The sequence below is a fragment of the Budorcas taxicolor genome, chromosome X (genome assembly GCF_023091745.1).
Source record: "Budorcas taxicolor isolate Tak-1 chromosome X, Takin1.1, whole genome shotgun sequence".
Classification (NCBI taxonomy): domain Eukaryota; kingdom Metazoa; phylum Chordata; class Mammalia; order Artiodactyla; family Bovidae; genus Budorcas; species Budorcas taxicolor.
The window spans coordinates 28351403-28495581 of NC_068935.1; the positions used below are offsets into that span (position 1 = coordinate 28351403).

General features: G+C 45.7%; 1 protein-coding gene and 1 non-coding gene across 5 annotated transcripts; one reads left to right on the forward strand and one right to left on the reverse strand.

Annotated features, from left to right (window-relative positions):
• Positions 1–1786: 1786 nt before the first annotated feature.
• SEPTIN6 (septin 6) lies at positions 1787–75725 on the reverse strand. 4 transcript variants are annotated; one of them, XM_052662803.1, is made up of 10 exons: positions 75629–75725; positions 59157–59271; positions 49964–50159; positions 30084–30270; positions 27057–27218; positions 17717–17813; positions 15418–15586; positions 12127–12259; positions 9507–9697; positions 1787–2507 (listed from the first exon to the last, which is right to left on the reverse strand). In XM_052662803.1, the coding sequence occupies exons 1-10, from the start codon at positions 75656–75658 to the stop codon at positions 2483–2485; spliced, it is 1305 nt and encodes a 434-aa protein (XP_052518763.1). In that variant the 5' UTR covers positions 75659–75725; the 3' UTR covers positions 1787–2482. The 4 variants fall into 4 exon arrangements, with proteins under 4 accessions (XP_052518763.1, XP_052518762.1, XP_052518764.1 ...); XM_052662802.1 differs by lacking the exon at positions 1787–2507 and adding an exon at positions 3111–3604; XM_052662804.1 differs by lacking the exon at positions 1787–2507 and adding an exon at positions 3487–3724.
• Positions 75726–81723: 5998 nt separating this feature from the next.
• On the forward strand, positions 81724–81850 carry LOC128070679 (small nucleolar RNA SNORA40). The gene has a single exon (XR_008201653.1). It is a non-coding gene; the product is annotated as a small nucleolar RNA SNORA40 (small nucleolar RNA).
• Positions 81851–144179: the final 62329 nt, after the last annotated feature.

Consider the following 144179-nt stretch of genomic DNA (forward strand, 5'->3'; position numbering starts at 1 on the left):
AATGGTGTTTACAAGGAAAAACAGAAAACTCAAATGAAAAACTTGTGAACAGTACTTCCACACCCACAGCTGAGGTCTCCTGCCTCAGTCACTTACACTTGGGTGAGTCATCCTGCAGTTGTCTCTCTGAGGTTACATTGGGTCCATTCTCCAGCTTGGACGGATCTTTTCCTGCCTTGTTAGGTTAGGACAAGACACTTCCATTTAAAATACCATGTAAGTTGGGAGAGAGCTTCTTGCCTGGACACATGAATACTTGTTGACTCTGTGTGTGTGTGTGTGTGTGTGTGTGTGTGTGTGTGTGTGTGTGTGTATGCACGTGTGCACACAATTTGGAGGGAGAGGAAATTGGTTGGTTTCTGGTTTGACACAATATGGAAACCCTAACTCTTCTATAATGGTAGTCTTCTCCTTTAGACTTAGTGCAGCTGCTGAAGACAAGATTAAAAAAAGCTGGAGAGGGAAAGAGAAAGAAAACATGAAATTAGCCAAAGAAAAAGGACATTCAAAGTAAGACAGGGTCAGGGAGGTGGGCAGTGTGAGGTAGCACAGATTATACATGGAGAAGACAGGTGAGAAATGGGGTCACTGATGGGCCATCACCACTGGAAAATCTGCTGAGAAGGTTTTAAGAACACCACACACCAGTTTCAAGCTTCTTGTTTTAATTAAAAAAAAAAAAGCACATATTGACAGCCACATGTGAATGCCAAATGATTAAAACAAACAAACAAACAAAATAAACAAAACCAAAAGTGATCTATCCTGCATCTAGGAAAAGCAAACTTCTTGGCTTAAGAGAAATGAGGCATATGTGTGTGTGTGTGTGTGTACATGTGGGGATTTTTCAGGAAAACCATTTCAGTCTAGGGTAGGGGTGGGGCGGGACACAGACCGTTTCTAATGACTGGTTTTGTTTCACCAGAAGTAAACAGAGTATTAGGGTAATTTTTTTTCTAGTAGTAACAATTATACTCAGTAAAAATTTTTTTTCACTGAAGAAGAAAAAAAAAAATCTTTCTGTTTACAGTGAGACAAGCTACCCGATAAAATAAGCATTTTCATTATTTTACATAGCCTTGGTTGACTTTATAAAGGTCTCATGTTCAGACACGTTAGATTTTTGTTTACCAAACTTCCTTGATGACAAGGGTCATCTCTGGCACCTGTTAAACTTCCGCACTCACATGCCTCATTCCAGACTCCCAGGAAAGCTGAGCAGCTAACAGGTGTCCATGACTCTTATCGTCAGCAGAAGCACTCAGTTCAGGGGCAGGACTAGAGTCCTCTGCTTTGCCCATCCCTGCCCACCCCATCCGCGAATATTTTTCTATGGGATAAAAACCTCAAAGGTGCTCTAATACTAACTATTCATTTTCTCCTTAACATCAAAAGACTTGTCTCCAGGAATGAACATGAACAGACTGAATCCATTTGTGAAAAGGATCGGGTCTCAGAAGACACTGAATTTAGCCTGACTTTTGCCACGAAACAGCCTTGGGACCTCTGGCAAAGTCCCTTCATTTCTCTGCGCCTCGATTTCCTCTTACAAAAAGTGGGTCCTACCTGTCTTCTGGGCCCAAATATCTCCTTTCATACAAAATTCCTGCCCAGTCTCTGAAGGTCTCCAAAGGCTGGGTGGCTCTAATACCTTTTGAAGTTTTCAGAACCACTCAAACCTCAAGTAGTTAATCTGTAAATAAATGTAAATGAGGGGACCTCCTATTTGTGATGCAAATAATGACTGTGGCGGGGGGGGGGCGGGGGGGGCAGGGGATGGAGACCGTTAGTTGTTTAAGTTTGGGATCCTTGGGAAGCAGCTCTGAAACTGGTCAAAGCTGCAAATAAGAATCCTTTCCCATGGAAACTTGACAGCCTTAACTTAGCATCTCCCTGAGCCAAGTTGAGGATCCAAGCTTTTTTTTTGGCTTTTAAATCTCCAAGCATAGGGTCTCCTAAAATACTCCACTGTGTGACTTGGATTTTCTCAAGAAACTAGCTTCTGCTTTGGCAGCATCACCTTCATACTTGCTTCTGGCCACTCACCAATCAGTGACTCACCAAACAATACATCTCAAAACTGCCCTCTTGCTTTGCCAACAAGAAAAGATAAAGTGTGTGCATTCGTTTGCTTTCCGTTTCTACTTTTTGCTTCCTGTTATTATCTATTATTGAAAAGAGAACACCCCCTTCCCATTCTCAATACTTCAAAAAGGCCTGAAAATTTGGCATAGCCTTGTTCGATTGTGTGTTTTCAAAGCAAGTGACCAAAAAATAAAAATCTCAAAAATAAAAAAGGTCATGGTCAATGCCAGTGGGACTGTGAGGCAGAAATAGAAAGAAGAGGTGGGGCTTGAAGTGGAAGAACATGGCAGGGGCCGGGGACCCGGCTGCCTGGCACCCCAAAGGAAAGCTGTCAGTTACAATAGGAACCTTGGCTTAAAAGGCTAAGTGGAGTCCAGTCCAGCTGTAGCAGGGAATACTATTCAGTACACAGCCATGGATTACTGCAAAGGAAGGGCAGAGAAACGGCATGTTAGCCATGGATCATTGCCAGTCACCGCCAGCTCTCACTTTCTCACTGGTCTAACACCAAAGTCCAGTGTTCCTCATGGCCCTGACAAGGGAGGGCTCTCAACTTCCAAGGGGTTCCCAAAGCCACTATCAGAGAGGCCCCATTATACAAATCCGGGCTAGAAGTTTTCAAATATCAAATCCTTAGAGGCAAAGTTAGGGACCTTCCAAGGCACAGTATCTCTTTTCTCTTCTTCGACTGACAGTCTCACCTCCTCTTCTTATTAAGAGACACATGCAAAATACAAATTGAAACTCATCATCATCAAATTCACTAAATAAATAGACTGGAAGATTCCTCAAAGCCGAACTAAAAACACTGATTCTTGAACCACTCGGTCTGGCAGTTTATGACACAGGATGCTTACACCTGCTACTGACCCTGCCTTGTTGGGATGGTGTGGCATTCTCAGGGAAATTACAGAGGAGATGTGAGACACCTCATAACAATTCCATAAGACACTCCGCTGGTACTAATAGTCAGGTTTATTCTCCCTCCTGCATCTGTAGGGTACTCAGAATTACAGAGAGGGACATTTATGCTATTTTCTTCAGCAGTTGTGTTGTCTGGAAGGGCTGGGTGCAAATAAACTCATTCCAGGTTATTAACAGAGTTTGAGTGCAGTCACTTTTAAGTGAATCAAAACTGGAAAGGGCTGGGCTGACCAAAGGATCTCCTGGAACCCTCTGAGGAGAGGCTGTGGTTCCTGTCAGGGGCTTAGTGGTGGTTGGGGAAGCCAAGTGACTGCAGACTAAGGGGGAAAACCCTGCTGACTGGTGCTCACCCAGCCAGGCTGGATGCAAATACCTCGGGGGAACAAACAGCATTCGGAGTTGGAACAGGGAAGCTGGTGGTCCCGTGGAGCAGGCAGAACCCATGCACATGTTACAGTCAAAGACGGGGTGGGAGTGGCCGGCTGGGGGCGCTGGGAGGGGCACTGGGATGCAGGATGCAGCTTTAAACCACGTGACTGCTGGCTTCTTGCCCAGAGGCCAGACTGGGTCCTCAGACTCTCGGGCTTCTATAAACCTTGGCAGGAAGAAAGGGGAGGGCACAGGTTGTGTGCCCCGCAGACGTGTTAAGGGGGAATTAGAGAAAGGGAGGCCCAGCTCTGTTGCGCAGGAAAAGGGCGTCTACAGGAAACCCAAACTGAAAATGAAAAGAGAAGTTGGGTTAATGAATGGATGGATTAATGTAAAAAACAAAACAAAGGTTAGAAGAAAATTGTCATGATGACTGATGGATAAATTAGAATATAGCTATGTTAGATGGTCTTAAGGTCTTATTGTATTGGCTTCTGGGAACACGCTTTCTCTCTCATTCACCCCCACACACCTCTGAGTAGCGATTGTCATGGCATCGGCTAGTAAAATAATCAAGAACCACAAGATTTCTTTTTCTCTCTTCTTAATGATTAGGTCCTGACTAGTGCTCCCGACCCAGACACCTTGTACAGGAACACCTTCAGCAAATCTCCAAGTGGCTCAGGCCACAGTACAGAGTGCCAGGCTCTCAACCAGTGATGGCCTCACTCCACAGCAAATGCCGAGGGGGTAGAGGTTTCACCTTAGAAGAGCCCCGGTCCACTAACTGGTCCCCTGGGGCAAGATCTGTTTGAGAAGTATCTGGGGGTGGTGACTGGCCTCTGCACCAGGGTCTAACCACAGTCACCTGGAAACCTGAACAATGGAAATCCATTATTGGTTTGTGTTCACTCTGCACTTTGAACTTTCTCCCATTCAAACTTCACCCTTGTGACATAAATGGGGACAAGTTGTATTGGTCCCCATCTGAGTTATGAGGAGGCTGAGAAACACTGCGAGCCCAACTGACTTGCCCAAGGTCACAAAGAATCACAACCTACAGGGGCAGAGCCTGAATCCCTGGGTTGCTTGATTATGACTCTCCTTCACACCATAGTGTCCCTGAGAACTCCTTGCCTGTGGACCCAAGCCCCCGGTTTTCTTTTTTTTTACCTGAACACATTTCTTTCATTAAAGATATTGGGGAGGGATAGTTAAAAGCATAAGCTGAGTCTATGTGTACAGTCGCTTCCTCAGAGTGAATACACACACACACACACACACACACACACACACACACACACACACACACACACACACGCATGAGGATGGCAATTTATACCAGAACCAGTTTTGCGTTCTCATTCCAGTTCTGCCAATAACCCCTGTGTCAACCTCGGTAAGTCCCTTAACCCCATGCCTCCATTTGTTCATCTTGTGAACTGAAGATCAGCACCTTCCTCCTCTGCCTCACAGGACTGTCGTAATGTGAAAATAAGAGAGCGTGCGGCAAAACACTTTGAATAGTATTAAAAGGTCCTATGAGAGCTCAGCTTTCTTGTTCTTCCTTGTCTATTTCCCAGGGGAAAAGAAACCTATAGAACACTGCAAGGGCTGGCTGGCCTGGGAAGGCTGAAATATTTTGCTAGGCGAACTGTCCATACATCATACTCTGTCCCCCTGCCAGAATACCTACAACTGTGTGTGGGCCACAGAGGAAGTGTTTTGTTCCAACTGCAGACGGCTACAGACGGCAATCTCTATTTGGTTTGGAACTGCTCTTGTGGTCTGCTGGGGAGAAGCATGCCAGAAAAAGCCAACCTGCTTAGGGTCGGGGTTGGCTGTTCCCACTGTTTGCCAATTGACTCTTGCTCGTTAATTGTGGCTTTAATTATAGTTTTGAAAGGATTCATTTTAGTAATGGCCACTACCACTGATTTGCTCGGGGAAAGCCGAACCAAACTGTGTCAAACCACGTTAATTTGGGTTTCACGAACTGAAAGCTAACTGAGCAGGATGCATCTTTCCTATTTTCCTCCTTGAAAATAGGGGAAACGAGGAAATACACATGAACCGAGCATCAGCCACTCTGCTGGGCACTAGGACTGCAGCCATGGACATACACTCCAGAACTGTGTCTTCCTAGGTTTCATTCAAGTCAATGCACAGGGCTCCAAGTCTTGCCTTTAAGCCAGACAAGAAATCATTTCATTGTTCTTTAAGGGTTGTTTCCTTTGGCCCAATTTCATAGGCCTTATGTTTCAGAAGCCTCTATGGACTTCCTCTTCGGGATTTGCTTGAAAGTAGGATGTTCTGCCTGGAGAAGGCAATGGCATCCCACTCCAGTACTCTTGCCTGGAAAATCCCATGGATGGAGGAGCCTGGTAGGCTGCAGTCCATGGGGTCGCTAAGAGTCGGACACGGCTGAGCGACTTTACTTTCACTTTTCACTTTCATGCATTGGAGAAAGAAACGGCAACCCACTCCAGTGTTCTTGCTTGGAGAATCCCAGGGACGGGGGAGCCTGGTGGGCTGCCGTCTATGGGGTCGCACAGAGTTGGACACGACTGAACTAACTCAGCAGCAGCAGCAGCAGGATGTTTTGCCAGCTGCCCAAAGTCCCTGGTGCAGTAGCTGCAGCAATTATTTTGGTGACTAACAGCAGGTTCTCCATTTAAATCATAAACTGCATGGTGAGTGTGGAGAAGTCTTCTCAATATTTTATATTCCCCGATCCAAACAAACCAAATCTAAAAGGCATTTATGAGCCAACGAGGGTATTCTGAACCCTGGCTAGAAATTTTATGTGAATGAATTGTTAAATTTGGAGGTGTGATAATGGTGGCATTGTGGTTATTTTTTTTAAGAGTCATTAGCTCTTAGAGATCCATGCTGAAGTAGTGACAGATGAAATGAGATGTGTTTTGCTTTACAATAATCCAGCCAATTTGGGGGCAATAAATGAGACAGAACTGGCTTATGCTGACAGTACTTTGGGGGCTGGGGGGTGGGTACATGGGGCTCCATTGCATTATCCTCTCTCTTCTTTTGTTCCTGTTTGAAAGTTTCTATGGTAAAGTTTTAAATGGTAATACACCTAATTATGTTAGATTGAAAATATTTGTGCTCCTCCCCACTCACTACCTGTCTAGTAAAATAGATCTGGAAGCTTAATCACTGCTGTAATCAACCTATAAACTATGTGATGCCAGGGGCTGCTTATTTACTCCTGTTGACATGACACCTAGCCCTCAGGAATGCATCTTACTAAGGTTACCTGCTTATCTCATCAGAGGTGTTCATGAAGTTGGGTACTTGTGGATAGAGTATAAGGAATTCTCTATAATATCTAACTCTTCACTTTCTTCCCCTTTTATTATGGTTTTGGGAGATTACATAGCCAAATGAAATTAGAAAATTTGAACCCCTCAGATAAGAAACAGCCTCCAGAGGGAAACAGAGAAGCAAGTTTCCATTGACTTGAAACCTTCCCAAACCTGGGGCTCAAAGCTGACCGTGACATTGCAGGACAGGGCTTGTGAACCCAACAGTTCCCCTCATCACTACAGTTTAGTTAATTTTGAAAGTAATGCTGAAGTCTCCTTAAGAAAAAAAAGTGGCTAAAATGGAAACCTCAAATACCTATCACAGGTTCCACCTAGGCTAGGTAGACAAGTCTGAAAACACCCCACTTTTAATCAGGAAGGCAAATATTGCACATGTACACTTGGAATCACACTAGACTATTTCTTAATATTATAAGTCACAAGAGAAAACTGGCTAGAACAATGAGGCAGCTTCTTTGATATTAGATATGTGTGTTGGGCAGGGGGTGAGACTTGGGGATATGTGTTCTAGAAGCCACTGCCAGTTCTATTTAGAGTTAATAAAGCTTACCAGGGCCCTGGGTATCATGCAGCATGCAGCAAACAGCAGAGTTAACTGTAAAACAGTAAGAGCTGATGAAGATGGAGTGAGCTTGGGGAGAAATCAAATATTATGCATTGATGCAAATAATGAAGAGTTAGAGGTCAAAGGAGATTAGGAGGAGTGGGGAGGGGAAGGTGGGAGGGTGGGCTGGTAGGGATCCCCTGAAACACCAGTATTTTTTCTTAACTTCTTTAAGGGCAGCCAAAGGAAATTCTCAGTAGGTGACTCTATTAGATCCAACCACCATCTCTCCAGAAGAAATGCTTCTACTCCCACTTTTGCCCTTCACCGCCCCTCCGCCATCATCACCATGGGACCAGAGTGACACCGGGCTAAAGATGGGTCTTCCAGAGGTTAGGCAACTGTTTGGGGAATTACATAAGAAGCCCAGACCAGCAGACACATGTATCTGAAAGTATAGAAGACAGCAGGCTGTTTTGTCAGGCTCTCTTGTTAATAGGACGTGCCTGGTGTGAGTGAGGTTTTCACTCATCTCAAAACTGGAAAAGGGTGCCATCACCAGCTCCAAATATTCCTGGAAGACTGGAGAGACATGTCTCCTTATGTGGGGTCTTCGGCTTAGGGGTGGGGGTGGTGGTCAGTCAATTGGAGGCAACTAGGAGAAAGCCTGGTCTGGGAAGAACTTCCGCTGAACAGCTCAATGGGGACTATTTATATAGTTGAGTGTCAGTGGGGTCCCAACAAATGAATCTCCTAATTCCGGCCAGCAGGCTGTGAAACTGCCCCAGGGATCCTGTTAACAAACACCTTGCGACTGTGAAGGCAGCAGGTTAGAGCTGGAAGACTAATTTAGACTTTTCTGATCTTAAAAATAGGAATCCATTCCTGCTGCTACAACTAACACACCATTAGAGGTCAGTTAATATAGTGTGTCCAAAGAGGCTTTGTTTGGGGTAGTTGAATTTTATCATGTAATACCAAAAAAAAAAATGAGATCGTCAGTGACTTTGACATACAGTGTTGTGACTCCATGACAAAAATCTCTGAACTAAATGGTGAAACTGCCCAAATGACACTTTTGAAAAAAGAATAATCAGATGGCAAAACATAGCGCCTTCAAAGTGAAGATATTTTACTGTTGCATTTTATTCTTGGTGAAATGTGGTACTGCTTTATTCCTAAGTGATGAGCCAGGGGAAACAAGAAAGGAAGATGTTTCCTCCTTCCAGCCAGTAACTAGCAATGGAGTCCAGCAAAAAGTGGCTAAGAACAGAAGGCACTGACGATGGCCATGCTGTAGATCCTCAGACCACTTTAGTTTGGCTCCTCCAGTCACACTGCCCAAACAACCAGAGTGCAAGAGACCACTAGATGTTTTCCTGCTGTTGTACAGGTCCCATCGGAAATGTTTTTCTCTTCTCTGGTTCTGGGATGAGGAATGGGTAACCCCAGCAAGCAAGGCCAGGGCTTGGGTCAGCATTCTTGACCCAATGGTAACCAGGAGCCCATACGTCCTGTGTCGCCAAACCCCAGGGGAGACAGACGGACTGTAGAGTCGTTCCCCAGTGGAGGGTGGGGCCTGCAGAGGATATTAGCATCTGAGGATTCCCTGCCAAGTTCCCAGCACCCCAGGCTGGGGACGACTAAGCACCCAAGAGGGAGGGACAGGAAGGGGTGAGAAACCAGGACTGGGCTGCAGCCTTCAGCAGCAATGCTTAAACTCTGTTGGCCACAGCCCTTAGAACTGAGGGGGGTGAAGGGGGCTCCAGGGCTGAACCACCTCCGGCATAGGATGAGAGCTGGCCTGGGAGCCCTTCCAGCTCCCACCTCCCTGGGGGAGAGGAGGCCCAGAGGCCTCTGCTACCCTCTCTCTGCCCTTCTTTTTGTTCATCTCCTTCTTGTAACTTTGCAGATTCTCATCGTTTCTGCCTTTCTTCTTTCTACTCTCTCACTTGCCTTTTGCTTTTCCTCCCCTTTCCCTCCCTCTCCTCCTGCCTTAAGCTGGCAGGACTTCACCAAGTGGGTGGAGCAGAGGGGCTGGTCCTCTGAAGCCACACACAGCCCTCGCCTTCTCTCAGCTCCTCAGATGTAGGGAATCTGTGGGGCCTGTGGGGACACCGAGACCAGGTCCAGGGGCCCAAAGGAGCCTATCAGCCCACAGCTGGCCTCTGTCACCAGCCTGAGGCGATGAGCAGGAGCAGAAAGAGGTCCTCACCCCAGAGCAGCCTGCCACTTACTTTTTCTTCTCTTTGTCTCTTTTCAGAGTCTGTGAGCCTCCAGCCTGGGAGCCCTGGGACTGGAGCAGCTCGGCCGCTGTCTTCCTCTGTTTGAAAGCGTTTACTTCGTCATCCAGGGATTTCTTCTTATCCTCCAGCTTCTTCTTCTCGTCCTGGTGTAGTTTCTTCAGACGGTCAAACTTCTCATGCAGCTGGCAGGGAAGCACAGGGGGTTTGGGAAGAGCAGAGCTCAGCTGAGCAGAGCACAGTGGCGGGGGGAGGGGGGGGATGGAGTGGGGGTGAGGTGGGGATGGGCGGGCTAGTGACCATGAAGGACCCTGGGATCCAAGGAGACATTTCTGCCAGGGACAGCTATAATGTCACCAAAGGGCATCATGTTCTGAATGGTTCTCTTCTGCCATTTTATCTCCACATTTCTGCTCCTGAATATGGTCAGGGAACCATGCATTCTGTCTAATCAAGCATTTTATCTAAAGGAGTCCCCATAGTTACTACATATGAAAAATAATAACATGAGTTATAATGTAGAACATGTATTGAGTGCTTATTGTAGGCCAGGTACTGGCTTTTCTAAGCACTTTATATGTATTAACTCATTTAATCATCACAACAACCCTATGAGGCAGGTTCTGTTATTATCTGCATTTTATGAGGAAACAGAAGGTATGAGAAGTTAAGGAATTTGCCCAATGTCAACTCATTCTTTAGATGATCATATAATGAGATCTCTCAATAGGAAAGGGGCCCCTGCCTTTTCTTAGCCTCTCCAACTAGGGAGACTCATTGGAGATTGCAGAGAAAACTTCGACAGTGCTGAAGCTGGTCAAAGAAAACACTTGTCTGTGGTTGTGGAAGGAAAGAAAAGAACTTTAGAAAATGAAATGGATGTGGAAACCTCAGCTTTGATCAAGGCGAGGCTCAACTAGTCCTGATTAGAGTCAGAAACCCAAAGAAGAAGAGCAACAATGTTCTAATATGTTACTGTGATAAATGGATCAGGGGAATTAGGGGTGTGTGCATGCATGCTCAGTCGTGTCTGACTCTTTACATCCCCATGGACTGTGGCCCATCTTCTGTCCTTGGGATTTTTTTAGGCAATAATAATGGAGTGGAGTGCAGGTTGGATCCCTGGGTCAGGAAGATCCCCTGGAGTAGGAAATGACAATCACTCCAATATGCTTGCCTGGAGAATCCCATGGACAGAGGAGCCTGGTGGGCTACAGTCCATGGGGTCACAAAAGAGTTGGACACAACTGAGTGGCTGAGCACACACACACTGGGGGTGTTTGGAATGTGATAAACTATCCTGAGTAGTAAGAGCAGCTCAAGCATCATTTCAGTATCTTTTGAGGATTCAGGAAGGAATGGAGGGTTCTACAGCCCTCATAGCACACCGTGGAGGAGGCTGGGTGTCCTATAGGTATCTGGGCCTGTCACCAAGTAAGGGGTGGTGGATGACATACTTGTTGGGTCAACCAGCTTCTGCTAGTCACTCAGGGTAGGCTGCTGGTAGAAGCTCTGCTGATCAGTGGTGTCCAGCTGGCTTTTGCTTACTGGCCTTTCATTCATTCAAAGGATCACCTTACCTCTCTTCCTAAAAGTACTGGGTGATATTTTTCTTTTGAAAAGTGAAACTGAAATGAAGTCAATACGCTTGCCATGGGCTTTGGCAATAACACTGGAGAGTCTTGGCAGATTAAAAGAAGAAGAGACTTGGGAAGTAATTAAGTGCTCCTTTCTTTATGGGTTTCAAAGCCTAGAGAGCTGAAGCAGTTGCTGACATGACCAAAACTGTGGCTGAGGCCAATTAATCTGGCAGCAGTAGGGGAATCAGTAGTGGGACCTTGGAGGCAAGGCAATGGTGCAAGGGCTAACTGCAGTCTATTAGCCATGGCTTAAGTAAAGTCCAGATAGACCATCAAGCCTTAGTTAAAAACTCACTAGAGCTGCACAGATGTTCTTTAGCACTAGCGTGAAATGGAATGGAAGTGGGTGGGAAACACACCAGCTGTCACTGGCTTAGGATTCAACACAGTACCCAGGACTCCCTGGGACCATCTTTCCTCATGGTCATCAGAGCAGTCAGGATGGGGCAGGACCGCCAAGAAAGTGATCAACTGTCCCTTCTGAGCTATGAACTCCCAGAAAGGGGGGCAAAAAAATCAGCCTGCCCCTGACCTTGAGGGGCAATGTCAGGTCCTGAGTGTTGAGCGGCACTGCCCAATAGAACTTTCTGCGGTGATGGAAATGTTCAACATCTCATAGCCCCGAGTTGCATGAAGATTGAGCATTTAAAATATGGTGAATGCAAATGATAAATAGAGTTTTAAACTTTACTTAATTTCAGTTCATTTAAATAGCTACTGTATGGGACAGTGGGGGTCTAGAGAATTAAATAACAAAGAGTGAGAAAATATCCCGGCCTTGGGGACTGAGGGATAGAAAAGACACAGATCTCACAGCCTCTCTGTGCCAGCCAAGGCAGGGCTACAGATGCTGTGTCCCATTCCTGCCTGAGGCCCCAAGGTTCCCCCAGCTGCTCTCTTGGGGCAAAAACCCTTGTCTTACCTAAGTTCAGCCTCCTTTTCCTTCCCACTTAGCATGCCAACCCACATTTTACCTCTTTCTCTGCCTCTTTAAGTTCAGCTTCTTTCTCTTTGACTCTCTGCACAAACATCTGTCTCATCTCCTCTTCTTTTTTCTGGAGCTCCCCTAGGAACTCATTCCTTTTGGCCTCATATGTCTCCTGTAAACTGCAAACACGGTCAGGTTAATTCCCCTGCCTTTGGAATGGCTCTTGTTCAATGAAAAACAGCCCCCATGATCCTCCTGGGTTCCCCCACCCTCCCTTCCTCAGTTCTTGGAGATATGCAAAAGCAGAAGCACAGAGCTGTGGGCACCTGGCTTTGAACTTGGAGTGACTTGGAACTTCTATGTGCTTCTATACCCTGATTCTACAGATAAGGCCCAGAGAAGTGAGGTGACTCGCTCAAGATCACACAGCAAGTTAGAGGCAGAGCTGGGACCGGATGCTGGGTTTCCTCTCATAATCTAGGTCCTTCCATCTGCACTATGCTGCCAGGTCCTGGCTCTGAAACTGACCACATTAATGAATGAGTTCAACAAACACTTGATGAAACTCTACCACATGCTGGACACAGAATTAAGTGATACTATGCTAGTCACTCAATACCTGGAGCCAATAGCCACTGTGCCTGCCATCAAGGAACTCACAGTCAGTGGGAGATGCCTAGGTTATGTCTCCCTGCCCACCCCCACCCCCCCACCCCCATGCCTGGATTTAGTTTCATAGAAATAGGAGTTAGCCTGGTGAAGAAGAGGGTGGGTGCTCTGAAGAGGGTACCCTGTGGAAAGGCACATGTGGAGAAGGAATGGCGTATACCTGGGGTGTCAGGCATGGCCTCATGTGGCTGGAGTAGTGGAAGATAAGGTTCCTGAGAGTGGCAGGAGAGAGCAGGCGTTGGCTGCCATGTTAAGACTTGGGCGTTTTAAGCAGGGCTGACTTGATCCAATTTGAAAATGGGAAAGACCACTCTGGGCATTGCGTGAAGGACAGACTTTCCAACAAAGTAAGAAATGATGGGATCTTGGGACCTTCCTGGTGATCCAGTGGTTAAGAATCCGCCTTCTGATGCAGGGACATGGGTTCAATCCCTGGTTGGGGAACTAAGATCCCACATGCCTTGGGACAACTAAGCTCGTAGGCAGCAACTACTAAGGCTGCATTTTCTAGAGCCTGTGCATCACAACCGGAGAGGAGGCCTCGAGCTACAGTGAAGATCCTGCATGCTACAATGAAGACCCGATGCAGTGAAAGAAAGAAAGAAAGGATCTTAATGGGAAGGCTGGGAGGGAAAGGGAGACCAGTGAGGGAAGCAGAACTCCAAGGACTCGAGAGGAGTCAAAGGTGATTCAGGTGAATGGAGAATGAGTACATTCAAGAGGGAAAGAGATGAATTAAATCTGAGACAGCTTGAGTTTCAGGTGCATCCTCTATGGACGGCCAAGTGAAAATATCCAGAAAGCAGTGGGATCACTGAGTTTGAGCTCGAAAGTAACATTTTAACTTGGGAGTGATCTATTTCTTTAGGACTGTGAGAGCAGAAAGAACCAGCCACAAAGAGAATAGAGAGCGAGAGTAGCAGAAGCCTTGAGAAAGACACAGAAAGGAAGAAGCTGAATGAGACGAATCTGCCGAAGAGGCTGAGGAGTAAAACAGTGTGAGAGAGGACTCTAACCAGACAGACCGATGCTGGAAAAGCCAACCACAAAGAGAATTTCAGGAAGGAGGCAGCGGGAAGGAATATCAAGCACTGTGCTGAGATTTTTAACAAAAAGATGGGGGACTTCCCTGGTGGTCCAGTGGTTAAGACTTCGCTTTCCAATGCAGGGGGTGTGGGTTTGTTAAGACTTCGCTTTCCAATGCAGGGGGTGTGGGTTTGATCCCTGATCGGGGAGGTAAAATCCCACATGCCTCACAGCCAAAAAACCAAAACATAAAATAGAAATAATATTGTAACAAATTCAATAAAGACTTTAAAAATGGTCCACATTCAAAAAATTCTTAAAAAAAAAAAAAAAAGAAGATGGGGCTCAGAGATCACACTGGAATATGTGACTGCTGACCTAGAGGTCTTTCTACTCAGTGGCATGGTGGAACAGAAGCCAGTAAATACAGAACCATTCTCTCTTCTTCCCATCGCAGCCAAATTCCTTGACAGGGAAGAGGCTGGTGACAAGGAGCAGAGTGAGGGAGAGTTTTTTAGGATAAGAATGTCTGCCCACAAGATGGAAAGGAGCCAGCAGAGAAAGCGTGCAGAAGGCAAAGATGTGAGAAACAGAGGTAGTCAGGATGGAGCCGAGGAGGAGAGGAGGGGGCTAGAGGACACCTCTTACCCCGCAAATGCAGATTAAAGCAGTCTGAAGGGTAGGAGGGAGAAAGCTAACGGAACACCCATCAGAGAGACCAACACGTTTTCCTTCAACTCCAGGGGCTCCAGCGGTCCCTGTCCATGAAGGGCAGTGAACTTACCCCTCCGGAACCAGACATCCCCAAAGGAATGGCTATTCTATGCCTCCAGGCTGGCTTTCTGCTGTGAACAGGTTTTGTGGGATCTGAGAGGCCATTTGCAGGCCTTCTTATCCCACAAGCAAGCCCTTCACTTGTTTATCAAGGCCTGACATTTCCTGAAATGTTCCAATACAGGGCACTACATGTGACATGGTAATTTACAACGTGAGGCTTACATCACATATTATGCATACAGATCAGACACTTATTCACATAGCTCCCATCTTTTCTGAAAGCATCTTAGATTCTGATTTGAGGTGTCAAGGATTAGTCACATCTGGTGGTCAAAACAAACCTTGCACTTGAATACAAACGCTAAAGGGCAGTAATGAAGAGCTGGAAGTTCATCGACACATGTGTGGTAACTGCTGCCTGGTCCCACCTGGTTTTGATCATGGGGAGGGGGTAAAGAACAGACTGGAAACCTGACAGAGCAGCAGGAGCCCGATGAAGAATGTGGGTCAGCAGGCAGGCACAAACTGCCACGTTGAGGCACAAGGCCCAGGCTCAGGGCTCACAGCTACTATGCGAACACCTGTGGCAGTGATATCACAGGCCTTGCCCATCCCCTGGCCTCCTCCCCGCCCCCATTCTTATAAGCACAGCAGCGGGGCTTACCAAGCCCACCATGCCACAGCATCCCCTGGCAGGTGTGCCAGGGCAGAGAAGGGACAGGCAAGTGGAGCTGGCAAGTGGCAGCCTTCCAGCGCTAGGTCTGGGATCCTGTGTCTCGCCTGCCCTGTGAATTCTCCAGGGCAAGCCTCCCCCCTGCCCCCGGGTGGGCTGAGTTGGGCTGGGCAGGGCTGATGGGAGAGGTACCTGAAGGGTTTGCTGTCAGGGTCGGTGTCCTTGAAGCCCATCTCCTCCAGCTTACAGCGGCGGTACAGCTCATAGTGCCGGCTGTGGGTCTGCTCTCGGAGATCCTCCATGTTGACTCGGATCAGCATCTCCCGCAGCTTCACAAAGTCACAGTGGGCTTCATTTTCAACTGCATTTCAGGGGTTGAGGTATTGCAAGTCCATTGAAAGGAAGGCCAGAAGAAGCAGAAATGGACAAAACGAGAGGTGAAATATCTAATGGCGACATCACCTTTTAACCTGTGTATAATAAGAGGTCGAGATGTTGCCTTCTAACTGGCTTTTCTACTAAAAAGGCAGATGAAAAATTATAAGAATGACAGTAATGGAAAACAGCAATACCATAAAAGTATCTAAGAACACATCTGGTAGACATTTAGACTCAACTCAAATTTACCCATCAGACACTCACAGGAATGTTTGCTTCACACCACTTTTAGAACAATGCAAATGGACATTCAGCCATCTGTCTGATAAATACTTGCAGAATCTTTGTTCCCAGGATAGTATGAGGCACTGGGAATTCAGACACATGGGGTCTTGCCCATAGGAGCTACCAGTTTAATGGAAGGACAGATGCAAACAAACAAATGTAATACAATGCAAAAATTACCAACATGGAGATATGTAGCCAGGGAACCACAGAAGCCCAGAAAAGGGAGTCCTGAGAACTTCAGGGAGCATGAAGACTTTACCAAAGAGGGGACAGACCCCTAGGATGACTCGTGAAAGAAGACTAGGAATTCAGCAGGCGGATAAGGGACTCATCCTTGTGGAGTCTCACTGAGGTTAGGCAATGTTACAGCTAGAAGTCGCAGGGTTAGGATTCCAATCCAGGTCATCTAAAGGAGAGGCAAAGCCTATGACCAGGTATCAAAGTCCACAGAATAAGAGTGTAGAACTAGGACATGGCTAGATGGCTGTGACAAGGAGGGATGTGAGCCACGAGTGGCCCATCTGGATGGTAGATGCTTCAAAACAGGTGTTTTTAAAGGGTGAATAATGACCTGATGGCAGCAATGGTGACCAGGACAGAGTATCTCTGGGCACGGTTCCACCTTGCTGGAATGGGGGTGTCTGGCCTGACCACATTAGGACAGTGGCATCTGAGATGAACAGGCACAGTTATCCCAGATTCCGTTTCACAGGTCTGGGAGAAGGTCGTGGGGGCCGTGGTGGGGGTGTCTGGACACGGGATAAGTTTATGGTAAACCAACCACCTTCTCACATATAGTAACCCTGACTAGTACCAAGAGTACCTTACTTAACATGTGTCAGGCAGACTGCAAAAGGAATTTTCTCAAGCCTATAGGCAACAGACTGTTTTAAAATTGCAAAGTAATCATACAAACAAAAGAGTGCCTGAAATGTACAGTTTAAAGGATCCAAAAAAAAAAAAAAAAGGACACCAATGTATCTATGGCCCAGGTGAAACATCATTACCCTAGACATCCCTTCCTTTTTTTTTGTAAACTTTGCCCACACTGCAGAATCTTGGTTTGATCTTAGATGGGACCTGCATCCCCTGCTTTGGAAGGCGGGATCTTAACCACTGGACCACCAGGGAAGTCCCCCTTTGTGTCCCTTTCTGATCTCATTCATGCCTCTCCTTCCCGGCAACAAGACTTAACCACCATCCTGACTTGGGGGTTTATCCTTCCTTCGTTTTTCTTTATAGTTTTACCATTTACGCATGAATACCTAAAGTTCAGTTTTGGCTTACTTTTGGATTCCATATAAATGGAATCATCCAGCTTGTATCTGTCTATGATTTACGCAGCTCAACATGCTGTTTGTGAGATGCATTGCTGTAGATGTATAGTCCATCCATCTTCACTGTTGTATAATATTGCATTATTTGAACATTCTGCAATTCACCCAATCTATTTTTAATGGCTCTGGGTTGTTTCTAACTATTTGCTATCACGAACAACACTGTTGTGGACATTCTTGTATGTCTCATACACTCAAGTGGGTACACCTGTTTTCTCACACTCTCTGTCCTACCTTACTGCAAGTACATTTATGTTTGTTTTAGGAATGCTTTCTCCATTGGAGACAGAGAGCTTGCTCAGTGCAGAGAATCCAGGTATGGAGCCAAAGTTTGCCTGCTGGTGACCCCTAGAGATGCCTGAGGCCCAAGATGAATAAGTAGAAACTGGGGACAAGTGAGGAACTGGTCACACAGTGGCTGGGGACAAGCAAAGGGACAGATAGAAGGGGATTGCTGAGCGTAGCCCCTCTCCCGGAGATTCACTCACCTTGCACAGTGCCCCAGGGGTACTGCCGAGCTTTCATCATCTTGTTACCTATCTTCAGTTCTTCTGTGCTACCAATGACAGCAAATGGCAGGTGGGCCTGAAACAGGAGGCAGACAGAAGCTGAGAATTCCGGGTAAAGGCACTGAGTGGCCCCAATACAGCTGCTGCTCATCGCAGGGGCCTTGGTACCCCTGCCGCAGTGTCCCTCACTGATGACACCATCAGGAGGCATTCCATAAGCTCCCAGGATGTGTAGGGAGAGAGGCCTACTGCAAGCGTTGCATGTTCAGAAATTCACAATAGAAGGTAACCAGGATATGGCTGAGGGCATAGGAAACAAAGACAGAAAATAAGCAGAATAATAAGCAGACACACAGATGAGCCAGCTATTCAGTCTTCATGGTTGCTGAGGCGAAGTGCCTTCCAAAGGCAGGTGAGTGGGACACAGAGGGCTATGTGTGGAGAGAGACTAAAGGAGAATGGAGGGGGCTGGAACCACTGCTCCCTTTCCCCACAGTATGAGAGCCCCAAGAATAGACACGCACAGAAACCACACTACTGACTGAGGTGGATGCACCTGGTCTCATACTATCCTGGAGCAAGAGCTTGCCTCAAACTCTCGAGCCTAGAAGTCAAGTCCCTAAGTATTTACCCAGGTGCCCATCACTGAGCTGAGTTCTGTTTCAGGGGCTTTAAAGGGAAACAAAGGAAATAGAAAATTCACGCCCTTACCCTCTGGGAGCTTATGATCTGGTTAGGGAAGACTGAATTCCATACCCGAAATCACAGAAGACAGAATATGCCCAAGGGCTCAAGTGTACAGTCTGGCACCCCACATACAGTAGGTGCTTAATAAATACTCCTTGAATAGTCACAGGAATAGCAGAGGAAAGAAAAGTACAAACGGTGGGTATGGCTTGGTGCTTGAGGTGGAAAGGGAGAGTAAGGCACAAGGCCTAGCTGATGAGGCTGCTTTCATGCATCAGAGAAGAGGCAGATGCCCCTAGTCATACTGTGAGGCCCGGGACACGCTCCCAATGCTCCATTCCACAGGAAGTGCTGAGTCACCACTGGCCAAATGGAACCACTGATTAAATACTGTTTACAAGCCAGGTAGAGCTTTACTCAGAAGGGCTTTACACAGAGAAGCAAAAAGTCCACTGAAACAAGCTTTCTTAGCCTGGTTGGACAAACAGGCCTTGATCTCAGATATTTTGACCCACTTCATAGTTCACAAAAGAGTCCGAAATGCAGTACTTGGATGCAATCTCAAAAACAACAGAATGATCTCTGTTCATTTCCAAGGCAAAACCATTCTATATCACAGTAATCCAAGTCTATGCCCCGACCAATAATGCTGAAAAAGTTGAATGGTTCTATTCTATGAAGACCTACAAGACCTTCCAGAACTAATACCCCCAAAAGATGTCCTTTTCATTATAGGGAACTGGAATGCAAAAGTAGGAAGTCAAGAAACACCTGGAGTAACAGGCAAATTTGGCCTTGGAGTACAGAATGAAGCAGGGCAAAGGCTAATAGCGTTCTGCCAAGAGAACACATTGGTCATAGCGAACACCGTCTTCCAACAACACAAGGGAAGACCCTACACATGGACATCACCAGATGGTCAACACCGAAATCAGATTGATTATATCCTTTGCAGCCAAAGGTGGAGAAGCTCTATACAGTCAGCAAAAACAAGACCCAGAGCTGACTGTGGCTCAGATCATGAACTCCCTATTGCCAAATTCAGACTGAAATTGAAGAAAGTGGGGAAAACCACTAGACCATTCAGGTATGACCTAAATCAAATCCCTTATGACTGTACAGTGGAAGTGAGAAATAGATTTAAGGGACTAGGTCTGATAGACACAGTGCCTGATGAACTATGGATGGAGGTTCGTGACACTGTACAGGAGACAGGGAGTAAGATCATCCTTAAGAGAAAGAAATGCAAAAATAGCTGTGAAAAGAAGAGAAGCGAAAAGCAAAGGAGAAAAGGAAAGATATACCCATTTAAATGCAGAGTTCCAAAGAATAGCAAGGAGAGATAAGAAAGCCTTCCTCAGTGATCAATACAAAGAAATAGAGGAAAACAATAGAATGGGAAAGACTAGAGATCTCCTCAAGAAATTAGATACACCAAGGGAACATTTCATGCAAAGATGGGCTCAATAAAGGACAGAAATAGTATCGACCTAACAGAAGCAGAAGATATTAAGAAGAGGTGGCTAGAATACACAGAAGAAATGTACAAAAAAGAGCTTCACGACCCAGATAATCACAATGGTGTAATCACTCACCTAGAGCCAGACATCCTGGAATGTGAAGTCAAGTGGGCCTTAGAAAGCATCACTACGAACAAAGCTAGTGGAGGTGATGGAATTCCAGTGGAGCTATTTCAAATCCTGAAAGATGATGCTGTGGAAGTGCTGCACTCAATATGCCAGCAAATTTGGAAAACTCAGCAGTGGCCACAGGACTGGAAAAGGTCAGTTTTCATTCTGATCCCAAAGAAAGGCAATGCCAAAGAATGCTCAAACTACCACACAATTGCACTCATCTCATACACTAGTAAAGCAATGCTCACAATTCTCCAAGCCAGGCTTCAGCAATACGTGAACTTCCAAATGTTCAAGCTCGTTTTAGAAAAGGCAGAGGAACCAGAGATCAAATTGCCAACATCTGCTGGATCATTGAACAAGGAAGAGAGTTCCAGAAAAACATCTATTTCTGCTTTATTGACTATGCCAAAGCCTTTGACTGTGTGGATCACAATAAACTGTGGAAAATTCTGAAAGAGATGGCAATACCAGACCACCCGACCTGCCTCTTGAGAAACCTGTATGCAGGACAGGAAGCAACAGTTAGAACTGGACATGGAACAACAGACTGGTTCCAAATAGGAAAAGGAGTACGTCAAGGCTGTATATTGTCACCTTGCTTATTTAACTTCTATGCAGAGTACATCATGAGAAATGCTGGGTTGGAGGAAGCACAAACTGGAATCAAGACTGCCGGGAGAAATATCAATAACCTCAGATATGCAGATGACATCACCCTTATGGCAGAAAGTGAAGAAGAACTAAAAAGCCTCTTGATGAAAGTGAAAGAGGAGAGTGAAAAAGTTGGCTTAAAGCTCAACATTCAGAAAACGAAGATCATGGCATCTGGTCCCATCACTTCATGGGAAATAGATGGGGAAACAGTGGAAACAGTGTCAGACTTTATTTTTTTGGTCTCCAAAATCACTGCAGATGGTGATTGCAGCCATGAAATTAAAAGATGCTTACTCCTTGGTAGGAAAGTTATGACCAACCTAGAGAGCATATTAAAAAGCAGAGACATTACTTTGTCCACAAAGGTCTGTCTAGTCAAGGCTATGGTTTTTCCAATGGTCATGTATGGATGTGAGAGTTGGACTGTGAAGAAGGCTGAGCACCGAAGAATTGATGCTTTTGAACTGTGGTGTTGGAGAAGACTCTTGAGAGTCCCTTGGACTGCAAGGGGATCCAACCAATCCTAAAGGAGATCAGTCCTGGGTGTTTATTGGAAGGACTGATGTTGAAGCTGAAACTCCAATACTTTGGCCACCTGATGCGAAGAGCTGACTCATTTGAAAAGACCCTGATGCTCGGAAAGATTGAGGGCAGGAGGAGAAGGGGACGACAGAGGATGAGATGGTTGGATGGCATCACCGACTTGATGGACATGGGTTTGGGTGGACTCCAGGAGTTGGTGATGGACAGGGAGGCCTGGCGTGCTGTGGTTCATGGGGTCGCAAAGAGTCGGATACGACTGAGTGACTGAACTGAACTGAACTCGACTGAACTGACGTCCTGCTATGTGCCAGGCATTAAGAAGAATACAACACTGAAAAAGCTCAGAGCCTAGCCCTGGCGATTGTACAGTTTGGGAGGGGAGAGACACACCAATGATAACACAGTAAGGTGCAGACTATGAACAGAGGCTGGAGGAACACAGAGGAAGGAGAAGCTGATTCCATGGGAAGTCAAAGCAGGGTTCCCAAAGTAGGTAGTAGCAATCATACTAAGGGATCGGGAGCTATAGACCTGATATTAGCAGCAGTTCTCTGTCCCATGTGCCAGGCGCTCTACGTGGCATTATCTCACTGAATCTTACAACACTAGGAAGTAGGTATGCTTATTAAACCCATCTTATAAAAGACAAAACTGAGGTCCAGAAGGGCCAAGAGACTTACCAGCAGTGCCACCATAGCAAGGGGCAGAGCTAGGAGTGGAATCCAGGTCTCTCTGACTTCAAAGCCCACCCCTGCTGGTCTGCCACTCCCTTTTGGGGTTTGAGCAGCAGATCAGGGGAGCACTCTAAACCCAGGGGGTGAACTGGCCAGGCAAGGCCAAATTGTAAGAGGCGGTTTAAATCTGACCTCACAATCAATACTTCCTTTCTGTTCTCCTCTAGCCCTGCACCCAAGAATGTTCTTCAGAGTGGAAGAACACAGGTGTCAATTGGGAGCTCAGCCCCAGCACATCTGCTAAACCACTCCCCCCACCCCGCCGAGGTGCTGGGCCTTCACCCACTCTCAGCTGCTCTCCAATGATTATCTCAGTGTTGCCACATCCCACTGCTGTGACTGTCCCCAAATAGGGGACAGAAGAAAGAGGGAAAGACAAGGCTATGGATATGGAAAGTGAGCAAGGGGTGGAGGTGGGAAATGTTTTGTCAGTCCTAATAGGGCCACGGCGGGGGTGGTATGTGTGAAATCCTGGAAACCCTGCCTAAAGGCCGAAGCATTTCTGACCTCAGCCAGCCGGCTCTCAAGGTCAGAAGGGGCGGGGGTTCAATTGGGCACAATTTATTCCCCCTCAGAGACCCAAAACATGCTGGCAGCCTCCAATTCACCCCCAAACACTTTCCAGGAAAAGCCTGCCCCATCTGCAGAGACCTCAAAGCTTCAGTCACTTGAAGGGGCAGCATGACAGAGGGCTAGACCAGGGGACTGGTGGTGGAGCATTCCCACACATCCTGGGCTCTCAGCTGAAAGTGATGCGGGAGGAGGGTATGTGAAGTGGGAAGTACTTCTCTGGGCTTAAGAGCGAAAAAAGAAAAAAAAAATCCAGAAGAGAATAAAGGCATTAAAAAAAAAAGTCAGTATTCCCTTGGGTGTGTTATTTTTATCTTCAAAAGACATTTTCAGTTAGCATGACAGGGTCACTTGCTTCCCCCTCCTCTTTAAACTGCCGTCACTTTATCCCTCCCCCACTCTGAAACACACAGTCCCTGCCATGATAGCTTCAGAGGGCTCTGAGACCTCCCCTGGCACACTCGTTTCTAACTGGCATCAAAGTCTGTTCTGATAAGTTTCTGCAAGGATCTCATTTCCGAGTGCTCCCAGGCAGAGTTCATTTGATTCTACAACAGCCTTCCAGGGCGGTTATTACAAGCCCCACTCGTGATTTGGAAAACTGGCGTACAGACAACTGAAAGGAGTTGCCCAGGTTCCTACCTCCCATGCCCAAATCTTCCCAAGGAGCAGTGAGGACACCACACTGTAGCTGCCAGCCTTTGCCACCACCCAGGGCGGCAGGTCAGCTCAGCTTTAACCGTGAAGGGCAGGAAATCGTGGGGTCGGCTCTGGCCACCTTGCTGCTGCTCTTGAGAGCCTGGTGGCTCTGACAACTAGAATAGAGCTGAGCAGGGCAGGGAGAAGGTAAACCCTCCAGCCCCTACCCCCTACCCGCCTGGGGCTGGCACTTTGTAGGTGTGGGCCCTGAGAGGAGACTTGCAAGACAGCACTGCTGCTGAAACATGTATGGGTTCCTATGGGGATTCCATGTAATTCTCACTCACCCGAGACCTCAGATGGGCCCCTGTCTCAGAAAACTCCAACAAGGGATAGTCCCAAGCCTCCTCTTGGGAGTCTGTTCCCAGACTCTCTCTCTTTTTTTTTTAGAGTGAAAGAAGGCTTATCCAGGGAGGAAATACAATCTGTAGACAGAGTGGGGGCTATCTTGGAAGGCAAGAGAGCCCCAGGGTATGGGGTTGTAGACAAAGTGATAGGTAAGAAGTGGATTTATTCAGAGAGAGACACACTCCACAAACAGAGTGTGGGCCATCGCAGAGGACGAGTGCCCAGACTCACTATCTTTATGGTCTCATATGTCCCTTAAATTCCTCTTGGTCCATTTAAAAGTGTTCGATGAGTCAACCAGCCTGAACTATTCTATTCTGTTTCTAAGACACCCATTCTATTAGGGAGGTTAGATGACCATCCCCCTTAGCCCAGTGAAATACATTGTCAGGACCACTGATTCTTCATCTGATAAGATCTGGAGTGGGCATAGCTTCCTCCCAGGAGGACAATATTTCCCAGTTGTGGGGCTAGTTAACTGGCCTTCATTCTAGGCTCCTACTGGCCACCGAGCAAGAGAATTGTCTTTTACCATCTGAGCCATCAGGGAAGCCCGAGAGCATTGACTGATCCTCCCAAGTTTACCCTTGGTGGTGATTCACACACAAATATTGCGAACTATGGAAATGGCACTGCTGCCTTGGGGTGGGGGGAGACAGGCTTGTACCTATGGGTCTCCCTGTGACCCTCCTGGCCACCCATATGCTCTCACTGGGCCCAAATGCCTTTGTGGGGGCCAAACCCAACAGCTCACAGGCAGCCAGCTGACTGAGCCAAATTGAGTAACTGGGCCTATTCCCTGCTCCCTGGCCATGGTTTGAACCATTCAAAGAACATTCAATTTGAACAACAGAGCAAATTTTGGGCTTCCCGGGGTGGTGCTAGTGGTAAAGAACCTGCCTGCCAATGCAAGAGACATAAGAGATATGGGTTCAATTCCTGGGTTGGAAAGATCCCCTGGTGGAGGGTATGGCAACCCATTCCAGTATTCTTGCCAGGAAAATCCTATGGACAGAGGAGCCTGGCAGGCTACAGTCCAAAGGGTTGCAAAGAGTCAGACACAACTGAAGCGACTTAGCACAGCACACCAGAGCAAATTTTAGCACTCAAGTCTGCCACCTTGAGAGCTATCGGAGTATTGGTGGAAAGTAGCATACAGCAAGACCTCTCCCTCTCTCGTTTGAGCACTCTGAGCCGAAATAAGTGTTTTCAGAGCCACCCAGGAGCCAAGAGGGAGGCTAGACCTCTTGACTCTCATTCCCTGCTGTGAAAATCCCAAGTGGGGAGCTAAGGGATGACTGAGAAGTCTTCTCCACTAGAGCAAGAGGCTTCTTCCATTTTTCCAACCCAGTTCCCATGACAATTGGCTAGGGTGGCTGAGACTGTGGGGCTGGAGTCAAATCCAGAATTGAGAGACCAGCATCCATTTCTCCTACCACCCAACCCCGGCTCTCTGATGCTGCTGCTTCTCAGGCCACAACTCATCTGGAAGGCCCAGTGTGACACAGTTGCTCCAGGGATAGTCAGGCTAAGCAATTCTATGTATTTCATAGCAGCTACTCCCCCCGCCTTCCCCCATCACAACACATGTAATACACAGTTTGCACATGCATGCCCCCTCCCATGCACATGCCCAGTTCAGGCATGCTAGCTGTAAGCCACCCCTGTCTTGAGCTGTCTGTCACATACAAAAAAGCCTGGAGGAACGCAAGAGAATGAGTGCTGAGGGATGTTGCAGGGATAACCTCAGAGCCACTCAAATTAGGTTTTTCAAAGTGAAGCTTTGGCACACTGGGACTATTTATTGTAAAAAAAAAAAAAAAAAAAAAAAAAAGGACCCCAAATCCCAAATCCCTTCACAGGTGAAACAGCGTAGTTGAGGATTACTGCTTCATAGCACAGGAAGTTTCCCACCTTGAGGCCAAGGCTGCGCGGGCTTCAAGCAAGGGCCCAGAGGTAAGCTGAAAGCAGAGCCCAAAATGATGGTCACTCCTGACCCACCACATAGTCAGAGGTTGTTCTGTGTGACACCCTGAGTTTGCTGAGGACTCTTCGACCATATCCATATCCATCCTTAGCCAAGCAAACCACCAGCCTGAAAGCTGCCTAGTGACTCAGGTATCCATGGGGCCCGATGTTCTGAGGTGAGTACAAGTTTCCAGACCTCAGTGTGGTGACACCAGATGACGCTTCTCTCTAAGCTCCAGTTTTCTGGAGATTAGGTGCCCCTTCGGGTTTTCTTATCCTAGCAGAACCTAATTTTCATCAAAATGTCCTGGTGGCTGGAGAGGATATGCTGTAACCTTATTTTTTAAAAAATTAGTTTTTCAATATTCAGGCCTAGTCAGAGAGGCCACAACTCCACCTCCCATGATCTACACAGTTCTATCCTCCAGCCAGGTTTGTCAAAGATAACCAAGGGCCTCTCATCACAAACATATCTCTGGTGCGCTGACGGGCAAAAAGGCAGCCAAGACAGTGACTTGCTGCCCCACTAGGCTAATTTGTTGGCTGATTCATAGGAGGTGGTAGCTGATGCGTAATGATGACTTAGGGGGCGGTGGCAGCAGGAAAGTTTTCTAAAAATGGCTTTTATTATAAGGCTTTCCTGCATTTGGCTATACTCAGGCATTATGTCATTAGGAAAAAACTGATGACTCTCAATAGAGAAACAGAAATCTGTTCCCAAAGCAGAGGCTTTCTGCAAGCTATTAGCTGTCTCCTTGAAATCACAACATTGAAGATTTCGCAGCAACAGCATCAACACATTGTAAAGAAGCATGAGGAGCCATTTGACTCCCTGCCTCCTTCATTACTCATTCCTCTAGGAGGGGAAGTGGGGGAGTGAGAGGAAACATGGCAAGTGGTTGGTTGTTTTTTTTCATTTTTTCCCTTCAACTCATTCACACTTAATAAAGCAAAACATAATCATGAAGTTTAAAAATAACATTTCTCTAGTCACCAGAAAAATTGGAGACTACGTGTCATTTTTCCTCCCAGGGGCAGAGGGCTTGATTATCTGAGTACAGATTATCCTCAAGTCTCCAAAGCCAGCCAACTTTCTCACACTTGCCTTCTTTTGCTGCATCAACTGTCGAGACATTTTTCTGGTCTGAGACAAAGACTGCCTTTCTGGCAGTCCCCCAGGGGCTGCCTGGCCTAGATGAGAGAGGCGTCAAAGAGGAGGGTAGGAGACGTTGGAATCCCCTGGTCGAACCGATTCCTGGGGTCAGCCATTCCCTCCTGCAGTCTCTGGCTATTTATCTCTGCATGTCTGAGGAGGGAGGAGCTGTCTGTCTCTAAATTCTTTCTCACAAATACCTGAGACTCAGATAATCGAGTTGATTACACTAAGATGGATGGTGAGGTCTGACTGCTATTTGGCAAAATAATAATCCTAAAGAGCAAATGGCCAGAAAATTGAAGCCCTGTGTGAAGCCCACTCACGTTCATGGTTCCATTGATCTCTGCCACTGACTCATCATCTGTAGGGAATTGGTAGATCTGGACTCCGTTGCTGACAAGCTCGCTGGTGATTTTGATTTTGAACTTGGTTAGTTCACTCTTAGAAATGGCATCTGATTTGGCAATGATGGGGATGATGTTCACCTAGAGAAGGGAAGAGCAAAGAGGCATCATTACTGGAAATCTGCAGCTCAGAGTAGGTGACCTAGGACTTCTACCAGCTGCCAGAAGGAGAAGTTCAACCCAATAGTCCAGGCCTGGCCACCTCCATAGCCAAACAGTAGTATAATAAATGACGATGAGTGCTTTCTGTTTGCTGGGCACTGAACAATAAGTGCTTTACATGGATTAACACAATTAACCCTGGCAAAAAACTCTCCCAGAAGGTATTAGTACCACTATTTTACCAAGGACAAATTGAGACAGAGAGAGGCTAAGTAGCTTGTCCAAGGCCACAGAGCACACACATACTGGAACTGGGATTCAGATCCAAGTTGAACCTCATTTTTCAGTCTGTAGTCTTATCCTACCAGCTCAGATCCAAATTGATGAGCTGCGTGATATCTTAATACCAAGGTCATTGCTTTGGTGATTTTGAAGCAGAAAGATGACAACTGGGAATCTGCGGTGGACAAGGGGAGAAGAGGCCACTCCTTGCCAATAGTCAACTGTCCCAACCCATCTTGTGGGGGCTAGCCCTAAGCTAGGTGAAAGAGACCCATGTGGGAAGTGAGGCAGGGCAGGGCTCCATGAAGATGCATACACGGCCCTCTTTCTGGAGCCAACACTAAGGAAGCAGCCCACTGACGTGAAGACCACCCTCTGTTACTGATCTGATCTGTGCTGTGCTTAGTCAATCAGTTGTGTCTGACTCTTTGTGACGCTATGGACTGTAGCCCGCCAGGCTCCTCTGCCCATGTGGCTTCTCCAGGGAAGAATACTAGAGTGGGTTGCCATGCCCTCCTCCAGGGTATCTTCCCAACCCAGGGATTAAACCCAGGTTTCCCACATTGCAGGATTCTTTACCATCTGAGCCACCAGGGAAGTCCAAGAATACTGGAGTGGATAACCTATTCCTTCTCCAGAGGATCTTTCTGACCTAGGAATCGAACTGGGGTCTCTTGCATTGCAGGAGGATTCTTTACCAGCTGAGCTACCAGGGGAGCCCAATTTGATCTGAGACTTAGCCAAAAAGAGCTTAACTGTCAGAGTCTCCTGATTAATTTCTGTGTAAAGAAAGCAGAAGAAGATGCCCAATTTTGTACAGATGTAGGAGAAAGGCCTGATGCTGCCCTGAAGTCCAATCCACCTGGACCTTAATCCTTGAAATTCTTCCAAGAAGGGACAAGGCTTTTACTGCTGGAAGGTCAAGCAACTGGAAAGGCACATGCCTGAGTGAGACAGAGCAGAGCCAAGCTCAAGTTCACACAACAAGCAGAGCTGGTCCTGCCAGCACACTCCAATGGGCTGGTGTGGATGGTGCTTGGGCCCTGAAAAGAGCTCAAGACTTGAAATTTCCCCTTTCTTTGCTCTTTGCCTTTGGAGAGCCTCTCCAGGCTGATGCTGCAGCTTCAGGTGTTGGTCAAAGAAAGACTGGACCTTGGAGGCACCTCCCTTCAGGTCTTTGGGGCATGAAGGTTGAAGCCTTGGCGAGGTAATGCAGCAGGCAGTCAATTCTTGTCTCTTTTCACCACTTCCCCCATCGGCACGCTGTAAACATAGGCTGAACTTTGTTTACCTAACTCAGCCCGCCTAGCAGGCTGCCCACCACATGGCTCCGTGCTGCCTTATTCAAGACATGCAGGGCATGGTGATGTTTCCTGAGCAGCACGCCACTCACAGGCGGTGAACTCATTGCTGTGAAAAATGACAAATTGCTCCTCTTTTGATGACAGCTGAAACTCAGTGATTATAGTGAAGGTGCTACTAAACAACCACATTTAAAGATTTCTTTTTTTTTTTGTAAAATAAATTCCCTGGAGTTAGAGAGAGCTCGGTCTGCATCCCAGATCCATTACAAGTTGTCTTGAGCAAGCTATCTGACTGTGCCTCAGTTTCCTCGTGTGTAAAATGTGAATAATAATAATACTTACCACGCAGGGTTATTGGAAGAATGAAATAAAAACAATGCATATAAAGGACTCATCACAGTGCCAGGCACATATGAGATGTTAAGGGAGGAAATGTACTAGTAATGAGGCTTTTTAAAGAATCCCATGGTCAATTATCTTGCACAACCAATAATCCTTTAACATGAAGAATCATTGTCTAATTTACATCTGATGTGGGACTTGCATTTTTCAGTTTATCTTAAAGCAGGATGTGCCTGAATCCCATAGCCATTTTCCTTGGGTGTGGAGGCAATGTAACCTGGCACCACAGAGCCGAGCTCAAATCTAGGCTTTGCCAGGGCTGGCTCTATGACAATGGGTGTCTCCAAACCTCTTAGAACCTCAGTTTTCTCTTCTATAAAATAAGAGTAATGATGGTATTTGCTTTACTGGGTTGTTGTGAGGATTCAATGAGACACTCCACAAGGCACTTTTACAGTGGTGACATATAATAAAGGTTTAATAAATGTTAGCTGCTATGATAAAATTATTATTGATAATAAGAATAATAACTTTTGAAGTCAAGCTTGCATGTTTGATTCCAGTATAGATCAGTTAACATTGTGACAAAGGAAAAAAAACACCTTTCCACCACCCAAAGTCTGAGGCCCTAGACTCAGACAGCCATCTGTCCTGCATCCACCTTTATTCCCAAGAGGGATCAGGGCAGAAGACAGCTCAGTGCAAACTCATGCCCGGTGCTAGGAAAACATCACAAAGCATACGACTCAGGTGCTAGAGCAATTAACACCATCTTTATGGAGGGACAGGGAATGAAGGGGAGGATGCCAATGCCACAGAACCTCTGCCGGACTCTGGCATCAGTGTGGCACAGGAGACCACCAGGAGGGGTCCAGCAGGCCCCACCTCCTACCCACCCTCGCCCCTGCCTCCTTACCTTACTGTCCAGCTTCTTCATTGTCACTAGGTCCAGAGACTTCAAGGAATGACCCGTGGGGGCGATGAAGTACAAGCAGGCGTGGATGCGAGAGTCATGGTAGGTGTGCAGTACCCTGCGGATCTTCAGCTCCTCCTGCAGGTAGGCCTCAAACTGGGCATCGATGAATTCCACAATGGGCTTGTAGCTACAGGGCAGAGTGGGGAGATGGCCAGACCCCTTCAGACACCTGGATTTTGTTAGGTTTCAAAGCTCTTTTTGAAGTTCAAAATGCCCTCGGTAATCTGACTCCTCCCACCTGACTGGATTTCAGTAGGCCTCTACTCCCGTCAGACTAGCCACCTCTTTTATCCCTACATGAGCCAACTGTGTGTTCATCAGTGTGCTTTCTCTCTGGAACGAGCGCTTCTCTCTTCTCATCCCAGTCTTGCCCTCCCAGGCCTCAGGACTCGGATGAATGCCCATCTCCTCCAAAATTCCCCAGTGATGCCAAAAAGCCCTTCTGGGCCTCGGGAGTGTGACAAAGAATTATGCTATTGGATGGCTTACTGATGCTTCACAAGGATTAGTGTCCCCTCAAACAGACTGTGTCCTTGTGAAGGACAGGGACAGTGAAGGGCCCTTCTCTGTCCCATGGGGCCCAGATGCAGTGTGGAGCCCCCTGGCATCTGTGGATGAGCGGATGGTACCCCAGGCTGGGCTCATGTCGTTGCTTCCTGTGTTTCCCCTGCAGCAGCTAATACTCAACCTGGGTACCCAGGGGTGGTCAGGATGTCTCTTTGACCGACTAAAGCCACGCCCCCTGCATTTAAGTGCAGAGTCTTAACCACTGGACCGCCAGGGAAGTCCCTAAGGTAACTTTGAAAATTTGAAACTTTGAAAATTTGTAGAGTCTTACACACACAACCTCAACACGTGTGCACACCTCCCCACCCCCAAGCTCACTGAGTCCCCAGGCACAGAGCTCCTGTGTGGCTCCAAGTCTTGCTAAAGAGTCTTAGCCAAGAGTCAGTCCTCTGTTCCTCTCTGTCCTGGGAAGCTTCTTTCTTCTCTATGGCCCCTGCAGCCTCTTTCTGCTCTAACTAGGTCAGCTTAGCCTCCACCCTGCCTCTGTTCTCATCTCCCTGTCTGCTGCCTCTCCATCCGGGGTTTCCTCCCTTCAAGCAAGAAGAGGTTTGCTATCTGGCCCAGGGCAGTGGTCCCTAACCATTTTGGCATCAGGGACCAGTTTCGTGGAAGACAGTTCTTCCAAGAATGGGGGTGGAGAAGCAGGAGTGGGGGGATGGTTTCAGGATGATTCAAGTGCATTACATTGATTGTACATTTTATTTCTATTAATATTATTATTACATCAGCTCCACCCCAGATCACCTGGCATTAGAATCTGGGAGGTTGGGGACCCCTGCCAGATGGGGAGTCTGCAGAGACCACCGCGGGAAGAGAATGTGATGGAAGGAGGAGCCGGGCTCAGCCAGTGCCTCTCAGCTGCAGCAGCTCCCTACCTGAGCCTTTTTGAAAGATTCCCCTAGTAGAGAAGAGAAAAGAGCTTTTTAAAAAGGAAATCACAAAATTCTAGATTCTGAGAGCTACATACAGAGAGAGCCAGGTGCACGGTACCTCTGGAGCCCCAGAGAAAAATCTAAAAATATAGTCCTTTCTTTCTTCCTTTGATCCCTGTGAGCCAAACACTGTTCTGAAGCATAATAGCATCAAAGGATCACTTGGTTGCAGGGATCCTTAGAAGGTTCCTGAAGAATTAGCGGAGTGCGGGGGGAATACATCCCTTAGGTTTGTTTAATTAATTTTTGGGTGACTGGCTCATTCGAATGATCTAAATATGGCACGCCCATATTTTTTCCTCCATTATATAACTTTTTTATTTTATTTTTTGCTCTACAGAAGGGACCTAAGGAGGACACAAAGCAATGCATTTTTAGCTTTTTACTCCCTGCATCTCTAGTGACACACTGGGTCTATCTTTCTGCTAACGCCTCTGGCCCTTAGGGTCTCTGAAGAGAGGCATCATCAGAGCAGCCAATCCACCCACAGGATTTGGTTCAGCCTAATCCTAAATGGATGACTCATCTTTGTCTTATTCATTTTTACCCTTTTTCTGACATTTTGGTTTTTTAATTTAGTTTTATTGAGATGTAAGTGACATATAGCACTGTATAAGTTTAAGGTATACAGCATAATGATTTGATTTACATACATCATGAAGTGGTTATCACAATAACTCTAATAAATATCTATCATCTCACATATGTACAAAATTACAGAAATACAAACAAAATTTCCCTTTTGATGAGAATTCAGGATTTACTTTCTTAACTTTCATATATAACATACAGCCATGTTAATTACATTGATCATGCTATATATAAATTACATCCTTTGTATTTATTTACCTTAGAACTAGAGTCTTATTCATCTTTTATCCTCAGTGTCCCACACTGTATCTGGAATTTAGTAAGGGTCCCACTCCCACTCCCAATGGCTCATCTTCCTTCAATGGCCATCTCTCCCATCCCACTCTGTCATGCTCACTGGACTCCAGTCCATGGTAAACAAAATCCCTTACTCCCATAAGCAATTGTATCACAAAAATGCTTCCTTCTTAAAAAAAAAAAGAAAAAAAACTGCTTCCTTCTGAGGGACACCTGGCTCCCCTTCAAAGATTTTGCTTCCTTCATATCCTTATCAACTGGAAATGTCTACATCCCTCACACCCCACGGCAGCTTTTTTCCAGCCCATTTTCCCTGGCTTACTATGATCTGCTAAAAAACCCAGCTCCAATATATTCTACCCCTCTTTCTCATGACTGTTTATCTTTTACTTCTCAGGGTAGGAATTCCTTTTTATCTTTTGGCCATGCCACATGGCATGTGGGATCTTATTCCCTGACCAGGGATCAAACCCATGCCCCCTGCAATGGAAGCTGGGAGTCTTAACCACTGGACCACCAGGGAAGTCCCTTCAGGGTAAGAATTCCTTAGCCTGGGATCCACAGACCTTGAAGAGGTCTATGGATAGAATCCATAGGATCCATGAACTTCAATAGGAAGAAACACATCTTTTTTCACTAAGCTGCAACTGAAGTTTAGAGTTTCTTCAGGTACAAAAGTAGGTAATGCAAAGGAAACCATAAACAAGACGAAAAGACAAACCCTCGGAACAGGAGAAAATAATTGCAAACAACCCGATCAAAAAACGGGCAGATGACATAAACAGACATTTCTCCAAAGAAGATATACAGATGGCCAATAAGCACATGAAAAAATGCTTAATACCGCTCATTCTTAGAGAAATGCAAATCAAAACTGTAATGAGTTATCACCTCACACCAGTCAGAATCATCAAGAAATCTACAAACAATAAATGCTGGAGAGGATGTGGAGAGAAGGGAACCTTCTTGCACAGCTGGCGGCAATGTAAATTGATACAGCCATTATGGAGAACAGTATGGAGATTTCTTAAAAAAGAAATGGAATTGTCAAATGGCCCAGCACTCCCACTACTGGGCATATACCCTGAGAAAACCATAATTCAAAAGACACATGTACCCCAGTGTTCACTGCAGGACTATTTATGGTAGCTAGGATATGGAAGCAACCTAGATGTCCAGAGACAGATGAATGGATAAAGAAGTTGTGATACATATATACACAACAGAATATTACTCAGCCATAAAAAGGAACAAACTTGAGTCAGTTCTACTGAGGTGGATGAACCTAAAGCCTGTTATACAGAGTGAAGTAATTCAGAAAAAGAAAAACAAATATCATATATTAATGCATATATATGGAATCTAGAAAAATGTTACTGATGAACCTATTTGCAGGGCTGGAATAGAGACGCAGACATAGAGAATGGACTTGTGGACACAGTGGGGGAAGGAGAGGGTGGGACAAATTGAAACAGTAGCATTAAAACATATATATCACCATGTGTAACACAGATAACTAGTGGGAAGTGGCTGTATGATGCAGGGAGTTCATCCTGGAGCTCTGTGATAACCTAGAAGGGTAGGAGTGGGTGAGGGTGGGAGGGAGGCTCAAGAGGGAGGGGACATATGTATACTTATGGCTGATTCATGCTGCTATATGGTAGAAACCAATACAATGTTGTAAATCAATTATATTCCAATTAAAAATTGTTTAAAAACCACACTGAGATATCACCTCACACCTATTAGTATGGCTACTATCAAGAAGACAAGAGAAAAAAGAAAAGAAGACAATTTTTATCCATTGATCTGTTGTTCCATACTTGCATTGTTTCCATATCTTGGCTGTTGTGAATGGTGCCACAATGGACACAGGAGTGCAGATATCTCTTGAATATCCCGTTTTCATTTCTTTTGCAATATGTACTCAGAGGCAGGACTGCTGGATCATATAGTAGTTCTATTTTTTATTTTTAAAATTGTTTTCCATGATGGCTGAGCCACCAGCGGTGCACAGGTATTCCTTTTTCTTTATCTTTGCTAACGCTTGATTTCTTTTCTTAAAAACAATATAAGGTATCTATCCACAGATGAATGGATAAAAAAGATGCGTCCAGTAAAGTAATTATACTCCAATAAAAAAATAAAAGTCATGCCAGCAAAAAACAAAGTAGGTAACAGTCTACAGTAACTTCAGCAGTGCCTGTGATTTCATAACCAATAGAAATTACCAATAGTTTTCATTTCCTATAATTGTTGCAAATATCTTAAAATAGCATTTATAATCATGACCTCTAAATTATAATCGTCATTAGACCTGCATATAGCTATTGTTATTTCAGAGATTAGTAGAGAAGGACACAGATTCCTATATCACAATTTTAAAGTATTTTGGTAACTGTATTTTTTTGGTGGGCTTCCCTAGTAGCTCAGCTGGTAAAGAATCCACCTGCAATGCAGGAGACCCTGGTTCGATTCCTGGGTCAGGAAGATGCCCTGGAGAAGGGATAGGCAATCCACTCCAGTATTCTTCAGCTTCCCTGGTGGCTCAGCTGGTAAAGAATCCGCCTGCCATGCGGGAGACCTGGGTTTGACCCCTGGGTTGGGAAGATCCCTTGGATAAGGGATAGGCTACCCACTCCAGTATTCTGGCCTGGAGAATTCCATGGACTGTAGAGTTGATATATTTTAGGCAAGTTATTCTGAGCCCAGAGGCCTCACTGGTTTAAGGGGCCAATAGCACACACAAGCCCAGTCTAGACACTATTTGTTATTCATTTCAGATGGTGATATGCATTATGAAGACAATAAAATAGGACAATGGGATAACAACTGACTGAGGGCTCAGCTACTTTAAATACAGTGATCAGGGAAGGCTTCTCTGAGGATGTGGCACTTGAGCTTCAAGGATGCAAATGACAGTCATAAGAGAATGTGGGAGAAGAGCATTCCAAGCAGAAGGAAAAACAAATGCAATGGTCTTGAGGCGGAAACAAGCTTGACAAATTTGAGCAAGAGAATTAGGGAATGAGGAAGCGCAATATACTGTTCACAATTGCCAAAGGTGGAAACAACTCAAAAGTCCATCAACTGATAAAATGTGGAATATCATACAATGGAATATTACTCAGTCATGAGTAATATTACTTTTCAGCCATGAAAAGGAAGAAAATTCAGGTACATGCTACCACATGGATGAACCTTGAAAACATTATGCTAAGTGAAAGAAGCTAATCACAAAAGGACAAATAGTATATGATTTCACTTCTATGAAGTACTGCTGCTGCTGTTACTCGCTCAGTAGAGTCCAACTCCCTGCGACCCCATGGACCGCAGCCTGCCAGGCTCCTTTGACTATTCTATGAGGTACTAGAATAGTCAAATTCACAGAGACAGGAAAGAGAATAATAACTGGGAGCTGAGAGGAAAGGGTAATGGGAAGTTATTGTTTAATGTGTTTCCTTTGAGGATGATGAAAATGTTTGGGAACTAAACAGAGGGAGTGATTGCACAACACTGTGAATTTATTAGATGCCACTAAATTCGTTCACTTTAAAATAGTTAATTTTATGTTATGTGACTTTCACTTCAAGAAATACAAAAATAATGAGATAAAGCAAGTGAGGTAATGGAGACAGATCACATAAGGTCTTGTGGGTAAGATTATAGTAAGAGTTTGTTGTTGTTTTTTTTTACTGTGAATAGGGTCTTCTGTTCCATACTGCTTTCTAATTGGTTGTTGTCAGATAAGAAGTCTATGACTTTCTACATATTTATTTTGAAATTAGCTACCTTGTCTTTAAGTTGCTTATATTGGATTTTGTAAATAAAGATATTATAGAAAAGTAAGAGTTTTATCTTTCAATTGTTTTCTTTCTTGATGATGTTAACCAGTCCCTTCTTGAAATACTGTCCTTTGGCTTCACTGCCACCATTAGCTCCTACCTCTATAAGAACTCTTCTTTCTCACTCACCTTAGCTTCGATTCTTGGCCTGTCTCTGAGGTTCCATCCTGGACCATCTTTTGCAGTCATTCTGTACATCACAGACACTTTAGCCCTGGGTGGTCCCGTTCACTGTCATGGCCTCAGTTACCACTGGCTCCTATCACACTTTGTAGACACCCAGAAGTCACCCCAGTCTCCCTCTCCCACATGCCAGCCCTCTGTGCAAACACAGCTATCAGAAGCTCCCCTGCTGGAAACCCAGAAGACCTGGTCACAGACATCATACTCAAACAGTACCATGCCAGGCATCAAAGCCAAGATATCACAAGGTCTGGTCTCCTGGAACCAGATTCTCAGAGTGACAACACATCATTTACTCCATCCTTCCAATCACCTCTTTCCTCTATGCTCATTGCTATTCTGCTCTCTCCTCGTGGACTCACTATCCCTCCAAACTATGTCCATAGACTCACTATCCCTCTAAACTATGTCCATAGACTCACTATCCCTCTAAACTATGTCCATAGACTCACTATCCCTCCAAACTATGTCCACTGTGCCCTCTGAAACTCCTGAACCATGGTGAACGAAACTGCCACTTAGAGTGTGGTTCCCCAACTGGCAGCACTAGTGTCATCGGAAGGCTTGTTAGAAATGGAGACTCTCCAGTCTCAAACCCAGAGCCACAGGATCAGAATCTATATCTCATTAAGAGCCACAGTGGCTCATATGCTACTTTAAAGTCTGAGAAGCAGCATATGCCATCTTCCTCTTCATAGCACCTGCCTATCTCTTCATGCTACTGGAAATCTAACTCTCTCCTGAGGACCCCACTGCCTAGCAGCCCCCTTCTGTGTAGGCTCCTCATTCTCCCACAACCTGTGTACGCTGGGCTCAGTGCGGTGGGCATCCAGGCAGACGCTGAGCACTTCTAGACCATTACTCCTCTGCCTCTGTGTAAAACAACACTCTCCATTTGAGACCTGTTCCATCCTCTTCTGGAGGTGCTTGACCCAGTCTTTCTTCCTGTTCTGGGTGACTGCAATGTGCTTGTGGACAAGCCATCAGCCTTCAGCCTCTTTATTCCTTGATGGCCTCAACTTCCCCAACCTCCAGACCCTTCTACTTCAGCCACCTCCACACCAGACCATTCGCCAGGCCAGCCTCACCCAAGACAGCCTCTAACACTCCGCTCTCTGACCACTGCCACACATCTTTCCAGCTCTCCTGTGTCTCTGATGGGCCTAAACTTGATCCTTCACCTCATAGAATCCTCTGGTACCTTGGTCTCTCCATTATTTTACAGGCTATCAGCCCCTCATGGCCTCATCTTCTTCTTGGCCTGGGCTGACCCCTTAATCAATGGCCCCAAACACTCTTTTATCAACTCCTCTCCCATTGCACCCTCCTTGCCTAGCTGAACTGCTGGACTGGATACATTTCAGTATCTTCCCTCTGCTCCTAGACCACTGCCGCTGAAGTTGACTAGAAGCAATCACAAAACGTGGGGTCTTGGCACCCAAATTCCTGGCCTCCAACCTCACATACGCCTTTAAAACAATATGACATCCCTTTGCTTGGGCTCCTTCCCACTGCTTTCATTGACCAGGCCAAACCGTCCCCACTTTCCTCAAGCTCTGAAACTCATCTGTGACCCTTCCCTCTCACAGGACCGTGTCACCTTCTACTTTATCAGCACAATCAAGGTCACCAGGCTCATACTACCCCAACCTGCCTCACTCCCTTGCCTTCTCTGTACCCTCTAGCCTCTGAGGACAAAGCATCCCTCATCCTGTTCAACGTCCATCAGCCCCTGTGTACTTGATCTCATTCCTTTCAGGCTCTTTGGAGAACCTTCTATCTATCAGCTCCTAACCTCCTACTGATCACTCCCCCTCCCTGAAACCTATGAACAGGCTTATGTCTTCCTTCGTCTCAAAAAAACAAAAAAGATCTTTCCTTAGCCAGTCCTCCTCAACCACACTACTCTCCAACTACGGCCCTGTGTCTTCTCTTTCCTTACCAGTCAAGTCTCTCTTTTGCACCTACTACAGGGCCTGACATATAACAGGCGCCTTATAAACATATTTAGTGCATGGATAAAGATGTTTTTTGAAAGAACAATCTACTCATTTATTTATTTTTACTTCATCTTCATTCCTCAACACATTGTAGACTGGTTTCCACCCTCACCAGCATCCTAGTTAACACACTCAATGGATACTTTGGGGATTTTTGTTGTTGTTTGAAGTATAGTTGATTTATGTTGTGTTCGTTTCAAGTGTACAGCAAAATGAATCAGTTATGTATACACATGCATGCATGCGTGCTAAGTCACTTCAGTTGTGTCTGACTCTTTGCAACCCTATGGACTGTAGCCCGTCAGGCTCCTCTGTCCATGGGATTCTCCAGGTAAGAATACTGGAGTGGGTTGCCATTTCCTTCCCCAGAGGATCTTCTCTACCCAGGGACTGAACCCGCGTCTCCTGCACTTCCTGCATTGGCAGGCAGGTTCTTTACCATTTAGCGCCACCTGGGAAGCCATATATAGATATATCTATAGATACAGATACCCTGATGCTGGAAGGGATTGGGAGCAGGAGGAGAAGGGGACGACAGAGGATGAGATGGCTGGATGGCATCACCGTCTCGATGGATGTGAGTTTGAGTGAACTCCGGGAGTTGGTGATGGACAGGGAGGCCTGGCGTGCTGCGATTTATGGGGTCGCAAAGAGTCGGACACGACTGAGTGACTGAACTGACTGACTGATAGATACAGATATATCTTCTTTTTAAGATCGTTTCCATTATAGGTTATAATAAGATATTAAATATAGTTTCCTGTGCTATACAGTAGGTCCTTGTTTATTTTATATAGTGTATATCTGTTAATCCCAAACTCCTAATTTATACTTCTTTGATGACCATAAATTTGTTTTGTATGTCTGTGAGTTGGATATTTTTAGCTTTTTAAATTTTATCTTACTTATTTGTTTTGGCTGTGCAGGGTCTTCATTGCTGTGTGGGCTCTTTTCTAGTTGTGGAGAACAGAGGGCCACTCTCTAGATGCGGTGCTCGAGCTTTCTCACTGTGGTGGCTTCTCTTGTTGCAGAGCACAGGCTCAGCAGTTGTAGTGCACGGGCTTACTTGCCCCAAGGCATGTGAGATCTTCCCTGATCAGGGATCGAATGGCGTCTCCTGCATTGGCAGGCAGGTTCTTTACCACTGAGTCACCAGGGAAGCCGCTACTTTAAATTTTAAATCATGAAAAGTTAAGAGGTGTTTATTTTCCCCATCAATGTATATATTATATTGATTCATCATTCATTCAACAAATGTATACTGAATACCCACTATAAGACAGCTGGCTACCTTGTACTCATCTTGCAAAACTTGAAAACTTAGCCCAGTCATTCCTGATCACCTCCTCTCCCCTTTCTGCAGCCTCCAAACTATATACTCCCACCACCAGGCTGGATTGCCTGTTCCCACAGTCCTTCTCCACACATCTCTGTTACTGTACTTACCATATTATGTAGAATTTGTGCACAAATATTTGTCCCTTCTACTAAACTGTGAGTTCCTTAATTAGAGATTATCCCTTATTGTTTAGTATTCCTGGCCCTTCACACTGTACCTGGCACACAGTGGTGGATTAGTCGCTAAGTCGTATCCAACTCTTGCAATCCCATGGACTGTAGCCCACCAGGCTCCTCGTCCATGGGATTCCCCAAGCAAAAATACTGGAATGGGTTGCCATCTCCTTCTCAAGGCATACAGTAGGCATTCAGAATTTTATAACCTGAACTAGATCCCCCGTGTCAACTGGTTACTATGTCTTATGGATTCTTTCCCTTACATTGGCCTCTTCCTATCTATCCTTGAAGTTTCTGCTCCTGTTCAAGCCCTTTTCATCTCTTCCATCCTCATAAAATTCACCCATGACCTCCCGGCCTCCCTCTGGATGCTGCTTTATCTTTTCCCCAGCTCAGAAAAGCTTTTTAATGGAGCAGTCTACACCCACTGTATCTGCTTCCTTTGAAATTTTTTCAATTTAAAAAAAAAATATTCATAATCATGCAAGCAATACGTGTACTTAATCTACTATTCTCAGAGGTAACTACTATTTTTAGTTTGATTATTCATACAGACTTTTTTCTATGTCTCTATAAACAGAGAGAAGGGCAGGGAGGGAAGGAGAGAGGGAGAAAGGGAGAAATGTTTGTTTTATTGGGAAAGGGTACTCTTGCCTGGAAAATCCCATGGATGGAGGAGCCTGGAAGGCTGTAGTCGCTAAGGGTCTGACAGGACTGAGCGACTTCACTTTCACTTTTCACTTTCATGCATTGGAGAAGGAAATGGCAACCCACTCCAGTGTTCTTGCCTGGAGAATCCCAGGGATGGGGGAGCCTTGTGGGCTGCCGTCTATGGCATCACAGAGTCAGACACGACTGAAGCGACTTAGCAGCAGCAGCAGCAGCAGCAGCAGCAGCAGATTTATACAAATGGCATCATGATCTGTGTATCATTCTTCAACTTCTTGTTTTCACTTAGCAACCTGTTTATGTGAGTATGTATAGATTTAACTCATTCTTTTATATGGCCAAGTACAGGTCCATGGTATGGCAGTACTATAGCTCATTTAGTTGCCCTCTTGGTGGAAATTCAGACTGCTTAAAATTTTTTCTCATTCCATAACCAATGATACAGTTTATTTCAGAATAAACTGTGGAAAATTCTAAAAGAGATGGGAATACCAGACCACCTGACCTGCCTCTTGAGAAACCTATATGCAGGTCAGGAAGCAACAGTTAGAACTGGACATGGAACAACAGACTGGTTCCAAATAGGAAAAGGAGTATGTGAAGTCTGTATATTGTCACCCTGCCTATTTAACTTCTATGCAGAGTATATCATGAGAAACGCTGGGCTGAAAGAAGCACAAGCTGGAATCAAGATTGCTGGGAGACATATCAGTAACCTCAGATATGCAGATGACACCACCCTTATGGCAGAAAGTGAAGAGGAACTAAAAAGCCTCTTGATGAAAGTGAAAGTGGAGAGTGAAAAAGTTGGCATCTGGTCTCATCACTTCATGGGAAATAGATGGGGAAACAGTGGAAACAGTGTCAGACTTTATTTTGGGGGCTCCAAAATCACTGCAGATGGTGACTGCAGCCATGAAATTAAAAGACGCTTACTCTTTGGAAGGAAAGTTATGACCAATCTAGATAACATATTCAAAAGCAGAGACATTACTTTGCCAACTAAGGTCCGTCTAGTCAAGGCTATGATTTTTCCAGTAGTCATGTATGGATGCGAGAGTTGGACTGTGAAGAAAGCTGAGCGCCAAACAATTGATGCTTTTGAACTGTGGTGTTGGAGAAGACTCTTGAGAGTCCCTTGGACTGCAAGGAGATCCAACCAGTCCATTCTGAAGGAGATCAATCCTGGGATTTCTTTGGAAGGAATGATGCTAAAGCTGAAACTCCAGTACTTTGGCCACCTCATGCGAAGAGCTGACTCATTGGAAAAGACTCTGATGCTGGGAGGGATTGGGGGCAGGAGGAGAAGGGGACGATAGGATGGCTGGATGGCATCACCGACTTGATGGATGTGAGTTTGAGTGAACTCCGGGAGTTGGTGATGGACAGGGAGGCCTGGCATGCTGCGATTCATGGGGTCACAAAGAGTCGGACACGACTGAGCGACTGAACTGAACCAATGATACAGTGAACATCCTTTCTGTGGGCCTTTTACAAACATGTGCAATCATTTCTCTAAGCTGTATACCTAAAGATGGACCTGCTGCATCAAAAGATACTCACATTTTTTTTTTTCATTTTTTATTTTGTTTGGAAACAAGAGTTCTTTTAGAGTGAACTGTTCTAATGGTTAAATAATTCATTTTGAGACTTAAAAACTTGATATCTACTGAATTTAATTTTCTTTTCTGCTCTGGGTCTTCGTTGCTGCATGTGCTTTTCTGTAGTTGTGGAGAGCGGGGGTTACCCTCTAGTTGGGCTTCTCATTGCAGTGGCTTCTCTTGTTGCGGAGCACAGGCTCTAGGGTGTGTGGGCTTCAGCAGTTGCAGCTCTCAGGCCCTAGAGCACAGGCTCAATGGTTGCGGCACAGAGGCTTAGGTGCTCTGCAGCATGTGGGATCTTCCTGACCCAGGGATCAAACCCGTGTCTCTTGCATTGGCAGGCAGATTCTTTACCACTGAGCCACAAGGGAAGCCCTGATATCTATTGATATTGATGGTTGTATTAGTTAGGGCTCTCCAGAGAAACAAAATCAATAGGATGTATATTTTTATATATAGATTTATTTTAAGGAATTAGTTTATCACATTTAAAATTTTATAGATACTGTCAAATATACCCTTTACAAAATCTGTATCAATTTACACTCCCAGCAAGATGAATGAAATTAGCTGGTATTAATGGATATTGTATTTTTATGTTTTATTTTTGCAAATCTGATAGATGAAAAAAATACTTCATTGTTTCATTTCACATTTCCCTGATCACTGAAGAAGTTGAATGACCATCATTTTATATATTGATGGTCCATTTACATTTCTCCCCTTCTGTCAACTACTTGTTTCTCACTGAATTGCAGAAGCTCTTTTTACATTTTATTTTTTTTTCTTTTTACATTTTAGAAAAACACTTTGTCTGCTATATGAAAAAGTGAAAGAGAAAGTCACTCAGTCGTGTTCGACTCTTTACAATCCCAGGGACTATAGCCTGCCAGGCTCCTCTGTCCATGGAATTCTCCAGGCCAGAATACCGGAGTAGGTAGCTGTTCCCTTCTCCAGGGGCTCTTCCCAACCCAGGGATCGATGTCTGCTATATTGGTTCCAAATATTTTCTCCCCATCTGTAGTTTGGTTTTGCTTTTGCTTATAATATCTTTCAATAGACTACTGACTGAAAAAATGCACAACCTAAAAGCTGAGAATTTTGTTTTATTTGGTGGACAAAACTGAAGACTTAAGCCTAGAAGATACCTTCTCAGCTCTAAGGGACTGCTAAGAGGAGGTAACAGAGGAGACAAGATATCCAGCGGGTTTTGCAACAAAATCCAGGTAGTCAGGCCATCAAAAGACTACTGCTAGTTAAAGAAAACCAGACATCTCAAGTTAATGAGTGCAGTGCTTTTCTATGTATGGGAAGAGGCAAGAGTCTGGCGGGGCTCATTGAAATCATGCCTTTGATAGGCATCTTAACTGTCCAGGGCTAGTATTCTGCTTTTCTCCATCCATCCTGAGTCCCCATGGAATGCACTGTTGTGGGTGGCCTCAGTGGACACTGCCTGGATGTAACATCCTTTGTTTATTGATAAGGCAGGTGACATTTTTCATCCACAAGACAAAGGTTTTGTTTTGCTTAATTTTTAACGAATTTAAATCTGTCAGTCTTCTCTGACTTCTGGACTTTACATCACAACTAGAAAGGCCTTCTCTATCCTCCAAAATTGTAAAAATATTCTCCTATGTTTTCTCCTCGTATTTTTAGAAATTGTTTTTAATCCAGCTGGAATCTATTTTGGGGACTGGTACTTGTGTGGGAGGGTCTCATTTTATTTTTTCCTGATGGATGACCTATTTCCCCAGCACATTTTCTTGAATAGTCCATTCTTTTCCTTGCTAATGACAAATGCTAAATTCTCACAGAAACAGGAATTTGATCTTGGACTCATTTTTCTGTTCAATTGCTCCTTTTGCTAGGCTGATGCCTGTACTTCCTTATCTCCCATTCACTCATGGCAAACTAGTTTCACCCAGAATACCCCTAGAATTATTATTCTTCAGTTCAGTTCAGTCGCTCAGTCGTGTCCGACTCTTTGCGACCCCATGAATCGCAGCACGCCAGGCCTCCCTGTCCATCACCAACTCCCGGAGTTCACTCAGACTCACGTCCATCGAGTCAGTGATGCCATCCAGCCATCTCATCCTCTGTCGTCCCCTTCTCCTCCTGCCCCCAATCCCTCCCAGCATCAGGGTCTTTTCCAATGAGTCAACTCTTTGCATGAGGTGGCCAAAGTACTGGAGTTTCAGCTTTAGCATCATTCCTTCCAAAGAAATCCCAGGGCTGATCTCTTTCAGAATGGACTGGTTGGATCTCCTTGCAGTCCAAGGGACTCTCAAGAGTCTTCTCCAACACCACAGTTCAAAAGCATCAGTTCTTCAGCACTCAGCCTTCTTCACAGTCCAACTCTCACATCCATACATGACCACTGGAAAAACCATAGCCTTGACTAGACGGACCTTTGTTGGCAAAATAATGTCTCTGCTTTTGAATATGTTATCTAGGTTGTTCATAACTTTTCTTCCAAGGAGTAAGCGTCTTTTAATTTCATGGCTGCAGTCACCATCTGCAGTGGTTTTGGAGCCCCCCAAAATAAAGTCTGACACTGTTTCCACTGTTTCCCCATCTATTTCCCATGAAGTGATGAGACCAGATGCCATGATCTTCGTTTTCTGAATGTTGAGCTTTAAGCCAACTTTTTCACTCTCCTCGTTCACTTTCATCAAGAGGCTTTTTAGCTCCTCTTCACTTTCTGCCATAAGGGTGGTGTCATCTGCATATCTGAGGTTATTGATATTTCTCCCGGCAATCTTGATTCCAGCTTGTGTTTCTTCCAGTCCAGTGTTTCTCATGATGTACTCTGCATAGAAGTTAAATAAGCAAGGTGACAATATACAGCCTTGACGTACTCCTTTTCCTATTTGGAACCAGTCTGTTGTTCCATGTCCAGTTCTAACTGTTGCTTCCTGACCTGCATACAGATTTCTCGAGAGGCAGGTCAGGTGGTCTGGTATTCCCATCTCACAGAATTTTCCAGTTTATTGTGATCCACACAGTCAAAGGCTTTGGCATAGTCAATAAAGCAGAAATAGATGTTTTTCTGGAACTCTCTTGCTTTTTCCATGATCCAGCGGATGTTGGCAATTTGATCTCTGGTTCCTCTGCCTTTTTTAAAACCAGCTTGAACATCAGGAAATTCACAGTTCACATATTGTTGAAGCCTGGCTTGGAGAATTTTGAGCATTACTTTAAGTGTATTTATTAATGACCTCCATTCATGTTGCCAAACCTAATGAATATTTTTCCTTTTTCTTTTTGGCCACACCAAACGGTTATGTGGGATCTTTAGTTCCCTGACCAAGGATGGAACTTGTTGCCTTTACAGTGGAAGCTCAGAGTCTTAACCAGTGGACCACCAGGGAAGTCCCAATATTTTTCAGCTTTTGTCTTCCTGGACACTATTTATCATATCCTCCCATATGCTACATGATACAACTCTCCCTTGATTCTTCTACCAATAAAAGTCATGATCATGACAATATCTTCTGTTCATTAGTTACCTTGTGCCAGGCACTGTTTAAGCATTTCCTACATGTGGAGTATGCCTCCCCCATCACCTTCTGGGTAGATACTAGTATTATCATCATCTCCCCTTTACAGAAAACTGAGGCATAAAGAATTTAAGTGCCAGACTTCCCTGGTGGTCCAGTGGTTAAGAACCTATCTGCCAATGCAGGAGACATGGGTTTGATCCCTGGTCCAGGAAGATTCCACATGCCTGTAAGCTGCCAACTACTGAGCCTGCGCTCTGCAGCCCGTGCTCTGCAACAAGAGAAGCCACTGCAACTAGAGAGTAGACCCCACTCACCACAACTAGAGAAAGCCTGCGCTCAGCAGAGCCAGCACTGCCAAAAACACTTACAAAAAAGAATTTAAGTGCCGAGTTGTCGGGTGAGCCCTGACAGTTGTAACTTGCATTTTTTTGTAACTCAAGTGCCTGATTTAAGCTTTGATTTCCGAGGCATCCACTTCAATAAGACATTACTTCAAGGACGGCTATCTCGAGTAAACACGTTGCCAGCCACAGAAAGATAAGGAACCAGCCTTCCCCACCCCCTCACCCCTCCACCCCAGGCTTCTTTGTTTTAAGGATCTTGGTGAATTTCTATAATTGACCATTTAAGCCACTTGTTTTCTCTCTCACGTTTTAAATTCACCAATAAAGAGCAAGCCTGCAAAACTACAGGCCATCCACCCTCACCCACCCTTGATCCCAGGGAAATCAGAACCCCTGGCCCAGGTCCTCTCTCTCTTTCTCTACCCTTGACCCTCGACCTTGCTGTGTGGCCCCAGGTATGCCTTCTCCTTTCCAGGACCTGTGAGTAATAAATCCCCTTTCCCCTTCAAGTTGCCTGATGGTTGTAACTCTTGCAATCATAAGAACCACAACACTGGTTATGGATAGATAGGCTGAGACCCGAAAAAAAAACATCCCATGCAACATCCCTGAATTAATAGGTAGCAGGATGGGGCCAAACCCAGCTCTGTCAGAGCCCAAAGCCTAGGTTCCTAAGCACACGCCTTTTTCCAGCCTGTGCTCTGTCTCCCCCTCCAGTTCCTTTTGCTCCAGCATCTTTCAAATGGTGGCCTTCCCATTTCCATTTCCCATGGGTATATATTTAGGAGTGCTATTGCTGGCTTTTATGACAAGCTTGTGTTTAAGTCTCTTCTGAAGAGACTTCCACACTCTTTTCCAAAGTGTCTATACCATTTAACCTTCCCGCCAGCAGTGTCATGCGGGTTCTGATTTCTCCACATCCTCACCAATACTTGTTGTTTTCTATTTTTTGGTTGTAGCCGTTCTAGTGGGTGTGAAGTGATAACTCGTTGTGGGTTTGATTTGCATTTCTTGAATGGCTAATGATGTTGAGCATCTTTTGATGTTTCTATGAATCATGCATGTATATTCTTTGGTGAAATGTGTATTCAGATCTTTTGCTCACTTGTTTAATTGGGTTGTTGTCTTATTTTGGAAAAGTAAGCTTTCTTAAAATACTCTGGTTACAAGTCCTTTATAAGACATATGATCTGCAAATGTTTTCTCCCTGTCTGTGACATGTCTTTTCAATTCCTTAATAGTGTGAATCTTTTTAATATTAATGAAGTCCAGTTTATGGTTCTTTTTCTTAAAAAACAGTGGCTTTCCCCAGGCTCTAGCCTTCGTCCCTGCTTTTCTCAGTTTACCTCCGCATCCCGGGTAAAGCAGGGCTTTCTGATGCTCTATTTTAGTGCAGCTGCACTGATCTATCTATGCCTTTGTGGCCTTGTCAGAATGGAGAAAACATGGCTTTTTGTTACAAATCCTTGGAACTCACTACTCCTGTTCCCCAGCCCATTTCCTAGAGGCTTCTCATTTCTACTTATTCGAGTTTGTGTTATTTAGTGTAAGCATGTATCACACTTATAATTAGGACAAACAGTAAGCATACTAAAAATATAAAAGGAGCAGATTAGCCTCTAAGGGGTTCTATCAGTTCAGCCCTCCCAAACCATCATTATCCAGACATTTTCCAATGTTCGGCGTGTCAAACGTATGTTACTGAGAACCGTAAGATATTTAATTGAGGAGATGCTGAGCAATCTGCAGCTGAGATTAATCACTCATATTGTGACCCAAATATCCCCTTTCCCCCAGGGTTTAATTTATTCTCCCCCAAACAAGATTAGCACAATAAACAAGCCTATAAAAAGCAGAGGTGTCCTTCGTCTAGAATTGCAAATGGAAAACAGAATTCAGTTCAAATCTTAAGGAGCTAAATATATCTATTCATTATAAGGAAACGAGTGTGGCTGTTGTTATTTTAAGGGAAAGATAGAAAAATTTGGGATACAAATTTGCTAAGAAGCAAGGGGATTCTCAAAGGATGAGCAGACACTTTGCTCAAAATGATGAATGACCTTTTCTGCGAAGAGCATGTGGGATTACATGTGATTTTTAGTTAAATGCAGATGGTGTCTGACCCCTCCCCACCTCAACCCAGCCCTCATCCTGTCCTCATCTGAGCCTCACTCCAGCCCTCCCTGGCACACCATTTTCAACCGCCCACAGTCTCTCCTCCCACCTCTTTGCTTATTCCAGCTCAGTCTCTTTCCAGGATGTCTTTTCCTCCATCTGCTGACTTAACATCCCCAGGCTTTTGTTTTTAGCCCAGTGTTCACCTTGCTCAACTCCACTCCCTGGATGATCTTACGTATGTCTGCAGCTGGAACACAGTCCCTCTACCTTGATAACCCAAGTCTTTTGCCAACACAGACCCTTTCCTCACCTCGAAACCCTGCACATTCAGCTGCCAACCGATGAAGGATGCCTCCTCTCTCAACAGGCCATGGGCATCTCAAGCTCACCGTGTCCCAAACAGAGCTGGTTCTTTTTAAACCTGGTTCTATTTGAGTTCCTCTTACTGAATGCCACCACCATCTGTCCACTCTCCAAAGCCAGAAATCTCAGCCTTATTTATTCTAGGTTCTTCTTTTGCCTTCCTGACCTCACACCAAGCCTCTCTACCAAGTCCTCTTGAGTTTACCTACCCAACAGTTACCCCATCTGTCTCCTCTTCCCTGTTTTACTGCCGGCCTCCATCAAATTGGTCCAACAGTCTCCTAGTTGGTCTTCCTGCTCTCCAGCCCATGTCCATACTATCCCAAAGCCCCCAAAGCCCCCCTGCAAAGGCCAATCCAACCACATCATTCTACTTTATAGAGCTTTTCAGTGGCCCCATATCCACATATTCCATTAACCCCTCCATGATCCGGCCCCTTCTTACCTCTTCAGGCTCATCTACCCTTACTGTTCCCCAGCTCATGCCAAGCACCAGCCCAGGGACAGAGTGGCTATCATGGGGACCTAAGCTTATATGATTTGAAGGGCCCTCCAAGAAACAGCAAACAACACAATGACTAGAAATTAGTTCCAGGGCTTTGGAGGGTCGTGGGCAAGTGGCAGTCCTGAAACAACCTTCACTAGTTTCACTTCTGGTCTAGCCAAACAGAACAAGTGCCGTCCCCTAGAGCATGCCATGGTCTTCCACAGACCTTGCCTTCATATAAGCTGTTGTCCCTCCCTGGAATGCCCTTTTCAAACTTCCCTTGTCTGTCGAGCAAAATCATTTGCCCTTCAAAGGCCAGGTCAGGCACACCTCCTCTGTGCAGGCCTCCCTGAACACCCCTCTCCCCACCCCCTTCCCCACCCCACACCCTGCCCTGAGTGGAGCTGACTGTTCTCTCCTTCCCATTCTCACTGTAACATTGTACCCTGTCCTTTACAGAGGAGGTCATGCTCAAAGGAACTTGTTGATTTAAGACCAGGCTTCCCCGTGACTGCCTCAAGGTCTGAGACAAGGTCATTCTTCTTTAGATTGCTAGAGCATGGCAGTACCTGGCACAAGGTAGGAACTCAATAAATGTTTGCTGAATGAAGGAAAAAGACATCCTGCTTTCAGCAGAGCATGTGGAGTAGAGCACTGAAATAGACAGGGACCCCGGCGGAAGGCGGTGCTAGTGAGCTCTCTGCTGACAGCCTGCATCATCTGACAGGAGGTCTGGCAAGAACCCAGTGGTGAGCTCCTCCCCGTGGGCTTCCCACCCGCCTCTCCACTCCACCGCTTCCCTTACCTGTCCTCCTTGTTGATCTGGTCCCCGAAGCCCACCGTGCTAACAATTGTCAGCTTTAGCCCCACGTTGCTCTCTTGAAGGTCATAGGTATTGGACCGGAGCTGGACACCCGGCTGTGTGTGGGTGGCTGGCTCCCCCTCGAACTTGGTGTTGAACAGGGTGTCCATGAGGGTGGACTTGCCCAAACCTGTCTCTCCTGAAAAATGAAAGAATGAATTGTGATGCATTCACACATATTTTGGATGTATAGTCACTGACATGGGAGACTATACACAGTAAGACACTAAGTGAAGAGCGCCTAGAACTAGATGGACTAGGTGATCTCAGTTAAGCGAAAAGGAGTCTAAGGAACTGCAGCAACGTATTAGCGGTAGTCATCTCAGGATAGTGGAATGAGGGTAATTTTCCTTTTAGTCTTCATATTTTTGTACTATTTGAAAATTGAGCATGCATTGTTTTTACACTCAGAAAAAGAAACCGTGTTAAAAGGCAGTGATGGAGAGGCAGAGTCATGCCTAGGAAACGACTGGAAGGGCATACAGTGTACTCTTACCAAATAGTCATGTCTGGGTGGTGGGGCTGTGTGTGGTTTTCACTTCCTTCTTTATGCTTTTCTTTATTGTCCCAGTTTTCTACAAGGAACTTGTATAGCTTTCATAAGAAAAATTTAAGGGCTATCTTCAAGTTTAAAAGAAGGGACAGAAGTCCCTCCTCAAATAAATATTCTCTCCTCTCAGCACCGGCCCCCCATTCCCTGCCAGCCCCAGACAGCAGGGGATGCACATCCCAGTGGGGAGACCATTTTTAGCTAATGGGGAGGGAATTCAGCAGGCCACAAATTATCCTTCCCTTTAGATTTCAAACAAGCCAGTCATTTGTTTGTTTAACTAACAGGCTGCAGGATACTAATAAATTCAACCACTGGAATTTCAAAGTCTTGGCTTTCACACTAGGGAGTGGGGGCAGGGCTGTGGGGACTGGTGAAGGTTCTTGGAGGTTATTCCTGAGAGCCAAGAGCCGCAACGGATGTTAAGCCACTGCCAGGAGCCAAGGACTGTGCTTTGGAGACCTGGGCTGCCCCGCTATCATCACCCCTCTCCTCCCCTTCCCTGCTCCCATCCCTTGAGATGTAAGAATTGACAGGTCTTCCTGATGGGGAGCAGGGTCGGGGGGAGAGGGGGAGTAGGTTTGCCCTGGACACATCCTGGCCTGGCAAGTCCCTCTTTGTGACCGACAGCACTATCTCCAGGGCAGTCCAGGGCTGGGGTTATAGCTGCTCAACCCATAACCCATAAATGGTCCATCTCTCCTCCACCCTCCGGGTGTGTCTAGCTTTGCATCTTGCAAACCTCTTTCATCCCGAATAATGAGCTATGAATACAGGAGGTGCTTTTAAAAACATCTGTCTCTCACAGACAGGAAACAGACTTATGGACACGGTGGGGGAGTGGGGGTGGATAGTGGCAGAAAGGAGAGAGTAGGCTGAATGCAGAGAGCAGCATGGAAACATATACACCAATACATGGAAAACAGATAGCCAGTGGGAATTTGCTGTATGACTCAGGGAACTCAAACCAGGGCTCTGTGACAACCTAGAGGGGTCGGATGGAGTGGGAGGTGGGAGAGAGGCTCAAGAGAGAGGGGACATATGTATACCTATGGCCGATCCATACTGATGTAGGGCAGAAACTAACACAACATTGTAATTATCCTTCAATTAAAAACTAATAAATTAAGAAAAAAATATTTGTCTCTGCTGAGCTCTCTCTGTGTGGAGAGATTGGTGAGACAGAGAGGGAAAACAAGGAGAACATTCAACTCAGCCTGGCTACCCGGCCCCCCAGCCCGATTTCATAGCCAGGTCTGACTAATGCAGTTGAGTGCCGGGGTGCAGGGAAATGTTCCTTACACAGATCACATTTCCAGCCAGGATCTGCTATACCTATTAGCAGCAAACACTCTCTCAAAAGCGGCCCTTCCTTTCCCTCCCTAAGAGCACCAGAAGTATTTGCATCCCCAGAAAAATCTGGCGAGGTGGGGGGCCTCTGTCATGGGAGGTGGCAGACTTGGCCAAGCAATGGCACACAACATCCGCCTCCCCACCTGAAGTGGGGCGCAGCTCCACTGTAAAGGGGCCAGCACCTCTGAGCTGGGAAACCAGGGTGGCTCCTCCCCCTAACTCGCCTTCCCTCAGGCGCTGAGGCTCAAGCTACATTTTAGCCCGTCTTTGTTCATGCCTAATAAATCGTCCCTCTACATCCCCACTTTCAGCCCCTTTCTCCTGTTCCGTGAGCTCTCTGCTGAGTGGCTTGAGACGTGGTAGGCCCTGACTCCCCAGCACCAAGAGCTGGCCCCTGACTCCCTGATCCTAAGACTTCTTGGAGAGCAGGGGATGGGCAGCTTCTAGGACTCCCCGGAGTGCCCAGCAGAGGCTCACATAGAGCCCTCAGGAGCAGTAAGCAGAGGGAGGGGCCCACCCTGTTTGTGCAGCTGGAGAAAGGGAGGCTGGGCGGCCTGGGCAGGGCAGGGCAACAGGGAAAATGACCATCCGGATGCCTGCCAGCGCAAAAGGGCTGTGGAAATTAGACACTCAATGATGAGTGTCTGGAAGAAAAGACCCAGCGGGTGTCTAGGGAGTTGTGATGAATTGCAACACGAGAAGAGGGCAGAAAATCAAGAACTGGTCCCATTGCTCTCAGTGCTCCCGCCCAGGTTGCCATCAATGTGGAGGCTGGGGGCGGGGGGCGAGGAACTCTCTCCCTCTCCATGGCTGGCACAGACCCAGCCTAAGCCTGGGTCTGAGCATTGAGGGTGGGAGGGGAGCCTAACTCACATCAGGTCAGCAGATTCCACGCCCCTGCAGGAAGGTGGGGACTTGGCCATTACATTCCAGCAGGAAACCTGAGGAGTCCCCAAGGATCAATTTCTCTCTTCCTCTCCCTCAAGAGTGGACAGCAGGCTTTCTTAACCCTTTTTAAGTCATCTCCACCAGTAGAGAGGATTTCCTCTCACTTTGCTTAATGTAGATAGGAACCTGGAAAGACTAGATTTTTTTTTTTCAAGATTTCATTTTAAAACATGAAATATGAAATCTGCTTTTTCAAACTATATTCCCTGGGATAGTCTGGTGTTGACCTCTCTACCCTGAGTTCAACACCACTGTGACAAAGAAAAGCTTAACCCTCTTCCTCATCTGCAGTTAATGTTTGCATCCTCTGGTACCTCGTGCAATTCAGTTGTTGCAAGTGATTAAATGCAGAGTCCCAGGCGGGTTATCACTAAATGACTATGTCACCTAAGCCAAGCCTTTCCCCCTTTTCTGGATTCCAGTCTCTTTTTCCATAAAACAAGCAGGTTCGAGTAATAATAATAAAAGTTATTGCTTCTGGAGCACCTACTTATGTGGACACCATTGTAAATAAATACCTTACATATATTTTCCTCTGTATTCCCCCAAATAAGCCTGTGCATTCAGTTTCAGTCCAGTAGCTCAGTCGTGGCCGACTCTTTGTGACCCCATGGACTGCAGCACGCCAGGCTTCTCTGTCCATCACCCACTTCCGGAGCTTACTCAAACTCATGTCCATCGAGTCGGTGATGCCATCCAACCACCTCATCCTCTGTCATCCCCTTCTCCTGCCTTCAATCTTTCCCAGCATCAGGGTCTTTTCCAATGAGTCAGTTCTTTGCATCAGGTAGCCAAAGTATTAGAGCTTCAGCTTCAGCATCAGTCCTTCCGATGAATATTCAGGACTGATTTCCTTTACAATTGACTGGTTGCATCTCCTTGCCATCCATGGGACTCTCAAGAGTCTTCTCCAACACCACAGTTCAAAAGCATCAGTTCTTCGGTGCTCAGCTTTCTTTATGGCCCAACTCTCACATCCATACATGACTACTGGAAGAACCATAGCTTTGGTTAGACAGACCTTTATTGGCAAAGTAATGTCTCTCTGCTTTTTAATAACTTTGTCTAGGTTGGTCATAGCTTTTCTTCCAAGGAGCAAGCGTCTTTTAACTTCATGGCTGCAATCACCATCTGTAGTGATTCTGGAGCCCCCAAAATAAAGTCTGTCACTGTTTCCACTGTTTCCCCATCTATTTGCCATGAAGTGATGGGGCCGGATGTCATGATCTTAGTTTTCTGAATGTTCAGTTTAGAGCCAGCTTTTTCACCGTCTCTTCCTTCACTTTCATCAAGAGGCTCTTTACTTCTTCTTTGCCTTCTGCCATAAGGGTGGTGTCACCTGCATATCTGAGGTTGTTGATATTTCTCCTGGCAATCTTGATTCCAGCTTGTGCTTCATCCAGCCTGGCATTTCACATGATGTACTCTGCATATGTTAAATAAGCAGGGTGACAATATACAGCCTTGACGAACTCCTTTCCCAATTTTGAACCAGCTGTTGTTCCATGTCTGGTTCTAACTGTTGCTTTTTGACTTTCATACAGATTTCTCAGGAAGCAGGTCAGGTAGTCTGGTATTCCCATCTCTTTAAGAATTTTCACAGTTTGTTGTGATCCACACAGTCAATGGCTTTGGCATAGTCAATAAAGCAGAAGTAGGTGCTTTTCTGGAACTCTGCTGCTTTTCCTATGATCCAGCGGATGTTGGCAGTTTGATCTCTGGTTCCTCTGCCTTTTCTAAATCCAGCTTGAGCATCTGGAAGTTTTCAGTTCATGTACTGTTGAAGCCTGGCTTGGAGAATTTTGAGCATTACTTCGCTAGTGTGTGAGATGAGTGCAGTTGTGCAGTAGTTTGAGCATTCTTTGGCATTGCCTTTCTTAGGGATTGGAATGAAAACTGACCTTTTCCAGTCCTGTGGCCACTGCTGAGTTTTCCAAATTTGCTGGCCTACTGAGTGCAGCACTTTCACAGCATCATCTTTTAGGGTGTGAAATAGCTCAACTGGAATTCCATCACCTCCACTAGCTTTATTCATAGTGATGCTTCCTAAGGCCCATACTATCTGTCCTTAATTTACCGATGAGTTAACCAAAGCACTTCCTAGCTGTGTGCATCTGCCCCTGCTCTTCAGTCTCTCTACACCTCACTTTCCTCATCTATAAAATGTGGAGGAAGAAACTGACCCAGGGTCACAAAAGTAGGATGTGACAATGCCAGCGTTTGACTGCAGGCAGTCTGACACTGGAGCCCATATATGCTCCCGTGTCTAATAGGTGCGATATGCTGGTTCACTCAGTCAGTCAACAAATCTTTAGAGCCTCTAATAGGAGCCAGGCACAGATTTAGGAGCTGGGGTACAGCAATGAACAGGACAGCCACAATCTCTGTTGGCATGGAACTCACAGTCACATGGAGCTTGTCTCTTCTGGCTTTGAATGTTGGAAAAAACCAAGAGAGATGTCTTTGAGTTCAACCGGGAGGTGTCCAAAAGGAAACTCTCCAGGAACTCCTGTTGGCCAAGGGAGCCTATGGACGGGGAAAGGGTCCTGTCTGACTCTGTGACCTTGCCCTCTATGCCTTCCTCATCTTGCAGAGACCTGGCAAACAGTGGTGTGCTGGAGCTGGCTTGCCCAGCTTCCTGCAGCTCTTCCCAAGCCCTCATGCAGTTACGTCAAGTTGGCAGTTTAAAACCAGCTATGGTGAGACTTAGTAGCAACAGCAGCATGGTGAGAATAATGACAGCTGGGAAACCAGCAAATGCTATAAACCATGGCAAGGTTTCTCCTGAGAGTGGGTTGCTCGATGCTGACCAGCACACTATCACTGGCAGCCTTTCTTAGACAAGTGGATGGCTGCCTCTCCCAGAGACGGTGGGCTGAAACCATCGCCCCCTGACCTTGAGAGAATGCTAGTTGCCCTTTCCCTCCTTCTGCAGAGCCTCAATCCTGCTTCTCTTGTATGTTTTCTTCCCCCCAAGTTCAACAGAGCCCAGCTGAGCCTGGAATCCTGAGCAGCTTCAAAGTAAATATTATCATTATGACCCTTTGTGCTCTTCACAGGCATTCTCTGTTGCTGGCACATTCAGAGGGTTGAATCTCTTTGGGGTTCCTTCCCAGTCGAATGTTTGCACTGCTGACTCAAGTGGTTCCTCCAAGGCTTCCTGTACTATGTCTAGAATCCTGGGATCCTAGTGATTTCTAAAGCTAAGGGACTAGTAGATTTTTTAGAGGGGGAGGGGAATCTCATCCCATTCAGTAATTATTGTATTTATTGTCAACTGTTGGAAAGGAGACATAATATGCTCACACCCATGTGCCTGGCCCTTTAAAAACAATCCTAGATGTTATTATTGGGGCCCTTGGATAAAAACTATGCTCTTGATTCATAAAAATTCTCCCTCTCAATTCCATATTGGAGTGGGTAGCCATTCCCTTCTCCAGGGGAGCTTCCTGACCCAGGGATTGAACCCAGGTCTCCTGCAGGCAGATTCTTTACCGTCTGAGCCACCCACCAGGGAAACCTGTTTCCATCACACACATGTGCACATATGTGTGTAGGGTACTCACTCTGCTGCTGGAGCCTCTGATCAGAGCCTAGCACCAGATAAACACTGCTGTGATGAACATATCCTAGGTCTCTGTTAATAACCAAGGCTGGGGTTAGTATAATTTTACGTTTACTTAAAATTTATTTAAAATGCTTGATCAGAAAAGAAAATCTTTTGGGGAAACATACCCTATGCAAACAAAATGGTTTTCTAGCCATCATTAAGGGAGTAAAACTGACTGTTATGCACAGGCAGTAGGCACGAAAGTATGGTCAGTGAAGGTTCTGTGAGAGAAACAATCACCTTCAGTGGCCAAGCCATGGACCCTTCGCCAAGTCAAGGACAGCACCCCGCCCCATGGCCAGGCTGAGATGGCAGCCGAAGAGCTACTGTAAGCCACTCGTGACTTAGGGCCAAAATGTGGGTTCTCAGAGCAAGGACAGGCTTGGGAGCCCAGCCAGAGACAGGGATGTATGAGTTGCAGGCTTTTGTGGATCAGGGATGCGGAATGAAATTAACCCAATCTGGTCAGGTGCATGCAAGGGGTGCACCCGCAGGGCTAAAAGGGGAGTTACTAGGACAGCCATTTCCTGAAACTTCAGGTAGGGAGAGGAAGAGAAGGGGACTCCTTTCTCCCCTTCTCTTGGAGGGTCTGTCCCCGGCAGTTGAGCAATTCTATCCCCACAGGTGCACAGTGAAGCAGTTACAGTAGTAACTGCCTGGGTGAGTGGGGGTTTACTATTTCTCCCGCCCACTTTGCCTGGAGCTTGGCTGCCTCTTCCTCTGGGCCCTAGGAGAGCCTGTGGTCCGGATGGCCAATTACCCCACACTTAGGCTCTCCCAAAGCTGTACCAGCCACCCAACTGCGATTGGTTTGAGAGGCTGACATGGGTGGGCCTTCACTTCTCGTCCCTTCAACTTCAGCGCAGGTCATCCGGAGCTCTGGGAGGAATGCCAAGGGACTCCATCATGTTTGTGCCGAAGTTTTCAGTAATCAAATATTATGTGAAATAAGTTGGCCATCAGCCAAAGATGGGAAAGATCTGGCAGTGCTAATATTGGATGTGATGGCATTTCATCTTGATGTTGATCACCACAGCTGCTGTTTCTTTTGTATCCCTCTCCTAACAGAACTTCATCATAACCTTGGGTCAACTTTTGGCATTTGAAGACTTAACAGCTTAGATGTGGATTTTCAGGCCCCTGATAAGTAATCTGCGAAGCATGTATTTTCATCTCATAGACTTCAGAGCTGGACAGTGGGAGTGAGTCTTGTCGCTACTGAGTGAGCCTAGCTGACCACCTGTCCCCCAGTTGTAGAAGTGGCTTTGTTTTTTCTACTTGTCTTTGAGAGTGCAGTTATTCTGCTCCACGAAATGATCTGAGGAGTGCCAGGGATGGAGACAAAAAGATAAAAGAGTCCCACAGAAAGGAATGGCCTTAGTTAGAAAACATCGCTTTAGACTACATTAGAGTAAAATATGCAGTTCAGTGGTGGTTCAGACCCTCAACATGAATGAACTCCCCATAAGCTCCATACAAAAATAAGAAAAGGCGATTAGCAAGCGTTTGAGTGTTCTAATTGGCATGAAAACTGCCATTATTATGGCATTTATACAGCCATTATGGTTTGCAGGTACGTCACTGAAAATGTGCAGGTATGCCTTACTGCACCGTATAGTGAAAATTATATGCTGTGATCATGTTTGTAAATCTGGGATTATTTAAGGTCTCAGCCAAGAGTTGGACAGTACTGAGCACAGCACGGCAGCAAGGTCTAAAGAGAGATTCTGAAAGAATTTCAGGGAACTGCTATTCCTCAGATGTGTTTGGTTGGAGTGTGACAGTTTCCAAAACGCTTCTGGGTTCTCAAGAGGTGTTGCAGGCAGCGGTTACAGAAGCAGTGGGAGGAACAAAGGGTCAGGCAGACCTGGGTCCTTGTCATGGCTCTGCCACTTGACCTGTGTGGACTCAGATAAGTCCCTTATCCTCTGGAGTTTCTTGGTCTCCATCTGTTCCTTGAGGCTATGAATACCACTTGCTCTGTTCACTTCCCAGAGTCCTAGTAAGGACGCGAATTGCTAACATGGGAAAGTGTTTGAGAAGTATAGTGAGTGGTTCCTGCGGGGATAATTCATTCATTCATTTCATGTACATCACTGAACTCTCTCTGTGCTGTGATTAGCACAGTAGAGGTGACTAAGACATGGTTCCCACACTTGAGACTAAAGATCCAGGCATAGATACACTTAAAGGGAATAAAAGAACTTGCCACACAGCTGTGTGGTCCCTGTGCTTAAGCTCAAACTGTACCAAGCACAGCACGGCTGCAGAGGAAACAGACAGACCCAACCCACTGCCCACAGCTGGGAAGCAGGCATCTTTCCACAGCCGTTACCTCCCTCCCAGTTCTGCCCTGGCTCTTATTCTCTACAGTCAGAACAAACCTGACAAGAACTGGTCAGCTCCCTCACAGAATTTCCACTGGGTGTCACACAGCTCAGCTCCCCCCACCCTCAAGGGATGGCCCCACATTCTGGTCTGGGCAGAGAAAAAAAAGTGTAATTACAGCTAGCTGCTCACAAAACAAGCAGAGGGATAAAAGAAGACGACGGGGAGAAATACTCTTGCAAATAGATCAGAACGACACACTATGGAACCTAATTACCTGCCAAGCCACATCCAGCCATTAAGGATCCATATTCTGTAATAGAATTTCCTGCTATGGAAATACTCACCCACGCACAGGATGTTGAAGCAGAAGCCCTGGCTGACTGACTTATTCACCAGCTGGTCGGGCAAGCTGTCAAACCCCACATGTCCAGCCAGGGGGACTGTTCGGCAACCTTCACCCTAATTTGGAAAGGGAGGGAGGAGAGAAAATGAGGACGTGCTTACAAGCAACCTGGGTTGCACTTTTCCCATCCCAGTGCCCTCTGTGCTAGGAAGGAACACACATTCGGGGAGTCGGGCTCATCTCCCCTTAGCTGGTTCCTGATCCAAAGCAAAATGACCCATTAGCTTACAAATCATGGATTCTTGGGTTCCGGCATCCTTGAGGCTCCATAATGAATGTCAATACAGTTCACACGCAGCCAACTACAGAGAGGGCTTGTATGGGGTGGGGGGGGGGGGTGGGGTCAGAGGATGAGAACACTGGGGCTGGAGGTTCCCATTCTTGGGTTAACTCTGTTGGAGACGATATTATGTTACAGGTGATTGGGAGATTCAATATGCTAACACACATGTAACGAGCTTAGGACAAAGCCTGAAACACATGTAAGTGTTCAGCAAACATGACAAAGAAACTTCACAAAAGCAATTACTGGGACCTCCCTGGTGGTCCACCATTAAAGAACCCACCTTCCAATGTAGTCATTGCTCCTTGGACAGGAACTAAGATTCCGCATGCCAAGGGGCAACTAAGCGCATGTACCACAACTAGAGAAAGCCCACACTGGGCAACGAAGACCCAGGGCAGCCAAAAAAAAAAAATTAATAAAAATTTAAAAAGCAATTACTCCTCTCTCTAGGGCACTTTTGGGGATCTAACTAAGGTGGCACAACATACAGGTTAAAAATCAGGCAGGTCTGAGTGGGAGTCCCACATTCTCCACCTCCTGACCTCAGACACATTTACTGAACTTCTCAAAATCTCCACATCTGTAAAACCAGGCAGTAGTAGTTACTACCTCGCAGGACTGGTGTGAGGACTGGATAGGATAATGCTCTTCCTGCCCTGAGCATGGGGCACAGAGTGTGATAAGCACGCCAGCAACAGTAGCTGCAGCTCTCACTGCACTGTGACGCTCTCCTTCCCCTCAGACCTTCAAACAATAGGCAATGCCATGGAACACTTTGTGACAGTCCAGCTACACAGCTGCCCTCAGCCTGCCCCGGGTTCCCTGGTCTCCATCAGGGTCAGGTAAGCCATTTACAGCCCTGGAAAGCAGGAGGCCTTTGCTCTGCCTCCATGTCCCAAGGGTTCTCATTGTCAGCAGTTCTACAAAACAGGGAGAACCTCACACTGAGGAAGGCTTCCAAGGAGCCAGGGGGCAGGACCAAAGGGGCCTGCTTGTACTCAAGAAGCCAGCTAAGTGCCAGTGGCCCCAAGGGAGAGGTGAAGAGACGAAAGGGGAAGTGGGGGACAGCTGAGCTAGACAGGAGGGTGGGCTACACAGGGAGTTAGACTTTCTGTTTGGTGGAGTCCACTGAGATTTCCATACCCAGAAAGGTGCCAAGAGCAATCCAAAATGGACACAGGAGGTGCCAGGAGTCCTATCCCAGCATCACCAGCTGTGCTAGCAGGCACCTCTCAGGCTGGACGGGCCCTGCTTTTCGACTCAGATCATCAGGGTAAACTTTTGCACTGAGACAGACGGACTGCTTTGGCGGGGGAGCCCCTCTCAGCAGCTGGCATTGTCACCACTGGTTCCCAGACAGCCCTCCCCCCAGCATGGGATCCAACTCCCATCGGTGTCACCAGGTCATTGAAGAGATAGGACAAGTGCCCGTGACTGCCATCTGGCAAGATGGTTACCCTCATACATCCCACCCCACACACTCCCAGCAGAGTATTCTCAACAGACAACCATATGCCATCACTTGGTCCTGGCTGGTAGATTCTGGACCCCAGAGGGGTACCTGAAGACAGCTGAGTTTCATGAGTGGCCCGCATCACTCAGGGCTTGTTCTACATCTGCCCCTCTTTGCCTTCCCTCACCCCTTTCTCCTCCTTTTTATCAAAACAATCAAAGAGAGATATAAATTTCCCACCTTTCACTCTTGGTCCTCAAGGCTGCAGGAGAGACAGAAACCTAGGAGCCCATCTGCTTTCTTGATGGAGCCTTCTACTTAGCAGATCAGAAATTGGGACGGACTCAGAGTCGAGGTTTCCTGAGCCCTATTTTATCGCCCCTGGCTGCCTCTTCCTGTCTCCAAATTCGGCACCATGAAACTTCGCACTGCTCCAAGGCCTCTGGTCCAAGTACCAAAAGGTGAGGAAAGGGAATTTTCAAACTGAAGATAGTGAAGGGCAGTGGGGAGGACTCCATATCTTATTCTTAAAGATTGAGTTCGTTGCCAAAACCTCACCAAACACCCCTCAAATGGCCACAGTTATCTCCCACCTAGCCCAGTGCTGTGAGTGCCTGAAATAGCTGAAGAAAACATATGGCCTTTATTCCCCAGGCAATGGGGTTTGAAAGGGGCATTTTGAGTGTTTTGAGCAGGAAGGACCGTGACACAAGTGGTGTTTTCAAAACATCATTCGAGCTGCAGGGCACTTGATCAGTGGGAGGAGAGGGAGGGCAGGGGCAGGAAGACATATTAGGGGTGACTCCAATAACGCTGAACTGGCAGAGTGACAAGCAGGCACTGTGACAATAAATGCTGGCTGAAATGAACGGATCTGACTTGGGACTCAGGAGAGAGGAACAAATTTGAGAGCTGTTCTAAAGGAAGAATGAGACTCAGTGAGTGTTGGGGCAGAGAGTAAAGGAACAATCAAAGCTGTCAGGCTGCAAGGTCCTAGGCTTGGGAGCCTGGATTGATGGCACCAAGGGCAGAAAAAGGGAAGCCAGGAGAGGGTGCTTTAGTGGAAAAGTTGAAGATTCTCATTTTAAACAGCTATTATTTTAAAATTACATTTATCAGATTTTTATAAGAGTAATCAATGTTCACGTAGAAATTTTAAAACATATTGAAAACTATAAAGAAGAAAATAAAAATCACTCATAATATCACTCTCCAGAGATAATCACCACTAATATTTATGTGTGTTTCCCTATAGTCTATATACTTCTTTCTCTATCTCTATTTTTTTTACAAAATGGGATAATTCTGTATATATATTCCTTTTCATCACCTGGCTTGATAACCTGACACTTAATATAGTATGGATGTTCTCTTGAGTAATTTAGTATATTCTAAAACAATACTTTTTTGGCCATGTAGCATTCTATTGTAAGAATTTACCACATTTTCTCAACCCATCTCCCACTGCTAGACCTTTAGCCTGTTTCCAAGTTTGCAACCATTTTAAGTAATAATTCATGTTCTTACACGTTTGCATAGTCTCTGATTATTTCCTTAAGCTAAATTCCTAGAATTAAACCCTGCTGGGTCCAAGGGCACACACATTGGAAAGACTTCGGTACACATTGAGAAATCATTCAACAGAGAATATTACAAATGTCTATTTCCAACACCAGTGTGTGAGCATGTCTGTTTACACATACTTAGACTAGCACTGAGCTTCTGAGACTTTTTAACCATCATGAATTTTGTCACTGGAAAATGGCATCATGTCACTTAATTTGCATTTTATTAGTGAGAGTGAATATTTTTTTTTTGTTCAACTGTGTACGCGATTGTGTCTATGTATATGTGAGTTGCCTATCCGTGTCTTTGCCCATTTTGTTAAAATGGGTGCTTGTCTTTCTTTTCTGGATTTGTAAAAGCATTTTCTATATTAAAGAAAATGAGATAGTTTTGATTTTATGGTGACATATCTATCCCGAAGAAGTCCAGTATGTACTTAGCTATATGGAATTGCATGCTCAGGGACAATTCGGGGCCGAGACAAATTTAGGAGTGAGAAGTATGAAACTGGATGTGTTCTTCAAGAGACAGGGAGACAGTACAGGGAGAAAAGAACTAAACATTGAATATAAGAAATATACAAGTAAGGAATTGGGAAGACGAAGAGAATTCTTCCAAGAGGGAGGGAAATGATCAGGAAAGTAAGCGATGACCCAATTAGTTTTCTATCACCAGAGGCCAAGGTTGAAGTCAGGAATTATTACAAAGAAATAACCATTGGTCTGGATTTGGTGAAGGCCACTGATAACTTTTAGAATCCTTTTTTGTTTCTGTCTTTTTATCTGGTGTCCAGTACTAGCAACTAGGGAACATGGTATCTGAGTAATGTGTCTTTCTTGCTAACCAAGATTTAAGCAGTAAATTGTATGTCTCAGTCCTTGTAGCTGAGAAAGCTTCAAAAATGAATTTGTAAATACAGTTCCTGCTTTAGGAAATCCTGTCTGGCGAGCACCGTTCACTCCTGCTTTGATGAATCTTAGAAGATGTCAAGGTCACCGTTATGAATATCAGTCCCCATTGTTCAGAGGTAAATACATAGAGGTGAAAAGGACAGAATTTGGGCTGAGTGGACACTGACCCTATGACAGCCCCCGGAAGTTTCTCCACACCCCCCCTTCCTCTCTAAACCTCTGGTAGTTTATCTCTCTCCTATTTCTCCTTAAGGTGGCCTGATTAATTGAGGGCCTGATTGCTTTGACTGCAGTTCACTGAATGTCCCTGGATTACAAAGTGCACAAGAGGAGATGGAACTGGCAACCTGGCCCAGCACATCTGTCACTAAACTCTTACCATCTTGATTATCAGGTGGTGCCACGTCTGAGGCTTTAAACTGAGATGCTAGAAAGGACAGAGCCACCAAAATGTTAAATGGCTCGTCTCCCATGACCCTGCAACCTTCCCTGAGAATCTACTCTACAGAAACTCACATGCGTATACAAAGATCCATGTACATACAATACAAAGAACTTCATTACAGTATTATTTATAATGCTGAAAACTTAGGGGAAAACACCCTAAATAGCCGACAATGGGAAAATAGTTAACTAAATTATGGTAAGTGCACATTCTGGAATATTCTGCAGCCATTAAAAAGCATGCAGTAGGTCTAGAAATAGAATTACAGATCTAGAAAATAAACTTTTGGTTACCAGAGAATAAGGAGGGGCAGAGATAAATGGGAAGATTGGGATTGACATACACACTACAATATATATATTAATAAAATAGGTAACTAACGAGGACCTACTGTATAGCACAGGGAACGCCACTCAATACTCTGCCATGACCTATATGAGAAATAAATCTAAAAAGTAGATATGTGTATAATGGAGTCACTCTGCTGTACACCTGAAATTAATACAACATTGTAAATCAATTATGGTGGTGGTGGTTTAGTCACTAAGTCTTGTCTGACTCTTGATAACCCCTGGACCGGAGCCTGCCAGACTCCCCTGTCTGTGGAATTCTCCAGGCAAGAATACTGGAGCGGGTTGCCATTTCCTTCTCCAGGGAATCCTCCTTATCCAGGGATTGAACCCACGTCTCCTCCTTTGGCAGGCATCACAGGTGGATTCTTTACTGCCGAGCAACGAGGGGAGCCCAAAGATCAAGAAATCAACCATACTCCAATACATAAAAAGAATGCAGTAAGTCTATAGGTACTGATGGGAATATCTGAAACATATTATAGTAGAAAAATAGAAGCTGTGTAACAATAAGCACAGTATGAGTCGATACACGCAAAAATCCCTACATGTGTGTATTGACACATACATGAATGTGAGTGCAGAGAAAGGCAACCAAAAAGATCTCTTAAAAAGCCAGAACTCAAGCTACCTCAGGAAAGGGGACCGGAACTAGGGGCTTACTCAAAGGGGGTAGTGAGTGCGCTTCTGCATTGTTTGATTCTTTTACAGCATGAATGTATTCACACATTACCTGTGTAATTTAAAAACATCTTTAATACACGAAAAGAGAGTTCTCACTCAGCTTTGCAGCAGGGGTAATTAGGATGCAGAGTCTGAGAGCAGCTGAAAGGAAGGCAAAAATGAAAGTGTGCTCCTGAGAACTGGAGGAGCCCCCACTCCCCTCCCCAACTGCATTTCCTGTTTTCACCTCATCTGCAGGCACCTGCGGTTTTGAAATACGTTATACCACATTTCATATCACAGGCAGAAACACCACTCTCTTTCTCTTCCGCCTCCTCCCCTGAGGACATGCCAATTTCGTGTTTTAATTGAATATTCGAAGGATCACGTTATGAAGAATGAGTGAAGGCAGTTCCAGCTGTGCATCAGTTTCCCCTTGCTGTGATTCTGAAAATAAAGAGTCCCGAAGCACCCAAATGGGCCACTCCTGTCCCCCCTCCAACCTTTGTGGCATAGGAAAAGGAGGGTCCATCTGTCTCCATTTCAAACTGGGGTATAAAAAAAACCGGGAGTGGCCAAGATAGTAGCTGTCACTCTGAAGGATAGGCCAAAACAAAAAGTTTGGAACTCATGGCTGATAACTGGGCTTGCCCTTGACTTTCTTCCTCTGGCCTTGGCACGGAGATGCTAGGAAAGGACAGAAACACAGAAATCAGATTCTCTCTGGCAGCCTCATGTGTCACTTCGTGGTGGGCCTGATTTCTCACACTTTCCCATTCTCTACATCCATCCCTAGCTCTGAATATTGACCTGTGAGAGACCCTGCAAATCTCAGGATGTTCAAACTCAATGAATAGTTCAGTGATGCATGATGGACTATTAAGCGGATGGTAAAGAACATATTCATAGTCAAGGCTATAGTTTTTCCAGTGGTAATGTATGGATGTGACAGTTGGACTGTGAAGAAGGCTGAGCGCTGAAGAATTGATGCTTTTGAACTGTGGTGTTGGAGAAGACTCTTGAGAGTCCCTTGGACTGCAAGGAGATCCAACCAGTCCATTCTGAAGGAGATCAGTCCTGGGTGTTCTTTGGAAGGAATGATGCTAAAGCTGAAACTCCAGTACTCTGGCCACCTCATGAGAAGAGTTGACTCATTGGAAAAGACTCTGATGCTGGGAGGGATTGGGGGCAGGAGGAGAAGGGGACGACAGAGGATGAGATGGCTGGATGGCATCACCGACTTGATGGACGTGAGTCTGAGTGAACTCCGGGAGATGGTGATGGACAGGGAGGCCTGGCGTGCTGTGATTCATGGGGTCACAAAGAGTTGGACACGACTGAGCAACTGAACTGAACTGAACTGAAAAAACATATTCTAAGAATATTTAATAGCATAGGAACATGATCACCAAATACTATTAGGTGAAAAAAACAAAACCTTGTATGTACAGGATCATCCCAATCATGGGGAAAATAAGTATATATGCATTTTTAAAAGCTTGGAAGAATATATACCAAAATGGTGACAATGGTCGCTTTGGGATTGGAGGGGCTGTAAGAGTTGGTGCTTTCCTCTGTTTTCCAAACTTTCTACAGTAGGCATATTTTAATTTTATAATCAGAAATAAAATGTTATTTTTTAAAAGCACCTATGATGATATTTTCCTAGGCAGGAAAGTAGCCTCAGATAGTTTAACAAAATCTTCAGTTACAAAGAAAAAGTTGCTTTCTGTACAGATAATCAAACAATTCAGTTGGTGCTTTCCTCTGTTTTCCAAACTTTCTACAGTAGGCATATTTTAATTTTATAATCGGAATTAAAATGTTATTTTTTAAAAGCATCTATGATGATATTTTCCTAGGCAGGAAAGTAGCCTCAGATAGTTTAGCAAAATATTTTTTTCATTTGTTTAGCAAAATATTTAGTTACAATGAAAAAGTTGCTTTATATACAGATAATCAGATAATTCAGTTAAGTATTCAGCTTTCAGGCAGCTTTATTGTATATAAAATATTTATTTTACCAATAATACAATAAAACCTCATATTTTCCTTATTATAACATAGGTGCATGCATACTAAGTCGTTTCAGTTGTGTCCAACTCTGTGACTCTATGGACTGTAGCCCCCCAGGTTCCTCCCTCCGTGGGGATTCTCCAGGCAAGAATACGGGAGTGGGTTGCCATGGCCTCCTCCAGGGGATTTTCCCAACGGGTTCTTTACCACTAGCACCATGTGGGAAGCCCCATTATATATATGTGTGTATATATATATAAAACATTATTATATAGTATATTATTGTTATTATTATATAATATATTGTTGTTGTTTAGTTGCTAAGTCGTGTGTGACTCTTTGCGACCCTATGGACTGTAGCCAGCCAAGCTCCTCTGTCCATGGGGTCTTCCAGGCAAGAGTACTGGTGTTGGTTGCCTTTTCCTTCTCCAGGGAATCTTCCCAACCCAAGGATCAAACCCAAGTTTCCTGCATCGGCAGGCGGATTCTTCAGTGCTGAGCCATCAGGAAAGCCCCGTTATGCCTTATTATTATAAAGTATAATGGGGACTTCCCTGGTGGTCCAGTGGTTCAGTATCTGCCTCCCAATGCAGGGGACATGAGTTCAATCCCTGCTCTGGGAAGATCCCACATGCTGCGGAGCAACAAAGCCAGTGTGCCACAACTACTGAGCCCACGCATCCTAGAGCCTGTGGCTTCAAGAGAAGCTACCGCAATGAGAAGTCACCACAACTAGAGAGTAACTGCTCGCCGCAACTAGAGAAAACCCACAAAGCACAAAGTTGGTGAGGCCAAAAATAACAACAGCAACAACAAATTCATGTGAAGCAGGTAGCAAAGTCAAATCGCATAACCTGATGAAGCAATCAGGTGGATGCTAGCCCTATTTGCTGCCTCCAGTGTTGCAGAGTGCGTGCATGCTAAGTTGCTTCAGTCGTGTCTGACTCTGTATGACCCTATGGACTGTGGCCTGCCAGGCTCCTCTGTCCATGGCAGGTGGGTTCTTTACCACTAGCAAGTGACATAAGAGATGCAGGTTCGATCCCTGGGTCGGGAAGATTCCCTGGAGGAGGGCATGGCAACCCATTCCAGTATTCTTACTTGGAGAATCCCATGGACGGAGAAGCCTGGAGGGCTACAGTCCATAGCGTCGCAAAGAGTTGGATACAACTGATAGAGATAATCATGTTAATGACCTGCATTATTAGCCATAGAAGCACAAAAGCACTGATAAGTTCCCAGAGGTTAAAAACAAAAACAAAAGCAAAAAACTCCAGTATGCCTAACACATGAAAATCAGGATTTCCCTGGCTCCGATTAAGCTGGGCTGAGGAAACTGATAGTAATAATAATGCCCTAACTGGAAGAGAGAAATTTGGGGGCCTTTTGGATGAGACATAAAGCCTGCAAAAGCCAGCACCACACCTTGGGGGCCCCAGTGCCTTTCAGTAGGGAGTAACTTAGGGGATCCTGGGGAAGCACACAGGAAACCATGCCCCCATGGAGACAGAAGGCCCAATTGTGGCAAATCTTAATACACTGGATCAATTCCAGAGTGGCTTTTCCTCCTGCAAAAGGATGCACAGCAGGATTCTATTAAATAGCTAGCTCTCCTAGTGCCATTTAAAAGGGGATTCAATAGACAAAAATTCAGCTGTCATGTACCTTTATAAGAAGACAATAGCTATATAGACCTACACGGATAGACAGACAATATCTGAAGGGTCGCTGCTTTCCATTCCAGTTCCAGAGACCCTGCTAAGCTAAAAACCACTGGCTTGCTTTCTCTACAACAGTCTTTCCACCCAGCTCAAGGAGTCAAGACAAGGAAAAGGTGGACTTAAATTCTGCCATCTCATTTGGAAGCAGAAGCAGTCAAGGACCTGAAAGAAATTAGGCCAGAGGACTAGAAAACACAAGAACCGTACACCGTTAGAGCTGGAAACGCCCTTAAAGATCGCTTCATCCAACCGGCTCATTTTACTAAAGGGGAAACAGAGACTCAGAGGGAGGAAGTGACGTGTCCCCAGTCACACAGTGATTTCGAGGCAGAGAACAGTGAGGGGACCCTGACAAGCAGACAGCCACTCTCAAATGGAAAGGCTGACTCAAGTGGCACAGAGATTTCTTTCTGCTGCTAGAATTCCAAGACATGGGGCTTGGGGCTGATGCTAGTCAGGAGGAGAGGGTGGTGGAACAGGCTCATGAAGGCTGGTGCCCCTCTTCTGCCTCTTCTCTCCCACCTCCAGCTCCCAGTTCCCTCTCTTCTGACTAAGGCCTGAGCCTCAGTTTGGCCTCTAAGAGCTCCAGGGCTACTGAAGCCAACCAGCCAGATTCTAGGTAAAAGATCTCCTCCACCTCAGGCCAGGGGTGACCCCTGCCCAGGGTGGGTCAACTTTCCCACAAAAGCCAGACAGCTTCGCTTCCAAGCAGGCCATTTAAACAGAGTCTCCTAGGTGTTCTGGCCATTGTTATCTCCAATCTGTTAGAAAGAGAAGGAAAAAAAAAAAAAAAAGGTTTACTCACAGGCCTCTGGATGAATGCCCAACTGTCCTCTGGGGAGCCTGAATTTGCCTCTGCCTCCATCTGGTCTCATTTAAAGGGGATCTGAAAAAACCCAGTTCCTGCCTCAGCGCCAGTGCTCAGAGCTGGGGCCTCTGCTGCAAAAGGAAACCGAACACGACCTCACACCTCATCAAGGCCGTGAAAGCAAGGCTCGGCCCCTGCTACCCCGGCGCTTTCCTCGGGGATCAGAGAAGGCCCTTGCCAGAGAAACCTGAGCCCTGGGTCCTGTCCCTGAGAAGGCCCGCGAATCTTTCCTGCAGTCCCCTTTATGTGAGTGGAAGGAATGACCCGACTCTGAGGCCAGTGGAGAGCATGCTGCGTAATTCAGCAGATGGCTGCCTCTAATGAGAAGACACTGCAGAAGCGGGAACGTTATTTCTCCCCCTCCCAAGCATGTGGCCTCCTTCCTCTGTGCAGGCAGCAGAGAAAACCCACGGTTTCAAATCCCAGCAGCAGAAGCCTCCTCCTGCCAAACCGAGGAGGAAGGGTCTGTGTTTCTAATTCATCCTGCACCCCCACTCCAGTTGTTACTTAAAATAATCCATCATTACATGGCTGGTGGCTCCAAGATTTTTATTTAAAGCAATATGGGAAAGAAGAAAGAAAGCAAGCCCACACATAGCCATGACTGTGCTATCTGGGGTTTAAGCTGAGAATCTCTTTTTAACATCAGAGCATCTCCCAAGCACCCAAGTACAGTCTTTCTTGACCTCTATGATTAAGTGTGCTGGGGGGAGGGGGAGATGCAGTGAACACAGGGGGAAGAGGGGACATGTCAGGATTTTTATTTCTTGGAATCATGATGACAAGGCCAGGGTTTTTTAAAAACTGAATTTGTATCATCTGGTAGGTGTTTCATTGCTTCATCCACTGACCAGCAATGACACTTTGGACTAAGTCGTTTGGTCTCCCTGAACCCATAAAATGAAAAGAACGATAATACTCGTCCAGGAAGCTGTTGGGGAAAATGAAATCATACAGATGGAAGCATTTTGAGATCGTTGAAAGACACATGTTACACTCATCCATGGTATTCTTTTTCTTTCTTTTCTTGCTGGTTCTTTCTCGAATGTGGTTTTAACGTACACGTGACTGAAAAGCACTCCTCAGTTGTTCATACTAATATGAAACCACGGCTCTGATAATCCAGAAACCCAGGAAAGTCCAGAAATCAGTCCCATTTAGTTCTGGAATACCTTTTCCCAGGGGACTTAGATTCCTAATTAGTTTTGCTCAGGCTAATGCTATGGGTTCGCTCCCTTACAGCACACAAAGGGAGGGGCTGGGCTGGGTAACAAAGCCAGCAATTAATAGAAAATTTACAGCAGAGACTCTACAAAGTAAATGCTGTGCACAAGACTGCAGATCAAAATCTCATTATACTATACAGGCAAATTGCTCGGTTGTAATGCAGTTTTGTAATAAGAATGCCGCTGACACTCACATTTCCGGGTTTTAGGATATGAAGAGGGCTTATTCTGGCCTCTCATCTGGAAGCTCTGAGAGGGCTGTCGTGTGGGCCTTGCCCACCACTATATTCCCAGCACCTGGCACAGAGCCTGGCAGTCGGTGCCCAATAAACACATGCAGAAGGAATGAATGAAAATAAAAGTGTGTGAATTAACAAAGGAAATGTTCCCAGCCTGGGAGCAGAAGTGAGTTCTCCCCCATCTTCACACCTATCCTTCTGCTGCTTAAAGTCCTCAGCAAGCCTTTCCTATCACCCACCACCACCGCCCCCCCAACCCTGGCCAGGGCTGGATCAGGTCCCCTTGTAATGAATTATCCTAGCAGGCAGTAGCTCTCCTCTGCAGCACATCACAGGGATAATCATAGTTAATTGTGTCTGCCTCCACTACTAGATTGTAAACTCCCCGAGGGTAGGGGCCACGTGGCATTTGCAAGGAGGAGGACGGACATTGCCATTGCCCTACAACTTTTAACTTTGCAAAGTCTCAAGCACACAGAAAAGTTGGAAAATAGTACCATGATCATCCACAGACCCTCGACTTAGATTCGTGAAATTTTACTATTTGGGGCCATGCAAGTTTTCTTCAGTGCTGTATTTGCATATGCTGTATTTGCAGAGATAATGGGTTTATGTTACAGTTTTCCTCTCCCTGCTTGGGGTAGAATATGACTTTTAGTTGGAGGTGGTGGAGATGGCTGAGGCAAGGCACTGCAATGGGAATCAAGGTTAAGTGTCATTTGATAGCAAGACCAGAGTGCAGCCACCTGTAGGTGGTACCCTGGCAGCATTAGGCCAGGCAAGCTCTTTCTTTAGGGAGAAAGACCATTATCTGGCTGCCCCTGAAGGAAAGTATCATTGTCCACACCGTGGGATTGGTTCAAATCAGAATCAGTAAGCCCTACTTTCTATGGGCCAGCACTTATAGGCTGGACCCTAAAAAGCAACACTGAAAGAAACAACTCAGTGCAAGAGCCAGCAGCTGTGGCCTCTGTGCCCTCACCATGCCTTCCTAGCTTGCTCAGACTCATATCCATTAAGTTGGTGATGCCATCCAAGCATCTCATCCTCTGTCACCCCTTTCTCCTGCCTTCATCTTTCCTAGCATCACAGTCTCTTCCAATGTGTCAGTTCTTCACATCAGGTGGCTAAAATATTGGAGTTTCAGCTTCAGCATCAGTCCTTCCAATAAATATTCAGGACTGATTTCCTTTACGATTGACTGGTTGCATCTCCTTGCCATCCATGGGACTCTCAAGAGTCTTCTCCAATGCCACAGTTCAAAAGCATCAATTCTTCAGTGCTCAGCTTTCTTTATGGTCCAACTTGCACATCCATACATGACTACTGGAAAACCCATAGCTTTGACTAGATGGACTAAAGTCAATAAAGACTTTAAGAAAATGGTCCACATAAAAACAAAAATAAACCCTTAAAATATATTTGTGTGTTTATATACACACACACATATATATATAGTCTAGTGGTTTTCCCGACTTTATTCAGACTTAAATGGAAAGTACGGAAAACCACTAGACCATATATAAACATATATTTTTTAAGGGTTTCTTATGTAACCCATTTTCTTAAAGTCTTTATTGACTTTGTTACAATATTGCTTCTGGGTTTTTCTTTTTTATGTTTTATTTTTTTGGCCTAGAGGCAGGCGGGATCTTAGCTCCCCAACCAGGGATCAAACCCACATCCCCTGCATCAGAAGACAAAGTGTTACCCACTGGACCACCAGGGAAGTCCCATTAGAGTATATATTAATAGTAGCCCAAGCCACATCACAGGCAGGGGCTGGAGATGGGAACATCCCAAGAATCTTCTGTAGTTCTCTAATTATTTCCCCATGTACACAATTAGTCTCTCCAACTAGACTAGAATAAGTGTAAAAGCCAGGAAGTACATCTATTACTTTTTTTAGTATCCTTAACCAGGGCTAGCCATAGTGCTGGACACTTATTAGTCAATCAAATAAACCCTGTGGACACAATAAAGAAACAGTTTTGTCACAAAGAATCTTTATGGTGTTCATTCAAATAGGGTGGGATTGTGTTATGGACACAAAAGCTGAGCTTTCAAGTTGCATGTGTGCACAAATAAGGGTCCTACCCAGGAACTCTAAGGTCTGTTTTTGTCACTAATGATGTTATCTTACAAGCCAGAGTGACCCTCAACTGACTCTGGAGAGGCCAGCCCATCCCTCACACACACCGGAGCACTACTTGCATGGCACCGTATCTCAGAGCTCATTAAAAAGAACTCCTAGGCTAGGCACACTTAGGTTTAGACTCTAGTCTTCTTTTCCCAGACCCCGAATATGCCTTTGCTGAAAGAAACAATCAGCAACCAGAAGTCCAAGGTCTTCCAAGTTAATTGCATCTTCCTCTGGTGAATTACAACTTCTTACAGACACAAAGGCAAGCAGAGAGACAAATGACACAGAAACAAGAGCTTCACTGACTGGGGGAGGTGGGGGGCCTGGAGAGTGACGTCAGTTTTCCCAGCAACCCATTTATCACGATAACAAGGTCTCAAGGGCTCTGACTGCTCTTTCAGCTTCAGGATCTGGCATACAATTTTGTTCTTCATTGTAGAGTAGGGTAAGGCCACCCAGAGCAAACTGGAACCAAGCAGAGCAATCCAAGTGGCCGTAAACCAACCCCCTCCATTTTTAAAACAAAGGGGATCTCTGGGTAGCCCCAGGTGAAACACAACCTTCTGGAAGGTTCCCCTTTGCTACATCTGCCCTGCAACCCTGATTCAGGCTAGAGGAACTGGTGAGAGAGTATGGGCAGGTCAGTGCAAATTCATTAGCATCCTTCTTGGTCACCAAGGATGGAGCAAGTGTAATCTAGGGGACTAAATCTTCTCCTTAAGGCATGCCATCGCTAAAATAGAGGCGCAGAAAGGCACTGAGGGAGCCCTCAAAACACTAATGCAACACATATTAGAGTGCCAATCCTGGGGAGAAAAGCATTCTCTCAAACGCCATTATCACAGAGCATGGTCTCCCAAGTACTCCTGGTCCTCCCACATCCTGAATGCCTAAAGAATTCCAGGCTGGGGTCTTGCAGGGCAGTAGGGGAGGATCCAAAGAAATCACCTTGCCCTTTCAAACAGGAACAAGACGGTGGAATAAATTTAGCAGTGTCCTGTAGAAAAAATACTACCAGATTCTGAATTCAGATTCTGAAAACAAATCAATTTCAATTACACCAAATACCTAGAGGCTATATATATATATATTTGCACTAGAATTGCATTGCATGGACTATTTCCCTAAATAAGTATGACACAAGGTTTAAAAACCCTGTGTGTGTGTGTGTGTGTGTGTGTGTGTGTTTCAGAAATTTTCATCAAGTAGTACGGATATTTACTGTCATGGGATCTGACCTAGCTCTACTTCAGTCTCCTTCCTCACTTCAGGGCGCTAGTAACTGTGGGCTTCTTAGAAATCCCAGACACTCAGGGAGGAATAGAAAGGCCAGGTTGTTCCCTCAAGCGGAAACATTCCCCTCCCTTTGCAACGAAACTTCTGGTCTAAAAAAACAAACATGGAGCCTCAGGTCACTTCAGTATAATTTCTCTGCACATCCCAGGCTGGAAAACTTTAGTTCGTTAAACGAAGTTTTTTTTTTTTTTTTTTTTTTTCCAGAGTCGGCTGCCAACAAAAAGAGAGACGGCATCGCTTTTGCAAGCGTCACACTTATTTTCCTGAGTCCCATGACAAGAAGGCAGCGCCACAGGTTTTGGCACACAAGCCCAGTCACACCGAACTCGCACTGGAGACAGATCCCCCCACCCCCAGGGTCCCGCAAAACCCGGGTCAGGTGTCAGAAACACGCCAAAATACGCAGCTAGCCAGCCGCCTACAGGCCAGCGGACTGCAGCCCACACAGACGCACAAATGAGACCCAGAGGCACACAGCACAAGCAGACGGGGAGAGAAGCATCAGGACCCAGGGACACGCACCAGGGAGCTGAGTACACTCCCAGAAACAGGCGGACGCATCAAGGATCACAGACAAGCCGGGCACCGGCGTGGTCCGCCCGGGGAGGCACGAGTGCGCGCGCACGCACTCACACGCACAGTAATACACACACACACACACACACACACACACACAGACGCAGTCACATATGTAATGCATATGGAAAAACCCTACCCCAGCCAGTCACCTCCCCGCCCCCCTCACCACTCGCCGCCTCCTGCCCCAGGCTCACCCCAGTCCCACACCCCTCTGGCTGAGGAAGCCCGGGTCCCGGCGCGTGGCGGGGCGCTGGGGCGCGGCCTGGCCCCCCGAGGGAGGCCAGGGTGCCGGGGACCCGAAGAGCCCGGCGGCTCGTGCGGCCATTCATTCGGCAACGCCCCAGCGGCGGGGCCGCAGCTGCAGCGAGGGCGGCGGCGGCGCCGGCTGCAGCTCTTGGGCAATGCAAGTTCAGCCGCCGGCCTGCAGCCTGGACCAGTCCCCCCGCCTCCCCCACCCGCCCGCCACCACGGTTCTCGGGGACGGAAGGCTGGGGGACTGAGTCGCTGACTCTAGGAGCAGAAGTCCCGCCGCGTCCGGTCTCCTGGATGGTGCCCACTGCCCCTCTTTGCGGCGGCCGTGACGGCGGCCAGGTCTCCTCGGCTCTTCCGAGGCCCCCGGCCCCGACTCTGGCACCCAAGCCCAGCACTCACCACCTGGCGAGCTATATCGGTCGCTGCCATCGTTCCTGCGTCCGCCAGGGCTGCCACGGGCGCCGCCGCAACGGGAGCTAGAGCACAGGAAACAGCGGAGCTCCTCCGACAAAGAGAAAGTGTTACACTTTGGGCGCAACCAAGTCCGGCGGGGGGAGGTGCAAGGGAGGGGCCCCTTCGCTGCTGCTCCAACCCCGACCTCTCCTCTATCGCCCACCGCCTCGGAAGTGGGGTGCGGCGTGGGGGTGGATTTAACGCGCCGCTTCCCTCTCCTGCGAGCAGGGTTCCAGCTCTCCCTGCAACCTCAGTTGTAGGCCTGTGCGAAGGGAGGCGGGGGCTCCCCTCGGTGACCCAGTCCTTTGCCCGCCCCCCCGCCACTGGGCTCCGTGGTACGTCCCGACCTCTGCTGAATTGTCACACCCCCCTGCTCTCGCCTTACATCCCCGAGTCCCCAGACCCCTGAGGCTGGAAGGGAGCCCCCGCCCCTCCCCCTGCCGCGCACCGCTCGGCTGCTGACCCCTGCAGTCCTCCTCTTCCTCCTCCCTGCATCCCGGACCCCCTTTTTCTCCCCACCGAAATCTCAGGGTGCTTGAAGGGGAGCGGCCGCCGCTGGAGTCTCGCTGCTCCACCACACCTCCCCCACCCCGGTCCGGGAGGGCTGCTGAGGCCGGTGGGGGACCAGGAGGGGGAGAGCTGTGGCAGGTGCCGCTTCCCAGCAGAGCTTAGAAAGGGGGCGGGCGGTTGGGGGAAGCCGCACTGCGGGCCCCGCAACTGAGCTGTGACATGCGGTGCCCGAGGCCACGGGTCCTGACATGAAGCGCCCCTTCTGCCCTGGGGTTTCCACGCCTCGGATGCTGTGGGCTGTCATTTCCGAGCTCACCACCGTTGAGTCCCGCGCCTCCTCTCCCCACCGAGCCCTAGACGATCGGCGTGTGAGCGGAGCTCGGACGACTTACCCCCCTGTAGAGCCTGGACCGCTGGCAGCTCTCAGAGGAGGTGCCGGGGGCTGAAATCCCAGCTCTGTGGAGCGGGATTTCGCAGAGGGACGCCGAGCAGCCTCCAGGGGCTCTGTCCCGCCCCCTGATTTCCCCTTAACCTTGGGTCAACCCGAGGCTAGGCGGCCTCAGTGAGCACAGGGAGACCCTCCGAAGGCAGAGGCTCTGCCCGCCGGCTTTCCTTTTCCTCTCGGCCCTCCGTCGCCGCGGGTCCCCTCCCTTGCCCTCAGCACCTCTCCCTCTCTTTGGCCTGACGCCCCGCAGCCCTTCTCCTGGCCATGGACCCTGCTAGCTCCCTGGCGTGTCCGAGGCCAGAGCGGGCGGGATCATGCTACTCCACTCCTTAAAAGGGCAGACGCCCTGGTCTCTGAGAGGGACTTGGATCCTCGAGTGGAACCCGGGACCGCGGGGGGAGACAGATCCCTGGGGGGAAGCCCGGCCGGCGAGGGGGCCGGGATGCGGTGTGGGAGCTGGCCCGAGGCGGGAGCGCCTGCGGTGGAGAGGAAGGAGGGAGGAAAAAAGAAAAACGGGAAGCTCTGAGAGGGAGAAGGGACCCGACCCGGAGGCCCGCGCGTGGGGAAAAGGGCAGGCAGAGAAACTGGGGTGGCCATAGGAGGCGCTCCCGTGGCCCCGATTCCACCTGCCAGGACAGTGCGTGTCACACGGTCTCCGGAAGCTCCTCACGTGCGTGTGAACCTTGAGAACAACGACTCCGCAAAATGCATTCCCAGAGCCTACTTCGGGGCCTGGCATCCACCAAGCGCCCAAATAAGCATTTTCTGAACCGGCGGACAGAGGGTTTGGACTGGGGCGGGCGGGGGGAGGGGGCGGTGCGGCGGCGGGTACAGGAGAAGGAAGAGACACACTCCGGAGGTGGCTCTGTAGGGACAGAAGAGCCAGGCTCTGGAGGTGCCCATTGTGCGGGAGACCCGGGAGGGGCCGAAAGAGAAGAGCCTGGCACAATCAGGGAACAGAACTGGGAAGCTCTGTGGACGGACAGCGCTGGCCGGAAGGGCAGATGATGGTGGCAGAGAACCGGGGTGACTATCGTCTCTGAGGCCCGCCAGGGCGCTGGGGCAGGGCCTGAGCGAAGCGCCAGGCCCTGGATTCGGGTCTCCGACACGTGCGGGACCAGGCTGGTATTTGCGGAACAGTCAAAAGGCTGGGCCGGGACCGGATCGGGGCGGGGAGCAGTGGGGGCGGGCGGCTCGCAGACCCGGTGTCTGGCGGGCAGACAGGTCTGCGCTGCAAAGGCTGGGGCATGGAGAGCGGAGAAGGGCTGGAGGTCATTAACTCTGACCTGGATCTGCGGTTTGGTGGGTGGCGGGAGCCGAGCTGTACATTTGGAAAGCAGAGCTGGGAGCGGATACCCGCAGCGTCGGCGAGCAAGCGCAGTGCCCGGCGGAGCTGGACTGGCCGACTGCGGGGCTCCCTGGGAACCCTGCCTGTCCCCTTCCAACATCACCCCGCTCCCGCCTAAGCGCTCCTCGCCCACCAAAACTCGAAGCATTTCCACCCGGCACAGGGGCTACCGAAGCGCCGAAACCTTGGTGCCCCGCCCATATGCCCCCCTCTGCCCTTCTGTCCCTAGGAACCCTCACAACCTCGCGGAGGCCTCCGCCTCCAAAACAATGGCCCTCGCAGACTGGAACCAAGTGTGTAACTCAAGTCTCCCTCAACCCTTTGGTCTCTCAAAAACCTGCCACCTGCGGCTGCAAGCGCCTCAGGCTTCCGGGTTTCCGCGGGGTGCGGTGGCTGTTGATGCGTGCGTAGGTGTGCATTTGTCCGTCAGTGTGCATCCGCTGTATCTGTGTCAAGGTGTGTCACTGTGTGTGTGTGTACAGGCATGTATTTACTGTTTGTTTTTTTATCTGCTACCGTGTGTGTGTTTCAGTGAGTGCGTCTGTGTCGATGTGTGTGTCAGTGTGTACTTCTGCTGTGTATTGGTATGTATGAAAAGCTGCGCATGCCAGTGCTGTGTGTCTGCCAGTCTGTGCGTGTCAATGTGAGGGTCAGTGTGGGTGTGTGTATGTGCAGAGACCCTCTAGCTCACTACATTCTGGGCTTTACGTTCCTTGCCTGACTCCATGCAGGGGGCCCATAACTGAATGCTATGGATTACCATCCTTATTTCAACGAAGAAGTGGGGGGAAGGGAAGGAGAACAACGAAATTTGGAAATTCGCTGCGTTCTATCTCCCAGTCTTTGGTCCTGGGTCACTAGCCCAGGCACAGGGCGGACACAAAGGGGTGAGGCAGGAGGGCTCACTAGTGGTCAGTCACCTCCTTGCATGTCTGTCCCTGTTGAGGTCTCATGGATCCTCGGGACCCATGAACCTATTTTCATGTTCATTGTATCCTCGCAGGGTCCCTTGGGCCCTGCACAGTTATCTGGCAGGTGCTCAATCAATGTTTGTTGAGTGAATGGATAAACGGAAGCATGTAAATGTGGTGTTTTCAGTGTTTCCACTGTCCTTAAGGAAGTTGGAGCAAGCAGCAACTTCCGCAGGCCAGCAGGTGACTGTCATTAACTTGCTAATGTTGTTTGTGGAACCGGACTCCCCAGGGAGGGGAAATGGCCATCCCTGCTAGATAGGAGGGGGCCCTAATTAAAGCCAAGCTTTAGAAAAGTCACCCTGATGGCTGGGGAAGGGGGTGCTCAGACTGGCTGGGGGAAGGGGTCAGCAATGTGGGGAGGGAGGGAGAAGAGGGCAGTGAAATGGAACTAAGAGCTCAGGAAAGAGCTTTGTCCTGAAACTGGCTTTACGGAAGAAGAAAGGATGGTCACGTTGCTCTAAAGTGGAGACGCTGATAATCATCTGAAAAATAAGATCAGAAAGTTAGAGGAACAGGACAAAGTGAAGCAGAGGGAAAATGACCTGAGATTAACCAAATCAGACAATGCTGATAGAATCAGAAACTCAGTGAAGGGGCTAAGTCAAGAGGAAATAAGGATTCCTTTGTGCATCATTACCTCCTGCCTCTGGTTTGACATCAGTTTATTCCAGTAGTTCTCAAAAGGTGATCTTTGTCTAACAGTCTCAGTGTCACCTGGGAAGTTAAAAATGCAAACTCTCAGGCCCCAGCCTAGACAGACCTACCAAATCACAACCTCGAGCACTGAGACCCAGTAACCTGTGTTTGAACAAGTCCTCCAAGGAATTCTCATTTATGCTAAAGTTTGAGAACCACTGGTTTACCTGAAATCTGGCCATGGATGGGACACAGGAGTGAGTAAAGTTTGGCAGGATATTGAGGAAAAATTCTGAAGCCTGGACTGTCATACTAATGGCAGATCCTGGTGGATTACTCCAATAGGCAGCATGAGAAGACAGTGCCTAGGTTGGAAAAGGGGTTCCCTAAAAGATGGAGAGGGAACCCCTGTAGGCAGCTGGAAGTTTCTAAAGATAAACTTTGCTTCCTTTGAAATTTTACTCTTCATTCCACGAATATGACCTAAGCCTCCATTGCATATCAGCCACTGTGCTCAGTGCCGGAGGACTCAAGAAAAACGGATGGCAAGAAACCCTGTTGTGACCTGAGGTAGCCCCCTGGCCAGTTGCCAGCTCCACAAACAACCAGTAATGGGATAAGCGATCTAATCAGGCAGGGGCAAGATCCTGGGGAGGTAGACACCCAGAGAGGTGAGGGAAGGCAACTCAAAGACCCATTTGGGAACTTTCCTGGTGGTCCAGTGGTTAGGGCTCCACACTTCCACTGCAAAAGGCGGGGGTTCACTCCCTGGTCTGCTGGGAGAACTAAGATCACACAAGGCACGCAGCATGGCCAAAAAAAAAAAAAAAAGACCCATTTGGATTGAATCCTGAAGAAAGAGTAGTAGGTTATCTGGCCATCAAGGGGTGGGGTGAACAGTAGCAGAACACCATGTGTAAAATCACAGGAAAAAAAAGGCAAGAACATTTAGGGAATTCCAACTCTTGGCCAGAGGGAATGGTAGAGGAGAGGACAGCGGTTGTAAATGAGGCTGAGAGAAGCTGGCATCAGAGCTTGAAGGGGCACGTTGGTCATGCCAAAGAGCTCAGCCTTTACGCCCCAGAGTCTGGAGTCTCAAGCTGTGCTCTCTAGGGCCAACACCTGCTCCATTCTGGAGCCAAGTGAGACGGATGCTCACAGTGAAAAAAATCAATTAATGGGTAGAAACTTTTCTATTTTAACTTTTTGTAACCATAAAGTTTTCTTCAGTCTTTGACAGATGCTCCTTCTTATCTGTGAGCCGGCAACAGAATGAATGAACATATAGCAAAAGAATATTAAACAGACAGTCCCAGGACTGATCATGCTTAATTCAACAGTTTATTTCTTTTTTCATGGACATCTGTGCTTGTGGCTATGATTTTGTATCGCACTCACATTATGTAGATGTATTTTCTGCTAGCAGAAGTGTTCTTTTGAAAAGTGTTTGATTTCATATCGTGCCATGGAATATATCAATTATTTCCTGGCACTCTAGAAAGAATACCATGACTTCCAGCTGCCATGCCACCTGAACCAGCTGGAGAAACTGTCCCTTAGATGGTGAGGAGCCACCAAAGGGTTTAGAGCAGGGGAGCAGAATGAATGCATTTGCAATTTTGAAATGTCACTCTTGTTCCAGCTTGGGGAGGAGACTGGAGCAGAGAGTGATGAAAGCAGTTAGGACTCGGGAATTAACTCACGGTTGTAGCAGTTCAGGCAAGAAATGATGGTGACAGTGACATGGGATTGGATTGGAAAGGAGGGAACAGGGCACGCTTTAAAAAGGGCATCCATTATAAGGGCCTTGTGCACCATGTTAAAGATGCTAAGTTTGCACCCTCTTGAGAATAAGAGTCTTTGAAGAGTTTCTTGATGAATGGCTGCAGCAGAACCACCTGTCCTTCTTCTTATAGAAACAGAGGCCAAGAGGCCACCTCGGACCTGCCAAATCAGAATCTTTGCTTGGGAGGAGTATGGGTGTGTAAGAAGCTCCCCCAGGCAGTTGTGGAGAACCACCGCATGATGGTTAGTGAGTGGCGGTATAGCAGTGAGATCTAGGTTTACACAGTGCACTCAAGACACCACGAGAATAACTGATTGAATGAAGGCAAGAACAGAGACAGATAGCACTTGTGTTTGTTTTTGTTTAATTTGTGGACAAAGACTTACAGACGAGTGTGAAAGTAAATCCTCTTTTGCAACCCACAACTCATTGTTCAGTATGAGTTTTGATACAGATAAGGAGGAACATCATCCATAAAATGGGTGTGTATTGATGAGCATTAAGATTGCTTCCAGGGCTGTAGAGTTAAATAAGCTTTTAAATTACCAGCTGTATTGATCCTAGTACTCAGTTTTAATGTTGACATGAAACAAAGATGGGCTTCTTTTTTTAGGCTTTTATCTTCGGAATACAGTGTCTGGATTTTTCAAAGGTATTGGCATATCCCAATGATCTCTGTCAGGTTTTAGGGTGTGATAACTTAGGAATTAATATGATTTGAACTTGATAAGTTTTTAGAGAACTAGACAGATCCCATCTCCTGAACCTAAACAGGATCCTATAGTAAACTGCTTGAGGAAATTGGATCTTGAAGATTACAGGTGGCAAACTTTGACGTGCGCTCCATTAAAGATCAAAAAGACCCAACTAAAACAACTGTGGCAAACATCACAGCTGTGGATTGAGCAGAACTTTTTGAAAGGGCTACCTTGAAGATGACAACTTTGGAGGAGCTATGGTGATTGGCAGTGGAAAGAATCAGAACATGTGAAAATCCTTAAAAATTTATTGACTTAAATAACTTTGCCTATGTTATGAATAAAAAGAAACCTTTGTGCAGAAAAAAAAAAAAAAAGGAAGAAGAACAGAGACAGGGAGAGCAGTCAGGAGGCTACTGCCATGGTCCTAGGCTGACTTTCTGCATTGGGCAAGAGCCAGAACTCAAGGGAAGGTTTGGCTCACCACCCCCATCAGGGATACTAGTTATCCTTAGAAACTTACCTGTACACACCATTTTAGACAAATGATACAATTTTGTATTTTCCCAAACAATTCTTGTTCACCACAATTAGTCCTCAGTGGTCTTCCCAGCGTCACAGAGTTTGCCTAAGATGTATAATCATGTAAAATGCATGATGTACCTACCAGGGCACTTCCCTGGGCACTGGGAGAGGTAGAAAGATGAGATATGCCTTCTGTTCTGCGGGAAGTTCCCCTCTAACGGAGGAAACCAGACATGGACTATAGCCTACCAGGCTCCTCCGTCCGTGGGATTCTCCAGGCAAGAGTACTGGAGTGGGTTGCCATTTCCTTCTCCAGGAGATCTTCCCAACCCAGGGATCGATCCCGCATCTCCCGCATTGCAGGCAGACACTTTACCATCTGAGCCACCAGGGAAGACTCAGAGATATACCCACTAACAGTCAAATGTCCTGCACTATACTTGTGTTTAGTCGCTCAGTAGTGCCTGACTCTCTGCAATCCCATGGACTGTAGCCCGCCAGGCTCCTCTGTCTATGGGATTCTCCAGGCAAGAATGCTGGAGTGGGTTGCCATGCCCTCCTCCAGGGGATCTTCCCCACCTGGGGATTGAACCTAGGTCTCCTGCATTGCAGGCGGATTCTTCACTATCTGGGCCACCAGAGAATAGTGAATACCAAATATGTCATAAGCCAGTAACCAAGATGCAGCATAGACAATGAATACCAATGCTCTGTTTCTTTTCTTTTTTGTTTTTTGTGTTTGTTTTTGCCATGCCTCATAGCTTGTGGGATCTCAGTTCCCCTACCAGGGATTGAACCCAGCCCTGGAAGTGAAGGCAGCGAGTCATAACCACTGGACAGCCAAGAAATTCCCCCAGTGCTCGATTTCTTAACCTAGCAATGGTCACATGGGTGTTTGCTTTATAAGTATCGATTTTTGCTTTGTCTTTCTGCTTTAGGAACGCTTCAGGATATGTGTTTCATTTCACAAGATTAAAAAAAGGTTTACTGCGCACCCTAGAGCCCAGGCTCCTCAACAAGAGAAGCCACTGCAATGAGAAGCTGGCGCACTGCAACTAGAGAGTAGGCCCCACTCACTGCAAGTAAAGAAAGACAGAGCACAGTGATGAAGACCCAGCACAGTCAAAAGTAAACAAGTAAATTAATCAGTTAATTAATTTTTGAAGAGGTTTAAGAAGACAATAAGTTCTGTGAGTTGAATGATACTCACCGACAGCCCCTAGACATCGTACAGAATCTAGAGAAACAAGGTGTCTACCCAGTGACCTTGCAGTCTTCCATAGATGAGCCACCAGCACTGTGAAGGGATTGAAATAAGCCACAGAAACAGAATCAAGATGGTAATGACACCTCAGTGAGATACGGGTGAAGTTTATTTTTTTTTAATCATTCTGTCAGTGCTTTGAAAATGCTTTGGTTTAGTTTTGTATCCATACACATGTGCATACACACACAGAGTATCTTATTCCAAAGCATATTTTATGGGTCAATAAACTGGGAATAGAACATCATTATCAAAAGAGAGGATTCAGATATGCTAAATCTAGTGGGTTGATATAATCTCTGTAATTAAGTTTTAAATAGGATTCTCAGCTTCCTGGAAGCCATAACAAAGGGAGAAATACTGGTTGGCTTCATTTTGTGTGGGGTTTTTGTTTTTGTTTTTCTGGTCGTGCCAAGCAGCTTTGGGATCTTAGTTCCCTAATCAGAGATTGAACCTGTACTCTCCGTAGTGACAGCATGGAGTCCTAACCACTGGACCACTAGGAAATTGCTGTTTTATGTGTTTTCTATACATAAGAATCATTAGCCTCACAAATATTAATAGAGTACCTGAAAAATGAAACTGAACGTGTTAGTCGCTCAGTTATGTCTGACTCTTTGCGACCCCATGGACTGTAGCCTGCCAGGCTCCTCTGTCCATGGAATTTTCCAGGCAAGAATACTGGATGGAGTGAGTAGCCAATCATTTCTCCAGGGGATCTTCCCAGCCCAGGGATCGAACCTGGGTCTTCTGCAGGGCAGGCAGATTCTTTACCATCTGAGCCACCAGAGAACCTACTGTATGCCAAGTCTTAGACTAGATGCCAGAGATCAATAATGAGTAAAAACAAACTTGGTCCTTGCCTTCACGGAGCTTATGGTCTAGTAGGGAGCACAGATAATAATCAAATAGTCATATGCATAAAGGAAGAACTAAAACTGCAATAAGAGCAATTAAGTGAAAGTGAAGTCACTCAGTCGTGTCTAACTCTTTGCGACCCCGTGGACTATAGCCCTCCAGGCTCCTCCGTCCATGGAATTTTCCAGGCAAGAGTACTGGAGGGCATTGCCATTTCCTTCTCCAGGGGATCTTCCTGACGCAGGAATCGAACCCAGGTCTCCCGCATTGCAGGCAAACGCTTTAACCTCTGAGCCACCAGGAAGCCCCTAGAGCAATTAAGGAGATATTTATTGTGCCCTGAGAACTTATAATGGCAAGGAGGTATTTATTGTGCCCTGAGAAATTATAATGGCAGGGGTGGGGGGATGTAGATTTGACCCAGTCTAGCCACCAGGGCTTCTTGGTGGCTCAGAGGTTAAAGTGTTTGCCTGCAATGCGGGAGACCTGGGTTCGATCCCTGGGTGGGGAAGATCCCCTGGAGAAGGAAATGGCAACCCACTCCAGTATTCTTGCCTGGAGAATCCCATGGACAGAGGAGCCTGGAAGGCTACAGTCCATGGGGTCGCAAAGAGTTGGACACGACTGAGCGATTTCACTTTCACTTTTAGCCTGTGAGTGTAGGGGGCTTCCTGGAGGAAGTGGTGTTTGAGTAGAGATCTATAGATTAAGTAGGAGTCAGCTAGGTGAAGGGGGAACTGAAGCCGAAAATGAAAGGGAAAGAGCAAAGGGAAGAGCATGTGCCGAGGCTCCATTCAAAGGACAGACAGGAAACTGGTGTGCCTGGAGTACAGACAGACTGGAGTGGAATGCAATGAGGCTGGAGACATGGGCATAGAGCCAAATCATTCAGGGCTTTGGTCATTGTTCAGAGCTGTTTGGAATTTTTTATGCTAAGCAATGGGAAGCCACTGAGGGATTTGAGACAGGAGTGTGACATGATCAGACTCGTGTTTTGAAAAGTTCCCTGGCTTCAGTGTCGAGAGCATATTGAAGAGAAGAAAATGGAGGCAGAAAACCAGTTAAGGGAATTTCCTGGTGGTCCATGGCAGAGGCCACAGGTTCAATCCCTGGTCAAGGAACTAAGATCCTATACCTCACAGCATGGCCCAAAATAAAGGAAGGAAGGAAGAGAACCAGTTAGGGAGCTTTCCTGGTGACTCAGTGGTAAAGAACCCACCTGCCAATGCAGGAGACATGGGTTCAAGCTCTGGTCCAGGAAGATCCCACAAGCCACACAGAAATGAAGCCTGTGCACCACTACAATTGAACCTGTGCTCTAGAGCCTGGGAGCCAGAAGCCCATGCACCCTAAAGCCCGTGCTCCACAGTGGTAGAGGCCATCGCAATGAGAAACCCGAGCACCGTGGCTAGAGAGTACCCCCTGCTCACTGCAACTGGAGAGGGAACCACACAGCGGCGAGGACCCAGCACAGCCAAATAAATTAATTAATTAAAAAAGGAAACCAGTTAGGAGGCTCTTTTAGTTGTCCAGCTGAAAGATCATGGAGGCTTGTACTAGGGTGGTAGAAGATGGAGAGAAGAAAGCTTACTGGCTAGCTATTTAGAAGATAAAGACAACCTAGACTTGGTAATGTGGGAGATGAAGGAGACAGGGATGCCAAAGTTGACTCTTATGTTTCTGGCTTGTATGGTGGTGCTTTTTATGGAGATGGGGAACACTGGAGAACCTCTGGTTTGAAGAAGAGAGAGACCATCTTTGGCTCCAGTTTGGAACTAGCTTGAGTTTGAGATGCTTTTGAAACCCTGAAGGGGAAGATGCCAAGTAGGCAACTGGAGCTCCCATAAAAGGTCAGACCTGGAGACAAAAATCAAGAAGTCATTGGTGTATAGGTAATGTGTAAAGCCATGGGAATAAATGAAATGACCTAGGGAGAGAGTAAAGAAGAGGACCCAAGACTAATCCCTGGAAAACACCAGCATTTCTAGATGGGAAATGGGAAGAAGAACTTGAGAAGGGAACTGAAAAGGAGAAGCTAGAGAGGAAAACCAGTATCCTGTGCCATCAAAGCCCAAAGACAAGAGAATTTCAAGAAGGTAAATATCAACAGAATTGAATACTGCCACGAGGTCAAAGAAAGTAAGGGAAAATTGTTCATAGAATTTAGGGTTCATGGAGGTCATTGAACTCAACAAGAGCTGTTTCAGAGAAGTGGTGGTGGCAAAAACTGGCTTGAGTATGTTGAAGGATGATTGGAAAATGACTAAATGAAGTCAGGAAATATAGTCAATTCTTTGGAGAAGTTTGACTGTGAAGAAAAACAGACAGAATGGTAGCTGGAGGAAGATGTGGGGGCTGAGATTTCCTTAAAGATGGCAGAAAAGACTTGAGAATGTTTGAATGTTGTTGGAAAGGATCCAGGTGAGAGAGAGTCACTGAATATACACAGTGATGAGCTGGTAAATGCTTAACAACTGGTTCTTTGAGGGGTGGGGGAAACAACCCGGATAGGTAGCATTTGCTGATTTCCGTCGGAGAAGGCAATGGCGCCCCACTCCGGTGCTCTTGTCCGGAAAATCCCATGGATGGAGGAGCCTGGTAGGCTGAAGTCCATGGGGTTGCTAAGAGTCGGCCACGACTGAGTGACTTCACTTTCACTTTTCACTTTCATGTATTGGAGAAGGAAATGATAACCCACTTCAGAATTCTTGCCAGGAGAATCCAAGGGACGGGGGAGCCTGGTGGACTGCTGTCTATGGGGTCACACAGAGTCGAATACGACTGAAGCGACTTAGCAACAGCAGCAGCAGCTGATTTCCATGGTATAAATATTCTTACAACAACTGATGTCAAACTGTTAATATGAAGTCTCAAGCCCTACCTGATGCGAAGAACTGATTCATTGGAAAAGACCCTGATGCTGGGAAAGATTGAAGGCAGGAGGAAAAGGGGACGACAGAAGATGGGATGGTTGGATGGCATCACTGCCTCAATGGACATGAGTTTGAGCAACCTCCAGGAGTTGGTGATGGACAGGGAAGCCTGGCGTGCTGCAGTCCATGAGGTCACAAAGCCTGCCAGTAGGCTTCAGCACACCACTAACAGCAGAAAGATTTATGTTCAGTTATCAGTTATATTTTTCCTTTTATGAATTTCTTATACGTGTCCCTTGCCTACTTTTATATTGAAACACTTTTTTCTCCTTCTTTAGTCCTATAAGCTCTTTATATAGTGAGGATATTAACCCTTTGTCATTAAGTTTATTTGTAGTGGATTTTTGGGTAAAGAAGTTAAATTCTTTGTATAGTCAAAATCTATCAATATCTCCCTTTATGATTTTCCCCTTGGAGTTCTGCATTTTTTGTCTATTAGTAAATTGACACTCTGCTTTATTTTTTGTGAAATTGGCTATGATGAATTAGCTTTCCTGAAGCTGAGGTGTTTTGTTATATTTCAGGTATTTTTTATGTAGACCATTTTCAAAGTCTCCACTGAATTTGTTACGATATGGCTTCTGCGTTACATTTTGGTTTTTGGCCACAAGATAGTTGGGATTTTAGTTCCCCAGTTCAGTTCAGTTCAGTTCAGTCACTCAGTCGTGTCCGACTCTTTGTGACCCCATGAATCGCAGCACGCCAGGCCTCCCTGTCCATCACCAACTCCCGGAGTTCACTCAGATTCACATCCATAGAGTCAGTGATGCCATTCAGCCATCTCATCCTCTGTCGTCCCTTTCTTCTCCTGCCCCCAATTCCTCCCAGCATCAAAGCCTTTTCCAATGAGTCAGCTCTTTGCATGAGGTGTCCAAAGTACTGGAGCTTCAGCTTTAGCATCATTCCTTCCAAAGAAATCCCAGGGCTGATCTCCTTCAGAATGGACTGGTTGGATCTCCTTGCAGTCCAAGGGACTCTCAAGAGTCTTCTCCAACACCACAGTTCAAAAGCATCAATTCTTCAGCGCTCAGCCTTCTTCACAGTCCAACTCTCACATCCATACATGACCACTGGAAAAACCATAGCCTTGACTAGACTGACCTTAGTTGGCAAAGTAATGTCTCTGCTTTTGAATATGCTGTCTAGTTTGGTCATAACTTTTCTTCCAAGGAGTAAGCGTCTTTTAATTTCATGGCTACAATCACCATCTGCAGTGATTTTGGAGCCCAAAAAAAACAAAGTCTGACACTGTTTCCACTGTTTCCCCATCTATTTCCCATGAAGTGATGGGACCGGATGCCATGATCTTCATTTTCTGAATGTTGAGCTTTAAGCCAACTTTTTCACTCTCCTCTTTCACTTTCATCAAGAGGCTTTTTAGCTCCTCTTCACTTTCTGCCATAAGGGCGGTGTCATCTGCATATCTGAGGTTATTGATAGTTCTCCCAGCAATCTTGATTCCAGCTTGTGTTTCTTCCAGTCCAGAATTTCTCATGATGTACTCTGCATAGAAGTTAAATAAGCAGGGTGACAATATACAGCCTTGACGTACTCCTTTTCCTATTTGGAACCAGTCTGTTGTCCCATGTCCAGTTCTAACTGTTGCTTCCTGGCCTGCATACAGATTTCTCAAGAGGCAGGTCAGGTGGTCTGGTATTCCCATCTCTCTCAGAATTTTCCACAGTTTATTGTGATCCACACAGTCAAAGGCTTTGGCATAGTCAATAAAGCAGAAATAGATGTTTTTCTGGAACTCTCTTGCTTTTTCCGTGATCCAGAGGATGTTGGCAATTTGATCTCTGGTTCCTCTGCCTTTTCTAAAACCAGCTTGAACATTAGGAAGTTCACAATTCATGTATTGCTGAAGCCTGGCTTGGAGAATTTTGAGCATTACTTTACTAGCATGTGAGATGAGTGCAATTGTGTGGTAGTTTGAGCATTCTTTGGCATTGCCTTTCTTAGGGATTGGAATGAAAACTGACCTTTACCAGGAATCAAATGTGCAGCCACTGCATTGGAAGGCAAAGTCTTAACCACTGGACCACTGGGGAAGTCCCCACCTGAGGTGTTTTAAACTGCAAAGGTGGTGAACAGACTGTGGCTCTCAGTGACTTCACCAAGGTACTACCATCTTGTGAGTTCTACTTGTGGTCAGGTAACACTCTAACCTCATCTTTTCAATTTATTATTTTAAATACCATTATAGGACATAGATGTGCCAAGAGCCTGCCCCCTCTTTTAAAATTTCTGCTCCAATAATTTGAATCTGCCTTTCAATCACCTGCACAGATAGTCCCCCCTACCATGGCAAATGAGACAGTCAGGGACCTTACAAAAGTAAGCTAGTGACAAGATTCTATCATCACCTGCCAAGAAGAACCTCAAAAGATAATCAGATCTCGTATTTTGCTCCTATTTGAAGTAATTAAGGTAAAATTGTAACCTTTGACTGTAGCATGTATTTTCCATACTCAATTGGTCAAATATTAAATAACTTTATAAACTAGGTTCACTCACCTGGGGGCATATTGACTTGCAGCTAATTCAGCCAGGCCCACTCATGGGGAACTCATGTTATTTAAAATCAGACATCCCATAGTGTCAATCTGCAGCTGAGGGGTCAAGTCAAGGATACAGCCAGAATTTCAGGGGTGGGTAAGCCAGTGAAATGGATTCATTTATTTGTTTATTCAGTAAAGGTTTACAGAGCACTGCTGAGCAGTGTACATAATGCTGGGGACATAGCAGTGTACAAGTTCTATTATGGAACTTACAGTCTAGGCGGGAGTGGAGGGAGAAAAAGACATGCAGGCCATTATAACACAAGAGAAAACCACGGATGCTCTGAGACCCTCAGGGGATGGGTACCCAATTCAGGTAACGAAGTAAGGTTTCCAGAGATGGTGATAACTAAGTTGAGGCCTGAATGGAAGTAGGAGATGGTTGGGTGTAAAAGAGAAAGGCAATGGTCATCTCATCAGGCTGAGGTCTAAGAAGAAAACACTTAATGGGTGGAGAAGTGCAGATGGTAAACAGAGGTTCAGATGTGGGTTCCAGTGCTGTGAGTCTATTAGCTTGAGCTAGAGTCAAAAACTGAGGGTGAGCATGGGTGTGTATATAGCAGATGGGGGAGTAGGTTCCAGAATTAAAAACCTTTTGTTTTCCCTGCAGAGATGTGGGTTATGGGGACTTTGAAGAGCAAGGACTTTTTTTTTTCTTTTAACTTTTTATTTTGTGTAGGGGTATAGCCGATTAACAATGTTGTGATAGTTTCAGGTAAACAACGAAGGGACTCAGCCATTCATATACGTGGATCCATTCTCCCTCGAAGAGCAAGTAGTTTTTAAAGTAAGCACACAATGAGGTCCTTTGTATAGTATAGGGAACTGTATTCAATATCTTGTGACAAACTATTGTAAAGAAAAAAAAAATATGTATATATATACACATACATATACATATATATGTATAACTGAGTCACTTTGCTATACAGAAGAAATTCACACAATACTGTAAATCAGCTATACTTCAATAAAAAAAATTAAAGAAAGCAAGGGGGACTTCCCTGGTGGTCCAGTGGTTAAGACTCTGTGCTTCCACTGCAGGTGGTGTGGGTTTGACCCCTAGTCAGGGAAGGAAGATCCCGCATGCCTCACTGTGTGGCCAAAAAATTATAAAAGGATAAACATTTTAAAAAAATAAAAGTAAACAAGGTAAAAACAAGCATGCCTTGAGCACAGGTGGGATCTCAGCAGAAAGGACAAAAACCCTTTCTGGAAGCTTGCTTTTATATGGCATGCCCGGTACCCACTCCTTAGAGGGAGCCTGCGTGACCTTTGCAGAGCAGGAGTAGTACTGAGGTTCCAGCAGGATTATGGCTGGTTATTGGTTAATGTCATGCACCCACTTTAGTACTCTTGGGCTTCCCTGGTGGCTCAGCTGGTAAAGAACTGCCTGCAATCCGGGAGACCTGGGTTCAACCCCTGGGTTGGGAATATCCCCTGGAGAAAGGAAAGGCTACCCACTCCAGTATTTTAGCCTGCAGAATTCCATGGACTGTATAGTCCATGGGTTCGCAGTGAGTCGGACATGACTGAGCAACTTTCACTTTCCATACTGTGAAACTTAGGGACTGAACGGAGTGTTTTTTGACTTGTTAGCAAATAGTCCAAGCTGCTTCCTGCTTCTTGGAAGATTTGACTTCACCATAAATAGCTTCATGGCTCACCTCCAGAAGGCCTATGACCTTCCATTTTGGTGACCAGAGGTCAACTTTCCTAATATAATATATACCAACCACCTCCCTTATTGGTTTCCAAAATAAATGCATCACTCCTCCATAAACAGCAGAGAGAAAAAAGCTCTCTAAGCCCTTATCAGAGATGACAAGTTTAAATGATCTGCCATGTCATTCTGATCACAAATCTAGACAAGAAAACTGAAATTTGAGGATAGCTTGCTTGGGGTATGGCATCCACATTTTTTCCATTGTAAGTCACATGATAAAAGATACAGATATGTACAGATTGCATACACTAATGGTAATAGTGAAATATGGCTTGTTGGCTGGTCAACAATACGGACTGTAGAAACAGTAATACAAAAGCATCCCCTCCAAGTTTAATCAGCTGTATTCACTCAAAAGTGCACATTTGTAGGTCTGTTGTTTATCAGTGATAAATTTTGGTTGATTCAATAATAAGAACAGAACACTGGCACTTAACAAAATGACCTGAAACAGTGGGTGCTAGTTTAGTCTAGGGCTGTCTCATGCTGACTCCAGAGACACTCCCAATGGGGGTTTCCATTTTGGCAGTCTTAAGAAAGAGAACATACTCTCAGCTGCATTAGAAAGACCTCAACCTTGTTTAGAGCTTGGCCATTCAAACTGAGAGGTTGGGATAATGTTCACCTCAAAATTCTTGATGAATCCAGTTCACAATGTTGAACATTGACACACACTAATAGTAGGTTTTCTGATTTAGTTGTAAGCAATGTGTAAATGAATAAATGACAACCTAATGTTGTTTGTGCTCCCAAGGCAGTCATAAAAATGTCTTTTTTGTTTGTTTTTTGTTTTTGTTTTTAATTTTCTTTTTTTTTTACTTTACAATACTGTATTGGTTTTGCCATACATTGACATGAATCCGCCACGGGTGTACATGAGTTCCCAATCCTGAACACCCCTCTCACCACCCTCCCCATATCATCTCTCTGGGTCATCCAGTGCACCAGCCCCAAGCATCCTGTATCCTGTATCGAACATTATCAGAGAAATGCAAATCAAGACCACAATGAGGTACCATTTCACACCAGTCAGAATGGCAGCGATCCAGAAGTCTACAAGCAATAAAAATGTCTTTTAAAGTATATTTTACTTGTGAAAATAAAGGACTGTCTATGCTCACCAAAACTTGTGAAACAGATGGATTGTGTGGTGTGTGAATTAATACTATTATGGGCTTCCCAGGTGGCACTAGTGGTAAAGAACCCTCTTGCCAATGCAGGAAACATAAGAGAGAGGGGTTTGATCCCTGGGGTGGGAAGATCCCTTGGAGGAGGGCACAGCAACCCACTCCAGTGTTCTTGCCTGAAGAATCCCATGGACAGAGGAGCCTGGCAGGCTACAGTCCATGGGGGTCTCAAAAAGTCCGACACAACTGCAGCGATTTAGCATGCATGCACGCAAAACTACTATGCTGGCGGCTTCCCTGGTGTTCAATGGTTAAGAATCCACCTTGCAATGCAGGCGACATGGGTTTAATTCCTGGTCGGGGAACTAAGATCCCACATGCTGTGAGGCAGCTAAGTCCACAGGCTGCAACAAAAGATCTCACATGCAATGAAGATCCCATGTGCCGCAACTAAGATTTGATGCAGCCAAATAAAGACACAAATAAATATTTTTTAAAGCTATTATATGGGCTTCTCTGATAGCTCAGTGGTAAAGAATCCGCCTGCAATGCAAGAGACATAAGAGACAGGGATTCAATCCCTGGGTTGGGAAGATCCTTTGGAGAAGGGAATGACAATCCACTCCAGTATTCTTGCCTGGAGAATCTCATGGACAGAGGAGCCTGGTGGGCTACAGGCTATAGAGTGGCAAAGAGTCAGGCATGACTGAAGCTACTTAGCAAGGACAAAGCTATTATACTAGAAAAAAAAAAAAAAACAACCTATCAACCTCTTCTGGCCATCCCATTACTGTGCCTTAAACTCTCCTGGGCACTCTGCACCCTACCAGGGATGCATGAAATACAGGACAATCAACCATTCCTGGCACCTGCCAAGCATGGCCCGGTCCTGGAGGCTGGCTCTGCCCCTGCTATATTGCTCTGGTCATTCTGGCTTACAGATCCCTGACTCTGCGTATCTAGCCTGAGGTAAGAGACTGCCTCCTCTAGTCCCGCGCTCTTGGGCTCCTGTGGTGTAAACTCTCCTCTGCATCCCTCCTACATCCAGGGAAGGGAACCATCACACAAGTGTGACCTCTTTCCAACCAAATCTATTACAGACTTCTTTACAATATAGGAATGCATTGAACCCAAGACAGTTCAGCAGTGGGAACAGAGGGGTTTCCAGTCCCCATCTGCCCATCCAGGTGTCCAGGTAGAGTCTGCATTTCTTTGAACAAATCAACAGAGCTTTTGTTTGTCCCCTGAAGTTTCAAGTTCAATGTGCTCTGATGTCTTGTCATATCCATAAGGAAATATAATCTTGTGAATCACTGGAGGTCTAACAAATTGGATTTGGGGCCTCTGATTCCAAAAAGTCCTTGATTGGACATGGCAGCTCAGTAAATCTCCATACCTGGGATCAATCTCTTCTAAATAGCTCCTAAAGTGCTCATGATTAAAGATGTGAGCACAGAGGAAATTCATAGTCTTTATTGCTTTCTCCGTCACATCACGTGGTGAACCAGACTTGGAAAATTCATGGCATGAGGCATGCGGCAATGACAGCTGGGCCCACCAAATTTCTCTTGGATTGAATACATTGTTGAAATCTTATTTGCCTTTCAAAGCAGATGCTCTACGTATAACAAGTGAACTTTTCCATGTTTTGAACTTTTTAAAGTCCTTTTTAAAAAACTGGTTGGGCAAGGACCTACTCAATGTTATGTGGCAGCTTGGATAGGAAGGGAGTTTGGGAGAGAATGGCTACATGCATGTGTATGGCTGAGTCCCTTCCCTGTTCCCCTGAAACTATCACAACACTGTTAATTGGCCACATGCTTTGTGCTAGTTGCTCAGCTGTGTCCGGCTGTTTGCAACCCCATGGACTGTAGCCCTCCAGACTTCTCTGTTCATGGAAGTTTCCAGGCAAGACTGCTGGAACGGGTTGCCATTTCCTTCTCCAGTAATAAAGTATACTCCAATATAAAATTTTTTTAAAAATTTAATAAAAAGCTGGTTGATACCTAATTCATGTGGGTTGGCACTAAAAAAAAAAAAAAAAAAAAAAGGACTCTGGAGTCAGACCCTTTAGGTTTAAGTATCAGTGTGCCTCTTGCCAGCTATGTGCACTAGGCAAAATTTTTAACTTCTTTGTGCCTTAGTTTCTTTCCCTGTAAAATTCAGATAATGATAATAAGATGACCTGTGTTAGGGGGTTGTTATGAGGATAAAATATGTTGAAATTTGTAAAATGCTTAGAATAGTACTGGCACATAATAAGTGCTGTATTAGTTCTTAAGTAAATTAGATTAGTTGATTTTGCTAAAACTCTCAAGCAGACACAAACACTTGCCCTTTCCCAGGATGTCACACACCTTGGGTGAGGACATACAGTTCATTCATTCTCCTGGGTACTCTGAGTTCTCTTTTTCAGTCAAACTAGACCACTTGAAACCCATGTGTTCAGTCACCTTTGAAGGATCACCTTCCCTGAGTTTTACTTCTAATTCTATGCCTTCCACTTCTAATCACTGCAATAAAGAAACATGTAAAATTCTTTTCTGCTGGCTATTAAAAACTATTGTTGAAACTTCCTTGGTGGTCTAGTGGTTAAGGCTCCATACTTTCAATGCAGGGGGCATGGGTTCGATCCCTGGTTGGGGAAGCAAGATCCCACAGGCTGCGTGGCATCATCAAAAAATAAAAAATATTGTTGAGGACAATATCCAATACGGTACATATTTGCACCTCCAGCCCCAACTATCTTGCTCCAGCCTCATGTATCCATCTGACATCAGCATTAGATATTTCAAAAGAAATAAACTCAACAAATTCAAGAACAAATACATCATCCCCTTCCCGCTCTTGACCCTCAACCAGATTTTCATCAGTGATCCACCTCTCAGAGAACAGCACCACCATCTATCCTGTCACACAGATCAGAATCATAGGAGTCATCTTTCTTCCTCAACCCTCATCTCAATCTTACAAAAACCAATATATTTCACCTCCTAAATATCTCTCAATATTCAAAGCCCACATGTCTGTTTTTATACAGCTATGACCAGTGTATACGAACTCTTTTCTTGCCTCTTCATTTAATAGTGTCATAAACACACTGGCTTGAGCATCAGTGGAGACTGAGCCCTTGTTTGTTTATTCAATAAAATTTAACACTCCCCTCTTTGCTCAGGCTAATCTATGAGGGCTGCTGGAAAAAATAGAGATGACCTAGATCTGTTGGTGCCCTCAAGGAGCTTCCAGTCTGTTGAGGGAGACAGACACATTTCCAATTTTTTTCTAGAGGAGATGTGCCATGCAGTAAGCAGAGATCAATACGCACAGGGTATTGAGAGACCATGGAAGAGTAACAAGTTAATCACATGTGGGTTTGGAAAACTTTCCTAAGCCTTGAACCCTGAGTAACAGTTCCCTGGGAAAGGAACAGTTGAGATTAGAGATAGTCTAGGCAACAACTGCAGTCATGAAATTAAAAGACACTTGCTCCTTGGAAGAAAAGCTATGACAAACCTAGACAGCATATTAAAAGTAAAGACATTACTTTGCCAACAAAAGTCCATCTAGTCAAAGTTATGGTTTTTCCAGTAGTCGTGTATGGATGTAAGGGTTGGACCATAAAGAAAGCTGAGTGCTTTCTGCTCTACATAGATGTGATGAAAGTCAAGATTCTACTCTCTATCCCTGGTTTTAACATCATTCTTGATAATAGGAATAAATACGGTAAATCCACCAAACAATTACATCTAACACTTTAATAATGCTTACAATATTATGGGCACAGTTAAGAAGTTTGTTAATAAAGTCATTTAATCATTGCAGTAATTTATATAGTAGAAAGTCAAGATTCTCAGAGGGCAGAATTCTTTCAGAGTCCAGTTTTTCATTAAGGGAAGAATATAATGAAAACAGTTAAGTAAATTTGAAGGTTATTGGTATTTGCTGTTGCCTAACTATCAACCAGGAGAAGGCAATGGCACCCCACTCCAGTACTCTTGCCTGGAAAATCCCATAGACAGAGGAGCCTGGTGGGCTGCAGTCCTAGGGTCACTGAGAGTTGGACACACACACACAAAAAAAGAAAGCTGAGTGCCGAAGAATTGATGCTTTTGAACTGTGGTGTTGGAGAAGACTCTTAAGAGTCCCTTGGACTGCAAGAAGATCAAACCAATCCATCCTAAAGGAAATCAGTCCTGAATATACATTGGAAGGGCTGATGCTGAAACTGAAACTTCAATACTTTGACCACTTGATGCAAAGAACTGACTAATTGGGAAAGACCCTAATGCTGGGAAAGATTGAGGGCAGGAGGAGAAGGGGACAACAGAGGGTGAAATGGTTGGACGGCATCACTGACTCGATGGATATGAGTTTGAGCAAGCCCTGGGAGTTGGTGATGGACCAGGAAGCCTGGCATGCTGCAGTCCATGGAGTCGCAAAGAGTTGGACATAACTGAGCAACTGAACTGAGGCAATAATAATAGTGCATGCAAAGACCAGAAAGAAGAAATCCCACTGCTGGTTCAAGAAACTCTAAAGTATTCCTTGTGTCTGGGAGTCAGAATTTGAGAGGACTGAATTACCAGTAGCCAGATCATGCTTTGGGTGCCCTATTGAGGAGCTTCCTCTATCATGTGGTAGCTGAGAGGCCAAGGTATTCACACAGAGGAGGGACAAAATCAGATCTGGATATTTAAAAGATCTCTGTGCAAACCTAATCACAAACCTTCCAAATAGATAAAACAAATAGGGAAAAGATTTTTCAAAAGAAATATAAGGCTTGAGCAAGACAGTAAACTAACTGGACCTAATGGATATGTATAGAACAGTCCACCCAACAAGAGCAGAATGCACCTTCTTCCCAAGTGACCATGGAACATTTCACAGGATAAAGCCATATATTAGGCCATAACACAAGCCTCAGTACATTTTAAAGGCTCATAATCTTACAAAATATGTTCTCTGACCACAACGGAGTAGCATTAGAAATAAATAACAGAAAACAATTCGGGAAATTCACAAATATGTAGAAATTAAACAACACACTCATATACAACCACGAGTCAAAGAAGAAATAACAAGGGGAATTAGAAAATGCTTTGGGATGAATAAAAATGATGGCTCAATATACCAAAATTTGTGGGATGAAGCTAAAGCAATACTTAGAGGAAAATATTAATAAAGTAATATTTGGTACCAAAACCAGATGAAGATATCATAAGAAAGAAACAATATCTCTTATGAATATAGATGTAAAAATCATCAACAAAACACTAGTAAGCCAAATGCATCAACATTTTAAAAGGAAGAATCACTGCAAACAAAGCTAATGGAGGTGATAGAATTCCAGTTGAGCTATTTCAAATCCTAAAAGATGATGCTGTGAAAGTGCTGCACTTAATATGCCAGCAAATTTGGAAAACTCAGCAGTAGCCACAGGACTGGAAAAGGTCAGTGTTCATTCCAATCCCAAAGAAAGGCAATGCCAAAGAATGTTTAAACTACTGCACAATTGCACTCATCTCACACAATAGCAAAGTAATGCTCAAAATTCTCCAAGCCAGGCTTCAACAGTACACAAACCATGAACTTCCATATGTTCAAGCTGGATTTAGAAAAGGCAGAGGAAGCAGAGATCAAATTGCCAACATCTGTTGGATCATTGAAAAAACAAGAGCATTCCAGAAAAACATCTGCTTTACTGACTATGCCAAAGCCTTTGACTATGTGGATCACAACAAGCTGTGGAAAATTCTTAAAGAGATGGGAATACCAGATCACCTGACCTGCCTCCTGAGAAATCTATGCAGGTCAAGAACAACAGTTAGAACTGGACATGGAACAACAGACTGGTTCCAAATTGGAAAAGGAGTACATCGAGGCTGCATATTGTCATCCTGTATATTTAACTTATATGCAGAGTACATCATGAGAAATGCTGGGCTGGATGAAGCACAAGATGGAATCAAGATTGCTGGGAGAAATATCAATAACCTCAGATATGCAGATGACACCACCCTTACACCAGAAAGCAAAGAAGAACTAAAGAGTCTCTTGATGAAAGTGAAAGAGGAGAGTGAAAAAGTTGGCTTAAAACTCAACATTCAGAAAACTAAGATCATGGCATCAGGTCCCATCATTTCATGGCAAATAGATGGGGAAACAATGGAAACAGTGAAAGACTTTATTTGGGGGGGCTCCAAAATCACTGCAGATGGTGACTGCAGCCATAAAATTAAAAGATGTTTGCTCCTTGGAAGAAAAGCTATAAACAACCTAGATAGCATACTAAAAAGCAAAGACATTACTTTGCTAACAAAGGTCCATCTAGTCAAAGCTATGGTTTTTCCAGTAGTCATGTATGGATGTGAGAGTTGGACTATAAAGAAAGCGGAGCACTGAGGAACTGATACTTTTGAACTTCGGTGTTGGAGAAGACTCTTGAGAGTCCCTTGGTCTGCAAGGAGATCTAACCAGTTAATCCTAAAGGAAATCAGTCCTGAATATTCATTGGAAGGATTGATGCTGAAGCTGAAACTCCAACACTTTGGCCACCTGATGCAAAGAACCGACTCATTGGAAAAGACCCTGATGCTGGGAAAGATTGAAGGCAGGAGAAGGGGACGACAGAGGATGAGATGGTTGGATGGCATCACCAACGCGATGGACATGAGTTTGAGTAGGCTCTGGCAGTTGGTGATAGATAGAGAAGCCTGGTGTGCTGCAGTCCATGGGATTGCAAAGAGTCAGACACTACTGAGCAACTGAACTGAACTGACTAATGCACGGTGATGGACTTATTATGGTGATTATTTCACAATATAAACAAACATCAAATTATTATGTTGTATACCCGAACTAATACAATGTTATATGTCAGTTATACCTAAAAAAAAAAAAAACAAAACAAACAAACCACTAAACCTCAGAAAAAAAAAATAAAAGAATAAGCAAAGGAGGGACTTTTCTGGTGATCCAGTGGCTAAGACTCAGCAATCCCAGTGCAGGAAGCTGAGATTCGATCCTTGGTCAGGGAACTAGATTCCACATGCCACAACTGAGTTTGCATGCTGCAACTAAAGATCCTGTGTGCTGCCACATAGATCTGGTGTAGCCAAATAAGTAAGTAAATAAAAGTTAGAAAAAAAAAAACAAGAAGGAAAAGCAGCAAAGGATCTGAGTAGACATTTCTCCAAAGAAGATAGACAAGTTGTGGATAATTTTGTGAAAAGATGCTCAACACCACTAGCCTTCAGTGGACTGCACTTTGAATCCTGAGATAGACCTACTTCACACCTGCTAGGATGGTGTGCTACAATCAAAACAACGTATAATAACAAGTGTTGGCAAATAAGTGGAGACATTGAAACCCTCATTGACAGCTGGCAGTGATGTATAAGCCACTTTGGAAAGCAGTCTGGCAGTTCCTCAAATGTTAAGCACAGAGTTACCATATGACCCAGCAATTCCATTCCTAGAAATAGACCCAAGAGAAATGAATACATACATTAACTCAAAAGCCAGTACATGAATGTTCATAGCAGCATGAATCATAATAGCCCAAAAGTCAGAACAACCCAAATGTCCATCAATCAATGAATATTGATGACTTAAATGTGGTACATCTAGACAATGGGATATTATCCTGCAATCAAAAGGAATAAAGTACTGATACATGCTACAACTTGGATTAACTTTGAAAACATGATGCTAAGTGAGAGAAACCAGTCACCAAAGATCATATATTGTATGATTCCAATTTTATGAAGTGTTCAGAAGAGGGAAATCTACAGAGGCAGAGAGTATATTAGTGTTGCCAAGAGCTGGGAAGATTGGAAGGGAATGGGAATTGAGTGCTAATGGCTATGGGATTTCTTTTTGAGGTGGTGAAAATGTTCTAAAATTAGATAAGTGATGATGGTTACCCATATCTGTGAAACACTAAGAAGCCATTGAACTGTACCTTCTAAACAGGTAAATTGTATGACATGTGAATTATATCTCAATAAAGCTATTATTAAGAAAAATCTCTATGATGACAGGTCCAGGAAAGAAACTGGAGGTGAGACTGAGACCATGCAAGTGATTGGTGTATGGTCTGGGCAGGAGAGGATGAGTGAGTTGGAACAGGGTTTGTGGAATAGATGCAAGAGAGAGTCCATGTGGAGACAGACGGGACTGGGTGATGATTCATTTTCAGCTTGATTCTTAGTTCCATACATAACATTTGTCCTGATACTACCAGTTTGTATCTGTGAGTTGCTCTCCATCCATAAAACTACCTGCTGCTCCAAACCTCTCTCATCATCACTCATCTCAACTACTGCCCTCTTGGATGGTCTATGTGCATCCACTTGGGTTCCCTGCCAGTCTGTTCCCTACACTGGAGCCACAGTGATCTTTTCATACTGCAAATCTGTCATGTCATCCTCCTGCTTTAAACTCTTCAATGATTTCCCTTTGCACTTAGGATGAAGACCAAAATACTTAACCCCCTCAACCACCCCAAATGTCCTAGTCCCTGCTTATCTCTCAGATCAGTCCTTTTGCACTCCAAGTCCACTGGACTGCTTTCAAGTGCCTCACCGTGCTCCGATCTACCACAGGATCTTTGCACTTGCTGTTCCCTCTATGGGTGCTTCATTCCCTGCTTCACCTGGTGACTCAAACTCTCCCTTCAGCTACCAGTTATCACTTCCTCAGAGAAGCCTTTCCTGATGGCACAGTTCAGTTCAGTTAGTCGCTCAGTCGTGTCTGACTCTTTGTGACCCCATGGACTGCAGCACACCAGGCTTCCCTGTCCATCACCAACTCCCAGAGCTTGCTCAAACTCATGTCCATCGAGTCGGTGATGCCATCCAGCCATCTCATCTTCTGTCATCCCCTTCTCCTCCTACCTTCAATCTTTCCCAGCATCAGGATCTTTTCAAATGAGTCAGTTCTTCGCACAAGGTGGCCCAAATATTGGAGCTTCAGCTTCAGTCCTTCCAATGAATATTCAGGACTGATTTCCTTTAGGATGGACTAGTTTGATCTCCTTGCTGTCCAAGGGACTCTCGAGAGTCTTCTCCAACATCACAGTTCAAAAGCCTGATGGCCCAAGTGCCCTATTTTATGCTCTCAGAGCTCTTTGTACTTCTCCTCCATAACCCTTATCACGGTTGCAGTTTTTTTTTCTGTTTATGGGATCATTTGATTAATGTCTATCTCTTTCATTAGCTTGTAAGTGCCATAAGATCAACATCTGTGGCTATTTTTGTTCACTATTGTATCTCTGGTGCCAAATACAGTGTTTGGCACATAGTAGGCCCTGAATTATATTTGTTAAATAAATGAATAAACCTCAGGAACAATTTAAAATGCTAATCAAAGCAACAATGAACTGTCCTACTGTGCCCATAGATTGGCAGCGGTTAAAAATACCCAGTATGGAAATGGATAATCAACAAGGATCTACTGTTTAGCACATGGAACTCTGCTCAATGTTATGTGGCTGCTTGGATAGGAGGGGAGTTTGAGGGAGAATGGATACATGTATATGTATGGCTGAGTTCCTTTGCTGTTCACCTGAAACTATCACAACATTGTTAATCGGCTATACCCCAATACAAAATAAAAAGTTTTTTAAAAAATAAATCTTAATTCTCCCTGGAAAAAGAATACCCAATGTGGGTAAGGATTGAGGAAAATGAGCACTGTCATATTCTGGTGCTGGGTGTGTATAATGCTATGTCCTTGATGGATGGATCTGCAAATGTTCACACTGTTGCACTCCACAATTCTATCCACGAAATTTTATTCCAAGAAAATGACCACTAGTGTGCATAATGGTATAAACAGGAGGATAGCTCTTGAAGCGTTGTTTATAATAGTAGAAGGATGAAAAACAACCTAAATGTTCAACCATAGAATATTATTAGTTAAATAAATCACAGTGCATTCATACTGTGGAATACTATGCAGCTATTAAAAATGATCATGCAAATTATGTTTATCAACATGATGAGAAATTCATGGTAGAATCTTTAGTAAAAATAAACAGCTACTAAAAAGCATGATGAAAGTGAGAGTGTTAATAGCCTCAGTAGGGAGGCCAGATGGAGAAGGCAGTGGCACCCCACTCTAGTACTCTTGCCTGGGCGATCCCATGGATGGAGGAGCCTGGTAGGCTGCAGTCCATGGGGTCGCTAAGACTCGGACACGACTGAGCGACTTCCCTTTCACTTTTCACTTTCCTGCATTAGAGAAGGAAATGGCAACCCACTTCAGTGTTCTTGCCTGGAGAATCTCAGGGACGGGTGAGCCTGGCGGGCTGCCGTCTATGGGATCGCACAGAGTTGGACACAACTGAAACTACATAGCAGCAACAGCAGCAGACAAAGTATTGGAGCTTCAGCCTCAGCATCACTCCTTCCAATGAATATTCAGGGTTGATTTCCTTAAGATTGACTGCTTTGATCTTGCAATCTAAAAAGACTTCTCCAGCAACACATTTCAAAGGCATCAATGCTTAGGTGCTCAGCCTTCTTTATGGTCCAACTCTCACATCCGGACATGGCTCCTGGAAACATCATATCTTTGACTAGACGGACCTTTGTTTGCAAATGATGTCTCTGCTTTTGAATACGATGTCTAGGTTTGTCATAGCATTCCTTCCAAGGGGCAGGCATCTTTTAATTTCATGACTGCAGTCACCATCCCCATTGATTTTGGAGCCCAAGATAATAAAATCAGTCAGTGCTTTCACTTTTCCTCTCTTTATTTACCATGAAGTGATGGGAGTTGATGCCCTGATCTTAATTTTTTGAATGTTGAGATTTAGCCAGATTTTTCACTCTCCGCCTTCAGCCGCAACAAGAGGCTCTTTAGTTCCTCTTCATGTTCTGCCATTAGAGTGGTATCGTTTGCATATGTGAGGTTGTTGATATTTCTCCCAGCAACCTTGATTCCAACTTGTGATTTCTCCAGCTGGGCATTTCACATGATGTTCTCTGCCTAAAAGTTACATAAACAGGCTGGCAGTATACAGCCTTTTTGTACTCCTTTTCCAATTTTAAACCACTCCGTTGTTCCATGAAAGGTTCTAACAGCTGCTTCTTGAACCACATGCAGGTTTCTTAGCAGACAGGTAAGGTGATCTGGTATTCCCATCTCTTTAAGACTTTTCCACAGCTTGTTGTGATCCATATAATCAAAGGATTTGGTGTAGTCAATGAAACAAAAGTAAATGTTTTTTCTGTAATTCCCTTGCTTTCTTTATGGTCCAATGAATATCAGCAATTGAATATTTGATTCCTCTGCGTTTTCTAAATCCAGCTTGTATATGTGGAAGTTCTCGGTTCACGTACTGCTAAAGAATACCTTGAACGATCTTGAGCATAACTTTACTAACACACAAAATGAGCGCAATTGTCCAGTAGCTTCAACATTCTTTGGCATTGCCCTTCTTTGGGATTGGAATGAAAACTGACCTTTTCCAGGCCCGTGGCCACTGCTACATTTATCAAAATTGCTGATATATTCAGTGCAGCACTTTAACTGCATTATCTTTTAGGATTTGAAATACCTCAGCTGGAATTCCATCAACTCCACTAGCTTTGCTCGTAGTGATGCTTCCTAAGGGCCACTTGACTTCACATTCCAGGATGTCTGGCTCTAGGTTGGTGATCACACTATCGTGGTTATCTGGATCATTAAGATATTTTTTGTATAGTTTTTCTGTGCATTCTTGCCACCTCTTAATCTCTTCTGCTTCTGTTAGGTCCATACCATTTCTGTCCTTTGCTCTGCCCATCTTTGCATGAAATGTTCCTTTGGTATCTCTAATTTACTTGAAGAGATTTCTAGTCTTTCCTATTCTATTCTTTTCCTCTATTTCTTTGCATTGATCACTTAGGAAGGCTTCTTATCTCTCCTTGCTATTGTTTGGAACTCTGCATGCAGATGGATATATCTTTCCTTTCCTCCTTTAACCTTCTCTTTTCTCAGCTATTTGCAAGGCCTCCTCAGACAACCATTTTGCCTTTTTGCATTTCTTTTTCTTGGGGATGGTTTTGATCACAGCCTCCTATACAATGTTATGAACCTCACTCCATAGTCCTTCAGGCACTCTATCAGATCTAATCCTTCGAATCTATTCAAAATCCTTTGACTCCTTTGAATCTTTGAATCTATACACTTCCACTGTATACTCATAAGGGATTTGATTTAGGTCATACCTGAATGGTCTAGTGGTTTTCCCTACTTTCTTCAATGTAAGTCTGAATTTTGCAATAAGGAGTTTATGAGCTGAGCCACAGCCAGCTTCTGGTCTTGTTTTTGCTGACTGTATACAGCTTCTCCATCCTTGGCAGCAAAGAATATAATCAGTGTGATTTCGGTGTTGGCCATCTGGTATGGGCTAGGTGTCAGCCATTCTGGGCAAAGTACAGGCATGGAGTCAGCCAATCAAGGGAAAGTACCAGCTAGGTTCAGTCAATTAGGGCAAAGTATAGGCTGGAGGCAGCCAATCAAGACATAATATACGTTAGGATTCAGGTATCCAGGCAAAATGCCGACTAGCATTCAGCCATTCAGAGCAAAGTAGAGGCAAGTAGTCAGCCAATCAGAATATAGTACAAGGTTGGAGTCAGCCAAAGAGACCAAACTACTGGCTAAGATACACCCAATTAGGACAATGAACAGTCTAGAAGTCAGCAAATCTGGGCCTAATACAAAGTTGGATTCTGCTGATCAAAGCAAAGTACGAGCTAGGAGTCAGCCAATAGAGCAATATACAGGCTAGGAGTCAATCAATCAGAAAAAACTTCTGGTTAAGAGCCAGCCAATTAGGGCAAGCTACAGACCAGGAGCCAACCAATCAGGGCAAAATACTGGCCTGGAGTCAGCCAATGGAGTCAGCCAATGAAGTCAGCATAGTCTAGGAGTCAACCAATCAGTGTAAACTACTGGCTAAAAGTCAGACAGTCAAAGCAAGGTACGGATCCGAGTCAGCCAACCAGACAAAGTAGAGGTTTGGACTCAGACAGTCAGAACAAAGTGTAGGCTAGGACTCAGCCAATCAAGGCAAAATGCAGGGTAGCACTCAGTCAATCAGAGCAAAGTACAGTCTTGGTGTCAGCCATTCAGAGCAAATGATTAACTAGGACTCAACCAATCATAGCAAACTACTGGCTAAGAGCCAATAAGACAGGGCAAGGAGCAGTCTAAAAATCAGCTGATCGGGGTCAAGTACAAGCTTGGAATCTGCCAGTCAGATCAAAGTACTAGCTAAGAGTCAGACGTTAGCTGAATATAGACAAAACACATGCTAGCATGCAGCCAATCAGAGCAAAGTACCAGCTTGGAGTCAGCGAATCAGGCCAAAGGATAGGCTAGGAGTCAGTCAATCAAGGCAAAAAAACAGGCTAGCTCTCAGCCAATCAATGCAAAGTACAGCCTAGGAGTCACCCAATCAGAGCAAAGTAGAAGCTTGAAGTCACTGCTGCTGCTAAGTCACTTCAGTCATGTTTGACTCTGTATGACCCTGTAGACGGCAGCCCACCAGGCTCCACCGTCCCTGGGATTCTCCAGGCAAGAACACTGCAGTGGGTTGCCATTTCCTTCTCCAATGCAGGAAAGTGAAAAGTGAAAGGGAAGTCGCTCAGTCGTGTCCGAGTCTTAGCGACCCCATGGACTGCAGCCTACCAGGCTCCTCCATCCATGGGATCGCCCAGGCAAGAGTACTGGAGTGGGGTGTCATCACCTTCTCCGTTGAAGTCACTAAATCAGGGCAAGTATAAAACTGAAGTCAGACAATCAGGGCAAAGTACAGGCAAGGATTCAGCCAATCAGAACAAAGTACAAGCTTGGAGTCAGCCAAGCAGTGTAAAGTGTAGGCAAGGAGTCTGCCAATCAGAGCAAAGTACAAGCTTGGAGTCAGCCAAGCAGTGTAAAGTGTAGGCAAGGAGTCTGCCAATCAGAGCAAAGTACCATTACAGCAAGCCAATCAGGGCAAAGTATATGCTAAGAGTCAACCAATCAGAGCAAACTACTGGCTAAGAGACAGCCAATCAATTCAAGGTACCATCTAGAAGTCATCCAATTAGGGCCAAGTATCAAGCTTGAAGCCTGCCAATCAGAGAAAAGTACAGGCTAAGAGTCAGTCAATAGAGCAATGTATAGGCTAGGAGTCAAGCAATCAGAGCAAACTACTGGCTAAGAGACAGCTAGTCAGGGCAAGGTACAGGCTAGGAGTTAGCCATTCAGGTCAAAGTACTGGCTTAGAGTCAATCAAACAAGACAAAGGATAGGCTAGGAGTCAATCAGTCAGAGCAAACTGCATTAAGAGCCAGCCAATCTGTGCAGGGTACCATCTTGAAGTCATCAAATTAGGGCCTCGTATCAAGCTAGAAGCCTGCCAATCAGAGAAAAGTACAGGGTAAAAGCCAGCCAGTAGAGCATTATACAGGCTAGGAGTCAAGCAATCAGAGCAAACTACTGGCTAAGAGACAGCAAATAAGGGCAAAGTACAGGCTAGGAGTTAACCATTCAGGGTAAAGTTCTGGCTTGGAGTCAATCAATCAAGATAAAGTATAGGTTAGGAGTCAGTCAATCAAGACAAAGTATAGGCTAGGAGTCAATCAATCATAGCAAACTACATTAAGAGCCAGCCAATGAGGGCAAGCTACAGACTAGGAGCCAGCCAATCAGGGCACAAGATCAGCCTGGAGTCAACCAATCCGGATTCTTAGAGTCAACCAATCAGAGTAAACTACTGGCTAAGAGTCAGACAATCAAGGCAAGGTACAAACTCAGAGTCAGCCAAACTGGCAAAGTAGAGGCTTGGAGTCACACAATCAGGACAAAGTACAGGCTAGGACTCAGCCAATCTGGGCAATATGCAGGGTAGCACTCAGTCAATCAGAGCAAAGTACAACCTTGGCGTCAGCCATTCAGGTTAAAGGATAAGCTAAGACACAACCAATCAGAGCAAACTACTGGCTAAGACCCAACCAATTAAGGCAAGGTACAGTCTAAAAGTCAGCCAATCAGGGTCAAGTACAAGCTTGGATTCTGCCAATCAGAAAAAAGTAGTAGCTAGGAGCCAGCCAATACCACAATATACAGGCTAGGGTCAACCAATCAGAGCAAAGAACTGGCTAAAGACAGCCAATCAGGACAAGGCACAACCAAAGAGTCAGCCATTTAGGGCAAATTACCAGCTTGGAGTCAGACAATCACGGCAAAGAATAGGATAGGAGTAGATCAGTCAGAGCAAACTACCGGCTATAAGACATCCAGTCAGGGCAAGGAACAGGCTAGGAGTCATTGAATCAAGGAAAAACACATGCTAGCACTCAGCCAATCAGTGCAAAGTACAGCGTAGGACTCACCCAATCAGAGAAAAGTAGAATCTTGCAGTCACCCTAGCAGAGCAAAGCAAAAATTTGGAGTCAGACAATCAGGGCAAAGTACAAGCTTGGAGTCAGCCAATCAAAATAAAGTGGAGACTAAGAATCGGCCAAACAGTGCAAGTATGTGCTAGCACTTAGCTAATCAGAGAAAATTACAGGCTGCTGCTGCTGGTGCTAAAGTCGCTTCAGTCGTGTCCGACTCTGTGCGACCCCATAGATGGCAGCCCAACAGGCTCCACCGTCCCTGGGATTCTCCAGGCAAGAACACGGCAGTGGGTTGCCATTTCCTTCTCCAATGCATGAAAGTGAAAAGTCAAAATGAAGTCGCTCAGTCGTGTCTGACTCTTCGCGACCCCGTGGACTGCAGCCTACCAGGCTCCTCAGTTCATGGGAAATTACAGGCTCAGTTCAGTTCAGTTCAGTCGCTCAATCGTGTCCGACTCTTTGCGACCCCATGAACTGCAGCATGCCAGGCCTCCCTGTCCATCACAAACTCCCGGAGTTCACTCAGACTCACGTCCATCGAGTCCATGATGCCATCCAGCCATCTCATACTCTGTCGTCCCCTTTTCCTCCTGCCCCCAATCCCTCCCAGCATCAGTCTTTTCCAATGAGTCAACTCTTCGCATGAGGTGGCCAAGGTATTGGAGTTTCAGCTTTAGCATCATTCCTTCCAAAGAAATCCCAGGGCTGATCTCTTTCAGAATGGACTGGTTGGATCTCCTTGCAGTCCAAGGGACTCTCAAGAGTCTTCTCCAACACCACAGTTCAAAAGCATCAATTCTTCAGTGCTCAGCCTTCACAGTCCAACTCTCACATCCATACATCACCACTGGAAAAACCATAGCCTTGACTAGACGGACCTTAGTCGGCAAAGTAATGTCTCTGCTTTTGAATATGCTATCTAGGTTGGTCATAACTTTTCTTCCAAGGAGTAAGCGTCTTTTCATTTCATAGCTGCAGTCACTATCTGCAGTGATTTTGGAGCCAAAAAAAAAATAAAGTCTGACACTGCTTCCACTGTTTCCCCATCTATTTCCCATGAATTACAGGCTAGGGGACTGCTAATCAGGACAAAATACTGCTTGTTGTTGCTCAGTGGCTAGGTCTGTCGGATATTTGCAATCCCATGGACTGCAACAGGCCAGGCTTCCTTGTCCTTCACTATCTCCCGGATTTGCTCTAATTCCTGTCCATTGAGTAAGTGTTGCCATCTAATCGGCTCATCCACTTCCATCTCCTTTTGCTTTTGGTGTTTCCCAGCATCAGGGCCTTTTCCACAAGTTTGGCTCCTGGCATCAGGTGGTCAAATTACTGGAGTTTCAGCCTCAGCATCAGTTCTAATGAAGATTCAGGGTTGATTTCCTTTAGGATTGACTGGTTTGATCTCCTTGCAGTCCAAGGGACTCTCAAGAGTCTTCACAAACACCACAGTTCAAAAGCATCAATTCTTCAGTGCTCAGACTTTTTTATGGTCCAACTCTCACATCAGTACATGACTACTGGAAAAACCATAGCTTTGACTAGACGGACCTTTCTTTGCAAATGATGTCTCTGCTTTTGAATACACTGTCTAGGTTTGTCATAGCTTTCCTTCCAAGGGGCAGGCTTCTTTTAATGGCATGGCTGCAGCCACCATCCTTGGTGATTCAGGAACCCAAGATAATAAAATCAGTCACTGCTTCCACTTGTTCCCCTTTTATTTACCATGAAGTGATGGGACTGGATGCCCTAATCTTAGTATTTGGAATGTTGAGTTTTAAGCCAGCTTTTTCACTCTCCTCTTTCACTCTCATCAAAAAGCTCTTTAGTTCCTCTCACTTGCTGCCAGTAGAGTGGCATCATTTGCATATATGAGGTTGCTGACATTTCTCCCAGCAATTTTGACTCCAGCTTGTGCTTCTCCAGCCCAGCCTGTTGTATGATGTTCTCTGCCTAAAAGTTGAATAAGTTCAGTTCAGTTCAGTCGCTCAGTCGTGTCCGACTCTTTGCGACCCCATGAATCGCAGCACGCCAGGCCTCCCTGTCCATCACCAACTCCTGGAGTTCACTCAGACTCACGTCCATCGAGTCAGTGATGCCATCCAGCCATCTCATCCTCTGTCGTCCCCTTCTCCTCCTGCCCCCAATCCCTCCCAGCATCAGAGTCTTTTCCAATGAGTCAACTCTTCGCATGAGGTGTCCAAAGTACTGGAGCTTCAGCTTTAGCATCATTCCTTCCAAAGAAATCCCAGGGTTGATCTCCTTCAGAATGGACTGGTTGGATCTCCTTGCAGTCCAAGGGACTCTCAAGAGTCTTCTCCAACACCACAGTTCAAACGCATCAATTCTTCGGCGCTCAGCCTGGCAATATACAGCCTTTTCATACTCCTTTCCCAATTTTAAACCAGTCAGTTGTTCCATGTAAGGCTCTAACAGTTGCTTTATTTTTAAAATTCTATTTATTTTTAATTGACAGATAATTGCTTTACAGCATTTTGTTGGTTTCTACAAAACATCAGTATGAATCAGTCTTAGGTTTGCCTATGTCCCCTCCCAGTTTACATCCCTCCCACCTCCCTCATCCCACCTTTCTAGGTTGTTAGGGACCCTGGGTTTGAGTTCCCTGAGTCATACAGCTAATTCCCATAACAATTGCATCTTGAACCACATACAGGTTTCTCAGGAGGCAGGTAAGGTGGTCTGGTATTCCTATCTCTTTAAGAATTTTCCACATCTTGTTGTGATCCACACAGAGGCTTTAGCGTAGTCAATGAAGCAAAAGTAGATGTTTTCTGGAATTCCCTTTCTTTATGGTCCAACAAATATTGGCAATTGGATTTGGATCTCTGATTTCTCTGCCTTTTCTAAATCCAGCTTTTACATGTGGAAGTTCTCGGTTCACATACTGCTGAAGACTAGCTTGAAGGATTTGGAGCATAACCTTTTTTTTTTTTTTTTTTTTTTTTTTGAGTATACGAAATGAGTGCTATTGTCCAATATTTCAACATTCTTTGGCAGTGCCCTTCTTTGGGATTGGAATGAAAACTGACCTTTTCCAGTCCTGTGGCCACTGCAGAGTTTCCCAAATTTGCTGACTTACTGAGTGCAGCACTCTAACAGCATCATCTTTCAGGATTTTAGATAGGTCAGCTAGATTCCATCACATCCACTAGCTTTGTTTGTAGTAATGCTTCCTAGGGCCCACTTGACTTCATGCTCCAGGACGTCCGTGACCACACCACTGTGGTTATTCCAGTTGTGAAGACTCTTTTTGTATAGTTTTTCTGTGTATCCTTGCCACCTCTTCTCAATCTCTTCTGTTTCTGTTATTTCCTTACTGTTTCTGTGTTTTACTGTGCCAATCCTTGCGTGAAACAGTCCCTTGATATCTCCAGTATTCTTGAGACCTTTCCATTGTATTGTTTTCCTCTACTTCTTTCCATTGTTCACGCAAGATCTATTTCTCCTTGTTATTCTCTTGAACTCTGCATTCCACTGTTCATATTTCTCCTTTTTTCCCTTGCTTGTCGCTTCTCTTCATTCCCATCTATATGTAAAGCCTTCTCAGACAATGACTTTGCATTCAGTTCAGTTCAGTTCAGTCGCTCAGTCGTGTCCAACTCTTTGAGACCCCATGAATTGCAGCAGCACTCCAGGCCTCCCTGTCCTTCAGTATCCTATCATTTTGCCTTTTCATACTGTTCATGGGGTTCTCAAGGCAAGAATACTGAAGTGGTTTGCCATTCCCTTCTCCAGTGGACCACATTCTGTCAGACCTCTCCACCATGACCCGCCCGTCTTGGGTTGCCCTGCGGGCATGGCTTAGTTTCATTGAGTTAGACAAGGCTGTGGTCCTAGTGTGATTAGATTGACTAGATTTCTGTGAGTATGGTTTCAGTGTGTCTGCCCTCTGATGCCCTCTTGCAACAACTACCATTTTACTTGGGTTTCTCTTTCCTTGGGCGTGGAGTATCTCTTCATGGCTGCTCCAGCAAAGCATAGCCGCTGCTCCTTACTGCCTTTCTTTTTCTAGGGACCTTTTTGGTCACTGTCTCCTGTACAGTGTTATGAACCCCTGTCCGTAGTTCTTCAGGCACTCTGTATACCAGATCTAAACCCCTGAATCTATTAGTATCCTTCAATGTATAATGATGGGGCTTCACAGTTGGCTCAGCAGTAATGGATCTGCCTGCAATGCAGGAGACATATGTTCGATCCAAGGTTGGGAAGATACCCTGGATGATGGCATGGCAACCCCTTCCAATATTCTTGACTGCAGAATCCCATGGACAGAGGAACCTGGCATACCACAGGGTTTCTGAGTTGGACATCACTGAAGGGACCGAGTACATACCCACCCAATGTATAAACATAAAGGATATGTTTTAGGTGAGCACAGACTCCCCTAGTGGTTTACCATACTTTCTTCAAATAAATTACAGGCTAGTAGTCAGCCAATCACAGGAAGCTGGAAGCTTAGAGTAGGCAATCAGGGCAAAGTGCAGTCTAGGATTCAGCCAATCAGGAAAATGTATATGCTCAGATTCAGCCCATCTGGTAAGAGGCAGCCAGTAACAACAAAGTAGAGGTTAGTTTTCAGTCAATCAGAACAAAGTATGTGCTAGATGTTACCCAGTCAGATCAAAGAGGGTGCTAGGAGTCAGCCAATTAGGGTAAAGTAGAGGCTAGGAGTCAGCATATCAGGGCAAAGTACTGGCTAGAAGTCAGCAAATAGAGCAAAGAACTGGCCAGAAGTAAACCAATCAGAGTAACTTACTAGCTAGGAGTCAGCCAATCAGGGCACAGAGGTGGCTAGGAGTCAGCCAATCATGGCGAGGTGGTGGCATGGAATTAGCCAGTCAGGAAAAAGTACCAGTTAGGTTCAGGCAACAATGACATACTATAGGCTAACATTCTGCCAATCCAAGCAAAGTACAGGTTAGGAGTCAGCCAACCAGAGCAAAGTACAAGCTTGGAGTCAGCCTATCAGGGCAAAGTACATGCTAGGGTTCAGTCAATCAGGGCAAAGTATAGGCTCGAAGTGAACCAATCAAAACAAAGTATAGGCTAAGAGTCAGAGAATCAGGGCAGGTGCACGCCAGGAGTCAGTCAAGGTAAAATGCATGCTTGGAATCATTGAATCAGGGCAAAGTAAAGGGTTGAAACCAGCCAATCAGGACAAAGTATAGTCTAGGAGGCACCCAATCAGCCCAAACTACTGGTTAAGAGGGCCAGGACACGATAGGAGTCAGTCAGGGTAAAGTACAGGCTTGGAGTCAGCCAATCAAGTCAAAATAAATGCTAAGAGTCAGTCAATCAGAGGAAACTACTGGCTATAAGAAGGAGCTAATCAGGGCAACGTACAGGATAGGAATCAGTCAATCAGGAAAGGGTATAGGCTAGGAGTCAGCCAATCAGGCAAAATACAGACTGGAGTCAGCCAATCAAGACATAATATAGGCTAGAATTCAGCTAATCAAGGCAAAATGCAGGCTAGCATTCAGCCATTCAGAGCAAAGTACCGTCTAGTAGTCAGCCAATCAGAGCAAAGTACAAGCTTGGCATCAGCCACTCAGGGTAAAAGATAGGCTTGGAGTCAACCAAAGAGGCCAACTACTGGCTAAGTTACAGCCAATTAGGTCAATGCACAGTCTAGAAGTCAGCGAATCAAGGGCAAATACAAAGTTGGATTCTTCCAATCAGTGCAAAGTACAGGATAGGAATCAGCCAATAGATCAGTGTACAGGCTAGGATGCAAGCAATCAGAACAAACTACTGGCTAAGAAACAGCCAATAAGGGTAGGTACAGCCTAGGACTCAGCCAATTAGGGCAAAGTACAGGCTTGGAGTCAGCCTATCAGGACAAATACAGGCTAGCCAATCAAGCAAATGTTTAGAGTCAGCCAATCAGGACAAAGTATAGGTTAGGATTCTACCAGTGAGATAAAGCTACTGGCTAAGAGATAGTCAATCAGGGCAAGGTACAAATTAGTGTCAGCAAATCCGGGAAAAAATATGAACTTAGAGTAAGCCAATCAGGTCAAAATATATGCTAGGTGCTGGCGACGGAATGAAACACCAACACTGCAGAGTGGTTTGAATCTTTATATTTTAACACTTGCTTCTTACAGCTGCTTTATTTTATATCCCTTGCACAACAACCTATAGAACAAGTTGCCAAGCACTATGATTCAGAGACTATACAGTGCGCAGGCGCAGGGCGAGATAACCTTTACCTTGACTTATTTACTGCAGCTAAGACTTTGTTTTGGGGAACTTCCTTATCAACTTAGAATCCGTTTTGTCCCTGGGTCTGTTGCTTTAGAGGAATCAGAGAAACATTCTTGTGTGCAAGAAATGTTCTTTTCCCACGGGAACAAACAGAGGATTCTTAGCTGAACATCTCGTTTGCAAGAATGTTCAGCCCTGGTTGAGAGTCTCGTTTGCAAGCACTTCTCAACCTTCCTTATACCTTGTTCCCTACATCTCCCCCTTTCTTTTCTTGCAGATGCTGAATAAGCGCTTGAATACGCAAATCTTCTTCTTTCAATTGTTTCCCTTTTCACCAGCACCGGTAGACTATAAAAGCAATAAAACATAAAGCAACAATTAACAAAGTATTCACAAAGGATGTTGTTAACAATGTAGATACATGCCCTAAAGGATTAAGGTCATCTAATCCTTCTTGGAGACTCTTCAGTACATCAGAACCAAGAATGTCAGGCAGCGTCTTACTAAAAGTTGACAATATAGTTTGTTCTAATTCCATAATTTCAGCAGTTAAATTCTGGTGTCCCACTAAAGACCTTTTCATTTTTTCCCAACCCTCACTCATATTAAAGGGAACAGGGGTTACACATAGGTGAGATGAGTTCCAATCACATTTTAACACACTCTTTGTAGCTAACACAGTCACTTGATCTCCTAACCAAGAAACAGTGTTGTAAATTCAATACATCAATAGCCAATTGAGCGTCCAAATCATGCTGTTGTTGCCACAATAAATGAGCATCCTTATGCCACTCCCTGACAAAATCAGCAGTCTGTATGCCCTGATGCAAAGCAAGACCTGCTACAGTTGCTGTTGCTGTTACTGAAGCCATGGCGAGAATTGATGCGATGACAATGCCAAGCATTCTTCAAGATCGATGGAGATGAGTTTGTACAGCATTCACAAGATGAGTGACAGCAAAAGAGTCCGACCAAGGTCGAGTAAGATTAACAGGCAACCAAAGTTCAGTCCGTGCTTTCACAATGACCAAAGAGTAATTACTGGAATAGACCATCTTGTTTTCAACATTTTCCCACCAGGAACGATTTATACATTGAGTCAAGTTACAATCAGAACATGATATAACTCCCAAAATTTCATTCCAAATCCATTGCCCATACAGTAAAGAATAAGGAAATTTTACACATGCTATAGCAGAGTAAGAATTATTAATATGCAAATGAACTTGAAATGGCCCCTTAGGCTCATTAATATTTAAAGTAAAGTTTCCTGTCCATATAGTAAGGTCACCTGACACTGCCCATGATTATACACTGGAATAGTAAAAGCAAATTTATTTCTATCTTTTATTTGCAAAGGAATAGTAAAAAAGCAATCCTTCAAATCTAAAACCATCAAAGACCAATTCTGTGGAATCAAAGCAGGAGAAGGGAGACCTAATTGCAAAGCTCCCATAGGTTCTATACATTTGTTAACTTCCCTTAAATCAGTCAACATTCTCCATTTACCAGATTTTTTCTTAATGACAAAAACAGGGGAATTCCAAGGAGACGTGGAAGGTTCAATATGGCCAGACTGAAGCTGTTCTACTAATTGTTCTAAAGCCCCGAGCTTCACTTTTGGAAGCGGCCACTGCTCAACCCATTTAGGGACATCAGTTAACGATTTCAATGGGAAGAGCTCGAGGAATCTGAGCAGTGGCTACAAGTTTTCCAACGAGATGGTGAGCGTTGTTCCCTTTTGGTTCCATCGTGCCCCGCGTTGGGCGCCAGATGCTGGCGACTGAATGAAACACCAACACTGCAGAGTGGTTTGAATCTTTATATTTTAACACTTGCTTCTTACAGCTGCTTTATTTTATATCCCTTGCACAACAACCTACAGGGCAAGTTGCCAAGCACTATGATTCAGAGACTATACAGTGCGCAGGCGCAGGGTGAGATAACCTTTACCTTGACTTATTTACTGCAGCTAAGACTTTGTTTTGGGGAACTTCCTTATCAACTTAGAATCCGTTTTGTCCCTGGGTCTGTTGCTTTAGAGGAATCAGAGAAACATTCTTGTGTGCAACAAATGTTCTTTTCCCACGGGAACAAACAGAGGATTCTTAGCTGAACATCTCGTTTGCAAGAATGTTCAGCCCTGGTTGAGAGTCTCGTCTGCAAGCACTTCTCAACCTTCCTTATACCTTGTTCCCTACACTAGGAGTCAACCAATCAGAGAAAACTACTGGCTAAGAGCTAGCCAATCAGGGCAAGTTATGGATAGAAGTCAACCAATCAGGGCAAGTACAGGCTTGGAGTCAACCAATCAGGACAAAGTATAGTCTAGGAGGCAGCCAATCAAGGCAACTGCAGGCTGGCACTCAGCCATTCAGAGCAAAGCGCAGGCTACAAGTCTGCCAATCAGAAGCAAAGCAAAACCTTGACATCGGCTATTCCAGTCAAAGAATAGGCTAGGAATCAACCAATCAGAGCAAACTACTGGCTACGAGACAGCCAATCAGGGAAAGGTACCATCTAGAAGTAATTCAATTAGGGCCAACTATCAAGCTTGAAGCCTGCCAATCAGAGAAAAGTACAGGCTAGGTGTCAGCCAGTAGAGCAATGTACAAGCCAGGAGTCAGCAATCAGAGCCAACTACTGGCTAAGAGACAGCCAATCAGGGCAAGGTACTGGCTAGGAGTTAGCCATTCAGGGCAAGGTACTGGCTTGAAGTCATTCAATCAAAACAAAGTATAGGCTAGGAGTCTATCAGAGCAAACGTGTTAGTTTCCAGCCAATAAGGACAAACTACAGGCTAGGAGCCAGCCAATCAGGGCAAAATAGTGGCCTGGAGTCAGCCAATCAGAACAGTGTATGTTCTAGGAGTCAACCAATCAGAGCAAACAACTGGCTAAGAACCAGCCAATCAGGACAAGGTACAGTCTAGGAGTCAGCCATTCAAGGCAAAGTACTGGCTTCCAGTCAGTCAAGACAAAGGCTAGGCTAGGAGTCAATCAATTAGAGCAAACTACTGGCTAAGACTAAGGTCCGTCTAGTCAAGGCTATGGTTTTTCCTGTGGTCATGTATGGATGTGAGAGTTGGACTGTGAAGAAGGCTGAGCACCGAAGAACTGATGCTTTTGAACTGTCGTGTTGGAGAAGACTCTTGAGAGTCCCTTGGACTGCAAGGAGATCCAACCAGTCCATTCTGAAGGAGATCAGCCCTGGGATTTCTTTGGAAGGAATGATGCTAAAGCTGAAACTCCAGTACTTTGGACACCTCATGCGAAGAGTTGACTCATTGGAAAGACTCTGATGCTGGGAGGGATTGGGGGCAGGAGGAGAAGGGGACGACCCAGGATGAGATGGCTGGATGGCATCACTGACTCGATGGACGTGAGTCTGAGTGAACTCCGGGAGTTGGTGATGGACAGGGAGGCCTGGCGTGCTGCGATTCATGGGGTCGCGAAGAGTCGGACACGGCTGAGCGACTGAACTGAACTGAACTGAACCGGCTAAGAGACATCGAATCAGGGCAAGATCCTGGCTAGGAGTCATTCAATCAAGGCAAAACACATGTTAGCACTCAGCCAATCAGAGCAAAGTACTAGCTTTGAGTCAGCAAATCACACCAAAAGATAGGCTAGACATCAACCAATCAAGGCAAAATACAGGCTAACACTCAGCCAATCAGTGCAAAGTACAGCATAGGAGTCACCCAATCAGAGCAAAGTAAAATCTTGAAGTCACCCCAGCAGGGCAAAGTATAAATTTGGAGTCAGACAATCAGGGCAAAGTATAGGCTAGGATTCAGCCACTCACCACAACTACAAGCTTGGAGTCAGACAATCAGGGTAAAGTGGAGACTAGGAGTTAGCCAATCAGAGCAAAGTACCAGCTTAGTGTCAGCCAATCAGTGCAAGTACAGGCTAGCACTCTGCCAATCAGAGCAAATAGCAGGCTAGGAGTCAGCTAATCAGGACAAAATACTGCCTGTTGTTGGCCAGTGACTAAGTCTGTCGGATCTTTGCAACCCCATGGACTGCAGCAGGCCAGGCTTCCTTGTCCTTCACTATCTCCTGGAATTTGCTCTAATCCCTGTCCATTGAGTTGGTGTTGCTATCTAATCTGCTCATCCTCTTCTGCTACCATCTCCTTTTGCTTTCAGTGTTTCCCAGCATCAGGGCCTATTCCACTGAACTGGCTCTTGGCATCAGGTGGTCAAATTACTGGAGTTTCAGCCTCAGCATCAGTTCTTCTAATGAAGATTCAGGATTGATTTTCTTTAGGATTGACTGGTCTGATTTTGCAGTCCAAGGGACTCTTCTCTAATAACGTAGTTTGAAAGCATCAGTTCTTCAGCACTCAGCCTTTTTATCGTCCAACTCTCACATCTGTACATGACTATTGGAAAAACCATAGCTTTGACTGTACAGACCTTTGTCAGCAAACAGATATCTCTGCTTCTTAATACACTGTCTAGCTGTGTCATAGCTTTCCTTCGCAATGAAGTGAAAGTGAAAGTTGCTCAATCGTATCTGACTCTTTGCGACCCCATGGACTATACAGTCCATGGAATTCTCCAGTCCAGAATACTGGTTCGGTAGCCTTTCCCTTCTCCAGGGGATCTTCCCAACCCAGGAATCGAAATAGGTTCTCTTGCATTGCAGGCGGATTCTTTACCAACGGAGCTATCAGCAAGCATGTTTTAATTTCATGGCTTCAGTCACCGTCCTTAGTGATTTAGGAGCCCAAGATAATAAAATTTGTCACTGCTTCCACTTCCCCCCCCTTAATTTGCCATGATGTGACGTGATTGGATGCCCTGATCTTAGTATTTGGAATGTTGAGATTTAAGCCAGCTTTTTCACTCCCTTTCACCCTCATCAAAATGTCCTTGTCCTCACTGCATGACTTGTGGGATCTCTGTTTCCAGAGATTGTACCCAGACCGTGGCAGTGTAAGTCTGTAATCCCAACCAGTACACCACCAGGTACTGGTGATTGTATCAATTCTGATACAATCTGATAGTGTCAGATCCCATAGGTTAAGGGTCAGTATTACAAAATGCCCCCTCACCCCGATCTCAGAAGCTAACTGCAAGTTCTGGTTACCTGTGCTTTTTACCAAGCTGCTGCAAATCAGAGGTTCCAGTGACACCACTCCTTAGGGGTCAATTAATCCAGGGATCAAACCCAGGTCTCCTGCATTGCAGGTGGATTCTTTACCAGCTGAGCTACAGGGAAGCCAAATTAATCTGCTAGAATAGCTCAGACAACTCAGAGAAACACTTCCTCACATTTACCAGTTTAATTAAAGGCTATGACAAGGGTACAGAAGAATATCCAGGTGGAAATGATGCACAGGGCGAGTAATGTGGGAAGGGGGCAAAGCTTGCATTCGCTCTTCAGCTGCACTATTCTCCAGGCACCTCCAACTGTGCGCCAATCTGGAGGCTCTCAAAGCCCATACTTTAGGGATTTTTATGGCGACTCCATCACATAGTCGTGATTGAACATTATTATTCCATTTTCAGCCTTTCTCCCTTTTCAAGAGAATGGAGGGCAGGCGTCACTGAAATTTTCAAGCTTCTAAACATGGCTTTTCTGTCTGGTGACCAGCCCCCACCTGGGAGCCATCCAGGAGCCCACCCAGAGTCGCCTCATGAGAACAAAAGACACTCCTACCACTCAGGTAATTACAAGGGTTGCAGGAGCCCTGTGTCAGAAACCAGGGTTAAAAACCAAATATTAGAACGAAAGATGCTCCTTTGCTCTCATCAGTTAGGAAATTACAGGGTTTCAGGAGCTCTGTGCCAGCAACCAGGCCAGAGCCCAACACTTATATTTTCTGTTATCTCACAACTATGAATTCTGCATGCCACAACTGACATCTTTAGATATTGAGTCTTCCCGTTCCTGAACATGGTGCTTCCCTCCAGTCAGCTCTTCTTTTATGTCCCTCAGTAACAGTGCAAGTCTTTACTGTGCTCAACACGATGCCTTGTAAATTGTTAATGTTCAGTTGCTAAGTCGTGTCCAACTCTCTGTGACCCCATGAACTGCAGCACTTCAGGCTTCCCTGTCCTTGTAAATCATTGACACACAATAAATATCTGCTGATGATGATCGGAAAAGGGTTTACTTGAGAACTGGAGGTTAAGATGACAGAGCCAACCTTAGGGAAAAGCAGTGACTTTGGGGCACTTTCTTGTTGTGCCTCAGTCTCCCTTTCAGACAAATGGGTATAAGCATAGTACCTGCACCAGAGGATTGCTGTAAGACGTGAGATAATTCATGCAACTTAGAACAGTGAGTGCCTGGCAAAAATTAGTGCCTGCTTTGCGTTAGCTGCTAGTATTGTTGCTAACTGGGCTTCCTAGGTGGCACAGTGGTAAAGAATCCACCTGCCAGTGCAGGAGACGCAAGAGATGCATGTTTGATCCCTGGGTTGGGAAGATCCCCTGGAGAAGGAAATGGCAACCCACTCTAGTATTCTTGCCTGGAAAATTCCACGGACATAGGAACTGGGCATGGTACAGTCCATGTGATTGAAAAAGAGTCTGACATGATTTAGCAACTAAACAACAACACCCATGCATTGTTGCTAGCTAATTGGCCTTGACCATGTTATTGAACCTGTCAACTGTCATTCATTAAGTCTTTCATTTAACTTCTCACTTTCCTCACTTGATTGCTCTAAGGCTTCAAAGCGCCTGACATATGATAGCTATTCAATAGCTCAGTTGGTAAAGAATCTGCCTGCAATGCAGGAGACCCCAGTTCGATTCCTGGGTCAGGAAGATCCCCTGGAGAAGGAAAAGGCTACCCACTCCAGTATTCTGGCCTGGAGAATGCCATGGACCATATAGTCTATGGGGTCACAAAGAGTTGGACACGACTGAATGACTTTCACAAGAGTTCCCTTGGTTCTTTATATGGTTATAGTGATATTTAACATGTGAATATTTGCTTTATGCCCAGCATTTTACCTATTACCTTAGTTATCCCACTTAATTATCAAGACAATGATATGTAAATGGTGTGGTATTGAGAAGCAGGTATCCCTAGTTTAAGATTGAGTAACTTGAGCGTGAAATAGATAGTGACCAGCCCAAGGGCATATTTCACGTGGTTCAGATGAAATTTAAACTCTTATTGCTTTTTCAAAGATCGACACTGGAGTGGGTCATTTGTAAATTCAGTGGCTGAGCCTTTATTGCTATATAGCCAAAGACTTATTCTCCTTACTGGCTGGATGTGCAAGGCTTTCTTGTCTTACTTTAAGAATAGGCGCGCTTTGCTGCCCCTTAGTGGCCCACCAAGTTCTTACCTCCAGGTTCTGTTTTATTTAAAAACACACACACACACACATCTTTTTCATTCCAATAATTTCCTTCTAGGAAAAGTGATGCGAAGAGCCGACTCATTGGAAAACACCCTGATGCTGGGAAATATTAAAGGCAGGAGGAGAAGGGGACGACAGAGGACGAGATGGTTGGATGGCATCACTGACTCAATAGACATGAGTTTGAGCAAGCTCTGGGAGATGCAGGACAGGGAAGCCTGGTGTGCTGCAGTCCATGGGGTTGCACAGACTTGGACACGACTGAACAACTGAACAACAAAGGAAAGGTGTTACCTTGGGAGAGGCAAGGAAAATAAGTGATTGGGGTAAACTTTGTTATTGATTTTTTGCATTTTTTAATATAGAGGAGAAAATATGAGTGTCTCTTACACCATTCAGTGTGATGTCCCAGAAGCATCTGGAAAAAAGCAACACAGCAGCACAGCATTCAGACAGTCGGTTCAGGCGGCAAAGCACCCCAACTGCTGGATATCTCCAAGCAGGGTTCCCTTTTCATCCCTGTGGAAATGTCCCCTCCCTCAGCTCCTGGGAAAGCTGGCACTGATCCTCATGGGAAGGATCTGGAGAATAGGTGATCCATGGTTAGGGTTGCCCCAGCTCCTGGTTCTGCCCACCATTGCTCTATTTGCCCACGGCCGGCCCTGGCCCTTTGGGCACATTGGCACATCTAGAGATCCTGCTTGCAGGTGGGAGTGGCATGGGGCACCTAGACAGAGCCACACCTCCTGGGGTGTCTGGCATGAGCACCAAACTGCTATTAATGGAATTAAGATGGTGGGGGCAGTCACCTGCTACAGTATGGAGATCCACTGGTATGAAATGGAAAGTGCAGTGAGATTCCATTCATGTATTTTACATATGCACTTACAGGTGTGTACTATGTTTCATATGCACATACATTAATGCCTACATACATACCAGAGGATGTTACGTCAAAATAGTAATAATGCATCTAGGGTGTAGGATTGTGGATGGGTTCTCTCTGTACTTACCTGTATTTTGTAAGTAATCTCTAATAAATATGTATTGATATCAGACCCACGGGGCTTCCCAGGTGGCGCTAGTGGTAAAGAACCCACCTACCAGTGCAGGAGATGCCAGAGACACAGGTTCAATCCCTAGGTCGGGAAGATCCCCTGGAGGGGAGGGCATGGAAACCCACTCCAATATTCTTGCCTGGAAAATTCCATGGACAGAGGAGCCTGGTGGGTTACAGTCCATAGGGTCACAAAGAGCTGGACATGACTGAAGCGACTTAGTGTGCAGCACGCATATCAGATCCATAAGCCCTGATTCTTCATGACATTCACCAGAAAATCAACCTCAATTGACATAGGTCCTGCATGTGACAGATTTCAAAAATTCAGTCTTGCTGTCTCTAAAACTCATGCTTAAACTTGTCAGACTGTGGGTCCTAATTTGGGGATAGTGGAAACTAAGGCCCTGTGGCAGAGAGGTTAGCACCTAAGTTTGGATGAGGGGCAGAGTGTCAGGACTAGTCTGGAGAACAGGGCTCCCAGGCACCCTGAGGACACCTACTGAGAAAGAAAGAGTTCCCTCTTTCCCTCCTTTCTTTTCCCTTCTTCAGCCTCATCTGCTGGTTCATTTATTCATTCAGCCAGCAAACTTTTACCAGAGAGCCATGTGGACACCAGACTAGACTCTGAGGATACAGGTTGAGAAGACCCAGTGCCTGCCCTCAGGAAGTGCCCCCATTTACTGGAGAAGACAGATCGCATGAGGGGCATTAGCTGAGGCCCTTGTAGGATTCTGCAGGGTCACAGAGGATGAAAGACTGGCCAATTGCCTGGAGATGTGGGATCTTCACAAAGTTGGTGACAGCTGGGTTGGGTCTTCAAGGATGAACGAGAGTTTTCCAGGCAGAGTAGGAGCAGGAAGCACCTTCTGAGTAGACGGTGCAGCGTGGGCAAAGGCATGGAGGTGTGAGGGAGCATTGTTGGAGTCTAAGCTGGGAGAGCAACATGGTCAGATAGATTCACCCTTTGACCCAGTACATGTGTGCCATAGGAGATGGGGTGGCTGAGGTAGAAGAGGACCCAATCACAGGAGGGTCTTGTGAGCCACGCACAGCAAGGTGTGGCGACATCTGAGTAGGCTGGGGAGGCGCGAGAGGGAAGCGTGGAGTTACGATGGTGCAAAGGTCTTCACCCAAGCAACTGGAAGGCTGGAGATGCCATTAGGTGACACGGAGGAGACAAAAGGAAGCTGAGGAGTACTCCAGTTTGGATTTGCCAAGTTTGCAAGGCCTATTGGATCTCTAAGGGGAGGATTCAGAGCAGCAGGTGTCTGTGTTTATAAACCTCAAACCAGACCAGAGAGACCCTCAAGGGAGAGAGTACACAGAGGGAGGCAGTCCAAAGCCAGAGCCGTGGCTCTCCCACCTCCGGACACTAGAGGAGCAGGGGAGAAGGAGGCAGCTGGAGGCCCTGAGGACGGACTGACTGACTGGCCAGGGGGCTCCAAGGAAAAGCAGGAGAGCTTGCTGTTCGGGAAGCCAAGAGAAGCAAGGCTCAAAGGGAGGATGGAGTGATTAACCACGTCAAACGCCCTGAGAGCCCCAGTAACATGAGGACTCAGAACTCACCATTGGACTCAACAGCAGGAAGGGAGGCCGTGGATGGCCTTGGCACACCCCACCTCATGGGCATGCATGGGGACAGCTCTCTCTCAGCAAGGTCCCGCACTGCTCTTCTGTCGCCATCTGGAAACTTAAAAAAAATTGTTTTGGCCATGCCACATGGCTTGCGGGATCTTAGTTCCTTGAACCCATGCCCCCTGCAATGGAAACACAAAGCCTTCACCACTGGAACTCCAGGGAAGTCCTTGGATATTCTGAAGCAACTTTCTGCAGTGGGCTGGATGACAAGCCCTCTCCCAAAAGATCATATTAGGAGAAAGGGTTTCTGCAGATGTACTTTAGGTAAAGATCTTGAAGTAAGATCAGATTGGATGAGGGTGGGCCCTAAACCCTGTGAGTCCCAATGAGAGAAGAGTAGGGAAAGGCACACCCAGAAGGTGATGCGAAGATGGACGCGGATGCAGACCTTGGAGAGATGCACCTACAAGCTGAGGGACACCAAGCATTGTCTGTGGCCATCAGGAGCTAGGAGACGCAGGTGGGATGGATTCTAAAAGGCTTCAGGAGGAACCCACCCTGCTGACATCTTGATTTTGGACTTCCAGCTTCTAGAACTGTGAGAGAATCCATTTGTGTTGTTTTAAGCCACACAATGTGCAGTGATTTGTTATGATAACTGTGGGAAACAAATAGACTTTTGAACAAAGGGCCCCACATTTTCACTTTGCCCTGGGCCCTGCAAATGATGTCGCTGGCCTTGCCTTGCCGAGGGTGGATTCTGAGGCTTGGTGAGGTACGCACTGTACTGCAATGTGTTCAAGAGATAATGGGAGGTGAGGAAGTAGAGACTGCCAGGGAGGACAACTTGAATTCCCGGGAGTCTTGCTGCAAAAGAGGACCCTGAAGTGGAGTGGTGGGTAGATGGGGATATTGGGTCAAAAAGGTTGTGTTTTTCTTGAAGAGAGGACCAGTACAGTATGCTTGAGTGTGGATGACCATGCTCCATTGAGTGGGGAGGAAAGGGGTTAATGGTGCCGACACGTGACACTTGATCGAGCAAAGTCCTTGAGTACTTCAGGGAGAATCAATGGCAATTTTTTTCCATTCTCACACACACAAATCAGCATTTTTTTGTCTGAGTTGCAGTGCTGTACGCACAACACACATGACAGCAGCAACAGCTCTTTTCCTCACTGATAAGCTGCCGAAAGTGTTCACATCCAGGGGCTAAGAGCTTGTGCTCCCAATGTAAGGGGCCGGGGTTCCATCCCTGATCAGGGAACTAGATCTGACATGTCATAGCTCGGAATTTTCAGGCCACAACTAAAAATCCTGCTTGCCTCAACGAAGATTAAAGACCTCACATGCAGCAACTAAGACCCAGTGCAGCCAAATAAATACAAATAAATAGTTTTTTAAAGTGTTCACATCCATGATTTCATGGAGCCTTCACAAAAGGCCTGGGAGGTAATGAAGTCATTCCCTTTATGTCCATTTTTCAAACTGGAAAACAGAGGCTCAGAGAGAATAAGAATAAGATGGCTGACCGGCAGACCCAGGGCTTCAATCACAGTAAGGTCTTTCCCTCTCTCCTTGGCTGCCCATTTTAGCCTTTTTTTTTTTTTTAATTTGAGGAGCAGAGGAAGCGAATTCCTAAGGCACAGCGGCTCTTGAGTGTGGAAGCCAGTGTCTCTCTGGGGGACATGGTGGCTGCTTCTCTCACAACAGAGATCCAGGTCGGCCCTTGGCAGGACTCCCTCCCCAGAGTGAGCTTCAGAGGGGGCCGGCTGGCAGCCAACAAGGCTCGCAGAGAAGACCCACTCAGAGCCGAGGACCCACTCAGAGCTGAGAGCCCTTTGAAGGTGATAGTGCCAGAGGAGACAGAAGACAGGGCATAGCAGAAAGACAGATGAAACCGCCCAGGGTGGTGGCTGTCGCATTGAGGCTGTGTCAGGCTGGCAGTTTGAGGCACTGGTTGAGGGAAGGAGGTGACGAGCTGAGCTGAGAGGCAGGAGAGAGTGGGAGGGCTGTCTAGGCTCCGGAGAAAACTGCACAGAACCCTCCTTCATGACCATGAAGTAGCAGAGAAATGTCAGTTGCAGGCCTGAGAATGGCTGAGGGGCATGTCCTCCTCAGCTGGGAGCTGGGGCTGCAGGGCAAGGTGGCCGAATGCGTGCCATCTCAACATCTTGGTGACAAGTAGACATAGCACTCCCTGTCTAGTCACCAAAGTCCAGGCCAGGAGCCCTGAAGTCCCCTCCCTGGAGGAGGTGAGTGGGCCACGGGCTGGAAAGGGCACCAGAGGACGGGCAGGGCCCCTGTCACAGCCCATCAGGCAGGAGCTGAGGGGTGGGAGGAGACTGAGTGGATCCCAACGCAGGAAGCGAGGGCCGGATACTGCTCTCTGAGTGACAGCTGAAGCAGACAAGCACCAAGAAGAGGACGGAGGAGCCTGAGGCCAGTCAGAGAACTCACGGCCGAATCAAGGTCATAAAACAGGAAAGGAAGAGCTGGGAGATTGGGATTGACATATATACACTACTATGTATAACTGAGTGAGAGGAAGTTGCTCACTCGTGTCCAACTCTTTGTGACCCCATGGACTATACAGTCCATGGAATTCTCCAGGCCAGAATACTGGAGTGGGTAGACTTTCCCTTCTCCAGGGGATCTTCCCAACCCAGGGATTGAACCCAGGTCTCCCACATTGCAGGCGGATTCTTTTACCAGCTAAACCAACCTACTGTATAGCATAGGGAACTCTACTCAATGCTCTGGGGTGACTCTGAAGGGATATATGTATACAGATAGCTGATTCACTTTCCTGTACATCAGAAACTAGCACAACATTTTAAAGCGACCATATTCCAGTAGAAAAAAATTTGTATAAGAAGCTCATAAAACCAAACCAAACCCAGCTCCCATTAACTAAGGGTTGCCACAAGCCAGCATCATGCTATGTAGTGTCTTTGGAAGAGCTACTTCAATTCTTAGGACACTGCTAGAAGGCAGAAGTAATTATTACGACCGCCACTGTCTGGTGAAGGAAGTCAAGGCACAGAACCATGCAGAGCATTGCCAAGGACACCTAGTTAAGTTCCCAAGCTGGTATTCAAACCAGGTTTGTCTGACTCCAAAGCCCATTCTGCTAGTTCTCTCTTGCTGGGCTGTTATAATCAGTATTTTTTTTCTTTTGTCTGTGCCACACAACTTGCAGGATCTTAGTTCCCTGACCAGGGATCAAACCCGGGACCCCTGCAGTGGAAGCACAGAGTTCTAACCATTGGACTGCCAGGGAATTCCTTATAACCAGTAAACTAAATAAAAGATGATATCAATAAAAGTAAAAATAACTGCCTCCTTGTATCAAGCACCTACTATGTGCCAGACATTGTTCTAAGAGCTTTAACAGGGGTGAAGAACTAATTTCATTGTCACTACAACCTCAGAAGTAGGTATTAATATTATCATTGTTACCACTTCCTTCTACAAACAGGAAACTTGTTCAAGAAGAGTGAGGCAGAGGGCCCAGTTTTTGCAAATTGCCCAAGGGCTCCCTGACAGAGCTCATCATCAGAAAGACCAAGATTGGAAGCATGGCACTTTTAGCTCCACCTCCATCCTCCAGAGAGGAGACAGGGGCTGGAACTGGAGTTAATAATGGATCATACACATGTGAGGAAACTTCCATAAAATCCCAATAGTAAGGGATTTGGGAGCTTCCAGGTTGGTGACCACATCCACATGGGAAGTTGACACGTCCCAGCTCCATGGGGACAGAAGCTCCTGCACTTGGGACCCTCCCAGACCTTGCCCTGTGTGTCTCTTCATCTGGCTATACATCGGTGTATTCTTTTTTATATCCTTTGATGAGCTGGTAAACATAGGCATTTCCTTGAGTTTTCTGAGCCTCCCTAGCAAATTAGTTGAACTAAAGGAGAGGGTCATTGGAATTTTGCAGATCTCTAGCCCTATAGCCTGTTGGCCAGCAGTATAGATGAGAACCTGGGATCACCAGTGGCAGCTGAAGTGGGGATTGAGGGCATTCTTGTGAAACTGAGCCCTTAACCTGTGAAGTCTGAGGCTATCACTGGGTACATAATATCACAATGGAATTAAATTGTAGGACACCCAGCTGGTGTCACAGAATTTTTTGATGTAGGGGAAAAGCCATGTATTTGGTGACTGAAAGTGAAGTGTCTGGCGTCAGTAGTAGAGGAGACTCACAGGGGAGAAATACATAAATTGGAAGAACTGGATTTTTCCCCTACAGAGTATAGGGAGAGAAAAAATGATTTTCCCTGTATCTTTCTAGGTTTTTGGCTGAGACACCTCTGTAATAAAAGATAGATTATCAGGAAAAAAACAAACAGAAGTTTAATAACATGTATAACTCCTATACACACAGGAGAGACCCAGGAAAACTGAGTTACTTCCAGAAATGGCCCAAGTGATCATCACTTTAAATACCATCAAAAGATGATACCATACCAGACAAAAGATGTTGGGGGGGGATGGGTGGCAGTTTGGGGAGGTTACCAGGAAAAGCATGGTAAGCAGTAAAAAGACTGTTATGCAGATTTAAGTCATTGCTTTCTGCATTGATAAGAGTTTCTAGAGATTCAGAGTCATCCTTCTCTTCCTAGTAAAAAGGGGGAGACACCTTTACACATGGAGATATTCCCTACAAATGTAACTGTCTCTTACTAAAGAGGAATGCCCACTCAGTTTTCAGAGCTTCACCCATGTCTGCTGTTTCTTAAAAATAATCAGTTAAAGATAATCAATATGCCAAAGAGACATATTCTAGGGCGGTATATTCTGTTTCCCTTCAATAGGAAGGAAAAGGCTGAGTTTCTCTTTTACAGCTTCTAAACCAGCTCTGCCAACCACAGGTCTGTTCGCAATGGGGAGAGGGGCCAGAGCAGGGCTTGTCAGAATATTCTCTGAACAAAGCTAAAGTGAAAGTTGTTCAGTTGTGTCTGACTCTTTACAACCCCATGGACTATACAATCCATGGAATTCTCCAGGCCAAAATACTGGAGTGGGTAGCCTTTCCCTTCTCCAGGGGATCTTCCCAACTCAGGGACCAAACTCAGGTCTCCCACATTGCAGGTGGATTCTTTACCAGCTGAGCCACAAGGGAAGCCCGAACAGAGCTAAAGGACAATGACAAGGCCCAGTACAGCCAGCCAGCCGGCAGCACAAGGATATATGGGCAAGGCCTAGGCTAGGGACTGCCCAGGCTGGTGGCAGAAAGAAGACCAAGACATAACTCTTGCCCTCAGCTTTGTTAAAAGCATTTCAATCGACCCTATCCAGGGGCTTCAGCCCAGGTGGGCAGTTTTGACTGAAGGAGGGAAGTGAAAGAGTGGGGAGAGTCTGAGGCAGTCTCTGGAGAAAACAGCGCATGTACCCGTCCTTTGTGACTGTTGTTGGGGAGCAAAATTGGTCACTCTCAAAAGTCTCTTTGTCATGAGGATTGTCTTAAGTTGATTAATTTTCAGGAATCAAAAGAGTTAGAAAGTCTTGTTTTACCTCCTTCTTAACTGCCTAAAATAATTTAGATGGGGGCCTGGTCCAGAAAGAGAGCTACCATCAAAGATATTTGGGAAGAAAATGGTCTCATTGTGGTAATGTAATAGGAGGGAAAGGGGCAGGGCACAACTTTTGAATGAATGACATAGCCCAAGGACACAACATACGACAATTAGAATCAAATGGAACCAAGATGGCAGATGAGACTAGAACTTGATCCTCAATCAGCAAGTGAAATGACACACCCAGAGGTGCCATGACCGTTCCAGTTCAGTTCAGTTCAGTCACTCAGTCATGTCTGCTCTTTGCGACCCCATGGACTGCAGCACACCAGGCCTCCCACCATCTCATCCTCTGTTGTCCCCTTAAGGCACTGTTAAAAGACCAAGGAGATGGTGGTGGCCCAAATCCTGGAAATCTCCACCCCTTCCCAAAAATAGTTGGAATAATCCTCCCATTCATTAACATATGAAATTACCCAGGCTATAAAAGTTAACCATGCCAAATATCAGGGCCACACTCGCCCTGTGATGGCCCACACTCTGTCTGTGGAGTGTGCTTCTCTCTGAATCTGAATAAATCCAATTCTTATCTGTCACTTTGTCTCACTGAATTCTTTCTGCCATGAGACATCAAGAACCTGATCTTCATTAGGTCCTGAAACAAGGTACCATGGATTTTGGCTGGGTTTGAGTCCCAGCTTGTGGGTTCAAGTCCCAAGCAGGGTTTATGGCTGGGTTTGAGTCCCAGCCAAACTCGTACTTCATTTGAGTATGGAATGAAGCAGGGCAAAGGCTAATAGAGTTTTGCCAAGAGAACACACTGGTCATAGCAAACACCCTCTTCCAACAACACAAGAGAAGACTCTACACATGGACATCACCAGATGGTCAACACCAAAATCAGATTGATTATATTCTTTGCAGCCAAAGATGGAGAAGCTCTATACAGTCAGCAAAAACAAGATCAGAGCTGACTGTGGCTCAGATCATGAACCCGTTATTGTCAAATTCAGACTTACATTGAAGAAAGTAGGGAAAACCCCTAGACCATTCAGGTATGACCTAAATCAAATCCCTTATGATTATACAGTGGAAGTGAGAAATAGATTTAAGGGACTAGATCTGATAGATAGAGTGCCTGATGAACTATGGATGGAGGTTCGTGATGTTGTAGAGGAGACAGGGATCAAGACCATTTCCATGGAAAAGAAATGCAAAAAACCAAAATGGTTGTCTGAGGAGGCCTTATAAATAGCTGTGAAAAGAAGAGAGGCGAAAAGCAAAGGAGAAAAGGAAAGATATAAGCATCTGAATGCAGAGTTCCAAAGAATAGCAAGAAAAGATAAGAAAGCCTTCCTCAGCAATCAATGCAAAGAAATAGAGGAAAAACAACAGAATGGGAAAGACTAGAGATCTCTTCAAGAAAATTAGAGATACCAAGGGAACATTTCATGCAAAGATGGGCTCAATAAAGGACAGAAATGGTATGGACCTAACAGAAGCAGAAGAGATTAAGAAGAGGTGGCAAGAATACACAGAAGAATTGTACAAAAATGATCTTCATGACCAAGATAATCACGATGCTGTGATCATTCACCTAGAGCCAGACATCCTGGAATGTGAAGTCAAGTGGGCCTTAGAAAGCATCACTACGAACAAAGCTAGTGGAGGTGATGGAATTCCAGTGGAGCTGTTTCAAATCCTGAAAGATGATGCTGTGAAAGTGCTGCCCTCAATATGCCAACAAATTTGGAAAACTCAGCAGTGGCCACAGGACTGGAAAAGGTCAATTTTCATTCCTATTCCAAAGAAAGGAAATGCCAAAGATTGTTGAAACTACCACACAATTGCACACATCTCACATGCTAGTAAAGTAATGCTCAAAATTCTCCAAGCCAGGCTTCAGCAATACGTGAACCGTGAACTTCCAGATGCTCAAGCTGGTTTTAGAAAAGGCAGAGGAACCAGAGATCAAATTGCCAACACCCACTGGATCATCAAAAAAGCAAGAGAGTTTCAGAAAAACATCTATTTCTGCTTTATTGACTATGCCAAAGCCTTTAACTGTGTGGATCACAATAAACTGTGGAAAATTCTGAAAGAGATGGGAATACCAGACCACCTGACCTGCCCCTTGAGAAACCTGCATGCAGGCCAGGAAGCAACAGTTAGAACTGGATATGGAACAACAGACTGGTTACAAATAGGAAAAGGAGTACGTCAAAGCTGTATATTGTCACCCTGCTTATTTAACTAATACGCAGAGAACATCATGAGAAACTCTGGGCTGGAAGAAGCACAAGCTGGAATCAGGATTGCCAGGAGAAATATCAATAACCTCAGATATGCAGATGACACCACCCTTATGGCAGAAAGTGAAGAGGAGCTAAAAAGCCTCTTGATGAAAGTGAAAGAGGAGAGTGAAAAAGTTGGCTTAAAGCTCAACATGCAGAAAACGAAGATCATGGCATCTGGTCCCATCACTTCATGGCAAATAGATGGGGAAACAGTGGAAACAGTATCAGACTTTATTTTGGGGGGCTCCAAAATCACTGCAGATGATGATTGCAGCCATGAAATTAAAAGACGCTTACTCCTTGGAAGGAAAGTTATGACCAACCTAGCTAGCATATTCAAAAGCAGAGATATTATTTTGCCAACAAAGATCCGTCTAGTCAAGGCTATGGTTTTTCCAGTGGTCATGTATGGATATGAGAGTTGGACTGTGAAGAAAGCTGAGCACCGAAGAATTGATGCTTTTGAATTGTGGTGTTGGAGAAGACTCTTGAGAGTCCCTTGGACTGCAAGGAGATCCAACCAATCCATTCTAAAGGAGATCAGTCCTGGGTGTTCATTGGAAGGACTGATGCTGAAGCTGAAACTCCAATACTTCGGCCACCTCATGTGAAGAGTTGACTCATTGGAAAAGACTCTGATGCTGGGAGGGATTGGGGGCAGGAGGAGAAGGGGACGACAGAGGATGAGATGGCTGGATGGCATCACCGATTTGATGGACATGAGTTTGAGTGAACTCCTGGAGTTGGTGATGGACAGGGAGGCCTGGCGTGCTGCGATTCATGGGGTTGCAAAGAGTCGGATACGACTGAGCGACTTAACTGAACTGAACTGAGTTCCAGCTTGTGAGTTCAAGTCCCAAGCAGGGTTTTGGGTGGGTTTGAGTCCCAAACTGGATTTTGGTTGGGTTCAAGTCCCAGTCTGTGGTAAACACTTTCAGTAAGGGGACTCACCAGGGCCTGGAAACTGAAGTCTTCTCTGCATCCCACTGTCTCTGCTTGGCCCAGCAAATATTCATTTACCAAACCCGTTTTTCTATCTCCATGAAAACTGCCTTCTTCCCCTTTGAAGTCCCCCCCACCCCGCCACTTCTCATGTTGTCCTTGGCACTGGTGTTCTTATAGAGCCCCTGCACATGCATAATTAAATTTGGATTTTCTAATAGTCTATCTCATGTCATTTTCTTAGACCAACCAGAAAACTTTAGAAAGGGTAAAGGAGATTTTTTTTTTTCCTTCCCCAATACTGTGAATTGAACACAGAAATGTGGCTTCCAGGCCTTACTGGTAAGAAGGTAGGGGGCCTGTCCATGGCCTGTCCATCAGCCTGGCCCTGCTGGTGAGATCAGAGGTGAAGGGCAGGCAGAAGTGAGAAACCCAATTCTCACGTGTTACCAAGTCCAAGCTCACTCTGCTCGCCAGACGACAGGCCAATGAATCTGAGAGATGAGGTGTTGAGGCAAGGAAGAGACTTTAACTGGGGAGCTGGCAGACCCAGAAGATGGCAGGCTAGTGCCTCAAATAACCATCTTACTGGGGTCTGGATGCCAGGTTCTTTTACAGATCAGAGGGAGAGAAGCTATGAGGAACTAAAGTCAAAAGTCAGCTTAGAGAGGGAGATGAAGTGAGGAAGTAAAGTGAAAGGGACTTCTGTCTTGCGAAACATCTCCAAGGGAATGTCCAGCCTTCAGAAGGGATGTGTTTGTTAATCTCTTCTATTCACAGGTGAGCAGGGAAAAACTCTCTCTTCAGGAGCTGAACAAAGGCATTTTAGTTTACAGTCAAGCAGAGGGGCAGGGTCCTCCAGGCAAGCCATTGAGTATGATTATAATAATAGAAGCAAGTCCAAGAAAAAGTTTCCAACATGGAGTCAGAATTGGCTTCCTCTCTGAAACACAGGGATCTGCTGTCTTCTGTCTTCTGGCAGTAGAATGGAGTCAGTCCCCCATCAACCGAGTCTGGGGCAGAGGTGCAAGATTATTATATGCTAACTCTGACCAGTGTTCTATTCTTCCATCCTTCACCCCAGCCATGAAAGAAGGCTCTAGAAAGAAGAATTCCCAGGACCAATCTACATGGCCAGAGGCAACCTGGGTCTGTGGATCTAGCATCTCAGGGACTCTGTTCCTGCCACTTCAGAATTCAGACCTTCAACTTACAGAGATCTGGGTGAGAAGCTGGGGCTCGGGGTCCCCCACCAAAAAGTGAACTATGTGAGGAGACCAGCTCCAGTCCAGTCCAGTCCAGTCCCAGTTACAGAAACACCATGTGTCAGGAAATCCCTGGCATCCAGTAGTTAGGACTCTGTGAGGGCCAGGTTCAATCCCGGATTGGGGAACTAAGGTCCCACGAACCACAAGGCCTAAAAAAAAATCATGTGTCTTATGCAGGGTGGGAGGATGGGAAAGGAGGGAGGTGCATCCTGGAAGCTCTCAGCAGGCCCCAGCCCTGAGAATGGCTTTTATCACTCCTGAGTGCCTTTGAGGGCTTCCCTTGTAGCTCAGACAGTAAAGAATTTGCGTGCCAATGCTAGAGACCTGGGTTCAATCCCTGGGTCAGGAAGATTCCCTGGAAAAGGAAATGGCAATCCAATCTAGTATTCTTGCCTGGAAAATTCCACGGGCAGAGGAGCCTGGTGGGTTACAGTCCATGGGGTCACAAAGAGTCTGAGCATGCACAAATGAGTCCTTTAAACTTTTGTCTTCACTTTAAAATGTGACTTTTAATTGCTTCATTTTCATTTCTTTTAAATCCTACTAAAGTAAGACAGGGATACATTTTCCTAGGGGAAAAAAGAAAACTTTACAGATGGCAACCCACTCCAGTATTCTTGCCTGGAGAATCCCATGGACAGAGGAGCCTGGCAGGCTAAAGTCCATAGCGTCCAAAGAGTCAGACACGGCTGAACAACTAACAGGACTACACAGACATGACTAAAATCTCCCTGGACACTCCCATGCACCCCCAGGCCCACTGAGAAGAGCCCTGCTTATAAGCAGTGCCAGTGCTTTGGTGTGATCCTTCTGTAACCAGGAAGGGTTAATTTTACGTTTACACTGGACCAGCTTCTGTGACTTTAACCCTTTTTTATTATTATAAACATACATAATGACTTGCCTCAGGGAGATAACCTCAGCCTCCCTTCTGTAAAGGACTATAAGTGAAAGTAACATATTCCCCTGCCTGAGGCTTGCCATTCTAGGGGATATTTGCAAGAATTGAATAGTCTTTTTACTTTGTTTCCTCACCTCCCCTCCATCTCCGATCCATAAAAGAACCTGGCAACCAGGCCTTGGTAAGATGGTTATTTTGAGGCACTAACCTGCCATCTTCTCGGTCAGCTGGCCCCCAAATTAAAGTCCCTTCCTTGCCTCAACACCTCATCTCTCGGATTCATTGACCTGTCACGTGGTGAGCAGAGCTAGCTTGGACTCAGTAATATTTTCGGAGCCCGTTGCATGAATTTACATCCATATGCATGAATGTATACAGGTGCAGAGTGGCGCTTTGTGGGTGTTCTTTTACATAAACTAGATCACGCTAATTCTCATTGTTCTGCAACTTGCGTTTGTCACTTACCAGTCCATCTGGGAGATTAACAAACATGTATTGAGCACTCACCCTGTGCCAGACACTGTTCTAAGAGGTAGAGAGACTTGTACAGCCTAAAAATCCTTACCCTCATAGAGCTGACATTCTAATGATGGGGGCGGGGAAGTAACATAAGTGAGTGAAACTGAGAGTATGCTAGGTGATAATGAGCCCTGGGGAGAAAAGGAAAGCAGGGAGGGGATGGCAGGAGGAGGTTCAATTTTAAATAGAATGATCAGGGAAGGCAGGAGGTGAGTGAGCAGGCCAACCAGACACCTGGGGAAGGAGCATTCCACACCAGTAGCCTAGCCGGGGTCCTGAAGCAAAAGTCAGCTGACTCCCAGAGCAGGCAGGGTGAGTGGTGCGGAGACTAGTTGGAGAGGAAAACTTGGGCTTTGAGTAAGATGGAACCACTGGGCCTTTCTGAGCAGAGAAGTGATGCGATGTGAGCTGCGTTTTACCCAGAAGTGAGAAGTGGCTGGATTCGAATACCTGTTGCAGAGAGAACTGACTGGATTTGCTGAGGAACTGGCTGTGGGATGTGTGAAAACTATTGGGGAGGAAAAGACTTTCCCTCTATCCTTTTAGGTTCTTTTGGTTGGTCTAGTCATTAAATTGATGTAAGACCAATTATCAGGAGAAAATCAAATTTTGATTTGGTACTTACAGGAATTCATAGAAATATGAGGCTCAAAGAAATGACCAAAGCAGGCAGCTTTTATACCTTTCAGACAAAGAAACAATAAATGTGTGAAGAAATGACAAAACAAAGAAACTTAGGCTTGGGTACTAATCAGTGAAGTAACCAAGCAGAGTTTGTTAACACAGCTCCTCGAAGGGTTGAAGAGACCTCCTTACTGTTGTTAATGAGGATGTCTCCCTATCTCCTGTTTTCGGGGGGACAGAGAGGAGGGTCATAGTGTCCTTTCTGCACTGGCTGTTTCTCAGACAATTTTAATTCAAAATAATTAATATGCCAAAGTGGCATATTTGGGGGTGGCCTGCCCCAATCTGACCCACGTTTTTTGGTCTGAGTGCTCCATTGAAAGCATGTAGTCCCCATTTCAGAAATGAAGAAGACTGAGAGGAGCAGGTTTGGGGGGGCATCAAGGATTTGGTGTTGCACCTGCTAAATATGATGTAACAACTAGATATCCAGATGGTGATGCCAAGAAGGCCGTTGGTTATACAGGTGTGGAGTTCAAGGTAGAGGTCCCTCACAAATGAACTTATCTACTAAACAGAAACAAAGGGAGGGTTGGATTGGGAGTTTGGGATTGGCAGATGCAAACTATTATATTGAGAATGGATAAACAACAAGGTCCTATGTGTAACACATGGAACTATATTCAATATCCTGTGATAAAACATCATGGAAAAGTACATATATATATATATAACTGAATCACTTTGCTGTATATATATATAACTGAATCACTTTGCATTACAGCAGAAAGTAACACAACATTGTAAATCAACTATAATTCAATAAAATTTTTTTTAAAAAAAGAGACCCCTGCTGGAACTATGACTGTGGGAGTTGTGCATTATATACAGGCAAGAACCATGTCTGTATGTATATTTAAAGCCACAGGGCTGGATGAGACCACTGGGAAACATGAGGAAAGAAAAGAGATGTCAGGACACAGCCCTGGGGCACTCCATCATTTCCAAGTCAGGCAATGAGAGGAACCTGCCAAGGAGACTGAGAACCGGGAAGGTAGGAAACTGTGGAGGAGGATGAAGAAGAGATCAACTTGGTCGGTTATGCAGATGAGACAAGTCACAGGAGGATGGAGAAAACTGATCCTTGGATTTGAAGCGACTTAGCAGCAGCAGTAGCAGCAGCAGCAGGTTGCTGATGGGGCTTCCCTGGTGGCTCAGCAGTAAAGAATCTGCCTGCAATGTAGGAGACGCAGGAGGCACGGGTTCGATCTCTCGGTCAGGAAGATCCCCTGCAGAAGGGCATGGCAACCCACTCCAGTATTCTTGCCTGGAGAATTCCCATGGACAGAGGAGCCTAGCAGGCTACAGTCCACAGGGTCGCAAAGAGTCAGACATGATTGAAGTGACTTAGCACACACACACAGGTTGTTGGTGATCGTGTAGAGAAAACCTCAGTATTTTTCCTTCCTATGTAGGGAAAAACCTGGTTCTTCACTGTGTATTTCTTCCCTGTGTCTCTACCTACAAAGAGAACACTTCACTTCTGACACTTCTGGTCACCAAATGTAGGGGGAGTGGGATTCCCCACACTAAAAAGTAACTCTAAGACACCAGTGGTATGGGGGACCAATAATTCAACACAATTCTGACAGTATTTACCCAGAGACAGCATCAGATCTCACAGGTGAAGAGCTCAGGCCCACAAGACTGCCACATACACCCCCAACTTCAGGTGCCAGTCACAAGCCAAGTGCTTCTCACCAACCAGCTATAGATCAGAGGTTCCAACGATCCCCTCCTTTGGCTCAATTAATTTGTTAGAACTCTTCACAGAACTCAGGGAAACACATTTACCAGGTTATCAAAGGATATGATAAAGGCCGCAGAAGAGCCAGATGAAGAGCTACATGGGGTGAGGTCTGAGAGGATCCCAAGTGCAGGAGCTTCTGTCCCTGTGGAGCTGAGATGTGTCATCCTCCTGACATGGGTGTGTTTATCAACCTGAAAGCTCTCCAGACCCCCTACTATTGAGATTTTATGGAGGCTTTATAAATGTTATGGGCATGATCCATTATTAACTCCATTTCCAGCCCCTCTTCCCTCTCTGGAGAATATGGGGGTGGGGACTGAAAATCCCAAGATTTTAACTGTGGCTTGGTCTTTCTGGAGACCACTCCCATCTAGAAGCCATGCACCAAGAACCACCTCAGCAGAACAAAAGATGTTCCTCATGGTTCTGTGTGCCACACTCAGTCGCTTCAGTCATGTCCAACTCTATGTGACCCTGTGGACTGTAGCCCACCAGGCTCCTCTGTCCATGGGATTCTCCAGGCAAGAGTACTGGAATGGGTTGCCATGACTGCCTCCAGGGGATCTTCCCAACCCAGGGATTGAACTCGGGTCTCCTGCATTGCAGGCAGATTCTTTATTATCTGAGCCACCTGGGAAACCCACCTTGCTCTGATTACTTACGCATTTACCAGGGTTTTAGGAGCCCTGTGTCCGCAAAGGGGTCAAAGACACAGAACAAAAGACGTTCAAAGTGTTCTTATCACTTAGGAAATTACAAGGGATTCAGGAGTTCTGTGCCAGCAACTGGGTCAGAGATCAATATATACAGTCTCTATTATCTCACAGTGATCTTAACAAGAACAACTTTGGTAGCATGACAGTGACAAAAGCCAGTTTGGAGTATGTAAAGGAGAGAGCTCGAGAAGAAAGACCTGGGTGGGGTGCACAGCAAATGCAGATCATGCTTTTGAAAGGTTTAGCAAAGGGGAAGGAGAGAAATGGGGCAACAGCCGGAGGAAACCATTTTTCTTTTTTTTCTTCATTTCGAGGTTAAACAGCCTATTTGTGTGGTGATAGAAAGGATCCAGTAGAGAGGGGAGAAAGTGACACAGGAGAGAGGTGGCTACTGCTGGAGCAAAGTATTGAGGTCAGTGAGAGGGAATCACGTCAAATGCCAACAAGACTTGGCAGAAGCTCAGTATAGAATCTTCAACCCTGGGAACTTCCCTGGTGATCCACTGGTTAAAAACCCGCCTTGCAGTGGTTAGGATTCCATGTCTCCACTGTAGGAGATACAAGTTCAATCCCTGGTTTGGGAGGATTCCACATGCCTCAGGGCAACTAAGCCTGAGAGCTACAACTACTGAGCCGACACATCGCAACAACTGAAGCCCACACGCCCTAGAGCTGGCACTCCGCAACAAGACAAGTCACCGCAATGAGAAGCCCAACTAGAGGGTTAGCTCCCACTCAGCACAACTAGAGAAAGCCTGCATATGGCAACCAAGTCTCAGCACTGCTGCTGCTGCTGCTAAGTCGCTTCAGTTGTGTCTGACTCTGTGCGACCCCATAGACAGCAGCCCACCAGGCTCCCCCGTCCCTGGGATTCTCCAGGCATGAACACTGGAGTGGGTTGCCATTTCCTTCTCCAATGCAGGAAAGTGAAAAGTGAAAGTGAAGTCGCTCAATCGTGTCCGACTCTTTGCGACCCCATGGACTGCAGCCTACCCGGCTCCTCCATCCACGGGATTTTCCAGGCAAGAGTACTGGAGTGGGGTGCCACTGCCTTCTCCAGCCAATGATAAATAAATACATAAAAGATTTTTTTAAAAAAAGAATCTGCCTTGCAATGTTGGGGATGTCAGTTAGGTCCCTAGTTAGGGAACTGAGGCCCCACACGCCACAGAGCAACTCAGCCTGTGCTCCACAACTATCGAACCCTGTGCCCACATGCTCTAGAGCTGCCATGCTGCAACTAAGATCTGACGCAGCCAAATAAATACATTAATTAATATTAAAGAACAAAACCTCCACCCGAAGGGTTGGAAAAGAACTTAGAGGTGATTACTTCAGCTTTCTTCCATATACGGGAACTCCCCCGTATGGACGCCTAGAAAATACTGGTCCAGCCTTCACTTGAACATCTCCAGTGATGACAAACTGATTACTTCCCAAAGCAGTTATTTGTATCCACTACCCCTAGAGTGGTTAGGTAGCTCTTTGTAACTGTACTGCATCACAGTTTGCCTCTCTGTCAGTTTCACCCACTGGACCAGGCTATGCGCTCCGGGACCACAGACTCACAGCAATATCAATGGCTAAGTGTTTGTGGATTTCATGTATTCTTTTATGGACCCTCTTCTCAGTGGATCCTCATAGCGCAGGGAGGAATTATCTTTCAAGTCACTGCACTGATGAAAAATACAAGGCTTCAGGAGATTAAGTGACCTAAGACAGCAGGCCTAGTAAATCGCAGAGTGAAGAATTCAGCTGAGGGTTCCTGAATCCAGAGCCCACACTTTCCACTCCTCCACTCTGCCTGAAGTCCCCTTCCTCTCTCCCACAGGCCAGCCCTCCAGTTTTCTAAAGGCAGCTGTCATGTTTCCCGGGAGCCTTCTCCTCCTCCTGCTAAACACTCCCAACTCTTCCGATTGTTTCTCACCTTCACTCTCGGTCACCCCTGTAGCTGGGCTCCCAAAGTGAGCACAATATTCCGGGTTGAGTCTGGCCAATCCTGCGCAGGGCAAGCTTTTTGCACCCCCACCCGCTTTGCTCTGGCTGTTGTCCTGCCATTCCTGCAGCCTGGAATCCAATTCCTCTCTTGGCGGGGAAGCTTCATCAATCTGCTGTCTTACTCATTGTTCACTCATAAATATGGATAACTTGCATATGTGTTTTTGGTCTGTTTTGTTCCTTTACAAAATCTTCGGTCCCCAGGAGCCCTGAGAAACAAGTGTTCAGTGAGCACAGAAGGAGGTACATGAGGCAGCCCCGGCATTTAATTAGACTTTGAAATGTGTGGAGAAATGGGAGCCCTACCGGACTTGCCAGATTAGGCATGAGGGCCCTATCCATCTTTGGAAGGAGTGTGTCCTCCCTCTGGATTTCTATGAATGAAACCATGTCGAGTTAATGCATCCGCTTGGATTTCCAGCAGCTCTGAACGTCTGGCAGACAGAAAACAAACCAAGTGACTATTCTTCCCAGCCCGCTCTTGCCAAACAGGCTGCCAGGGGACCCTAGGAACAAAACTCTTGATGATGCCAGCTGGCCAACTGGAAAGGGTGACCAGTCTGGGGCCAGTTCTTCCTTGTGCCTTCAGGGAGCAGTTAAACTTGGAGAAGAATGGGAACCACCCCAGGATAGGTATTACTGAACTGGTGGCTCCAGGGTCCTAGAGCATCCAGCAGGCAATTGACTGCCTCAACTGTTACAGCAGGGTCAGGGTTGACTTTCTTCCAGGGATTGGGAACCTGTGGTGTGCGTGCCAAAGATGGTGCACAAATCCATTAGCAAAGGCACTGCGACCAACCGCAGTGCTCTCTCCTTCTCCCTTTCCCTGCTCTTTGGGGATGTCTCTAGCCACCCATGGGGAGAGCTGACTCAGGGACAATGTCTCCTCTTGAAAGCCTGTGCCCAGCTTGAAGCCCTCCTTGCCTCTCTGCCAACCTGGACCAACATCATGCTCTTAGCAGACCAGTCATGAAGGACCGCCCACACCTGCCCTAGTGAAAGTTGTTCAGTTGTGTCCAACTCTTTGCTACTCCACGGACTACACAGTCCATGGAATTCTCCAGGCCAGAATACTGGAGTGGGTAGCCTTTCTCTTCTCCAGGGGATCTTCCCAACCAAGGGATGAAACCCAGGTCTCCCATATTGCAGGTGGATCTTTTTTTACCAGCTGAGCCACCAGGGAAGCTTAAGAATACTGCAGTGGGTAGCTTATCCCTTCTCCAGCAGATCTTCCTGAGCCAGGAATCGAACCAGGGTCTCCTGCATTGCAGACAGAGTCTTTACCAGCTGAGCTACCAGGGAAGCCCTATAACCATAGACGAAAACAGACAGAGAGGGAATAGTGTTTAGTGAAACAAGTCAGAGAGAGAAAGACAAATATTGTATGATATATCTTGTACGTGGAATTTAAAAAATACAACAAAGTGGCAAATATAACAAAAAAGAAATAGATTCACAGATATAGAGAATAAAGTAGTGGTTAACAGTGTAGGGGAGAGGCAAGAGAGCAGTAAGGGATTAAGAGACAGAAACTGTCGTGTATGAAATGAGGGACTTCCGTGGTTGTCCAGTGGTTAGGAATCTGCCTTGCAATGCAGGGGATGCCAGTTCAATCCCTGATCTGGGAACTAAGATCCCACATGCTGCAGAGCAACTAAGCCCACATGCTTCAACTACTGAGCTAGTGCGCCACCCACAGAGAGTCTGTGCACCACAACGAAGATCCCACACGCTGCAACAAAGATCCCGTGTGCTGCAACCAAGACCCAACGTAGCCAAATAAATTTCAAAAATGATTTTGCAAAATAAATAAATCACCTACAAGAATATACTATACAGCACAGGGAACATAGAGAATATCATCAACTATACCTTCATTTAAAAAAAAAGAAAAAAAATAGAGTTATTTCCCTCAAACCACAGAATACACAGATGAAGACAGTCTCAGCACCCGTAATGGCAAATCCCTATTTCTTGATCTCCAGAAATAGAAAGAATGACCAAGGGGCACAATACAAAATCCTTCTAAAACTGCTTGAAGTTGAGGTCTCACCAGGTTCCACTCATTTGAGTGGAATCAATGTCCAAGTGAACTCAGCCCATACAAGGGTCATTGAAACACTGAGTCCATGGCTTGGAGGCCTTGGGTCATTTAGAAGGATGCCACAAACCCAAGCAGGGGAATCTCTTCCCTCATTTATCTCATATAAGAGGTAGATACAGCCTCACAGAGGAGCCACTGTGAAACTTAGGGTTCGGATGGCAGAGTTGAGTGTGCCTCTAAGGGAAAGCCTCTTAGATCTGAATTTTCTCCCCTATCAGGCGCCGGCATATCTGAGAGCTCCACTATTAGAGCCAGTCCTTCAAGTTAAGGCTTTGAAGGCCCTGATTACAAGACAAAGATTTCAGAGCAAAGGTTTTGGCTGAACTTCTGCCCCTAGAGCCACATTGCCTGTTTGAATCCTAGCTCCGCCCCATGCTAGCTGTGCAAACTTGCGAGTCAGTTAACCTCTTAACTTCTCTGTGCCTCATTTTCTTCAGCTGTAAAATGGGAATAATAATGAAACCTGCTCATAAGGTTAGTTTGAGGACTAAATGAGTTAATACATGGAAACTTGGAGCACATAGGAAGTGCTCACCAGATGTTAACTGTTACCATTATGATGGGGTCACATTGTGAAGGGCTTTGGATGGGAGGCCAAGGAACAGTGCAGGCTCAGGTCCTGCCTGGTTCCCAGATTCTCTTCCGCCCCCTCCAAGTCCAGAGCCACTTTCCGAGGATCAACCAACGCTCTAGCTACAGACTCAGCCCATCCACCAGCTCTAGCCCAGAAGGACATCAGCAGTTCCAGCCCAGCATTCTGGGACCCCGCAGGGAGTCACCCTTACTACCAGGCCATCCCTAACCTCAGACTTCAATTATGATAACTG

Excerpts from the sequence above, each read along its gene's own strand:
- SEPTIN6 (XM_052662802.1), bottom strand. The coding sequence starts at position 75,658 with ATGGCAGCGACCGATATAGCTCGCCAGGTG. Across the intron at positions 59,272-75,628 it reads CCGATATAGCTCGCCAGGTG|GGTGAAGGTTGCCGAACAGT; the intron begins GTGAGTGCTGGG and ends TTTCCAAATTAG. Across the intron at positions 30,271-49,963 it reads CAGATCAACAAGGAGGACAG|CTACAAGCCCATTGTGGAAT; the intron begins GTAAGGGAAGCG and ends TCTGCCCTGTAG.